A 143,777-nucleotide genomic window follows, 5' to 3' on the forward strand; every position below is an offset into this window, starting at 1 on the left:
CGTAAAATAGCTGTAATGCTCATATTTTAATGTAAAACATTGAACTTTGCTAAATTCTTAAGGAAGCACGACTTTTGGATGGAATATAATATGCGCTATGTTTATTTGATAAGGTGTGCAGTATGTTATATGTATAACTACCACACTATGTTTTATAACTGTTGCTGCTGAATGAAATGAATTTATTCATAGTTTTGTGTCCGGAGGGTGGAATAAGAAATTGCAAACAATTGATGCCATTCAGGGTGATCCATTCTACACACTATAATTGTTAGCTGCTGAATCATGGCTGACGGATCTTACACATCTGAAGTAATTTCACTTACTTACTTAAAATAAACTAAAAAACTTTAACTGTACTTTTATCTATAATTAAGGTTGATTGTTTTTCTAAACATTTATATAATTATGTTAACAACTTCGCCTAAGTCATTGTACAAACATTCAACAGAAAAATGTTGCACATCATTGAAAGACAAGAAAGATAATTAAGCTTTCTTCTACAAATTCCACATCTATACTTATCAAAAATATTGACACAATTAAACTTGATGAATCATCCAATCATATGTGATACTAAAAAAATCTGCTTCCATGTAATTGATATGTTTTCATTTAGCACTTAGCGCTGGAATTTCATGATTCTACAATCTCACAAAAGGATTAATGAGTCAACGACCTGGAAATTAATATTTGGCGGAGCACCTTTTAATTAAGTACATAAGCATTCGGTCTAGGATTAGGAATTTCCTTGTTTCGATCTTATTGAATTATTTGGCGTGGTGCTGATTGGACAGGGGATTAGTAGTTTCTGATAGCACGCTGGATTAACTGTTCATCAGTTAATTTTCGTTTTCAATTTCAATTTTTTGTTGAATTAATCTTATTACACGAGAGTTGGCAGCAAATGAATAGGAGCTGCCTCGACCGTTTTGTGTGTGAGCGATCACGTAAAAATCACGTTTTCGAAATGACATGCACGTTTTGGAATCGATGGTCGGTTTCGTTTTGTTCAAAAATTATTTAAAAAAATATTTTTGAGGGGGTTGTGGATACACAATTTTCTCACGCAGCGTGAGAATTGGCGATGATAAACCACCAAATGTCACGGTGTCTGGTCTGGGCAACTCTCAAATGCAAACTACACACATTAAAACGTAAATTTGTCGTTTGTTTTTAGTTAATGTTAATAAGACGAGGCGAGACGACGTCGACAGACCAATACCACAAATATCCAAGGACGTTAGGGCGATTGAACAAAATACATAATTAATTTTTCCACAATAAAATTCACTGATTTGTTTCAAAAATTTGACAAAATATGTATATGAATGCTGTATGTGTACAGCAATACAACTAAAACTTTAAAAGCTTCTTCAATACTGTGATGCCAAAGTTTTTAAACTTCCAGATATATATTTTCAAAAATTAACTCAGTTTTAAAATTGATTATTTTTTCAGTGAAAAAAAATTAACCCCCCAAATTTTAATACATATTAAGATATATTTGAAGCAATTGATAAGTTTTCAGAATGATATTTTTAAAACTTCCCTGTATATTTATTATTATGAAATTAACTCTTAAAAGACTATAGTTGGCCAATATCCACACTTACAATTACGTTTTGTTTAAATAGAAAATTTGGTTTTGAGATACCTCACTTGAAATGTACTTACTTGAAAAGTTGTTGTGTGTTAGATATGCTTTAAAAAATTATTTTTCTGTAAAAAATAGGTATTACAGGTCAACATTTATACAACGAAAGACACACACAACTCTTTTATTGTGGGTTGTACTTATAATACACAGGAGGTGGGAGACTTTTTACGACCTCTTACTATAATAGATGAACATAATCATGAAAGAATATAAAATTACCCAAATTTACCATTTCGCCTTTCTCAGACTTCATAATAATATAATAATATAAATAATTTCAATTAGCCTATATGACAGTAATAAAGTAAACGTGATCTAGATTAATTCTAAAATTACAAAAATAATTTAAATATATATTTTTTTCGAAATAGTTTTTCTACAATTATTTTTGTTTCAAACAACATATTTTTCTAATATCAATTTAATTTTTTTTTTACTTCTGTTGTCATTAATATTAGAATATTAATTAAAACGTTACTTTTTTTAACTTTTTAAGTCATTCTTTCATTGTGATTTAGAAACAAATATTCAGCAACAAATGTCAACGTTGAGTAAATAAATATTGTTTTCGAATATTTTTAAAATGAAAGAAAGGTTAAAAATTCCAAAAATCGACGATGTCGAAGATGTAAACTATTAACAGTGTACCAACAGTGTATTGTGGGCATAAGATACCGACAAAGAAAAATTAATAAGATTGAATCTTAATGTCGTGTTATACTAATAATTCTCTGATTTTTTAATATTGTAGACAATGTAATTAAAAATGTTCCTGTATCAGAATTTGTTTCAAAAATGTCATTAAATTTTAATTTAAATTTAGAATTTATTTTTTTATCTGAAATTGTTCTAAGGGTTATTCTTTTATAAAAATTAAATTAAGTTTAAAGTATATTATATTATAAAAATATCTGTGAAAATTTTAATTGGCAGTTGAACATTTTTAAGACCTAAAAACTATTTTTGGTAATTATATTTTTTTTATGATTTTTATAAACTTTTTCCTGTATCTGAAATTAATTTAAAATTCTTGTTTTTTATATAAAAGTATAGCCTTATTTCTGCCTATCTTAATTTAAAATAAGTTATAGCAACAATATCTGTAAAAACTTTCAGTGGAGGTTCAACAAAAATAAAATTATTTTTTATTATGATATTTTTTACGCGTTTTATAAATTTGTTCCAGTATCTAAATGTGTTTTAAAAAAATATAACATTCTTTCCACCCATCTTCATCTAAATGGAAAAACTGTCATTGACTATTTATTTAGCATATTTAAGATGAAAATTATTTTTTAACATTTTTATTCATGTTTAAAAATGTTATACTTTTATAAGATCATATAGCCTTGTCTCGGCCTATATATATTTGTGGTAAATTATATCATAAAATAATATTATTTTGTTTTGTAAAAACATTATTATAAGTATTTTGAGAAAAATTGACCGTCCAAGAAAAGAGCGACTCCAATTCTTTCCCATGGTGACCGCTGCCCCATTGTCAAGGCGACGTCCGCGACGAGGACCCCGCGAGAAGAAAAAGAAGCAAGAGTGGGGCCTCCATATCAGCCCCATCCGCGTCCACGGGACCGCATTCGGCTCGGGCATCTCGCGCCATTCGCACACACCAACTGCAAAACCAACCACATTTTTGTCGTGTTTCACTGCCCATAACAGAATCCTCGCACAAGTGACGTATTTAATTGGACTGAAAAAACTGTTTCCATTTTTTTTCTCCTAGTCGGGATTTAAATTTTGATATGTGGTGACGCCCAAAATATTAACAAAACGTAACAATTTTTATTATATTTTATTTTTTGTGATTGTGCAGCGAACTGTTTTCGTCTGGTTATCTCGGAAGATATCTTGCTTGTGTTTATTAAGTGACGAAAGAGGATACCATTAGCAAGAGGAAGAGCAATTTTGTAACGTTTCGACCCGATGTCTTGTTGTTGAACGCTGCCTAAAAATCATGGGTGTTATTGCCAGGTGAGTTCCATTTACTTTCGATTATTTTAATGATACACGTTCGAAATTAAAAAGTGTAACGATAGTGCGAATAACTTCCTCTGCGTATTTTAAACAGCGCGCGCTTTATTACGTCTTAAAGTAAGTCATTAAATGGGCGATTTAAATATTAAATATCTTAATTATTCTTGCATAAGAATAAAATTTATTTTTTGTGTAATATATATCGTTAATTTTGAGGCGAAAGTGTTATTCTAGTCTCAATTAATAATTCCCCTAGTTATTACAACTCACTCTTCAGAAGAATTAGGAACAAGCAATAAAAATTTTGCTTTATTAAGCATATATATATTTAGTATATATATTTATATACTTGTTAAATACTAAAAAATAATAATTATAGTTAATTTTTTTCATATTGTTTACTTTGATGTCTTAAATTGTTAAATTTCTTTATAAATTTTATACATTTTTTAGAATTTTTTATATACATACAAACATAACATACTACTGTTTATTTATTATTATAAATTTTAACATTTTGTTGATATTATTACTTAATTTAATTTTAGAAGACTCTTGATTATATTTATTAAGTTAACATACTAAAAGTACACTAAAATTTATTTATTTCAAGCAACAGGTTATGAATTTACAAAATTTATCACAAATTTCAAAATATATTTGATACATTTTGAAGAATAGTTATATCAAATATCAACATTATGGGACCAATGTTGATTACTGAAACAAAATAAATTTAGTATGGCATTAAATAACAAAATTTAATTGAAAAAGATTAAAATAAAAAATTAGGTCTTAGATTTGTGTGTTTTTAAAAACGTTAAAGAAACAAAGAAACTTATCATAAATGACCCCCTTATATGATATCTGTGACTTTTTGTCATATTGTAGCAATTTTAAAAACAGTTTTTTATTTATTTTAATATATTATAAAGTATTCATTTAAATAGCACTAATCAGAGCAATAACTGTTCGTCTATAACACAACAAAGCTGTAAAATAATTAATATCAAATAAATTACTTAGTCATTATATTAAATTTTTGCCTTGTAATGTGGGAAGGAAAAAATATATACAAACATACTACTGCAACGTAAAATGAATGTTTTGAAGACGCTTACACGTCTAACTGTATAAACCGAATTCGCGTGAAAACGCGACCAATTTAGTGCTTCGAAATTGCTTTAAATGGGAAGCATTACATATGAATTACGCATCGCGACAAATGGTAAAAATCTTACTTGCCCGTCTATGACAATTCTAACGGCGCACTGTTCCATCTCGTTTCGTGTTCCACAGCTTGCTAAATTAAATATTGCCTCAACCATTACGTGTTCGTATTCCTTTTCGAAAATCTTTCGTAGAATTTGTCACCTGAAGTTAAACATCTTAAGCGGCATTCGGGTAATCAAATCGACGTCCGTAAAAAATCATCTAGCCTAGTTCCTAATGTGACAACTAAATAAACGAAGTAATAGAAAAATCAAAACAGTACTGCCTCCTGTGAGGATTGAACTCACGACCCCTGGTTTACAAGACCAGTGCTCTGCCACTGAGCTAAAGAGGCTATATAAAAATTCTTTTGGGTGACGCTCCGAGAGTTGGCAATTTGCCAGGTTGCTTAATTCACCAAAATAATATGGGTGTTTATCAGTTTGAATTTGACCATATTGTTCTTATGAACGAAAATTGTCTTTGAATTGTTAATATGAATTTGGCAATACGCCAGTGATTGTTGGAGCAAAATTTTCAAGCAGCCTCTTTAGCTCAGTGGTAGAGCACTGGTCTCGTAAACCAGGGGTCGTGAGTTCAATCCTCACAGGAGGCAGTAATTTTTTACTACTCTATTTCATAAATTCTACACAAACACTAATATATGATTGAAATTTTTTTAAAAATGAAATAAATAAATTTTAAAATAATTAACTACAACAATAAATATTACATTTAAATTACTGAAACTATTAAATTATTGTTTTTATCAATAATTAAATATTATTTAAAGTTAATTATAATTTTCAAAGAAAAGAACATATAAAAAATATAAATTTAATTATGAAAATTAATATTAAATTTGTAATATAAAGAAATGTTTCATAAAGATATGTTTAAAAAGGAAACATTTATTAGTCCATGCATAATTCTATCGTGAAACTAGAAGGTCTAGTTAAGAAATATTTAAAAATGAATAGAATTAACATCATTTAATTTGGTGTATTAATATGCAAGCTTCAAATTGTGTAAATTTTACATATATACAAACAAATAATGTAGTAAATTTTGTGTGCCAAAATATTTCTGCCTCATACAAATAAGTTTTTAATACTTGAATTGATTTTTATTTATCATTTGTTTCAGGTGGCGGTATGCAATATTGCTTGGATTCCTCATATCTTCTGTGCCTAGTGTAAGTAGTCCCTTCAACATCACGTATCACCGCCTAATCAAAAATTCCCCTCAGAACTGCGATGGCCAACTGGCCGAAGACACGACGTCGGTAGAATACAGCGTCAGCAGCAGCACCAGCATCGGCGTGGAGCACTCCGAAGCGTCCGCGGAGAAATTCAACAGCACCGCAGAAACCGCCGCCTTGGTGGATGACGGAAACCGGACCAGGGAGGCGCTGTCGCACGATTCCAGCGAACCGGACTCGGTAAGTGTTTTAAATTCGACGACTATCATTAGATGCAGAACCCAAAATTTACATATCAGTTACCACGTTCACTGGGTAATTGCCTCATGTGCTCTCCATTTCGACCGGAAAAATTGCGGACGGTTGACATGTGTGTCAATGACGTGACAAATTATGTCGATTTTAATGGAGGCACAGACACGAAAACAATTACCCAAATTCGGAATTGCGGGTATTACTGTTTTTTGCATACGCACTTTTTAATGGCCGGTGAGCGTTTATGGCTTTACGTTTAAGTAATAATTAAAGAGGTCGTCGGAGCGTTTCCGATCTAAAGTGTGCACGTTTGTACGATCCCTTCATTATTCGAGTACTTTCTGTTTCGGTTGTGCCTTCGTTTCAATCACAATTTCTGTCAAAGTGGTTCATCTTCATAGGAAAAATGATTTAGTCTTATGAAGGTGGAAATATTTGAAAATTGGTCAGCTTAAAGTTATCTTTGTGGTACAACTGAATAAAAATTATATAATTTAATATAGATTTTAAAAAAGTAATGGAAATTTATAAGCAGTCTCTCCATTTGCTGATATTCAATGTTAAAGGCATTATTATTTAACAACATTTGAAAAAATATGAATTACAGAATATTTTTCACATAGTCACACAAAGAATATTGTTTTATAAAAGGTTAAGAAAAGAGATTATATTTCATTTTATTAAGTATAAATTTAATTTTTGAAGAGGTAAAAATTAATATAACATTGAAGAATTGTAACGTATTAAATTTAACATGTATCAAAGAAATCGTAATTATAATATTAAGAAACTAAATAAAAATGTACAAAGCTTTAAAATAGAGTTTAGCCTTTAATCACTTCCACTTACACACATCGCCACAGCCAATTGTTTACTGACTCTATAATTTCTTGGTGTTGGTCTTACTGTTCTTAATGTTTAATTACATTCAATAATTAAAAACAACAAACTGTTCAATTTAAAAGAAAAAATTATGTTATATTTAATGTAATAAATACTCTTTGGTAGAAAATCAAGGCATCAATTTTCAACATTTCAACAGAAACTAAACAAATCAGAAAATGATAGGGAATTTAATCTTAAAACAAAATAAAATTTACAAAAGATAAGATTCGAATTAAAATCACGCCAATTTCAGATAACCAGCGCATTAGAATTTAAAATTATGAACGATCACGATTAATATTCAGTGATGGTCCCGATGCGTCAAGAGGCGAAAAGTGTTTTTCCTGCGCACTTAGGCAATGTCATTGGCTACATGGGTTTTTAGGTATCGCGGTTTATTGCAGACAATGAGGATTCTTTTACGTTAGACTGGAGATTGCGGAAATTTACATAAATACATAATGAAATTTGCCTCATCGTTTTTTTAAAAAGCCAAATTGTACGCCCAAATCAACAGAAATAATCTAAATTTGTAATAAATGGATTTACATACCAGTTAACACAAAATATACATGTGTATATAGAAAGCGTTTCTCTTGGAACAATTTTTATGATTGCTTGCAATTAAATGTGAGGCAATACGTGTAAACTGTATTTATGAAATGTGTAATTAAAAGCAGCAATACTTTGTTTTTCGTAAGATTTCATTGTTCTTTAATTATTTGAAATTAATTTCGAGTATTTCAATGCTACACATTAAATGTACACGTACGTACGTCTTGTAGGTCGTCTTCATCGGTGACACGGGGGGTTACGTGCCACTTCCAGCGCTCAGAACAAGGACTCTGCCCACGGCACCGGAAGAGGAATGGCACCAACCCATCGAAACCTGGGACAGGGAGTACAGAAGATTTAGGTTCAACAACACCAGAGTGCAACGTAAGTGTTTCTTCTTTTCAAACGCCGATTTGTCAAGATTGAATTGAAAAAATGACATTGAGTCCTGGAGTTACACCACATCATTAACATACCCGAAGCACGGACGGAGAGGAATATAAACAATTAGATTGATGCAAAGTAGGTTAATTGCGGCAAGGCGAGGATGTGCTATCAGATCGCTGGATCTGTTGGTCACTTTCGAGTCGACCGGCAGGAATCGCCATCCGTTGCGCAACCGAAAATAACAAAACAACTTTCGGCATCGAATCTCCACAACCGCGACGACCACCGTTTGTTTTGCTTTTCGTTTAATTAATTGGATCACCCGAGGAGATCACTCCACACAACTTGGCTTAGTTAAATCTTTCAGCTGGTCATATGTAATAAGTACTTTGCCATAATATACCGGCTTCCCTTATCCATAATTTACTCAATCAATAACTTTATAGATGCTTTTGTCTTCTTTTAGACATCGAAGCAGAATGCCAAGACGACTATATGAAGATCAGAGTGGGATTTAACGGAACATTTACTGGATTAGTTTACTCCGCTGGTAATGACTGTTCAATATTTTAATTTGTACTTTTTAAATATTAACATTGCTTAGGTTACGCTTATGACCCTGATTGTATGTACATTAACGGTACGGGTCGGGATTATTACGAATTCTACATCCAGCTTAACCGTTGTGGAACTTTAGGGAAAAACACTCATAATGAAGATAACAGAAAATCTCCCACGGTAAGTATTTCGTAATTATGTCGTTTTAATTCATAATTGTTAGAAACTCGTATTAAATGATGCTTGTATTTACAGAAAAACTTCATGTGGAACACGGTAACAGTTCAGTATAACCCATTAATTGAGGAAGAATACGATGAACACTTCAAAGTAACCTGCGAGTACGGATACGACTTTTGGAAGACCGTCACTTTCCCATTTTTAGACGTTGAGTCAGTCTCCTCTTTTCACCAATTTTACCATTGTTTATTAAACTACTGTTGTTTTCAGGGTTGCTACAGGAAATCCTGTCGTCTTCACCCTGACTCCACCTGAATGTTACATGGAAATCCGCTACGGATACGGTACAAACGGAAACAGAGTCACTGGTCCAGTCCGCGTAGGAGATCCCTTAACCCTGATAATCTACATGAGAAGCAAATATGGTACTACATTCTGCACATACGTTTATGCCGCATTGTTAACGCCCTTTATTGCAGACGGATTCGACATAGTAGTCAACGACTGTTACGCACATAACGGAGCCACTAAGAAGATTCAGCTGATCGACGAGTACGGATGTCCGGTCGACGACAAACTTATCTCTAGATTTAGGGGTTCGTGGTCGGAAAGTGGTATCTATGAAACCCAGGTCTTCGCCTATATGAAGACGTTCAGGTTCACGGGTTCTCCTGCACTTTATATTGAATGCGACGTTCGGATGTGCCATGGAAGATGTCCCGTAAGATCTTATTACTTTTTCATTCAACAATTTGCTTTATTAACTAAATAAGCATTTTCAAATTAAACTACAATATTTTAATATATTGTGTACGGTATAATTAGTAACTTTCATAATGTAGAAAATAATCGTATACATAGTTGTTCTTATTACAGTCCATTTTTATGGATGGAAATATTTAAATTTACTGAACCGGATGATTTTTATTTCCACTCGGTTATATAAATAATTGCGCAAAAGAGAGCTAACAATAAAAAGCATCTTGTTTCCCATACTAACAATGTGGTTGAGACGTATTGTGTTTACTAGTTTGATATAGTTCATCGCACACGACAGTTAAATCGGTATTAAGAGAGAATTTTACTGTGAACTATTTGTACTAACTGTGGAACGAATTGACAACGCAAGATCAGCAATCAACACTGACTTACGCAATGCGTTTTTTAATTTACAAGTTAACAATCAATCATAAAGTCACCGTAAAAGTATCAGTAGGATAGAATCAGCATCCCAGCTATCTTACACCGAACTAAAAACAAATATATTTTTATAAATAGAAGATGAAATATTCAACATTCAATATTCTAGTATATATTTAGAAAAAATGACATTTTCAGAGTCAACCGTGTCACTGGAGGAACGTAAAAACGGTACGTAAGAGGTCCATCAACGATACGGAAACTTCCACCCAAACAGTCGTTCCGCCATCACTTTCCGAAAACGTGAATCTATTCCAATCCTTGAGAGTACTTCAGGAGGGCGAGTCCGATGAGAACCGCAACGCCACAGAAGGTATAACTAAACCAATTTTAAGGAGACAAGTGGATGTTAACCGTGATTTTATTCTTCCAGCCCATCCCCAAACGGATTCGAATAGCGTGTGCCTGAAAACGGGATGGTTTTCGGCATTGTTAGCACTAGGTGGTGGTGCTATGTGTTTGCTTGGCGGAGCGTTGTTGGCTACCTGTTCGAGGATGAGGAAGGTCGCAATCGACAAGGTGTTAACGCACAGCCAGTTCAATGGTTATATGAACCACAAGGGTAGCATAAACTGAACCCCGGACCATTGTGATAGTGCTTAAATTATAGGACTTAAAAGTGACCACATTAGGAAATATAACGGTGAATTCAGCCTTTACTTACACGTATCGTATAAGGCTAATGTTAGCCCACAAAATTAAAAATAATGTGATAATGTTGGTAATCGCAGACATAACGAAATAGAATAAGTAAAATCATGTGCATGATGATAACAGTATTAATTTATTTTTTATACAAAGACATATAGGTGATAATTAAAATTTACTTAAAATTCAGTGATTTACTTATTTAGAATTAGTAATTTATTAGGTAGACATATGCATGAATAGGTTACTAAGTTTAAGTACAGCCCTTGTTTATACACATATAAATAAGGGTTTAACATACGCACATGGAGAATTAGGTAGAGGCAGTGTTAAAAACTTAAATAAATCTACTTCTTCTGTACGTATGTCAAGGATATTTGATACAAAGTTGAATTTATACCAAGTATCCGAATGTTGTAAATAGTTATATTTATCAGTAAGTTTTTTCTTCAATAAAGATAATAGTAATACTTCATGTTTGTCTCATTTTACATACATTTATTTACATATATATTCATATAATATAAAAATTAATTATTATAAAGGATATTCATAATCAAAAACAAAATTTTAATTTTAATTGTATTTTTAACTTAAAAACATCTCTATTATAACATATAAAATATACGACATTCTAACCTGTTTTGGTTCTATGACTCTAGTTTAAGTCCTTTCAATCTTTACTCACGAATTTACATTTTCATACTTGTAGACAGTTTTCACTGCATTGCATTTAGACGGACTCATCGTTACAATTGCTTCTTTTTGACGGACATTTTTTTGATTTTTTTTTGTCAATTTTTAATCCTAAGTGATTTTCGAGTTCCACATCTAATCTTTGTTTCAATATTTGGGGTACAGATTTCTTTCTTTTTTCTACGTCTCCTTGTGGCAGTTGCAGTTTCCTTACTTTCAAATGTATTAGAAATGCAAGTCTCATCATTACTTTCCTCAATAATGTTTTTCATGTTTGGTTTCTGGTTAATATAATTATCTGCATGTTTGCTAATTTTAGTATTTTTATTTGTGTTATTCATAGATTGTGAAGTTTTAAATCTTATACCATTTATCAAAATTGAGTTATTAGGATTGTTTCTAAGTGATTTTTGGGTTTCGCAGTTTTTGTTAGTTGTAAAAGTGCAATTAATTGATCCTCTTTCCCTCATTTCCTTTTTTCTTCTTCCTCTTCTTGTGGCAATAGAAGTTTGTTTACATTTAAATGTACTAGAAATGGAAATCACATCATTATTTTCATTTTTCAAGTTTGGTTTCCGATTTATAGAATTATCTGCATGACTGATAATTTTTGATGTATTTTTAATTGCGTTCTTAGATTGTCTAGTATTATATTTTATGTTATTAATCAAAGTGGAGTTATCAAAGCGCTTGTTTGATGCTCGCTTTTTGCTCTGTTTATTTGAATCTGTATCTAACATTTTTTTTAAACCAGCACTTTTAATCTTCCTGCCTTGAACTTTAAATGTACTTGTTTCGTCCAAGTTTGCCTTTAATTTATTTGGCATAGATTTTCCTCCTAAAAAAATGCATTAGAAAATAAACAATTAAGAAGGTAAAAGTTTCAACTAAATTACTTTTTGTTTTTATTAGATAGCAAATGTATAAAAGTCCAGAAGTTGCAATTTTCTATTTCTAAGAGATTTTCGGGTACTTAGAACTTTTTGTTAATGACAAACTCATAACACTAGTATATTATTAATTACCTTCACGTACTCTTTTTTCTGTCATCGGTTTCTTATTACCATTTTTTTGTTTCGTGTTTTTGCTTTGATCAATTCATCAGATTTAGTTGTGTCTCTCTCAGTTTGTTTCAATGGCTTTATCCTTTGTCCTTTTGCTGGCTTTAATATTTCAACTAGTTGTCCTTGTTTCTGATTATTTTCTTTAATTGTTTGTAGACTTTTTTTTAATGGTTCTTCCTGCTCTATGCTATTACCTTGACTCACACTGGTTCCTCCCCTTAATTTCTTATAGAATTTTTTAGATTGCGTTTGTGGTTTGATGTAACTATTAGAATTCACTATTTTAGCAACGACTTCATTCTCAGTTTGTCCCACTGGCTTTATCTTTTGACCAAATTGTATAATTTTATCTTCTGAAGATACACTCTGTGTATCTTCCATCTCATCTGATATATCTAGGTCTTGTAACTCAGATAGGCCAAGGACATTTTCTTATTTTTATTTCATTTAAGTTACATGATAAATTGTAACTAGGATTATGTAAAAATAATGTTTCATATAGCGTCCAGTCTTCAAAATCAATGTCACTAACCGGAGAGGTAGAACTACAACTAACTGTATCTTCTACGTTTTGTTTGCTTTTTGCTGTATAAGATGATCTGTCAGATTTACATTTTTAGAATAATTAGATTTTTCCTCATTATTTTTGTGAATCTTTTTGATTGACCTAGCAACATAACTGCTTTGTTCTTCATCAGAAGAATTGAGTTGAGAATATGTTTTTTTTATACAATTTTTTCCTTTGAGAGTTTTTTCTTAACTTCTTGTTCTGTACGTTTTTTCTGTAATGCTTAATGTGACACGGACTACTTAACTGATCTGATTCATGTACAACTGTCTCAATTTGTCAATTTTTATAATTATTTCCTTGACTATCAGTATCTTCTATTATCTTAACAACAGGTTCTATTTCTTCATCTTCTGTAAGAACTACCTCAGTAATTCTAAGAAGACTTATTTTTTCAACTCGTGATACACGACTCTGATCATTTTTATTAGTTACATACATATTTTTACCTAATGATGTAACATCTGGAAAATTTTCCTGCGCCGGAATATCCCCAGTAAAGTTTTCTAGTGTATCAAAATTATTAATGTTAGTAGACCTTGAAAGCACACTTTGCGTATCTTCCATCTCATCTGATATATCTAGGTCTTGTAACTCAGATGGCCAAGGACATTTTCTTATTTTTATTTCATTTAAGTTACATGATAAATTACTAGGATTATGTGAAAATAAAGTTTCATAAAGCGTCCAGTCTTCAAAATCAATTTCACTAACTGGAGAGGTAGAACTACAACTAATTGTATGTTCTACGTTTTGTTTGCTTTTTGCTGTACAAGATGATCCATCAGATTTACTGAGATTTTTTAGAATAACTAGATTTTTCCTTTATTTTTGTGAACTTTTTTGATTGATCTAGCAACATAACTGCATTGTTCTTCATCAGAAGAATTGGGTTGAGAATATGTTTTCTTATACATTTTTTTCATTTGAGAGTTTTTTCTTAACTTCTTGTCCTGTAAGTTTTTTTCTGTAATGTCTAATTTGACACGGACTACTTAATAGATCTGATTCATGTACAACTATCTCAATTTGTCCATTTTTATAATCATTTACTAAGTTCTTTGTGTCATCATCAGATGAATTCATTGAAGAAATATCATTTGGAAATCGATTCTCTAAGTGTCCTTTGACTGCGGGAATGCTGTATAATATATGCTTTCTATCTTTTATGTTTTCTTTATTTTTATTTTACTTTTGAATACACGTCACTGGAAGCTTCTACTCCAGAATTTTGTCTTAAAATAATTGAATGGTAATTAATTCAATGTAATAATAATAAGATTGGGTACCCAGTTTATGTTTATGCTTGTGAACATCTGAAGTTCGTTGGATTTTGATTGTATATGTACACACTCAAAAGTGATGATTTTCAGTCTGTTGATATTTAGTACCGTATTCACAAAAATGTCATTTGTTTGCATTTGTTTTGCAATATGCATCCGCAGATAAAGACACCCTATTCACGTTCACTACTCTTCCGAATCGAAAAGCGACTGCCATCACGGACCAGTGTAGTCATCGGCAAACCAACTTTCTCTGAACTTGTTATTTTCGTTAGAGACGTTCGGCACGTTAGAACTCGGCACAGATCGGTTTCTGAATAAGAACGCAATTGACGTGTTCTCGCATGTTTATATTACCGTCTTTTTCCGAAAATAAGACACTGTCTTACTTTCTTTTTTGGTCCAAAATACGCGCTAGGGCTTATTTTCGGTGGAGGGCAAAAATAAAAGTATATTTATACATTTTTATTTAATATTTATTTTACACACAATACAGAAATTTAAATTTATTCAATTACAGTCATGTCATCTTCTTCTGGAACATCGTCATAAATAAAATTCTGAATTATATTCTGATTGTCTTCCAAATCCATTTCCTGTTGAATCATTGGTCCGAATCTCTCATGTCTTGCGATATAGCTATCGTTAAATGAATACTTCTTTTCTAAGTAGCCTGTTCGTAGTGCATTGGAACATCATCATTTTCGGGGGATGTCTTATTTTACAAAAAGTTTCGAAAATCACGATAGGGCTTATTTTCGGAGGATGTCTTATTTTACAAAAAGTACCGAAAATCACTATAGGGCTTACTTTCGGAGAATGTCTCATTTTCGGCAAAAGACGATATATTAGCTGCGAAGTAAACAAGTATTTTGTCTCTTTCTTATATGAAACTGATATATAATGTGAAATTAATATACAATTCGCGATATTCACAGTCGATATTTTTGTTGTTAAAAGCAATTTTGTAATTTAATCTTTTTATTAATCAGGCCTAGTTTCAGGCTGTGAACGAATTGTTTGAATTGTTCTTAATAAAAATGATGTTTTCAGAAAGTAATAAATTAATTTATATACAAATATATCAATTATGCGTTAATAAAGATGAATTTACTTTGATGTTTTGGGTGTTTAAAAAGTGATCTGTAAGAGGAGATGTGTCAAAGCTCGCATGATTTATGATTCCTAATTTATTCGAATACTTTTGACAAACAAATGGCTATGTTCAGAATTGGTGCGATTCCAGGATATTATATTAACGACACAATTAAAGACAGTTAACTATATTTAAAAAATAGTCCCTATATGAAAATACCTACTTGGCCCTATCAATTGAGAATTAGAATATTATTTATTATTAAAGAAGTTAATTAATCAGGATATTGTACCTAATAATATTAATAAAAAGCTCGCTGATCAGTTTAATATTGCACTGAGAAAGATCCAAATTAATATTTTTTTCATAGTTTGTGAGTCATTAAAGTGGTTTCCAACGAACACATGAAGAAATTGCATGTCGAATTCTTGATAAAAAATCAAACTATAAACGTTAAAAGTTCAAGATAAAGTGGACAATATACATATTTTTAAATGTAAAATATGGGATTTTTTTTTCATGTATTATGAATGTAAGATAAATTGTCCGTGTTCAATTGTATAAAAATATTTTTTTGCTTTGTCGAAAGCAACAAACTCCCTTTTGCACCGATATGAATTCAATCAATATTCGTGTAATTTCTTATATGAGTATAAACTTAGTAATAATGCTGCAAAAGTTGCACGCAATATAAAACAAGCGTTTGGAGAGAATACTGTGAACGATTGAAAAGTTGGTTTGAAAAATTTTCCAGAATGGAAGTTGATCATATAACAATATTGCAACATATTTCTGAAATTGGCAAGGTGAAAAAAATGGATAAGTGGATATCGCACGAACTAACGGAGCGAAGACAGTCTGATAAATACCATATCAGAGTTCGTTGATTCTAAAGATCAGAATTTTTTTAAGGCAGGCATCTCTATGCATTAAAATTTCGTTGGGAAAAGTGTATTGAAGTAAATGGAGCATATATCAGTGGAAAAATTGTGACAAAAAAACTTATAACATAGAATACTGAAATATATTTTATATATTGTCTGGACAAACCTGAATTAAATTCTTTTATGAAAAATCTTAATTATTCATATACAATAAAAGCTCTTTATTCGCGGGGTATATGTTCCGTAAATATGCCGCGAATACAGAAACCGTGAGTAGGATTATAGGTGAAACGTTCCTAGGTGACAAAATAAAGAACAAATATATAAAAAAAATCAATTTAATTGAGGTTTTTAACCATACTGATTAATTATTATCTTCAGGCTTAGGCAATGACTTAAAGAATTTTGTATTTTTTTCTTGCTTGGTAGTTTTTAGAAGCTCTTTCAATTCAGACTGATATTCAGCAGAAGCATTAGCAATTTGCCTCTTAAAAATAAGACTTGGTTCCATTCACGAATCAATTTCCATTTCATTTTTTGGTTGCGGTCTTCGATCCATAATGATAACGCCACTTCCATTTTTTCTATTGCTGGATTACGAACAATTTTAGCTGAGAGTGAAGTTGAAGCTACAAACGACCTTATTTTATCTTCGCATTTTTTATTGATCAATTACTCGATCACAATTTTTGTAACGAATGGAAAGATGAAACTATAAAGGCGTATACAATGCGGCTCTTACCAAAGGATGGAACTGTTTGTTTGAATTCTCATAAACAACCGAACGCGGCAAAGGCGGCTTATGTCAAAGGCCGAAAAAATACAGCATCGATATTATTTATTACATACATACAAAACATTTGGCATAGTTGTAATAAGGTCTATTTTACTTTTTTATTAGTCTATTTGACGGCGCGTTTACAAAGGATATTGTACCAATGTTCAGATTTAGATCTGCGAACAAAAAAATCTTTAGTCGCGAATACAGAAATTGGGTCACATTTTTTTAATCCGCAAATAGTTAAACCGCGAGTGTAGGAAGCGCGAATAAGGAGCTTTTACTGTAATATATACTTATACTATATTCTTATTCTTTTATTTTAAATTACTGTGAACAGTTCTAAATGGTTGTAGTTATATTTACATACCATATATAGTGGATACCCAAACATATAGCACAAAATTTAAAATCAAACATTTCGTAAGATATTTCAATAATCTATAGTTTTTTTACTTTTTTTGTTATAAATCTTATGAACCTATATATATTATTCCGATTTGGTTTTGTGTATGTATTTAACAATACTTTTAATAGTTAGAATTTATTCTTAGTAGGATTTATATTATTTTATTAAACAAATTCACTTTCAACTGGATGGCGAAAAATGGTTTACAAAACTTATTAACAAATATAAAATAACATATTCAATTATAAATACAATAAAAAAATATCCTGCCCAATAATGTATTAATTATCCTGCAGAATTTTAGCAAAAAGAACTTTGAAGTGATGTTGACTACAACAAAATATAATGGTAAAAAACACATTCATCGTCCTCCTAATAAAAACTTGGATCTCGGATACACTACAAAAAAATTGAAACACGGTAAAGAAAAAGTTTTGATTTGGAATTTCTTGGCACCATTACAAAAAATTATTGGTTAAATAGACCGTTTCTTATATAGAAACATTATGAGAGATGTAATGGAATCATTTACCAATGATAATTTATGAAATATATGAATTTTTATGCATGATAATTAAATGAAGACCAGCCAGAAGTCCGGTTCTAAATATAATTGAAAACTTGTAGAATGACATGTAATCTCGATTGAAATACTAAAAATCATCAAATTTCAAATGAATTGTGGTTATTAATTGAAGAGTCATGGAATTTAATTTCAAACGACCATTGCCGATATTTCATTGAATTTTTGCCCCTCTGTTTACAGGTGATTATAACAAATAAAGAGTATCCAACAAAATATTAAGAATTTTGTTTAAAGTTATATATAAATTATTATATTAAATTATTAATATATATTTATGTGTGTGCTATTTCTGTGACTAGACATATTTCACATGTATTTTGTTTAAGAATTAATTTAAGTAGAAATCATCTTGATTTGTATCCAAAATGAATAATGGTAGAAAGAATATAGTGTAATTATTTTAAATAAAAAATAAAATATTTTGATTGCATTAAATTAGAGGAGTGCGTTTCCTAATTAACGTTAAGCTAGTAATGTGTGCTACTTCTCAGGCCACCACTGTAAATGTTTACTTTTATATTATTTACATACAAGAGAACATCATTTTAGTGTGGTCTAAACATTTTTAATGTACAGCAAAATCTAATCAAAATTCAAATTAAATTTAGTTTCAGACTATTCAAAATATATTTTAGACCTAAAAAAAAATGAAGACAGATAAAGTGGTTTCATTTTACTATTAAATTCGACGGATTTTATATCAAATTGTAAATAACAGCACTTTTATATATATAGGACATATTAAAAAACTATTTGTGATTACTTCAAAAAGCTTTAACCGAAAAATTTAAATATTTTGAAGAGGAATAACCCCGATAGTGATTTTGTTTGGATACGATTCAGATATTGGAATACTCAGAAGAAGAAGAATAACCATACCTGAAAACGTCAAAATCAAAACAACAGAAATATTCATAAAGATCGTGTAAAAGAAGTTTGTCAACATGACCAAGAAAACCAGAAGGGCTTTCCCGGACTTTTTCTATTCAAAAGACTCACTCGCGGAACGTGTGACTCCACTACCATTAAAAAATGGTACATATTTTATGTTGTCAGTCGACGAACATCAACAGCAACAAGATTCTAATCCATCCTACTACTTGCCACCTTACGAAGACAACGATGACGGCATGATCGACTGTTTGGATGTTGAAGATTACGAGATAGTGCAAACGAAATATGGAAAATTCATGACATCTTTTTATGTGCCTGGTCCATTGCAGTCTGTGATTATTGGTACTGGTGGGAAAAAATTGAGGATGCTCGAAGATAGGACTAATACTAAAATTAAAGTACCGAAAACAAATGAGACGGGTGACGTTAAAATTATTGGGAATAACGAGCGCACTGTGGCTTCTGCCAGAAGTCAAGTTGCATTAGTGGTGTTGACCAAAAGGGAAAAATTGCCTGTGACTCACTTCATATCCATACCAATGACTAGTCCAGAAATACAGAAAAATTTTGAAAAATTTCGAGACGAAATTCTGAATGGTCCAAAAACTAGAGGTATTGTCCCTTCAGTTTTTCAATCACCTGCAAACTTACATTTGACACTCACAATGCTTATGTTACTGGATGAGAAAGAGATTGAAGAAGCTAGGCAAACTTTGAAGATTTGCCAACAGGAGACAATACATAAGTTATTTCCGAGAGGTCAAGAACATACGATTGTTGTAAAAGGTGTAGAGATAATGAATGATGATCCTTCAGATGTACATGTATTGTATGGCAAAATTGTTCAAGATGAAAAACTGCAACAACTAGCAGATGAGATTGTCAGCAGTTTTGCCAGGAAAGGATTTATTAAGAGACAGTATGATAAAGTAAAACTTCATGTAACATTAATGAATTCAGTTTTCAACAAAAACAAAGAGACATTTGATGCAAATGACGTTCTTAAAAAATATGAAAATTACTATTTTGGAAAAACAATCTTTGAATCAGTACAGTTGTCAATAAGGTTCAGTTTTTCAAGTAGTGGTTATTATGAATCTGCATGTACAATTCCTGTTTTATAAGTATTTAAATTAAAATAAATTATTTGTTGTTAATTGTCTTTTTACTGGTGAACACAGAAGTTAATAATTTTACCAGATATTCTTTATAATAGTTCCATATTATTTTTTACAAATAAATTGTTTGAGGTAAATAATTTTTTTCCAATAACGCTTTATTTATTTATAATTATTTTATTAGTTATATTATTATAACAATATATTTATTATCTTATTAATATTAATAGTTTGTTTTATTTCACCCCTATATTTTCATATTTATTTTTTTCCAATTTTCGTTCATTTTAGATTTTTCCAATAAACCATATTAACACATGTATATCACCGAAAAAATAAAAATGTAAAATATTTTGATTGTCGCCATCTTTAAGTACACAAGACTATCTATAATTTATATTAAATTAGACCTTTCTTCTCTACCTTCTAACATTGTCATAATACTCTTATAATTATTCCTCCGCATTGTATCGTAATCAAATAATTAGTGTTCCTAAAGAAGTCCATTGTACTAAACAGTTTTTTAAACATGAAAATAAACGACTCAAAGACTCAAAAACTATTCAAAAATAGATAATAGAATTAATAAAACGGATATTTCTAAATATTCTTTTATTTTCCAGAACTCAACTGATATCTAAATACAAATTAGTCAAATTGCAACAATCAGATAATCCCATTTCCCTTATTTATTTGGTTATGGCTAGAAAATATATTCTATAGATTTTTAATATTATTTATAATGATATTTGTTTTTTAAAATATTAGCGAGTTTCTCTCCTATCATTGCGCAGGGAGCAGTTGGATGACCTGCCAGAGTTGTGGGGAAAATGCTGGCGTCAGCAACTCTTAAATTTTCAACTCCATACACATTTAATTTATGATCTACCACATATCTAGACGGATCTGGACCCATAGGACAAGTTCCTACAGGGTGAAATATGTCACCTGACAAATGTTGTATTGAACAGTAAAAATATTCCCTTGATAGAAATGTATGCTCTTTGCATGCTGGTAAAGGTTTAATAGCAAGTTTGACGTCGAGTTTTTTGAACGCCTCCGTTTTTATCAATTTTAAGCTTAATTTAATCCCTTCATACATTGTTTCCACGTCTTTCGGTTTCGATAAATAGTTTGGATTAATCAATGGAAACTCGTATGGATTGTTACTTTTCAATTTAAGGCTTCCAGATGATGTTGGGTTTAATAAAATAGGCAGTAATGAGAAACATTTGGCTGGATTAACATTAGTGAAAGTAGAATTCCAAGTATCATCGGTGAACCGATAAAATTGTTTTAAAAAGGGATCAGTACAATTACCGGCAGAATACATAATCTCCAGATCTGGTACACCAATATCCGTTGCTAATTTGGTACGATAAAATCCTACGGCTCTCATTTCACCCGTTACAGTTAAAGGTCCAAGCCCACTTAAGAACTCTCGCACGTATCCTTCGAACGATTTTATAGGTTCGGAATAGTTAGTACTGAATAGTAAACCTAGATACATTGGTTGCTCCTTATACATCATTCCAACGGGTAAGTTACTTATAACACGAATGTTATTTCTCTTTAGATGTTTTCTAGGACCGATTCCTGACAACATAAGTAATTGTGGACTGTTTATTGCCCCCGTAGAAATAATAACTTCCTTTTTAGCATAAGCTGCAAACAGTCGTCCATTGTGAGAAAAAGTTACACCGGTGGCACGCTTATTCTTAAAATTAATTTTTATTACGTAAGATTCCGTCATAACTTTAAGATTTGTTCTCTTTAAAATCGGTTCAATCAAAGCTGTTCCCGCATCAAATCGTTTTCCATCTTTAATGCCTGCAAGTGTAGGACTTACCCCGATTTGGTGTGGACTGTTAACATCAACCAATTGATAATTTAACTCTTTGTTTGCATTATAGAAAGCGTCTATTTGAATGTCATTGTTGTAATAATATTCCAAATATAAAGGTCCCGAATTATTATGATATGTCCAATTGACATATGCTAGGGGATTACTATCAACTAACCCTTCTAATTTTTTAAACAGTGGCAAAATTTCATTATAAGACCAACCAGGATTTCCCAATTCAGCCCATTTGTCGAACTGTTTGGGATGTCCTCGAACATAAATTTGACCATTTATCAACGATGTTCCTCCAATGCCTTTGCCTCTTGGTACTCCACAAACTTTATCCATCATACCTTGAAAAATTATTATTAATAGATGAATAATAATGTTGGTTATAGTTTACCAAGACAGGCGTGTTTCTGAGGCACACTTTTATATCCCCAATCATATTTGGTGTGCCTTAATCTATAAAGCATTACGGGTACTGATACAAACGTATCGCCATAGCCTCCAGCTTCCAATAGTAGAATTTTCCAGTTTTTCTTTTCTGATAAACGATTCGCCAAAACCGTACCAGTGTAACCAGCTCCAACAATTATAAAATCGTATTCACCAAACTCTAAAATTTAAAAAGTTGTTTAGATAGATAATTTTTAAAGATGTGTTTACCTTTAATTGTTTCAGATATATTCGGCCTGTATTTGAAATTATTGACAGGCATTTGTGAAATATCAGTTTTTCGAATATTTTCTTCTAGATATTTAGTTAGTTCTACAACCTCCTTTTCTGTAACAGCAAATATTTTTATAAATAAAAATATCTCAATGACACAGAACGCAAAAATTTTCATTGTGGATATATTTACTAATGGCCCACATAAACTTAATGATAATACACTAATGAAAAGTTTTATTTTTATACACAGTTTCAAACTACTACAAGGAGATAACATTCATTAACATGTGCATAATTGACTAATATACAAAGTGTTACAATATGTGCCGAAAATTTGATAATATGTAACTCGCAATGGGCAATAGTTTAATTTTTTTTTAATGGAAATAAATTGAAACAACAATTTTATTGTAAATTTAATTATTTATCTAAATTAAAAAATATTTTTTATCAAAAAACATTTTTAAATATGTTAATATTAGTTACCCGTTTACTTATTAGGGAATCCAAAAATCGAATTGATTAAGTTGCTTTAAAAGATCAAAATCATCTGTAGTATAAATTTTGCTTTTAAATTTGAAACCAATCTCGTTTAAGGATGATAGGTTTGAGTCGAAGCATTAAAAGCTATTACTTTCTAATGGCCCGGTCGATAGGTCTACTGGTTCATATTTATGTACTTATCTCAAATGTAATTATTTACGAAAACCCAGAGATTGGGATGTTCGTTTCGCTGCCACCACCCTTTAAGTAAGAGAATATGTTAAACAAATCTTTACACCAGTCTCTAAAGGAGAAGGGTGTCGTAGCCCTGAAAATGGCTTGGTCTTGGAATAAGGGAATTTGGTATACAAAATTATTAATTTATTGGAAAGAGATTATACAACTAATTACTCTAATTAACTTTTTACTTTGGATACTGATTCAGCGGTTTATAATTATTAACTTTCTTACTTCTTGGACACTCACCCACTGATTTCTGAATCTGTCCAGCCACCCATGATCGTCACTCCCACCCTCATTTGCTCTCTGCCGTACTTAAGGGCACATGTGCTAATAGACCCAAATTAAATGCAACATGAAACACTCATTAGATATCAAATTTCCTCAATCATATTTACTATTGAAACCTATAACTAATAAGTGATCGCCCACTTATTAGAAACTCTTGACTTTGGGTCTATTAGAATGCCCCCTGATACAAAAGAAATACATATTCTGCACATATGTTAATAGACCTAAACTCAACATTACATGAAAAATTCATTAGCTTATAACTTATTCGTAAACATATTTCCTTAAAAAAATCATAAATATCTGTCATGATACCATCAAACAATATTTTGACTTTAGGTCTATTACAACATTGATAAACAAATTTGTCGTATTTTAAATATTTTTAGATACAAAATGTTTATTAGATTTTATTTATTGACAAGGTCTGCAATTATACCTTAAGTTTTCAAAGGAGCATCCTATATATGTATTATAATTTGTATAAATTGGTTTTTTTTAAAAAGTGTTTTTATTTATCAGCACACTGATAAAATTTATCATGAAATTGTAAATAATTAAACCCAAATTAAAATAGTAATTATGTTAATTATAGTATAATTAAATATGATAATTTACAAATTGTGATAATATATACGACAACACTGAATCTATTAAATTTAATTTGATTAATCTGTGATAATAGCTATGATGAAATCATATTTTGGATCAAATAACTCCAAACGAAGAACTACAAAAAAGATGGCGTCATGAAGTTCAATGTTTATTAGTTTTCTATTAAAGTTGAAAAAACTAAACAGGTAATTATAAACATAGTGAATATCCAAATTAAAATGAAAAGAGCAGTATGTGTAGAATAGAAAAATTAGAATAGGTCACATTTCCTATAGTTAATATAAGTTCTCAAAACTTACTTACACAAGTTAAAATATTATTCAAATACAAATTTTTCAATTTGTTTAGTAAAATTGTGTTCCGTTAATTAAAAATTTTACTTAGTTTTCGATTTACATTTAAATTTAGAAATTACAGCGAATTCTTAGGAAATACGTTAAAAATTATTGTTCGTAGCCAGAGACTCAATAACGTGTTTTATCATAACTAAAAGAAACATTTCTACAAAAGGTATTAAAATAGAATATTTTTATGTATAGTATATTAGAGATATATGTAGTTATTTGTAAAAATACATTGTGTAGATTTTAATGTTATCAAAAGTAATATTTCTCTTTTAAAATATCGGCCAGCAAGTTGAGGACTCCGATTTGGTCTGTACTACTTACATTAACCAATTGATAATCTAAGTCTCTGTTATTTAAATGGCATTGCTCGGATAAAACTACTAAACTACTAAACTACTTACTAAAGGTAGTAAGTTATGATATTTCCAATTAACACGTACTAAAGGTAGTAAGTTATGATATTTCCAATTAACACGTACTAAAGGATTATTGACAATTAACCTTTTTGATTTTTAAAAGGGTAGCAAGACTAACAGAGTTAGTATTAATAGCAGTAATGTATTATTATCAGATGAGAATAGTAATTAACAATTAACAACAATTAGCAACAACTTAGCCAGACAAGCATGTTTCTTCACTTCACACTAATTTAATACATATTGATGAAGCAATAATTATTATTGTATATAAATGAGTTAGCTTATGTATTAATATATAAAATAAAATAAATATAGATAACACCTTTTTTTATGTAAAAATTATAGTTACGTTAGTAACTGACGAAAAACATCCATGAACCAAATACTAACTAACATTTTAAATGTTTTTTTATAGAGAATTTGTTAAAAGGTAATTTATTTCTAACGGACACTTTATTTGTAATTGCGAGATAAGTAATGTAATGTAATTGTTTCTATTTGGATAAAGCAAGTAAACGATCGATAAGTCAAATAATTTTCAAAAAGTTGTGATGATATATTGAAAAAATTTTATGTTTTATCGAATGTATAGAAATGTAAGATGCAATTTCCTTGTGAGGAATTTATATTCCCGCGCGATCAAAGTGTTGCCAACCCAATTATCGAAAATCCCGCAAGTTATTTTTGTGACCCTAACCTTTAGAAGATAAATGTTTTGATTTACTTGGCAGTTTTGTTTATGGATCATATTTTTTTTTATCAACAAAGATAACAATGAAGATTGCGAACCAATAGTCAAGCCGTTATAACCCGAACGGATATGTGTTAAATAAGTGATTGTTGTTCAAAACAATTATCAGAAATGGATGAAATGGTTGTTAATGTTAATGTTGTCTTGGAGCAAACCGCGAACAAAACTATTTCGATACGGGCGACACAGGAAACAACAGCGGAAGATGTTTGTATACAAATATGTCGAATTATTGGTATTGGTACACTTGCCAGACACCTGTTCGCCCTACGGGTTACAGGTGAAAAGTACTTCCTGGCTTCCAATCATAAATTTAAGGACAAACTGACCACAGTGGATTTTCGAATAAGATTTAAGCCAGCAAACCTACCCAATTTAGCTAAGACTGATGCTAAAGCATACGATTACTATTTTCATCAAGCCAGGACTGATGTTTTGGAAAACAACATTCCTGATTTAGAGTTTGAGAAATACAGACAGGAGTTGATTGGTTTGGGGATTACAGATATGTATAGAGTAATGTTGGAAAAGGATATTCCTAGGGACACTGTGGAGAATGAGTACAAGAAATATATACCTAAGGAAGTCTTGAAAAGACATCATTTTTTTGTAAAAAAGCCTATCCATTATATGTTAAGGAAATTACAACAAGCCAATTATGATGTTTCGTAAGTTATACATTCTACATTATTTCATTCTATTTATTTTATATATATTTTAGATATGTTAAATCACAATATATTAGTCAATTAGAGATAATTGCACCAGAATATTTGTCTGAACAGTATGTGGCTCTTACTTGTGATACTGAATCATGTTACAACATAAATGTTAAAATATCACCATACCATCCAACCCAACCAGGACTTGTATATACTACAGACTCAAAAAAAGATGTAAGGGTTTTGCAAAGAAATTATTCAAAATGCTTATTTTTTTTTTGATATTTTAGAAATTGGTTATAATATGCACAATAGAAGATTTAGGATTTATTTCAATTGGACGTGATTTAAAAGTCGAAATTGCACGTAAAAATGGTATACCATTTTATTTGAAATTCGCATCTAGCAATCAGATGTCATCATTTATAACTGCTTTGGATGGATACTACAGACTGACCTGCAAATGGACCTACAACATTTGCAAGGAAATTAGTACACCATCTTTGCAAAAATTGTTTCAAATGAAGTGCCATGGCCCTGTGGGGTAATTAAAATTATTTAATATAGCCAGTAGATATTAATGAGATATTTTACAGTGGTGAATTTTCTTATGCTAAGTTGGAAGAGAAGAGGAACAATAAAACAGGTTGTTTCATTATCAGAGAAAGTGAATCTAACTACAATGAATATTTTATTGATGTATGCTGTAAGGATAGCTTAAAGCCCAAGACATACAAATTGGAAAAAATTAGTAAAGGAGAGTACATTTTTAACGACGATGTTACGCGATATCAGTCGATTAATCAACTTATTGCTGCTTATAACGATCCGAACGGCGATATTTTTTTACAAGAGTGTCTGCCTGCTTCTGAATATGGTAAGTTTAGAAATATAAGGTATCACATTTCACTAAACGAAAATGTAAATTCATATTATCAGAATAAATATTATATACATATGACAATATTATCAGGATATCAGGTTTATGAAGTTTGAATAATTGTAATTTTTGATTATTGAGATTATTAATTTAACAATACATGAATTTGATTAGAATTTGAAACATTTATTCAAAATGTTACAATTTTTTTTAGATATTTCACCCCTTTTGCTTTGTCGAAGTGATAATATTATTATTGAATCTTTGACTGATAGTTCAGCTTTAACTACACAACTACCAGCTGCTCCATTATGCATAAATCCTAAAGATCTCCAAGTTTACAAAGGTAAGAACTTACAATTTATAATAAAATCAGCACAATATTACCTATAGTGGTGGAAAAAAGTATGTATATTTTTACAAACTGGATTATTATCCCTTGGGATTTTTTATATCTGTTGTAATGGTGTTAAACAAATTCTCTAGTCTGTGTTTACTTTCCGGTATACTAGTATTGCCACTCATCGTTTTTTGTTCAGTTTCATCGTAGTGCACTTTTCATTTCAATTTAGGAAAAGAATAGTTGAACTTTGTGAAAGCGTGAATGCAATGTGACGTGACAAAAATATTAAATATTACTCAGAGTGCTATTTCAAAGGTTTTGTGTAAATTCCCCATTCAAGTCTACGAAAAAACACAATTCTAGATGTACAAAATTATTAAAAGGCTCTTCCTCAAAGATCCTCACAAAACATCAAGATAAATCACGGAAGAAATTTCGGCACAATTAATCTGAATGTTAGTAGCAGAACAGTTGCAGTTAAAACCCATTGCTATCAAAGAAAAACAGAGCGTCCCCTCTGGCACCTGCAAAATTCCACATGGACTACCCTTTGGAGTGACGAAAGTAAATTTAATTTGTATATATCTTATGGTAGAACGCAACATGGTTGCGGAAGCATTATGGTTTGGGGATGCTTTTTTCGATCCAAATTTGAACTCGTGATTCAAGTGGTGGGTAAAATGGATCGTTTTGAATAGATATACTACATACTGGAAAACATGATGTTTTCATTTGCCAAGAAACAGATGCCACTTTAATATTTCAATACAACGACTCAAACACACGTCTAAAATTGTGGTTTTTAATGAAAAACTTAATTGTACTTGAGTGCCCGTTTCAGTATTAGATCGTCACATCCGAACAAAAAACATCAAAAGCAAACAAAAACTTCTCCAAAATATATAGGAGCAGTGGCGACAAATTCCTGTTGACACATTGCGGAGAGCGGAAGATTCTGTTCATAAAAGATCCCAAGCAGTGATGGAAACCAAAGGTTACGCCACAAAATATTGAAATATTTGAGTTATTGTTATTTTTTACGAATATTAATAAAATATTCCATACTTTGTTCCACGCTAAATTGATTTTTTATATAAAAAAAAAACACCTGTGAATATAGTGATCATTATGATTAATGGACCAACCTTGCAGTAATTTAGATTTGTTTAGATTTGCAACAGATTAGGAAAAATATTAAGTAAATAAATATTCCATACTGTTTTTCACCTCAGTATTTCTAGTTTACTGTGTCGCTTAGCAACATTGACAAGATATGACTTAAGCCGTTTACTAAAATCTTGTATACTTGAAGATGAAAGTTCTTATTTTGCTTATAATTGCATTATTGAAACAATCTTTTGGTGAAGATCCACCCGGTAAGTTGACCGATTTAAAAAAATGTAGGGTGAGTTTCAAGGGACTAGAGTACTTAGGCGATGTCTCGCACACGGAATCCAAAATTCGTTGTCAGGCATGGAGCTCTAACGTGCCTCACGTAATCATGTCGGACGTAACAGATGATAAATTTCCCGAGCGCTCACGAGAGAAGGCAAAAAACTATTGTAGAAACCCGACGCAACGCTCGGACGGACCGTGGTGCTACACGATGAGTGATGATTTACTTAATGAAACTTGTGCCATTCCTTTGTGTTCGTTTTCTCGTTGTAAAATAACCGGGTTTGGCCTGGAATTCACTGGCAACATGTTTTCGAGTAGTTCTGGTACAATCTGCTATGAGTTTGATTAATTTTTCGGTTATAATTTATTTCACCCTAGGAAGAAAGTGTTTAAAATGGACCAAAGATCGGAAGGTAAATGAAAACGGTAATGTGGTTACAATACAACGATTTTCGACCGAGAACTTCCCAGATGAAGACATAAAAAACGTAGGGAAGACGTGTCGTAATCCCAACAGCAATATAGGGGGTCCTTGGTGTTTCACAACAAATCCGGTCACGTCAGCCGTTGAACCAGAATTCTGCGACATACCTTTTTGTGATGAGGCCGACTGCATGTTTTATGCCGATAGTCCTAAAATATACACCCGCTACAGTAGTTTTGGTGTTGAAACTGAAAATTTAACGTTTAGCGTTAAACTATGGGACCCTGATGAGTATTTCAAGGCTAAAGTACGACTGGTGTTAACCACGTTAGCGTTACCTCTTACCGAGGAGGAAATAGACAATACAGGGGTAGGAATTGAGATCTATCTATCCAATGACTACTCCGCCCTTAGTCGCGGCAATGCCGATTCTGTCATAGACAAAATTAAAACCACCGGAATCCTAAGAGCGACTAAGTTCACAACTTTTCACTTAACGTGGCACAAAGGATTCATAGAATTGTTCACTGAGGGTCGCGATAAGTCCTTGTTTCTCATGGAATACAAAAATAATTTGGTGGGTTTGAAGTTTAAGTATTATTCTGTAGGTGGTAGTAAAGCATTATGGTCGTTTCCTTTTTGCGTTATGGACAATGTTTGCGACGTGCACACAACTACAGCTCATTTGTTTACACAGTTTAATCAGCTCCGGATAACCGAAACAGGTATATTGATTGCAGTTCAGATATTTTAATGATAAAAGTATATTCACAATTATCCAATTTTAATGCAAGTAGAAATACTAACAATTTTTTTAAATTACTTGCGTACGATGTGGCCTGTTTAAGAAATAAACATCTCCGTAACTTCAGCATCAAACCCCATCCTCACTAAGGAATTTATTTCCCCTATCAGTTCAGTTAGAAAGTTTTTAGTTTATACTACATATTGTCAATGTTTCCCCTTGACCATATTATTTGAATTTTTACAGATAGATAGGCGATTAAATTTATTTTACTTTTTATATATTTAAAAGACATAAAAATGAACAAGATTCCATTTCTTGTAAATTTTTTATTTCCTAAAACTTTATGAATTTGAACATATTTTACTTGGTTCATAAATAGGATTTACCTGTTGTTTAGCATCATAAAATGCGTTCAAGAAGATTTTCTTCTGAAGATGTCACTGCTATAATTTCAATTTTGGGACATGGCAATCTGAGTGAATAAGTAGCCCAAATGTATAATGGCTCACAATGTGTAATAGTCAGGCTTCCAATCGTTATCGACAAACTGATGCCAATATACACCTTATTGATGAATCAGGTACACCTTATAACTCAGATAATCGTATTTGGACATAGTGTAAAAGTAGCGAGAGATATCGAAAGCTTGTTGGTTTTGAAGGTGGTTCTGTAGCAGTGTGGGGTACAATTTTTTTAGAGACAGACGCAGAGGTGTTCATATTAAACCGAGAATACTATGAATGTACGACGAAATCACAACTTGATCTTTCAACAGTATTCCATTCGCTCAGGAATTTAAACCAATTTTCGATTTGGAGACGACAATGTCTGATCTCACCGTGTGGGACTTATAGATTTGACTTTGCAAACTACTCGGGTATTGTAGTCCCCGTCATCATCAAACTCCAATCCAATTAAAAACATAATGAGACCGTCTTGAAAAACAAATTTACGTTGGAAATCACCATAAAATTTGGAGGAGCTTGATAATGCTCTTAGAAAAAAATCAGGAATTTATTTGTTCACAAATTTTGAGCATGCCAAGAAGGGTAGAAACTGTTCATAAAGTAAGGGCGAGAACGACCAAATACTGATTGGAAAAATGTATTAATCTTCTGTTTTTTATAAATTCAATTAATTTTATTTTACTAATTTCTCAAAGAATTTGATGATATTAATTTAAAAGCTTTCTTGTTGGTGCAATTTTGTTTAATTTATATATGAGATTACATTGTTGATTAAAACTTATTTTGATAATATATTTGTTGCACCACTTTAAGACATTCTCAGTGTATATATATATATATATATATTGAACTTATTATTAACTAAAATCTAAAATACGGAGGTGCTTTTATCTTAAAGAACAACGTCGTACTAAATGTATAATTTTGAATTATATTTTAAATTTTATGTTTTCAACTACAAACTGATATATATTCTCATTCTTAGGTTTTGATTTAATTGTACACATACGAGCATTTCATTCTGCCACAATTTTACTAGCGCCTAGTCCTTCTTATCCTTATCCAAATGTTAAAATTACCCTTCAGTCAAAACTGGATGGTTATTCTCGTATAAGCGTTGAACTATATCCCGACAGTATTCCTAAATTTATTGCCGAACAAGACATACCCGAGGTTGTCGATTACTGGCAGTGGAAAGCGTTTCAGATCACGATTTTCTCTGACAAACTTCTGGTATATATGACGAAGAACACCGGAAGCCACTTAATTTTTGATGTAAAATATCATCACATCAGTTTGGCCAGGTGATAACTCATAAAATCCCATTATTGTATTTTTATGCACCCCTTCCCCAGATGGTATTCCGTAAGTAGCGGAGAATCGGTTGCCCAGTGGAGTTTCTACTGCAAACCTCCTGACTACTTTGATCCTCCTCCCGCTATCTTACCAGAATGCGCCCTTACTTCCGAAGAAATAAATTATGAGGGCACTCAAGACGTGAGCGGTGAAGGCTTGCCGTGCTTACCGTGGTCTGCCAAACACATGCTCCCGGTGGATGTAGCCGACATGTTTTCGGAAAACTCCACAGCTCTTGACAACGTAAATTACTGCAGAGATCCGAAAAAGACTGGCAAAGGTACTAAATGAATATTCTAAATTACTGCATACTTAAAATAGTGTTTAGGCACATACTGTTACACGAAGAATGTGAAAGCGAAAATTCACGTGCAAAAATCGTTCTGTAAAATTCGTCGGTGCAAGTCGGAGCTTTGTAAAATAGCAGGCACTGGGAACGATTTTACGGGGATCATAACTAAGACACGATCGAACAGAACTTGCGACGTTTGGAAGCTGTCGATTTGGAAAAACACGAACCGGAGGCAGTGGCCTGACACTCTGTTTCCCGATGTCAAATCGACGAACGCAAAAGACTTTTGCCGAAATCCTTCAAGGAATATTGCAGGTACAAAATGAGACTTCTGAAGTATGCTTGATTAGAATCCTTGTGGATATTCCAGGAGCGTGGTGTTACACCACTGATCCAGCTATTACCATGGATGCATGTAACGTGCAAGATTGTGATAAACCAGAACAATGCACCGTTATCACTGAGACAAAGGACGCAGGTAATGTTCTCAAATGTTTATTTAGTGAGACCTGTTTACTTACTCCTTGGCTCCCCCGCGGTCTACTAAACAGTATAATTGTTTAGGTCACAAAGTTTTCATTCTTCCAAAATGGAAAGAACACGGAGCACGCGGTGGTCTTAAATTTGCTGCGAAACAATGGAACGCGGATAATTTTGATGGTTTAAACCTTTACATTACGCCTTGGTTTGGACCAAAAGTAATCCAACTACAAATCGGTGCCGACCGAAACGAGAAAATCATCATGTGGGTCAACGGTAAACAAGTGATTAAGAAGACATCACCGAAAATTATAACGGCCGGCACCTGGTCTGAAATGTGGCTCCAAATGAGAGACGCCGAGCTACAGTTAGGTTTTAAGGGTGTAACGAAACCGTTTTTTGAATGGTTCGGCAGCGAAGACGAACGTTTCACTCCCAGCTACATATCATTCTCGTCTATTAAAGGTCGACCCATTGGTTATGCCTTCGAATGCCATGAATGTCTGACGGAGCATACAAGTGTGAATAATTTTAATAAGACATATTCATTCGGCATGTGGCGTGAAGAAAACAAAGATATTTATAACAACATCAAGTTTAATATACGCGGTACGGGGAATGCTAGGATTCTTCTTACTAATTTGCCGGGTTCTGGCAATCAATTAATTATTGAGTTCTTCCCCAAAAAGGATGAGGTTATTTTAAATCCGATCTATAATAGGGCCAAAGTTAAGCCCGTAATAAGAAGAGTGAAGTTTTCCTACAGTGATACCCAATGGACCACCTATCATCTATCTTTTACTGAATACTATCTGGATATGTTCATTAACGATACGAGGTTATTCACGTTTGAAAGCGAGGCTCCTCTGATCTTCTACTGGTTTTCCGTCGCCGTTAAAGGTGGCTTTATTAATTGGAGCGTTAATTGTGAACCGTTAGACCTGGACGGTGATCCCCGCGACGGCGGTTGGTCCGAATGGAGCAACTGGGTGTGCCCCGTAACATGCGGAGGTGGCAACGGGTACAGATACAGAACTTGCGACAACCCCAAGCCCAACATTTATGGCAATCTATGCGACGGACCTGCCACAGCCACCGGACGGTAAATCTATCATTACCGTCACGCAAAACAAACGTAATAAAATAATTTTTGTTTGCAGTTGCAACGAGTTCAAATGCGGGGACATAAGTCCTTCTACTGAAACTTTCATCCGAAATAATTTGAAGCAGGAGCGTTTCTCTTTCGTAAGAAAAGAGGGCGAAACGGTGATTTTGCCAATTAACCAGAAGGTGGTTAAGCTGGTAAGGAAAGAGGCTCCCAAAATATCTTTTGACTGGACGCAAAACGGATTTTACATTAATCAAAGTGACCATTTCGATTTCAATCTGAACAATTTACATATTAAACGTCTCACGAAGGCGGATTCTGGTGTTTATATTTGTATGTTGAACAGAATTAAAAAAAAGATTATAGTTAGAGTTTTCACGGTGGCAGTTATAAGCAACAAGTATGATGTTATTACCAGAGAAACGAGGCGTTTAATATTAGATTGTAAAGCGGTTCTTCTGGGTTACGTTTACTCAAACTTGGTTCTGAAATTGGTACTAAATGATCAGGTGTTCTTACAATACGAAAGCGGAATGGTTCTGGCCACCATAAACGTATACGATATTCAGAAGTTAAACAAATCTCATCATGGTGAATGGCAGTGTATTGTTGAACAACCGGACTTGGAAATATCTTGGGTTACAAATTATATTAAAGTAAATGTTCTTGAGCCACCGAATTTGCTAATAAATTTGATGGAAGACGAAATGACGGCACCGTTTTTTTCTTGGATGAAATACCAAGTGAATGTGGGGATCGCTTTAATTTTTATTATTTTGTTTGCCTTTGGTTTATTCGGCGCAATTATTTACGTTTATAAAAGATTCTGTACCTTACCCGGACTTGATGATCCTAGTGAAACTGATGAATAAATATAATAATTATTTTAATAACGTAATTTTGAAAAATATTGTGCTGCTTTAGGTAATTCAATTCATTTTATTTATTACTGTTTAAATTGTTAATTCTTACCATCAGGTAAAAAGAAAAGTGGTTTAAGAGGGATCACAATGGTATACAGAAGTATGTGGAAAATCACAAAAGATAAAAAAATTGAAGTTGCTATGAAAATATTGAAAGATGAATCATCTGAACGATTTCTCAAGGTAAATACTTTGTACTACCCCATATTGTTTTGACTGTTCTAACAGTAGTAGATGAATGATTAAATTTTTAATTAAAACTAACACCAATAACTACACAAATTTTATGCATGTTTTGCAACACTCAATTTTTCATTGTAACATATTTTTAGGACTTTTTAACTATAGCAGGACAATGGGCATTTTTAAATTCTAGTTCTATTGTTAAAATGTTTGGAATTACTCTGTCTGGAAATATATCCTATGTCTTGGAATACTTTCGACTGGGTCCACTTGACCAATATTTACGTGAGAACAAACATACTAAACTCCTTAAACAGGTTGACCTAATCGAAGCCGGCAGTAACTTAGCATATGCTCTGTGGCATTTGGTAAGAAGATAGTATCTATTCTGTATTTCATATTTATAGTTGTTTTTTGAATTGTAGAAAGAAAACGACATTATTCATGGGAACATCAGATGTAGAAAATTAATGGTATGGACCCACGATGAAAACTCATTCACTGTAAAACTGGCCGATCCAGGCATTCACAGCTCCTATACAGCCGCTGAGTACGTCATTAATGTAGCTTAAATAACAATAATTAAATGTGTTTCGTCTTAGCGTCCATTGGATTCCTGTAGAATGTTACGGGAATTTCGATTACGCAAGGAGGTCCGCTACAGCGGACGTTTGGGCCTTCGCCACCACCATGTGGGAGATCTTCACATTTGCCGAGGATCTCACAGCGCTAGACCATTTACAATATAAAATGGTAGGACTAATTTATCGTTTTTTTTATTTGATATATAAATATGGATGTAATTTTAGGGATACATGGCCGGCCAAAGGCTGCCGAAACCCTCACTGTGTCCTGAGGAACTTTACAGTTTATTAAAAGAATGTTGGGATGGAGATCCCCATCGCAGGAAGCGCCCTCAAGCTATCCTGCGAGATATCAATCAAATGCTTTATCAACGTAAGATATTGACGTTGTATTTAGTGAAACCTTTTTACATTTTTTATTTTACAGTGTTTAATTCGAGAAAGGTACATACTTACGCGACATTAGGTCCGAGGGCTTCCAGACAGAGTCTTATTTCGAGCAGGACGGAATCCACGACTGTAGGGCATTCCGCAGACTTAGTTCCTGCCAGTGATGTAGATAGTATTTGTTCAGGTTCCAGTTACAACGACAATGTTAATTTACTGTGGCCCTCTGAAATGCAAGTATGTAGCACAAGTTTAAGTTACTTAGATGTGTTCATATATCCATTTTTTTTATGGCAATGTTTGATGGGTTGTATTATTTTAGGAATTAGGGGACCACAGTGGATGGGCATCCAGTGATTTTTCTAATTTCGTAAACTTAAGTCTACCGACAGCGACAACGTCCTTAGATAGCTTGTCCTCTATGCAGAGCGCCTTCGAATTGGATGAGGAATGTCGCGTGGTACTGCAGGGACGAATCGGACAAGTAAAGACCTCAACTTAATTATGCAATTACTCATTAATATTGTAAATCATTTGCAGGGTTTTTATGGAGAAGTCTTCAAAGGTATGTTAGAATATTTAAACGCTGAACAGGAACCCAGGAAAGTAGCTGTAAAAAAGCTGAAGTCATCCGCACAAACTTCAACCATACAGGATTTTGAAAGAGAAATTAACATCATGAAGGTAGTAGTAATGTTAAAATTTATGAACAGTTTGTTGTATATATAATTTTAGGAGTTAAAACACCCAAATATAGTGGAAATACTTGGAGTCTTTAGAGAAGATGACATTTCTTTGATTATGGAATTCGTAGAACACCGCTCCCTGCAAAGTTATTTAAAAATACACAAGGATCTCGACAATCAACACCGTCTGAAATATGCCCTGGACATAACAAAAGTAATGACACACGTATAAATATGAATAGAATTAATTTAAAGTTAAAAAGGCTGAAAAAATCTGACAAAATGTGCAATTTGTTTTAGGGTATGGAATACCTGGGCACGAAAAACATCGTGCATCGCGATCTTGCCGCCCGCAACATCCTTGTTGTAGATAAAAACCACGTGAAAATATCAGACTTTGGTCTTGCGCAGGTGCTTGGAGCCAACGAATACTACATCCTGAAAACGAACCGCGAAATGCCGATCAAGTGGTATGCGCCGGAGAGCTTGCGTGACGGAAAATTCTCCAAAGCATCCGACGTTTGGTCGTTTGGTGTCACTATGTGCGAATTATTTAACTATGGCGAAGAGCCACAGTTAGCAGTGCGAGATGTGCACTGCGAGGGACTCGAACAAGAGATCTTGTTGAATGCGTTAGAGCAAGGCGTGAGGTGAGACGTCATTTAAAAAGGTTTTTCGTTTTATAATCTCATTTTTTGTATTTGCAGATTCCCTTGTCCGCAGTCTTGTCCACGGATGTACTACAGTCGACTGATTTATCCGTGTTGGAACGCTAATCCTAAGGACAGACCCGAATTTAGACAGTTGAGGGTGGAAACTGAGGATATTTTAACGAACGCTCATCTTTGACTAGTTCAATATTAAGATTTTCACACGCACACGTGTTAAAAACGGGGTTCTTAAGGGTTGATTAATCTGCCTTGTGAATTTTTTAAGCCTAATTTGACTTTGGCAAAATATTGTTATTTATAATTGGTACCTTGTCCTGAGCATTTGAATTTTGTCAATTGTAGCTTATGTGCAGATAAATATTGTACATAACAAATTTGATAGTACAAACTATTGTACATTTATAAGAACAATTTGTTATTTTTAGTTGGTTTCAGATTGTTATATTGGTCTAAAGAACCAAAATGTTTTTGTGGATTTTTCCACTGTAATGTATGTTATATTAACATAAGCTTTATTATACAATTTGTGTATTTTATTAGAGGCACTCTGCAATATATACACATCTTGGAATTTTTCTTATAAAAATAATTTACTAACAAATTTCTACATTTCTGAGAAATGCAAATTGTATATTGGTGCATTTTTATTTAATTGTTTGATGAATATATAGATTGTATATTTTATAATTGATATTTTATATATACTATGTTAGTACCTGTATAATTTTTAAGCACCTTTGTCGCTCAATGTCTGAACATAAATGTGCCATTACTGTTTTCGTATAAGAAAAATATAATGAAATAAATTGTCATATCCTAAAGACAACTGTATACTTATTTCTATAAATCATTTATGTATGTACAAAACTATTAATTTCCCCTTTTCCAACAATTTCCATGAAACATTAAAACAAAAAAGGCTTATTTAAATATTTATTAAACTATCATTAAGTACAAACTAGTAAATAACATGGCAAGACACTAATCGCCAAAGTTGAGAGTGAGACCAAATAAGCAACATTATCCATTAAACAATTTTTTATGCATACTAAAATGCCTAATTCTCAATTTCAGCAGACTAAAATGTAAAATTATTGTGAACGAGTTATCAATGCAACGTTTTCGAGCCATTGTCAATTGGTCAGTCACATTATTTATGGTGATTCGACTGCTACTAGACTCTTGAATGTAAATGTTTTTAAAAAGTTGAGATGTCTTGAAGTCTCATTGAATGGCTCGCCAACGTCGCATTCTAACAATTTACTTGAATAATAATGACAACTGCATCTCAAACATTTTTTTTACTGGTCACTGGAAATCCTGCATATAATTTCCCTTCTTTCCTAAAATGCAATTCTAAAACAAATTAATTATTACCTTACTATAGTCAGTACATATTTTTTACACATATAAAGAGTACAGAGATCTTTGATCAGCTATTTTCGTTTAGAGACAAAATTATCAGATAATAAAAATCAAAAATTTTGGATGCTCCTGTCATCAAAAAATAGTTAAAAATCATTATCATAAGTCACAAAAAATTAAAATAAACATAGTAAAATAATGTGAACGTTAACAAATAATTATTACAAAAACTGACACCAAATACAATAAAATTTTTAAAATGTTAATTACAATAACTTTTGAAAATATTTTAATAATTGTTAAAAAGTAATCAAAATTTTTTAAAGATACACAGAAGACTTAGTTAATTTCACAAAAATAAATCAAAAGATAAAAGTAATCAAAGTGACTGACATCTTGAATCCAGGAAAAAGAAAACTGTGTGTGATAAATTAAATATTTTACCTAATTTTGTAAGGGTTACACGACTTATTCAATGTCTTTTAAAGTCAACTTAATATAACTCCTCACAATAACATAAATTAACATGTACAAGCTGGACACAAATTGAAATATGTAACGATTTATCACAATTATTGGATTATAATCTTCACTGTTTGGAAGTGAGCTTTATAATTGATTTGAGGTATATTAGACCAAGCAATTTATATATTCTTCTGGAATACATACATATTCTTTTGTACTTTCCATTTAATTAATACTAGTGAAAATTACAATATAAATATGTATATTTTGATTATCTACTGAATTGTAGTAACTTTTGACTTATCAAAATAATTTAACAGTCCTTGCAGCCTTTTTTTAACCCTCTTTTGATCATCCAAAGTGCAACCTAGTAAAGCTGATTCGAATCGTTTATCTGTGACAGCATGCTCAACATTCGATGAGCATGCGTTCATGTAGGAAATGCACTGCTGCTTGGCAGATACAGGATCTACTTTCAAAGCCATTACTAAGCCGTCAATTAAGTGATTCACTTGAAACAGTGCCTCCTCTTGCATTTTATCGCGTTGCGTTAGAACTTTCACTTCAACAGTGAGACATCGGCTTGTGATTCTATCAATGTATCTATTCACATCTTCTTTGTCATCTAAAATTTCTTATGTGTACCGAGTTATCGCGTATTTTTAAGTACTTACTTTCTAAAAGTTCAGCAATTAAATTCGCGTTTCTAACGGAGTCCAACGAAGAGAGTAGCTGATCCTTATCTTCTTCCAATTGGGCAGCCTCCTTTCGTAATTTCTCCACATGTCCCTCCAATATGTCTAATATTTCTATAATTCGTTCCTTGGGTGTTTTCGTTTCCATTGCATTATTCTCGTCGATTTTCGGTAAAGCTAGAGCCATAGTAAGACCTAGGAATATTTCAATATGTAATCAGTATTTTAACTAATATTTAAACGGCGAATATTACCTGAAGAACTAGGACATGGATCTACATCCATCTCTCCGAAAGAATCGTTGTACGACGCCAGTGTAAATATAGTATTTCAGTAAATATAATTTGAGAAATAAATGCAGGTTAAAAAGTGGGTAAATGACGTATTTTGTATTGACGGTGATACGCAAGCGTACCAATTTAAATTTAATAACAAAACATAATTAAAAAAATAAACTCATAAAAATAAACTGGCTGCGACTGTTTTATATTTTATTATGTTCATTAATTATTTTCTTACTAATTGGTCAAATTGGAAAGGTTCAGTTCTGTAATAATTTTAAAGTGATATTTATACAAAGTTTGTTTGGATTGTTTCTAGACATTTCTAGACATTGCAATCTGTGTTCGTTATCATGTAATTAATGTAATAATATATTTTGGATATGTTGTCATGGTAAACTTTTTATTGCAATCTATTAATCGATACCACATGTAATAATAAATAATTATCGTATATTTTATTATATTTTATTTAACTCTTTTATTCAAAGTCTTGATGTCTCGAATTTTCTGGTAACAAGTCTTGGTTGAACTTTGACTATACTTATGCGACATATTATAATAAAGTTATATATGTGGAATTATAAAAATCTATTAATATCATTACGCAGACGTTCCAAATAACCGTCTTGGGACATCCTCGAAACGTCCATAAAACATACAGTGGTGACCACAGAAATAACACAAAATTTAAAATCAAACATTTTATAAAATATGTCATAAAAAGACTTAATTTAAAACTTGTCCAGTCAGTATAAAAAATATATTTTAATATTTTATACTTTTTTTACTAATTTGTTACACATTTTATGAACATCGGAGATATTACTTTAAGCGCATATAGTGGTGAAAAAAATATGAATATTTTTAAACATTGGATTTTAGTCCCTCGGATTTTTCATGTCTGTTGTAATAGTATTAAACACATTCGCTAGTTAGTATTTATCGTCCAGTCTAATATTGCCGCTTATCGTTTTTTGTTTAGGCCTTTTTATTGAATTCGTTTGCGGTCAGTTGTACTTAAGTGTTCAACATTTTCGGTCGGTTTCAACGCAATAATGCCTAAACACGTTTAGGTTTTAGTTGAAAATTGTGAAAATGGCCGAACGCAATGTAACATGACAAAATCATTCAACATTACTTAGAGTGATGCCACTCAAGGTGGTGTTGAAAATTGATGCAAGTCCAAGATAGACTAAATTATAAAAAGGCTTTCACTCTAAAAACATCAAGACAAATCATGGAGGAAATTTCGACACAATTTAATCAAGATGTTAATAGCTGAATAGAATAAATCGCCTATTTGATGCGGGACTGCATGGCCGAATTGTATTTAAAAATTCGCTGCATCAAAGAAAAACAGAATGTCCCGTATGGCATTTACAAAATCCCTTTTCTCATGGACTCAAAAAAATGGAACATTATCCTTTGGAGTGATGAAAGTAAATTTATTTTGTTTAGGCCGTACGGTTGAACATTTGTGAAGTGGCCAGTGAAGCATTATAGTTTGGGGATGCTTTTCTCGATCCAAAGTTGATTGATTCAAGTGGATGGCAAAATGGATGGTTTTCAATACAGGGACATACTGGAAAACACTATGTTTCCATTTGCTGAGGGAGAGATGCCATTTCGTTGAATATTTCAAATGAAACATTTAACTGTGCTTGAAAGGTCATCGCAGTCCCCAATCTAAATCCTAATGAGCACATTTGAGAAGTATTAGACCGTCACATTCGAATAAAAAATATCAAAAGCAAATAAGAAATTCTTCAAATCCTACAGGAGCAGTGGTAACAAATTACTTTTGACACATTGCACAAGAACTTCTTCAAACTATTGCAGAGACTTTTAGATTGTATGTAGTCGAATGTTACTATATGTACAAAATATTGAAATATTTGAGTTATTGTTAAGTTTTTACCTTGCAGTAAATTTGAATTGTTTTGATTTGCAATAGATTGGAAAACATTAAGCAACATTTGTAACAAGTAAATATGTTAAATATTCCATACTTTTTTCCACCACTGTATCAGTTTGATTTGGTTGTATTTACGTTTTGTGGATGTATTTAACAATACTCTTAACAGTTATAATTTATTATTAGTACTTATATTATTAAATAAAGATGAAGAAAGAAATATTTCTCTCCAGAGGAGATGTGTGTTTCCAAATTACAGTTAAGAAAGTAATGTGTGCCATTTCTCTGGACTTATACTCCAGTGACGGGTAGTGAAAAAAAAAAATAAAAAAATCTAAAATATGGATTTTTCGAAAAAAATGTATTTGAGAAAGTTATTTCTTTTAACGAGTTTAACCCGTGGTATAGATAAATGGTATGGTGAGAGGAGAGTTTTCTCACTTTTCGGTCACTTCCGGTTTCACCGGAACTGGTTCCGTTTTCGAATTTTTAAATGGAATACCCTGTACATTTTTACATTCTTGGATTTTTAAGATAGCATACTTGACAAAAGTAATTTAATTATTATCCAGTATTTCGTTTAGTAATAATTTCTAAGATAATTTCTAAGATTATTTTCAATCTTGTCATATTATTAGACTCGTCAAAAAGTCCTCTTTTCGAAAAGTGCCTGCCAAAAAAGGATTGCCATTTAAAAAAAAAAATGTCCAATCTATCAAACTAATTATTGAATCTTTGTTATTGTAATTTTCTGATATCACCTGGCGTTCTTAGATTAGTTTATCTCTGATCACGGGTATCTTGTTTACTTGTATTTAAATTAAATACATTTGTTGTTAATTACTATGCATTACTTTATCAAAACCCAAACATCGTAAGAATCTGTATGCCACAGCGTGCTACCATGCTTATTAAAAACATAGCTTTATCTGAGCCATATTTAAACAAGGTTTAAACACACTAAAACATTATTTTGGTATTTAAAATTGATAGATTAGAAAATCTGTTCAACTTATCTTTAAATCCAGTATGTTGGTATTGGAAAACGGATATCATGTGAATAACATTAAACCTCCTTCACATCTGTAACATACAATATTGTATAGAATTAATCTAATAAGACATCTAGGAATTAGTACTACATATTTTTATTAAGCAATGTGAAATACCAATAAAACAACAAAATTAAAATAAACCATATTTTATTTTATTGAAATTGTAAGAGAATCAGAGTAAACGGCCTTATCGGGAACACAGGTCAACATGTACGCTGGACAAGTGACGTAGCGATAATTAATGCATTTTGATTTGAGACAAAGAAGCGAGTGGCTGTTTTGAATCGCCATATTTAAACTAAATATTGTAAATATTGTAAATATAGTATTAAAGTCGACCTTGTATTTTTCGTTTGTCACTAGAGAATATAACAGTATATTTATTATTAAAGTAATATAAATTCACAAATAAATTTTATCTCGTAAATTTGTGATAGTTAGTTTCTTTTGTAATTCATCTTTAGCAATGTGGTCATCGCTATGAAAATATATTATCTTGGTTTTTGTAATTTGAATGAATCCGTTTTCGGAGAACCGTCCAGATATTGAACCAGTCTCTAACCACACAAACAGACTCACAGCATCAGTTGCCACTTCAATCTCAAACGTTTTTTCACCGATAGTCTTAATATAAGCAATCTGAAAGAGATGCACATGTATCTAAACTCTACTTTTTCAGATTGTATAATATTACCTTGAGATTTGGTACAGGCAACTCGGTGTCTTTTAGTTTGGCAGGAAATACAAAATTGTCAGGTGAAATGTTCACACCGCTTTTTTGCAGTACTATGTGTATAAAGCAGTTGTATCTAGCAACTGCATAGTCACCGCACGATTTGGTTTCTGCCAAATAATCATCTACAGGAATATTAACTATTAGTTTGGACGCAGTTGGATCCTTAAAAATACAATTTTAAATAAGTTAATTTAGTAGTAATAGTGTCGACTATAGAATACTAAGAAATGAATCAGTATATGTGAAACTATTGGTACTAGTCTTGTATTAACGATATAAGACAAAGTTTTGTAATATAATAATTCATATACAATACCAAATCAAAAGTTTCTAATTTTATGTTAGCAGGTTCCAAGGTTGTAGAGTTCCAACGATAAACCTCCATAACAAAACTAACATTTGGAATCAATGTTAGAAGGTCAGAAACAGCATAAACGTTAAGATCCCGGGAAGGACTTATACTGCCAGTTACTATTACAGGTGCAAAGAACTCAACAGCATAATACATCAACATCTTCCACTTCCCCAAATAATCTAAAATAATGATGCAATTTTTATATAATTAATATTAATTTGAAATTATGTAAATAATACCTATTCCAGACCAAGTAGGAGCAAGCCATACGTCGTTCAATTGCCAATATAAAGCACCCATTGTTTTTCCTTGTCCGGCACTATTTAAACTGGATTGCAAAGAACGATAATATTCAGTTTCTACTTTTGTAGATAGTGCTTGCATTATCTTAAACACAAAATATTATTATTTAATTCCGATTAAATATTTTTACATATACATTATAATTACCTGGTTATAGTAGATGAATGCCCTATAGTAATTCTCATTCGTTTCATTTGGAAGTTGTAGATTGTAGTCAATAAGAAGTTTGATTTCTAAATTACCTCCAGGATGATGTTGGATGTGTTGCATGAAGTCACTGTCCGGGTGTAAATCCGAAGCATTGGTTATAGTTAACATAGAATCCACACTGGGAAAAGATTGATATCCGAACTCAGAAGCAAACCTAGGTACAGGATAAGTACTAACATCCAAAGGATTTAATATATAATTATAAAAGTGAACTAAAACAAAACCTTGTTAAATTGTGTCAATATTCGGCAAATGTAGTATTACCGTCTCCAAAAAGTGGATTACCCGGATTTTGTGCAACGTATCCTTCTCCTGTCGATTCAGCGCCATTACTAGGACTAGAGCTGAGAAATAATCCTTGGGAATTCGTTAGGCGATTGAATTCTTCCTTCACTGTATTGATATACAGAGTAATATAGTCTTTCACGTATAGTGTTTTATTGTCGTTGCTGCCGTACCAATTACCTGCCAAAGCTGCCTCATTTTCGTTATTACCGGCCCACAGAGCTATACTGGGGTGGCCATAAAGACGTTTCACATTATGACGGATTTCTTCTCTTACATTCCTTAAAAAAAAATAATTTGTTCGCTTCCTAAACAAACAAAAATTACTATACCTTAAAAAATTGTCCGTAGTTGGGTACAAAGCGCATGCAAACATAAAGTCCTGCCATATAAGAATGCCCATTTCGTCAGTCGTCTCGTAGAAATAGTCACTTTCATAAATTCCTCCTCCCCACACACGAAGCATGTTCATGTTAGCATCTTTGACTGTCCGAAGTAGTTTTCGAATATTCTTATTTTGAACTTTCTCCGGCAAAATATGTAAAGGAATCTCGTTAGCTCCCTTCATAAAAATTGGTTCACCATTTATTTTAAAGTAAAAACTCAGCCCGCCGCCTAAGATTAAAATAAATTTTAGCAATTCATTTTGGGAATTGTCAATTAGAAATACCCAATTTTTCCTGTACCAATTCAATAGTACGGAAACCAATCTTTCTGGTAATTTGACTTTCTTTCGTGTCGGTTTTAAAGGTTGTTGTCAGCGAGTAAAGCTTTTGATCTCCGTATCCATTAGGCCACCACAATTTTACGTCTGCCTAAAATTATTTTCTCTAAATAATAACTCTTTAGATGAAGATTCAAATTTACTTTTGGAATTGTCAGATTAATTGAAGAAACAATTTCTCCATAGTCGTTTTTTTTAGGTGGATCTGACACGACGACTTTGATGGTCCTCTCCTGCACTTCTAAACTTATGTAAGTCGATCCTTCTGTATTATTGAACATTTGCGAATAATAAATTGTGATCTGAAGACGCCAGTTGTCTTCATCTGCATTTACAACTTCCGTAGTGACATACTCCAAAACGCTTACATCATAGCCACGTATAGACACATTTCTCCTACGAAAACAATTGTTATCAAGATTAATATGTGTTTTTAAGTTGATATCTTCATACCAAATTCCTACTGAAGGAAATGCTGGTCCCCAGTCCCATGAAAAGGAGGCCTGCATTTTACGGATTTGATTGACGTGACATTCTCCATTATATTGAGGATTAGGACATTCCGGTGGAATAACATAATCGCTGTTGATCGCTAGGTCTGTTGCCACCTCGACAGGAGAATCAAAAATTACTTCGATAGTATTTACACCAATCTAAATGAAAATAATATAGTTAAACAAATAGATCATAAAAACAGGTAAATATATTTATTGATGCTGATATGATTGATAATAAATCAAAAATCTTGGATTAAAATGTACTATCACCTTAAGAACTTTTTTAATGTCGAACACATATCTAACAAACATATTTTGACTTTCTCCAATTACTTGGTCATTTATTGAAATCTTGGCGAACGTATCCAAACCCTCGAATACAATTTCGACGTATTTTTGTCTTAACAACTCTTCCTTAACTAAAACAAAAATATTTATAATTATTGTGCATGATTGTTTTTTTTTCTGGTACCTGTGAACGTGGAATAATATGTCCATTGTTCCCTTGGTATCCACTTGTAGAGGATATCGTAGAAAGGGGTGAAAATGTCTTCAATTATTTTATTATCCATCAAGTCAGAATAAATACCGCCTGGGACACTGGCCTTAACATCTTTAATTACTGTTTAATTTGAAAATTAGTAAACAATGAATTAAATTTCATTTGTTAATTTAACTTACACTCATTATTAGCCTTTACATACCACTGGTCGAAAATGATTTGAGAGTTGGCTATAGCATTTACAGCAAATAACAGCAATACCCGTCGGTACATTGTGCTAGAATGACGATCTAAACAAAACAATTCTCTTTTAAGTGTGTAACAGGAATAAGATAATTGTGTTATCGCCCAGATAAACAAACCATTCAAAGTTTCGCATGTTTTCGGCATTTCATGCATTTTTTTAATGTTACTTATTAATTATGATGATAGAATAATTTTGTGTATGAGAAAAATCTATATATGGAATTAAAATTAAATTTTTCTAATAATATTCTTCCAAATTTTAAAGCTAAATAAAATATTGTGATGCCTCAGTTTAAATTTAGTTTAAATTTAATTAAAATTTACTACCAAAAATATGGAGTAAGTTCTTAAATACGACACACTATGTATTTATATTCTTTAAATAACTTACTAATGACTAAAATAAAATCTATTAGTGGCAATAATAATAACAAGATTATAAGTAATAATTTAAAATTAATTAAAAATGTGATCCATCAACATGTGCAAATATTAAGTTATGAATTCCTTTTATTACTAAAAATATGAGGTCGGTTCTATCTTAAATACGATGCATCATGTATTGATATTATCTTAATAACTTAGTAATGACAAAAATAAAATATATTAGTGGTAAACAAAACAAACTTGATAATAACAATATTAATTACAAATAATCGTTTAAATGCATAAATATTGAATATCTTTATTTTATTATAATCAAAATTTATTTTAACTTTAAGTTAAAAAGATTCAATTTTACTCTGAACTATTTGTGTTGCCCATAAGCATTTCTAGAAATAATTATCAGGGAGACTCATTGTTACCCATTAAGTAATATTAATTACTTTTTTAATTAGTAAATTTTTTTTACTATATGTTATTATAATTATCTTAAATTGTTTTCTTTTGTATTAAAAAATAGTGAGATCGTCAAAAGTTCCTCAGCTTGATGATTACTAAATGACATCGTAATAAAACCATGTTATATGTTATAAACCTAATTAAATTTTGCCCTAAAATTGTGATATACCAAATTGCTCAATACTACATGGACACTTTCAAATATTTTCCTCACATTTTGAGATAGGGGAGTCGATACCTTATTTGAAAGGTATTGTTATTCTCTATTGAAGGTTACTTTTCGGATTAAAATCGGAGTATTTACAGAGCTCCGCCTGTTAGATAACTTTCTCAAATAGTAATATCTTAGTTACTTCTCAATTGTAGATTGTGTTAATATTTTTTCTGGTGATTTCGATCTTTTTTTTTTTTTTTGTTGAGCACAGTTTTTAAGAAACTAAAATTGTAACTAAAAGATCGGGTAGAGTTAATTTGACACCTAAATGTGTATTTTAGGATTATACTTTTTTCAATAACGTGCGAATGAGCATAAGTATAATTTTTAATTGTCTTCACAAAGTGTAAAACATTCATCAAAACAAAGTGTAAAACATCTGTATTTTAAATATACATGGTTATATATTCAAAGTTTGAGTATATTTCTTCCTACCATTAAAATGTGATGGATGTGAAATGGAATAATAAAACAACGTTTTAAAAAAGTGAAAATCTAGTTTTTATTTCAATAATCATTTAACATTCATTCACAGATACAAAAATAAAAGGTAAACTTATTTATATATCTACTGCCACCAATGTCTGTTGTAATTTCTTTTAGGTCACCAAATTATGTAATATTTATCTTCGTTGTATCATTGATTTAAATTAAACTTCTTTCATTTGCTTGTCCTTTTCTTTCTTTATTATTAAATAGTAATGAATGTATGGAATGAACTCTCTGAGATGACTGCCTTAAAAAGGAATGAGTGTCTCTGTTGAACTTTTTGGTAAGTGACACCTTTGGATTTTGGAAATAGGAGGGAGTGTGGCTTTATCTCTTCTCATTTAAGTTTATGAGTTTAACTTTTGACAAGGCAATATAAATTGTACCTAGCCTACCTAATTAGAATCTATTTATATACTTCTGGATTTCTGGTTGGATTTGACATTCTTTGATTCCATAAATTTCTAATTTTGTAGCCTATAATTAAAATTGTAATTATTATAAAATGTAGATTTAGCCATAGGTGGTTTTTGTCCTAATGGATATGTGGGATTGTTTCCAATTTATGTCTTCTTTTGTAACTGTAAACTGGACATAAAATGGAATTTCTTCATGGTGGCATCTAATTGGGATTTTAGTGCTTGGTCGAAGTTCTGTAGATTGTAAAAGTAGGGCTAGCTTAATACTTCCTGAATGGCTTAAGTCACTGCTTGGTATTTTTTTTCTAATGAATTTATTTCTTCTCTAGTGGATAAAGTTGTGTGTACTAATCTGGTCTCTGAATTTTCACTTCTTGGGTTAGGACCAAGGGTATTCTGGAAAGTGAGAGGAAGTGTGCGGGTCTATGAGTTTTTTTGGGAATATGGCGAATATTTTTCTTGTGTATCGGATTATGGTTAATTTTTACTGCGATTAATTGGATTTTTCGGACGGTTTTGGTGCTAAATCTTGTTTCTTTTTTCTGTTGTCCTATTGTAGAATTTTGCTTGTGGGTTATAAGACATTGGGATAGCCTTTTTTTCATTTCTTCATTCTGTAATTTTTTCCTTGTTTTCCTGAAGATTTTTGTTTATTTCTTTGTACATTTCGTCAGTTTTTTTATATGCTCCTGTGTATAGTTATTGATTAGTCTGTTGATATCTATATCAAAGGGGTTGTTAGAGACCAAATGGTCATTTAATATTTCAATGGAGGGTGTATGGCATTTGTTCCTTGATGTTTAGAGATTTTTCTTCTCTAGTTGTCTCTAAGATGTTCCACAATTGTTGACTGAAGTCTTTCAAACATTTCATTTGACTGAGGAGTTTCCGGTGTGATATAATGAATTTTAATTTTATGGGTGTCAACAAATTCTTGAATCAATCCATTCTTGAATTCTGATTCGTTGTCGCCCACTATCATAAAGGAAGGTCCATGGTGGGTTACGAAAATCATAAGTGCATTTGGGATGTTTACTGCAGTTGCACCTTCGATTGGATAGACTTGTGCGTATTTAGAAAAGGCGTCAATGATTGTTAAAAATTTTGGTTTTTGGGGAATCCTGTCGTATTTGTTGATTTGACAAGTATCGCAGAAATTTATGAAGTCGACGTCGTTTGTTGTTGTTGACCAGTAAAAGTATTTCCTCATGTATTTTTCGGTTTCTGTTATTCCTCGGTGGTTTGTGAATTCTTCGTGATAGTCCTTTATTATGCTCTTTTCCTTTTCAGTATTGTTGACATTTTAAGGACAATATTACACTTCACTAGATCATATGAGCTGTGCTTAAATGTTTTTCTTAACACTTCGCATATTAGTGGGTATAAGTCTTCGTTTTCAAAATAGATTCCCTATTTTCTTCGGGTGTCGATATATTTTTTAAAAAAATTAACGATATTTTCTTCGATTTTGTCGACAGCTAACTGAGCATAAATGTGGTGTTTATTAGAAAATATCTGTTCTGTGACTGGATTTATGGCGTCATAATGTATGAGTTTTAGTATGATTTAGTTAGAGTAATAGTTTAACGGTCTTTCACTAATTTAGATATGAATTACTGAATTTTCTTGTGCAGTATACCTGGTCTTCATCGATGTTATCTTGGGGTTACAAACACTGCATAATTAAACACAGTTTCACAATAATTGAGAATACTGCTTGGTTTTACCTTTTTTAATTGAGCACGAATGTTCTTCCTTGGGCCTATTCTGTTTTTCCCCTTCACATAATTTCTTTTGTACATGGTTGGGTAACTTCCTGAAAACTGCTCCATTTGTATTGGGTATACTCTGATTTATATCTATATTCTTTGTTGAACTCAGTCTTAAATCACCACTCTTACTTTAGATGAAGATTAACAATTTGATTCATTATTTAAATGACAACGTCTGTGTGCTTTTTGCACTTCATTTAACATCTACCTCACTATCAATATTGACACTAGATGACTATTGAGGACTAGTCTCTGTGTCTTGAATGTTTTGTAGGTTTGTTGGAAATTTTACTTCATTTTTCTTTTAGAAACATTATTGTTAAAACATTTTTACCATTAGGTCTGTCAATAAATTTGATAAAAGACTGTCCTAATAATGTTATGTGGTGTGATTTATTTAAAGCTATTATTTTAGAGAATAATGTCATTATAATCAGCAATTTATTCTCATTTTTTAACGTAAAGTAAAAAATATTGATCAAAATCTAATATATCTTGTGTTTAAAAGTTGCTCAGAAGGATTGATTTTATCCATAAGCATTACTATAAATTGTATATTTTACTTTGAAGTAATATTAATTACTTTTTTATTGGTTCATATACTTATTTTCAAGTGCCTAAAAAAAAAATAAAAATGATCAATTTTTCTATTTCTATTATACATTTTATCTATTCTATTATAATTTAATAAAATAAACTATTTTATTTACTTTATTATTATTATGTATTATACATACTTCAAAGTTCAGTGATTGGGTGATGATGGAGATTTATTGAACCTTATCATTTGAAAAGTATATATTAATTATGACAACTTGATCCTTAGTGAAATTATCTCTTTATGGAAAAATTTACAAACAAAAATGTTTTATCCGTCCATGGGAGAGCCCTCTTCACATAAATATGTTATGGGGAAAGACACCAACTGCTTCAACGCCAATTTTGGTAAGTCCGTATAATCAGATTTTAAATGTAGCCAAAATTTTGGTAAAGTACATTCTTTGAATGTCAACTTATTTTAATTAATTGATTTTTCTGAACTGATATCTGGTTTATGATATCTCTAACATTTACATGAAATTCACAATCCAATTTTCACCTTGGTCTGGGTTTGGAAAATAATCTCGAAGATGCCCAATTATTACATCCCGACCCTCCTTTTGCAACATAGCTCTGCCATTTGATAACAAAAATCAAACGCTTGTTCGCGTCATTATACTGTATAATTTTAATTTTAATTTTGTGTACGGACCCTAGGTTGGGAAACCCACCTTTAGTCATTCTCATTTTCTTTAGATATATTTCTTTACAGCTGAAGTTCATTTTGTTATAATTTTCCATCTTTTTTATTAATAATGACAATCTATGCAAGAATGTCTGCAGTTTATTTTTAACTTCTTTTTTAACAGGTATGGACTTACAACTGTCCTTTGTTACATATAATCGGGTGAGTTATCCACCTGTTTGGTAAATTTTTAAAATCTCATTTACTTCTCAATTGTCGATTTTGCTAATATTTTTTACTCTAATCTATTTAATGCAAAGTATAAAATATTTATCGAAATCAACTTTGACCATTGATAACTTTACTTTATATAAATGTTATATAAACAAATTAAAATATTGATATTAAATTAATTGAATTGTTAATTTACAACTTCCTTTTTAAAATATATATACACACAACAGCAAAGCTGTCCTCCCTTGTAAAATATAAACAAAAACTAATATCAATATAATGTTTTTATAAAAATGGGTGAAGCAAATTACAGTTTTTTGTCATCCTGCCAAAATGTTTAATAATGTTGTCTACTTTTCACACAGCATTGATTAAAATTTTGGTACAAATACCGACCAAAATAATTTGCATCTACTTGCCAAAAAATGTCTGGAAATTAATTTTCTGATTTTGATATGTACAATTTCAAAGACACTTTCAATACCTAGATCATCTGTGATCAGAATAGTGCGATTATTCCAATAGAGTGGAAATGTGCATAAAAGACCAGGAGTGGACGTCCAAGAGTAACAAATAGGAGAATCGTTACATAGCCAATTTTGTACGATATAACCGTAATATCCCATCTGTAAAAACACAATTTAGAAGAACCTACGGTAGACTGATTTCTGCACATACAATCTGCTGATGTTAATTTAAGATATAGACAACCATTAAGAGTGCTTAGACTTACTAGGCAACATGCGCTCAAGAGCACATAAATAAAGCTTTTACCGCATTGGAGAACTCCAGACGAGTTTAGGTTTCGTTTGATGAATAACAGCCGGCGTCTGAGGGTTTGGAAGGAACCAGGACGTGCCGCACTTTTCCCAAAGTAGTCCTATCTCAGGTAGGGACAGAAATGTTTTATGGTGGTATTATGCATGGTCGACGGTCACGACTAATTCATATACCACATATATTAAAAGGGAATATCTGCCTCCAAAATGTTATCAGACCAATTATTCAACCCATGAAACAAGAACTGGGAAAACATTTCATTTTTATGACCGATGATGCTCGACACCACTGCACAAGAAATGTCCAAAATGCGTTAGAAGAAGCAAATGTGCAAAGATTGAAATTGGCAACGAACTCGCCAGATATAAATCCAATCGAGCACTTGTGGATACGGTCAGGTCAAGCAATGTTAAGGAGGCTAAATCCACCCACAACTTCTCAGAAGCTAATTGTAGCAATTCAAGAAGAATGGATCCATATTTCGTAGGAAGACATCAATAATTTAATTCTCTCACGGCGAATTAATTTACTGCTTGAGAACAGAGGAAGATATACAGAGTGTTAGGGTATCTATGTGTTCAATAAACCACATTTACCACTAGTTTTTTTTATTTTTCTTTCCACCAAACAAATATGCTAAAAAAAAATTATACAATGTTATTGTCTTTTATTCCCAAAAATATTAGGTAGTCCAAGAGTTTTGACGGTGTGTGTACTTTAAAGTCTGTCACTGATGCGGTGGTGATGGACATTTATTCAAACTATCATGTGTTCTTGATCCTCAGTATAAGCATCTCTTATGCCAAATTTTATATGATAAAATTTTATGTCCATCCTGAATTTACATATGAACGTGTTTTATTTAACTTAATGAATATTTAGATTTTTAGCTAAATTAGAATCTGATTACCTTAACTTTTAAAAACTTGTATATTGTAAAAAAGTTATCAGATAAAAACAAAGTAATATAATTGTTTTACAAACACGCTTTATCTCCATTCGACGAAACTTTCCATTTGGTATTTATTGTATAACTTAACACCTGAATATGTATTTTAAGATGATATATTTTTTCAATAAGATGAAGAGCACAGGTATAATTTATAATTGCATTCATAAAGTGCAAAACATTACAAACAAATGTATTTCAAATATTCAAAGTTTAACTATATTTCTTACCGCTGTAAAAATGTGACGTGGAATGTAATAATAAAACAACGTTTTAAAAAAGTGAAAAACTAGTCTTTTATTTCAATAATCATTTAACATATGTTCACAGATACAAAAATAAAAGGTAAACCTGCTTTATTGCAAGTTCTTATCCCTGAACCCCTCCATTACAATATAAATAATAATGAACATGGAAGATCAACTAAAAGCGCATTTAGATGCGATGTGATAGTAGCAACAGTACATTAACAAACAACAATAAAAAAAGCATTTTGATATTTACGTTGTGTTAACAACATGAGTTTGTGTGTGTGTGGGGTGTTTGATTAATGTATTGTTTAAAAAGATACACAAGTAACCTTAGTCTTTTGGATGAGCTTGGAAAAAATGGATTCTTTCTAAGAAACTAAGGTTTTAACTAAAAGACTGGGTACAGTCAAATTAAAAAAAAACACATAAACTCTAAAATAATAAAATACCAATAAATAACACATTCTAACGGCATAAAAAAATAAACATTACAAAATTAATCACTGTTTCACAAAATAATTGAGAATACTGCTTGGTTTTGCTCTTTTTAGTGGAGCACAAATGTCTGCTTCCTTGTCCCTATTCTGTTTGTACTCATCCCACAGTTCCTTTTGTACATGCCTGGGTAACTCCCTGAAAATTGCTTCATTTGTATTGGGTGGACAACATACATTTTGATTTGTATCTATATTCTCTGTTGAACTCAGTCTTAAATCAGCCACTCTTAATTTAGACGGAGATTCACAATCTGATTCATCACTTAAATGACAACGTCTTTTAGCCATATATAAATTTACTTTGTGCTTTTTTGCACTTGGTTCAACATCTACCTCACTATCACTATTAAAACTAGATGTGGAGGGAGTTGCTTGAGGACTAGACTCTTTGTCTTGAATGTTTTGTAGGTTTGTTGGAAATTGTACTTCAATATCATTTTTCTTTGTAAGAAACTTTGTTAAAACATTTTTACCATTGGGTCTGTCAACAAATTTGGTAAAAGACAATCCTAATAAAGTTATGTGGTATGACTTATTTAAATCTATTATTTTAGAGAATAATCTCATTATAATTACTAACAATTTATTCTCATTTTCTTCAGACATTTTAATTGGATTCTTGCAGTCAAATAAAGTGCTATTAATATTACACTGTCTAGTTTCTCTGCTGCTGAAGTTATTTTTATTATCAGACTTTCTTACAGTTAATTTAATTGTTTTTGGTAATCTTCCATCTTCTTTCACTAGTATTAACAGCCTATGTAACAATTGCTGCAGTTTACTTTTAACTTCTTTCTCAACAGTAATAGATTTGCAACTGTCCTCTATTCCTATGCTTTGGGGTTTTCCAGATGGTTTTACAGCTGAAGTATCATTCCCGAAACTAAGGTTTTGTAAAGCTTTTCCCTTTTCTGTCCCAAATAGTCTTATCAGTCTTATTAATTCAACATTTTGTAAATCTTCTACAGATTGTATACCTGCAGCATTTAGTTGTTGAGCTGTTGCAGTTCCAATTCCTGGTATACAGGACACAGATGACAGACCTAACATCAGTTGGAGTGCACTGTTTGGAAAAATCACAGTCTGTTGGTTTGGTTTATGTTGGCTCCCAACCAACTTTGCTAATAGTTTATTGTGAGCTATTCCTGCACAACTAGTCAATTTAAGCTCAGTTTTAAGTCTGTTTCTAATTTCTTGTGCTATAATGGTGCCCAACTTTAACCTTACAGTACAACCACAATCACATAAGTCACTAATATCACCATAAATATGTCCCATAGCCTCGATATTGTCACAGCTGCATTTTAATTTATCATCCACCAAATTTGTGACATCCACATAGTTTTCATCTAGCCCTAACCTCTCTACTACAGTCGAGTATTTCTGTAGAATGTTCGTTACTTGAAAAGAGTACTGTCGATAGTCATGTAAATCCTCCCCATTTACCAAAATTAAATTAGGACAAAGTCTTTTTGCTTCATATGTAAGCATGCATTTTTGTATCCCATACTCTCGAGCGATGTAATTACTCGTAACAACAATGTTTTTTTGTTGGATTCCCAATGGGACTGTTTCATATTTAGGGTTCTTAATAGTTTCTACCTGAGCGTAAAAACAGTCTAGATCTAAATGTATTATGGTCCTCGAATGGTCTGATATGTTGTCGACTAAAGAGTTCATCTAAAAAATAGTTATCGTAGTCAACAAGAATGCTTTTTTAATAAAAATATACCTTTATAACGACTAGTGAGGTTAATTACGTTGTTGATAAATTGCTCTCTAACCTACGAAAATGACAGTAGTGACATTTTTGTTGGCGACACTGCTATATAAGCGGGAAATTTCGTTTATTCATGAAGACAATAAATTCTAGAATACATACAAAATTCACCCTTACAATTTTTTAAATATGATTTTCAACTGGAAATATACAAGGTATTTTAGGTCAAATTTTAGAAACAAGTAGAACACGTGCAATGGTGAAGTAAATCTAATTCAATTTATTTTTCTATTTTCTACTAAAGAAAACACAGCCTCTCAATTTTAAATTTCAAAAATTGTTTTTGTTTCATATTTTCGTAACCTTTAGCCCAATCGTACATACCTAGATATTAACATAAAAGACTTTTATCATAAAAGTACGGTAGCATTAATTATGGAGAGCTCTCCAGATCGTTTTTGAGATATTTTATATCATGAAATAACTACAGATTGTATCTATGTTTATATTTGTATTTGTAATAAATAAATAGTACTAAAATAATAAATTCTGGATATGTTATTAACTGCGGACGAACGTTGTGAAAGTACACGTGCTGCTATAGGACGGTACACAGAAAAATATTCGAGAAGAAACATTCCTCTTTACTTTATTCTTTCCATTGTTTACTTAACATTAAAAATTAAAATTACAGAGAGAGAAAACCAAGAACAGGTAAAACAGGTACAAACAAGAAATTTTTCACAACAAATTCATGTAGCGCATTCGATAGTTTAGAGAATTGTAAACAATCAAAAGAAGTATCGTTAAGATTTTAATTTTGCCCGAGCCCGTCACGAACACGGCCACACATAATTATCAAAAATAATTTTCTCTGATGAGGTAATTTTCACTAAAAATGGAGTTTTTATTATGCACAAGTAATATATTTGGGCTTATTAAAACATTAATGCTAGAATAATCAGATACCATCAAAAATTTAAAATAAAGTAAATTTGGCAGCAACATTAGGAAAACAACTACTAGACTCTACTTTTCTTACAGGTAATTTGATTGGAAAAATGTAGTGTAATAGTTACAGTATATTATTTCTCCCAATATTCATTTTGTACCTTAATCAAAATAATTTTAAAGAAAATAAATGCGAAATGTGGCGAGTCACAGAAATAGCGCACTTTTGAAAAAGTTATATTTGTTAAATAATTTTTCCGTAACTAAACAAAATTTTTAATATTTTGTTGAGTACTCTTTGCTCGTTATAACCTCCTATAAACGGTGAGGCAAAAATTCAATGAAGTATAAATTAATAACCACAATTCATCTAAATTTGATACTTTTTGTTGTTTTAATCGAGATTACATGTCATTTCACAAGTTTTCAATTGTATTTAGATCCGGACTTTACGCTGGCCAATCGACAATCTCAACTTGATTATCTTTTAACCAACTTTGAACAACTTTGGATGCATGCTTGCGTATCATTACCATACATAAATAATCATGTAATTGGTAAATTATCGTTGATAAATGATTCTATTACATCTCTCATGATGTCTCTAACATATATGCGAAACGATCCATTTTACTACTAATTATTTGTACCATACCAAGGAAAGGAACTCCAAATCAAAACTTTGTTTTTTTTATTAGGACATTTTCTCATTGTATTTTCATTTGTCTGAATAAATTTTGACTATTTGATTGTACTACTTCTTTGGTCAACAAAATCAGCCTTTAAAGTAATATCTCTGTTTTGTAAAATGTGTAACTATAATAGCAAAAAAGTATAGTATATTGGAATACATTTTCAATACAGACTGAACAAAATTTGACGGTGTTCCTTCTTCTTTTAGTTCCAAATAAATAGTTTGACAGTAGGACTAACGGTGCTATAAAGTGGCCTCCAAAATCACCATCTGACCCATTTGATTTCACAGTGTGGGATCAAATGGAAGAGAGGACCTAAGCAGAACAAGAATTGAAAATGCATTTAATGAAATTAGCGAAGAGGAAGGATTGGACAGTATTTTAATTAAAAAAATATATACATTTATGCAAATTGAAAATTGCAAATTTGAAATGTGGAAGAAATTTTCTTTATTAAACTGTGGTAATTTAAATTAATTAAGAGTATCTTTTCTAAAATGTGCAAATAATATAAAAAGTGTAATTTTAAAAAATATTGAGTGGGCGTGAAAATGAGGAGAACCCTCCAGAATCTGTGCTACTGTATCATTATGGAAAAAGTTTGTTACATTGAATTCTATGTACAATTGTATTAAAGGTTACTGAAATATGAAAAAAAAAAAAAAAAACAATTTTTAAAATTTAAATTTGTGAATATTATGTTGAGAGAAACTTTCCCAATTTTAAAATTTCAACAGAATTAATATACTCACTCAAATTGCAAACCCAAGAAGGGGGTGTTCAAATTTAATATTCTTTTGGTAGAACATGGATGTTATAGCAAGGAGTAAATGATTAAAATTTGGTATTGTTTGGTATAGGTTTTGTCATATATTTTTTACTACAATTCAAGTGAATTTGAAAGGTGCTGAATTATTGGTACATAGGAGGCGGATTTTTCATTTCGATAAACTACTGTTGAGATGTTGTCAAGTGTGGTTTGATAGTGTCCAAAATCGGAGAAGAATAGGCATCGGACGTCGAAGAGGCACAGATGTAGTTCAAGATCAATGTCTAAGACTTATGGCTATCAGAGACCGATTTTCGACAACTAGATCTTTGGCTCATGAGTGGCTAGAATAACAAGGGCATGTTGTAAGTGTCCGGACGGTTTACCACCGTATAAGGTTATTTGGACTAGAGCATTATTGGGCCATCTTGTGCCACCGCTAATCGTTGAGCATCGAAGACAACGACTACAGTGGTATAGAGAACGATAACATTGGAATATGGAAGGGTTTCAAGTCGTCTTCTTTGATGAATCCTGCTTCTGCTTGGGCGAACATTACGGGTGAAAAAGAATCAGATAACGGAGAATCACGTCAACCTCATTTTGATGTTGAGCGACATGTACACCGAACATTGGGCGTTCTGGTATGGGGTGCTATTGCTCATGGAAGTATGTTAAGTTAACTCCAGTCTTTATTAGTGGCAACATGACAGCTTCATCTTCAGGAAGTAGTGGAGCTGTATGTTCTTCCTTACCTTAATCGGCTTAGGGATCCAATATTTAAGCAAGATGCCCCATGTTGCCAGGGTTAGTTTAAACTTTTTTGAAGAGATCCATGTTAATCTGATGCCATGGTTAACCAGATCCCGCGGCCTTTCACCCATGGAACATGTTTAGGAAATGATGGTTCTAAGACATGAAGTACTGTAGCTTGGAAAACTAAAAGGAACTAGACCATTCATTAAGGCAATGCCAAGACGTGTTGAAGAGTGTTTAGATAACCTCGATGGACAAACACATTATCAACAAAATTATTTAAAAAAAAATCTAGAAACTTAGATATTTTATTTCACCCAAAACAATATTAAATTTGAACACTCCCTCCTTGGTATTGCAATTTCTTTGACACTGTGTATACATACAATAAATAGTCTTTTATAACTTCCGGAAATGAAATAACCTTAATATTAATATAATTTATTATACATTTTTGATATGCCCAAATCTACATCAACAATTATCATAAGAATTATATATCTAAAAAGGGGAAAATTTTTAAAGAGTCGAAACACTTGCAGATGCGGCATACCCAGCGACACTACAATCGTTCCACACCTTACAATTCAATAAACACATTTTTCTGTACATTCGAAAACAAACACAATTAGACAACAAATATGGGGAAGGGAACGATTGTCTAAGCGGGAAATTATTTTTGTCGCAGGGTATGTCGCGTGCAATCATCGAATTGTTCGCGTACATGACGTAAATATCGTACAAGGCGTTTTGTAACTTCTGTGAGGTGGAGTGTCGTACGGTTTTTTTTTCGGTTCAGTCGAAAGCAATATTTTTCATGCTGTTGACGAGTTCGCTGTGAGATTTTTCAGAATTGAAATATGACTGTCCTTGCGAACGAGAACATATTTTATTACATTTAAAGTGTTTGGCACGGTTCTCGTTTATAATTTCTGGTTGATGGGTTCTGTAACAGTCCAGTCATTTTTAAATGTTCTACTTAAAAATACTGAAATGTAGCAGAGGCAGTGGGTCATATCTCTGTCTGATTAAAATTCCACAACAAAATAAACAAGCATCCTTGCAAATTTCTAATACCAATATTGTGCGGTTCGTGCAATCATGCTCCTACATCCTAAAATTTATTAATACTAGCGTATCTAAAAAACGATTTATCTATAATGTAGTCAGTACTTAGTAAATATATACTCTATATTTAATTACAATTAGAATAACATGGATAAACATTGAATTAACGAAACAATTATTAGTATTTTATGGTCGTTTCACACATTTTGATGGTGAATTTACACACAATGGGTCGTGATGATATACCACTCGGCGCTGGTTTGCAATAAGATTTTTTTAAAACTACTTTGACGAAGTAACGGACTTTAGAATTTAATAACAACAACTGGATACTCAAAAATTGTGAATCGACCTTTTAATTATTTGTTTTGAATGACGATTATTCGAATTATGATATGAACATCCTGATTTTCTCAATCAATTTTATTGTTAGTAGCATGCCAAACGTCGGGAATAGGATTCACTACACTGTAAAGCTGCCTATTAACTTACTTGATTTGTTTCATCCTGAGCAAATAATTCAAATATTTAGAATATATTTTTAGCTTACAGACTAGAATTATATTTAGTCTTAAAACCCCGTGATAAATCTGAATTGAAATGTTAAAAATATATAATAACTTTTTACACAGTGGTGAGTTATTAGTGTTACCTCAAGACAGAAAATTTTAATATGTTCTACGGAAACGCTACATTATCACGTTTAATTTTGACGGTGTGTGCATTATTATATACAATATTAAGTAGTATATTCCTAATTGTTATTTAAAAGTACCTGTTCTCAACTACCGATGTTTTTTTTTTTGTTTAGACTATTTTAGATTTCATGGCAAACGTAGCCCTCGACAAATCGAATCGTTCATGCAAAACATGCATACAATTAAATGTGTGTTTTGGGCATGAACTAAACATACATTTATTCTGCCTTAGGGTTATTTTTAATATTTAAATAATGTAAATTCTATGTTTAGTTAAAGGTACCGTACTTGGTCTCATTGCGCCAAAAATTTAATACATCGTTTGATTGCGGGGGGATAAGCATTTACACATCACCATAAAAAAATCAGAAAACAAAAATGCATGCATGCACAATGTGTATGGTAAATTTCCGGTTTAAACATGTGTAAGTGCTTATACGCAGTTGTGGTACAACGGCATTGTTAACTTGTAATCGAAAACGTTGTACCACACTACATTATTGTTATTTTTCTTTTGCCAAAACAAAATTTTCGATAACTGTAGCAACGTTCTAAGTTATTTCGAGAATTTTGGAGGGAAATATATTATTTTCGTGTTAGTTATTGGTTTTTTTAGTATTGCTAAAGTCTACCTAACTTAATATCAACAATGCTTCAAACAATTGACTCGTTACTAGATACTCAATTTTTAGAGCTTAGGAATCATCGTTAAAATTAGTTCAATGTACAATGAAACTGTTTATGAAACAGCTTCGATAATAAATATATGTACAAAATAAAAAATACGTTTAAAACGTTCATGGTACATGGAATAATTCCGGTCCCAAAAACGATCACAACAATAATTTGAAGCAAGTTATCAGGAAGATGTAAATCATTCTCACACAGTACATTTGAACAATGGAAGAACTGGGGAAACAAGCAACTACTTCTAGATGATTTAAAAGATTTTATTGGAAAATATTCTGGAATGTATAAAAATTGTGAATCATCCTTGGTCTTTTTTATTATTATTATTATAGTATACAGTATATTCTATTACTACAGCATAATTTAGGAATATACAACGATAATGAACCAGTTAATAGAGAGAAGTGATTATATTTGTACATAACAGGTTTGTAAACATCTAATATTTTATTGATTGCACCTTTATGTTTATTGTATTAACTTGTTCAGGACCATCTTATACAAAATTGTGACAACTGTTTTAATTTGAAAAAAATAGGCGTAACTGCAACCACAATGATCCTATTGCATTTATATACTTAGATTCGAAGGACATTATTGCTAATAGAAATACAAGTAATTCATTATTGATATTATCATATTATTCTGATAAAAACCATAGAGACCAAGAACGAATCTAGAAGTTAGTTATCAAATGTACTGCGCCGCAAACCCAAACCATAATAAAAAACAACAAACTCAATACCATTCTCAGTCCACTACTTGTACAAGACCATGACAGTTGTCTACTGTTCAGCTACACTAGCCAGCCAGCCACAGCCACTTTAATATTAGCCGTCATAGTGACATAAGATCTACCTAGTCATGCAGAGGCGTCGTAGCGCCAACAAAGAAGCTGCGGTCGACGCCAGTGTCATTAGCATGCCACTGGAGCGGCCCAGGGGGCCGCCCCTCGCCCCATTGCACATGTCCTCCTCACAGAAGCACATGTGCCCAGTGCCGCTACTTTCCATCATGCACACGTGGTCCACCATGAAGAGATTGATCTGAAGCTGGGACGTGCACGTCCGTCGCACCACCTCATATGCTGCAACAGAAAACACATTGTAAATTTATACTACAGGTGGCCAAGAATCGATTCAAAATTTTTGCGGCGTCCAACAAAGGAGAACCTTGACTGATATCGAACAAACACTAGAATTAGGTCAAGTCCACTGACGATGTAAATCTGCAGTGCTACAATGCATCCCTTCCATCCCTCGCGCCACGTTTTCGCCAATAGAATGACGTGCAATCGTTTGGCACGCCTGCAAATCCCGTAGACCGTCTTTTTAATTGAATTAAGATCTAACGTAAGTCTCGTTTTTCTTGTTTAAAAGTAACGGGGGAAGGTCGTTCCAAAAATAACAACAATGATTTTCCGTTTTCCATTCCGTACTCACTTGGTTTCATTAGATTTGTGCAATGTGCAATTCGTTAGGTGTTTGTTTCACAGTCATTTTAAATTCCATTGACTGTTTTAATATTGGCTACAAAAGTTTATAAATTTAATATAGAACTAAGAAAACTCTTTCTTATGATACTATAGAAAAATTGATATTTTTCACTGAAATAAGGAAGGCACTCCATTATTTGACTAACTATTACATACAGACATTTCAAGTTTTTATTTTGGAACGCATTTTATAAATATTTTCTATAAAACTCTCTATCTATATTTATATATCAGTAATAATAAATGAATGAAATATTGTAATATACCAAAATATGTCGCTTGTATCTAATTCAACATAAATGTATCTCTAAAAATGTTTTCTTTCATAAATAAACACATGTTCAAAAGTTAAGAATATTATAATAAATTTTTATAACTCAATAACTGTTAATGGCTTAAATCTTTAAAACAAAAATCGATAAATAAAATTTGAAAACCCCTTTCACATCCTGGGGGTAGTCAAAATAACCCCAAAGTCTTCACGGATAACTTGTTCAAGAGGTCTTTTAAATTTTTTTAACGATTCTGTGAGAAAAAATAATTTTTCTTATTTTCACAAAATACCCATTTGATTAGGTATAATTAGTAATTGTGAAGTAAAAACAAAATAAATAAAAAATCAATATTTAAATTTATCAGAAGATAATATTGATGTAATATATTAATTAAACAAGAACTATAAGATCAAAGAGATAGAGGTGGAAACCGTTAGAGTCGCCCCAAAGATCACCAGATTTAACTCTTATTTATGGAGATACACTAAGTTATTAGTTCATAAAACTCATTTTAAGATCTGACATCTAATAATTGAAGCATGCTCTGACTTCATACCAGAAACTTTTGAAAAAAATATAGGATAGGGTGGCCATCCCTATATATATATAGTTTAAAAGTTCCCTGTTTCGGTTTCCCCTTCGAACCTCGAAACGAATTTTTTATACTTTATTTGTAGATTATTCTTTTAAAGAATATTGTGTTTTATTTGTGTAAAATTCGACACAGAAAAGTACTTTTAAGAATGTACAATGTGCATTTGATTTATAATTGATTACAGTAATCTTTGCATAGGTGTTTCAAAGTCAGAGTTTGTGAGGATAATTATACCTAGAAGTAAATGAACTCCTGAGGAGAAGGGTAGAGCAATTAGAATGTTGGAATCTGGAGTCGATCATATACAAATTACAGGTAGAATCCATGTTGCACAAAGTGTTATTTCTCACTTGTCTACACGATTTGATCAAACTTCTATACAAAGACCAAAAAGTGGCATACCAAGAAAAACCAATGCAAAGAACCGGAAGGGACCCTACAGTATCCTTCTCGTAACTGGCTGGTCAGCTAGAAAACGCCACTGGAGCTTGTATCGCTCCAGTTACGGTATTGAGACGCTTGGTAAATGCTAGTTTTCGTTCACGAAGACGTTTGACCCATGATCATAAGCAACAACGATTTGAATGGGCAAAGTCTCATATTCATTAGACAGAAGAATGGAAATCGGTACTTTTAAGAGGCGAAAGTAAAATTGATCTATATAAAGATGATTGTCATCTCTGAGTCTAGTCCAGACGAGTTGTTCCACGAAATGGTCCAAGAATTTAAGAATTTTACCCATTTCAAGGAGGTTTCATTGTATACTAACAAATTTTCAAGCTATTATCAGCGAGAACTTCGTTTATGTTGACGATTATACTCCACATCGCTCAGAAATTAAACTCGAACAGCTCGAATCGCTGAGACCTTTTGTATAAAATACGCACTCAAAGTGGTGTTGAAAATCGACGCAAACCAGGACGACCACAATAAGCCACTCCCAAGATAAAATTATAAAAAGGCTGTCCCTCAAAGATCCTCGCAAAATATCAAGACAAATCACGGAGGAAATTTCAACATAATTTATAATAGATGCTAGAAACAGAACTCCGAGTAACAGTACACCGCCTTAGTGATGCAGGACTACATGGCCAAATTGGAGTTAAAGAACTGCTATCAAAGACACTATACTTTACAGTGACGAAAGTACATTTAATTTGTTTGGGTTGAATGGTAGAGCATTTGTGAGACGGCCAATGGAGTAATACCATATTAAATACCAAATTCCGACGGTTAATCGTGGTGGTAGAAGCATTATGGTTTAGGGATGCTTTTCTCGATCTAAAGTTGAACCTTTGATTCAAGAGGAGGATAAAGTGGATCGTTTCCAATAAAGGGACATACTGGAAAACATTGTTTCCATTTGTAAAGAAAGAGATGCCGCTTCGATGGATATTTCAACAAGACAGCACTTCGGTTAAAATTATTAAGAGTGCTTTCTAATGAAACGCTTAACTATGAGTGGTCACCTCAGCCCCCCGATCTAAATCCTATTGGGTACCTTTGGGAAATATTAGACCGCCGCATCCGAACAAAAACCAACAAAAGCAAACAAGAAACTCTTCAAACTATACAGGAGCAGTGGCAACATAATCCTGTTGACATATTGCAAAGACTGGTAGATTCTATGTCTAAAAAGTGCCAAGTAGTGAAGGTTACGCCACAAAATATTGAAATATTTGAGTTACTGTTAATTTTTTATGAATATTAATAAAATATTCCATACTTTTTTGATTTTTTATTTAAAAAAAAAGAACTAAAAATTTGTGAATATAATAATTAATGGACCGATGTTGCAGTAAATTAGATTTGTTCAGATTTGCAACAGATTTGTAACAAGTAAATAAATATTTCATTTTTCCACCCCTATCACGACAACACGATTTTTATATACTTTTTTTCAACCCTAACATTCGAATATGAGTTTACATGAAATGAATTAATGAAACAATGAAACACTTACGAGATTTAGCGTTCCTGACCATTTTCACGCAGCATCCGTTGCACGTCATCAATGGGGGTTGGTCCCTGGGCAAGGCTGTGTAATTAAATGGGTCCTTGCACCGCATGTCCGACCAACTGTCGCATTCGTAGCAGTAGATCTGTCTCGCTGCAAAAGTCAGCGTCCGATTGAATATTGAATATTATGACCAAAATCAGACGGAACAACAATTGCATGCAGAAACTTCTGGTGGGGTTCGAGGAATTGTTTACCTTTTCCGTATACACTTTACGGTCGTGTGTGCAAATTTAAATGGGGATCGGTGTCGTACGTTCGCGATGACGTGTGACGATCCCGAATTAAATTTGCAAATAATTTTCAATTTTGCAATAAAACAAACAACGAAACAGACATAATATGTGAACAGAGATATTATGAACACAATTTTAATTTGTCAAAAGTTCAGTGATGCACAACGTGATCTTGACCGTTGCCAAAAGAACGTTTTTATAATGGGTCTTTGTGACTATTTTCTCTCGTCGCTTAACTGATGTCGGAAATCGACTTTGAAATTTCAATTTACTTTGAAGACGACCCATCTCTGTTTGCCAAAGTTTCAATAATTAACTCGACTTCATTGACGACCTTTATCTCTGTTGGTTTCGGTTTCAGGATCAGTTCATGCAGAGCTATAAGTCTTCTATCATTGAAAAGCGTAAAGCAAAGCAAACATATCATTTAGTTTAGTGTTTTTTAGTCCTGTCATTTTGAACATTAAACTATTCTTATACAGAGTCTTCTGCATTTCCAAGCTTGCAATATGCCAAAGAAAAGTTCTAGCATACGAATTTTGTGTGACCAAAAATAGAAAATGGTGTTGAGAAGTAGTGGTGTTTTTACATCTGGCGAATTTTCTATTTTTCGTCAGGTAAGTGTACAGAATCGGAATCAAAGCAAACAACAAACTATTAGTGTATGGTTCTCTTTTTTACATTCAAATTTAATGATTCGATTTATTTATTTACATTTTTTGATTTTATTTATGATTCAGTTTTATATGAAATTTAAACTTTGAATAAAAACTATTGATGAGAAATTTTTCGTAAAATACGTCAGCAGTTATGCGTATTCCTTATTTTATTTTTAAAATTTGTGTATATAATTGTATATAATTATTAATTAATTAAGTTAACAATAATTTTTAATTTTTTTTTCTCGATATAAAAAATAACTAAAAATTGGTTAGACGATTTATATTGTTATTGATTATCAACTTCTAAAATAAATTTATATTTTGATTTATACCAAAATTATTGATGTTTAAATGCAGTACATAAAAACTAACAAATTGTATAATAAAATATCTCATTAATTGGTTTAACCTTTTAATTAAATTTTATGATTCACATTAACTCACGTTAATTATAATCATTGTTTTAACACAAACAACAAATAAATTGTTGTGTTTGTCGTTTCCTTCTTTCGAAACTGTTCACGTGATTTTCCTGCATGGTGAAACAAATTTAGTGAAATTAAGAACACCCTGTATAAAAACGAATAGAAACATTTAAACGAACATTTAACAAAAACGCAAAAATCAAACTTACTTTGACATTCTGCTTTAATAACTGTAGTAATAGCTAGCAATATTATCACTGAAAAATAAAAGCACAATAGATATTAATGATTCGATTTTCTTTAGAAAAAAGGGAACGGAAATTGAGCGCTCATCGTCAATTTTTGTTTTTTTGGTCTAAATGGGATTTCACCGATTTCGATAATGCACAAGCTGCTACGAACGGGAGGATTTTTTTTTGTTTTTGTCCGACACAAAATATACCGATCTGGTCCAAAAATTACACTGAATAAAAACAACAAAAAGTCTCGTCCTGTTAACTTTTATAATAATTTTCATGTGTTATCTAATATTCGGATATTTTTGAAATAAAAACTATTTTTAGTAAAACCAGCTTCGAATTTAGACGCCGTCACATGTGAAATTTTATTTAATTTTTATAGCTGACAATAAATTTTAATAGCATAACAAGCATTTCATCATGGCAAATTATAAATAATATTAGTTAAGTATGTTTCCAAATGAAAATATGAATGCAACATCAAACTTCCCGAATTACAAAAACAAAACTGAAATTAATTTACTTCGATGTTTATCAAAAATTAAATTTGCGTAACAAATTTGGATGCCAATCGTACAATTTTATTTATTACATATGCTGTAGTTTTAGACCGGTGTATTTTGCGATATCCTCATCGAAAATAAATTTTCTATTCTTGTCAGGAATATTATACCGGGTGGTCCATTCAAAACGTTTTAAGACGATTCAACCAATTCAAATTTAGTTAATCACCGGTTGTTAAAAATGGTAAGAAAAACGTTCTTATCTCAGGTGTTTCAGTCACAGTATTAAACAAGAAAAAATAAAATTCGACAATATGAAACTCATAAACCTATGGAATTATATATATATATGTAGGTTTCACTTGAAGAATTTGGTTGAGTCTGGGTATACAGGGTGTTTAAAATCGTTCTGTTCCAGGTTAAGTAATATTTTTAAAAATCAGTGTCAAAGTGTTTTGAAAGAGCATGCAACGGTAAAATAAAAACGGTTTTGATACCATGTAAACGACATATGAATTATTAATTTTCTATTGTACATTTTTCAGTAATCGTCTCTAAACGTTTCACTTCATCCACCCCGTATACCTTTAGTTTATTTTAGATACAGGTTACCTATTTAGAAATGTATCAATTATTCAACTAAACTATTGGAACACTACTATTAGTGATTAGTCAAGCAAAATTACAAAAATAAAATAAATAACAAAGTAATAGTTTTTCTGTTTACTCACGGGCACAAGACCATTGGGAATTCCCGAAAGAAATAAAATATACTGCAATATAATAAAAAATAAAATTTTGCAACATGTTCGCTCATTTCGTACCATCGTTTTTGGGTATTGTTGTTAGGCTTGTTCTTCTGTGGAACTACTGGTTCTAGGTGTTTAGATATAAAGAGAACGCAGGAATGTAATGGAATTTCATTATTCAGTATTCAATATCTTTTGACATGGGGGTGACATTTACTTTTAGGTTCTCACTCATATTAGAATTGCAGCTATAAAGTTTGATTTTCGATAAATCGATGGATTCCTTTGAATAGTATGTTGCTTCGTTTTGTTAAGCCGAAAATCATGTTCATAGCAGACAATTTGGAACAGACAAAAGTCAAGTGTGCTGTGGGCCAAAGAAAGCAGAAGAAATTTAAATTTTTATTATGTATTTTATTTAATTCTACACGATATTGAACTGTATGTACTAATCCATGATGTTTTGGTAATTATTTTCCTTAAATATCATTGTAAATTAATATTAAATTTATTTTTGAACATACAGTATGGTCCATTTGAAAACGAGAAACCTCATAAAATTTGTATTTTTCGTCCGATTTTGGCAAACCTTTTTTTTCAATTATAAAACATGAAAATATATACTTGTAAATGTACGTAGATAAAATAACACGTTTTTTGATCCAAAACCTAACCAACTGGATAACTTTTTAGACAAAAAAATTAAGAAATAGTATTAACAAATTTTTTATAGCAATACTACTAGACTATGCACCACTAAAATGGGTTTAATTAATATTGAGATATGTAAAACATTTATCATATTTGTTTCATAAGTTCATAGGAAGGTAACCTCGAGCTTACGAAAACAAATATGATAAATGTTTTGAATTGAATATTATTAGTATAATAAATAAATTATTGAAAAATAAGATAATTCAATTATTTTTCCAAAGTTTATTTCATACACTACGTCATTAAATTTATAATAAGAATATGATTTTTAATTTTTCAACAGAATTATGAATATGCATAATTTTTTATGAAATTTGGTATATACTCATTTCTGTGGGTTCCTAATTCAGTGTTGTAGTTAGGTTTGCTATTAAATATTTGATGGTATGATTTCTTCATTCATACCAAAGCATAGTATTTAATAGGTTTTGGTATTAGGTCGAAAAATGTGACATTTTGTCTTTGGATTACGTATTTTCATACTTTACAATTGAGAACAATGTTAAATACAAATTTTATGTATATGTTTCATTGTATATTAATTCTATTTAGAGAACCTAGAAATTGTATAAAGTGTCAGTTTTAATTAAACACAGATTTATATATAATTTTATACAATAATTTGTAATAAGTCATAATATATTTAATATTGTTTATAGTTAAATGTTTGTGTTACAATGAAATATATACATATATCTACAATTAAAATATTTAAGTTAAATTGTAAAAAATTAAGGAAACTGGAAAAAATATGTTAAATTAGAATCTTATCAAAAACAATTTTAATGGCTTTATCAAGTAAGTGCTTATTAATAACAATTTTTATTCTCTTTTTTGTATATGTTCAATTAGGTTTCTTTATATATTAATGTATATTAATGAATATCACGCAACAATAAAAAAGAAGTAGTTTAAAAGATTTTATAATACATCTGAAGCCGTCCAAGAACATTATATACTTAAAAGTTTATGTAGACTTTCTGGTTTTATGAAAGCAAAACTTTTGAATACAACTAAATTTTTCAAGAAAATTAAGTATAAAAAATATGTCTTCTCAAATGTATGTTGTACAAAACATCAAGGAACCTTTATTATTATTATTATTATAATCAAGATATTTCTAAAAAAGGCGGTCAAAATTTTAGAACAGATAAAAAGTATATAATAATGTAGAAAATCTCAATTATCCTGAATAAAATATTCCGAGTGACTTATTGAAACACTTAAATATTTCTTTAAATTTTACATGATGTTTAACTTATAATACAAAATTATGACTAAAGAATAAAAATTTTAAAATTCTAATATTTATTGTAAAAAAATAGAATTAAAAATGTTAAAATTAAAGTAAGTAATAATTCAAATATGTTTTGATAATTTAATTTCTAAGAATCATTGTATTTAAGATTGATTTTATTATCAGTATTCTTGTTAATTGGAACCGCATGTTTAAATCTTTCCATATTGTCTTTATATGTTTCATCTCGAGAAAAATACGAATAGCAAAAACATTGTTTTTATGTATTCGTATAAAGCTCCTTAATAATTTAAATAACAAACAATGCAATTTCATTTTTAATATTTTTCATAGATCTCAAGCCATTGCAGTATAGAAGTAAATATTTGAATGATTCATATTTTTTGAATTATTTAATTTACACTATTCCACAATTTTTATCCATGCATTACATAACAAACCCTTATTATTTAAATTTGTTCCTTGATTACTAGATCGTTCACTACCCTTCCGCCTTTCGTTACTCGAATTCGAAAAGTGGCACCTAGAACCAGAATTTACCCCCATACCAGTCCCATGGTTCCACTAAATTTTGGTTTGAGTGGGTGGCATCCGTTTTGTGTTTTGTTACATTATTGGTGTTGTGTGTACTCGTGAGTAAATCAATCATTTTACCTATGGATCCCAGAATTAGTTTGTACATCTTCGTCGCGTTCTCCTGCCCAAAACCAAAAATAAAATTGCGAAAAACGACCTGAACCGCGAACAGTGTAGGGTACGCGAAACAACCACTTCACAACTCGTTATTTATTGTCTGGTTTTCAGGGTACGCGGCGCGAATCGTCGATCATTTTTCGATCGCATCGAACAGCCCGCTGTGATCGTCGTTTAGCGATGTGTGGCTGATGGTGCGGTTCATTTCGTCGTTACGATGAAGACGGGCGATGATATGTGCTCAGGTTTCGGGAACATCGGGCTTTGTCACCGTCACACAACTGCTTGGAGTAAGTGTGTCGGGAATGTGGAGCGGCGTTGCCGCGCCCGACGCTAGTACGGTATCTCCCGCGGACGCGGGGGCTGAATCGGCGCGGTCCGTGGGAATGACGCAAATTATGAGGAGCCACCATTCCGGATTCTGGACACGCTCAATCGAAATATTATGTTATCAATTGCGGTTGTTTGTTGCGGTCTATCGATAAATTCACTTATTATTATTACATTTTATGCATTAAAATCTATCAATTGCAATTTTCACCAATTTTTGATGAGAAAATATTCTTCTTGGATTATAGTTAAGGAAACTCTTATAAAACAGAAACATTTAACCAGAAAACCAACATGTATTTACATGATTAATAGAATTTACAATGTAGTTTCAACGATCAACAATTTTATATTGATATTTTAATAATAATAATTAATATAATTTTATATTAAAATATAGATTTTTTGATAATTTTGGCACTGTATCGGTTTAAAATATTTTAAACATATATATTATCTAAAATGTTATAATCAATAAAATATTTACTTGAAATTAAACCAAATATTTTTTTCATAACAATATTAAATTAATTTTTATTTACCTATTCTATGAAATATTTTATTGAAATTGGGCAAAATATTTTCTCATGTTAAATAATAAATTATAAATTAATACAATCTTGATAACTCATTTTTTTTTCTGGTTCCAATTATCGAAGTTCAACTCTATTTAAGTTGTTATATACAGTTTGTTCCATTTGACAGCGGGAGGCCTTCACAAAATTTGTATTTTCTGGCAGATTTTTTTTGTAATTTTGAAGCTTGACAATTGAAGAAATCATACTAGCAAATTTTTTATAGGAAATCTAAGTACCCCACTGAATTAAGCACTCTCTAAAATATAGGATAAGATAATTTATGTTAGTTTATTCTGTAGATCACTTGATTAAAAAAATAAATTCATTAAAAGAATTTTCAATTTTTCCACAGAATTATGAATATGTATAATTATGAATTTTCGTATATACTCACTTCAAGGGCCGCTTAGTTTAATGATGTAGTTAGATTTTCTACAAAAAAATCTAGTATGATTTCTTCAATTATCAAGCCTAAAATATTACCCTGTATGTGTGTAGGTAAAATAAAATTCAATAAAATATCTTTTATTTCAATTTTCCTACTAAATAACAATATAATTTGAAATATGTTAATTTTTTTTGTTCAAATTTTAAATTATTGAAATAAACTGAAAAAATATTTAAATATAAAAAATTATGGTGAGATTACTACAAATTAAAATGCATTAAATAATAATTATTTTACACATTCTAAGTGGTGAAGAAATATAATAATTTATAAAAAATTTTAAATTTTAATATTATATTTAAAATCATTCTTCGGTTATTCATTAATTTATTTAATATATTTGGATTAGGTAGAAACTTCTACGAATATTGATTGAATGTGTAATTTACTTAAGACAATTGACTTATTCATATTTTATAATAATAAATTTATAATAATTTTGAAATTTCGAAGGAACTTTATTCCATAAAAATTATATTGAAATTAGACAACATAATATTTCATGTTCAATATTTAAATTCAAATAATAAAATTTGGTAAATTAAGTTAATGTGAGAAATATTATTATTATTTTTTCCTACAAATTATATTATGAAAATTCAACAAAACATATTTCTTATTTAATGTTGTTCTAAAACTAAACTATTTTTATGGAAAGATTGTTAAAACATATTTTATAGATGCCAAATAGTTAATGAATTTATTTAAATAAATTTTCGATTAATCAATAATTTATTTGACACATTTAGATTATAAAACAAAAAAGAAAAAATATTAATAAAAGTGTGAATATTGATTTTGAAAAGTAGTTATAACAATTGACTTATTAATATTTTATAAGAAATTTAAATTTTAAAAATTTTATACGTAACATACCGTAAATAATTGGTTTATCAAATTATCTAAATTTTGTTATTCATCAAACACTTATTTGTTCTTTTATGTTAGATAACAATATTTATTAATTTCATATGTTACATATTTTAACCAAATCTTAATTTAATTTTAAAATAAACTTGTCCTCACTATTAATATTTCCCTATTTACCCCAATCAAAAATATCTTTCTTCTAAAACTACTTAAATTTAAATTATGGAGAGACTATTACAAATTAAAACCCGTTAAAAAACACATTTTCCTAATCATTTTAAAATATCAAAAGACTCAATTATTGAATTTACAAGTTAGATAAGACAATTTTATAATAATCTGAATTTTTGGGATGTAACACATTTCTACTTGAAATTTAAATTTATTAAAATAAACTTACTACATACAATCAATAAATATTTTCATCCTAAAAATGTGGAAGATAATGAAGAGTTTACAACAAATTAAAATTCATTTAGAAATAATTTAGCAAACATAAATAGATAAATAGTGAATGAAAATATCAAATTTTAAATAATTTATATTTTACGTATATTTATTCTTTTTTGATATTATATATGAATATTTAAAATTAGTTTCATTAATTTATTTAAAATCAAGTGAGATTTGAACATACAACAAAATAGTAGAAGATTCTATAAAAAACTGATAAGTCCACCCCTTTATACAAAGTCGCAACGCTTTATAGAAAGCGCGCGCGTTGCTTGATCAATATACCTGATCGTCATAGGCTGTTGCCAGATCTAATTTGTTTCGCACATAAAGTATTGTCTGTACAAGTAGTATTGAACATAAATAACTTGCAATTCAAATGAATAGTTGTAAAAGGGAAGTGGACTGCATGTACTTAACAATAATACAAAATGCATACTTGTTATGTATCACTAGAACTCTACAGGGTGGCCCATATTGGTTGAATTTAGCTGTTTTGAATAGATGGAGAGATTTGGCGTAATATCACAATAATCATCATCGTCATCTAACTTTAAGTGGAACATTAATAGACAGCTAAAGCGATGAGTAATTATAAAGTAATGAATTTTTACTGTAAAACTTAATCTTTAAATTACATTGCAATTATTATACCCACATTTATAACACCCGTCACTTCAGTGTATCAAGTTCTTTCGTTGTCTTAGCAAGGTCAGTACTCAGTTTGCTAGATAACTTTTTCTCCGACTGTGAATATGACAAGGTAGTGGTTTATATCCATTAGCCTAACAAAGATCACCATGTGATTTTCTCCATTAACAACTTTCAGGCCGACGGGGTTATCAAAGCACCCTAAAACAAAGGACTTCATTCTGACAGTTGTCGACTAGCTAATTACAGTAACTGACATCACCCAGCTGCGTTCCATTAATACCACATCCTCTATTAGTGATAGATGTACTGCCTTATCTTCCGTTCTGACTGTATGGATAAGGATTGTCCACCTTTGACTCAATCTAGTTTTCCTACTTTAGCAGGAATTCAAAATTCTTCCATTCTTAAGAACATTGTCTGTACTGTGCTTTTTCAGCTTTCATATCTACAGTGGTGAAATATTATTTTACTTGCTGTCAGTTGTACTTAAACATTTTGGGTCAGTTTCAACTTAGTAATGCCTAAACACGTTTACTTTTCACTTCAATTTAGTAAAAGAATAGTTGAACTTTGTGAGTGTGACGTGGTAGAAACATTGAGTAATACTCAGAGTTCTTAGAATGAATTTGTGTAAATTTCGCTCTAAAGGTGGTGTTCAAAATCTACGTAAGCCAGAACGTCCACGAAAAACCACTCCCAACATCCTCGCTGAACATCAAGACAAATGACGGAAGAAATTTCGACACAATTTAATCTAGGTATAGCAAAACAGTGAGAAATTGCCTTATTGATGTGGAACTACATGGCTGAGTTACTGTTAAAAATACACTGATATCAAAGAAAAACAGAACGTCCTGTCTGGCCTTTGCAAAACACCAATTGTCATGAATTTAATTTGTTTGGAGCAAATTTTAAATATCAAATTTCTACGGCTAAACATGGTGGCGAAAACATTGTGGTTTAGGGATGCTTTTCTCGATGCAAAGTTGGATATTTGTTTCAAGTGGAACATAAAATGGATCGTTTTCAATATAGGGATATGCTGGAAAACATTATGTTTCTATTTACCGAGGAAAAGATACTATTTCTTTGGATATTTAAACAAGACAACATTCCCAAACACACATCTAAAATTATTACAGAGCGGTTTCTAATAAAAAATTTAACTGAGCTTGAAGTGCCATGTCAGTCTCTCGGTAGTATTAGGCTGTCGCATTAGAACAAAAAACATCAAAAGCGAACAAGATCTTCTTCAAACTATACAGGAGCAGTGGCAACAAATTTCTGTTGACACACTGCACAGACTGTTAGATTATATACCTAAGAGTGGCTTTTAATGAAACTTAATTGTGCTTGAATGAAATTGTAGTATCAACTTTACTGATTATCAAAATATATATTTAACTTTTGTAATTTGTTTTTTTTCTCTATCATTTTTAATACTTACGTACAAAGTTAATATATCTTATCATTATAGGGTTTCAAAAACTAAATTAAATAATAGACAACAATTAATAATACAACTTTATTAAAACAAATAAACGAAGAACAACTAAACTTTTAATATTTCAGTATTATAACAAATAAACTTATGTAACGATGCGTCCCTATAAATTACAACGTTAAGTATTAACAAAGATCAAAGTTTTAATTTTAAAGGCGCATATTATGAAATCTTGGGTATCTCTCATCCAAACTTGGGTCAACATTCAGTTTGAGACCTTTCTTTAGAGAGTCATCAGAGCCATCTTTAATTACGTGTCCTGACAGTCTATTTTCCACAATACTGTTAAACACTTCATTCACAGAATTAATTATTGTCATTTCGACTTCGTTATTCTGTTTTTTAATAGCAAGTCTTTTGATGTATCTCATTTTATCTATAAATACATTATATTCATCGTTCAACTTGATGTCGGTCATAAACAATGAATTCAGGAGTCGTAATTTTGATGTTATGGAAACTTTAAATACAGACTCCAATGTGCCGTGTTTGGGATATTCAAGTGGAAAATAATTTTGAACTTTTAACTCCAATTGCTTGTCAGTCATTTTCGAAGATTCTTCAACAAACAGACAATCCCTGGAGTTGTATTTTTTTAACGGACTTCTTGGCAATTTTTTCCTGCAAATTTCTGGAGGCAACAACTCAGCCAGGTTCAAGTCGACTGATGTTCCCGACCTGCTTAAAGAACCTTCGTACAAATCTAAAACGTCTTCTTTCTCATATTTTCGAGTTTGGACCACTTCGGTTTCAGCATTTAGACGTGTGCAGGTAGACACGGTATCCAAAACGCACCTAACTTTCTGGACGAGCAAATCAATTTCGTCGAGTATTTCTGTCCACTGCTCTTTCATTATACCATCACTCAAATAAGTTATAACATTTTTAATATTATTCATTTGATACGAGACAAAGCATTCGTCCATGCTTTTCATGTCGATGCTACAGTTGATAGACTTTAAAATATAAGCTAGCTCCATAAGTGGCATTTTTGTTTTGGTTGCCTGCTCCCTGACCGGTTTAATTTTGAGTATATTAGAGCAACTGAATGAATTTACGACCTCAAATATAGGCGTTACGCCAAGAGTTTGTTTCAAATCATAAAACAAAGTTGCAAACTTTTTCCTAGTTTGCACATCAACTTTTTTTAAAGAATCATTAAAAGTCCTTTCTAAGGAAAGAAACTGATCTTTATAAGAAATATCAGACAAATCCAGGTCCAGTTTGACGCCTAGTCCCATGTTAAAAACATACAATTTGCAATTAACATCGTTTATTTCGTTGGTGTTAAATGTTTTGTTCGCAAACGAATAAGATTTCGGTTGAATATAAATGCCAAGTTCCATTTTAAACTGTAGAAAATTTTTTTCCAATTCTACATCATTGGAAGTTAAGACTACGTATTCTATTTTTATTATATTTCTGCGAATATCTTCAATATCCAGCCAATTGATATCAGGTATAAAAGGCAATTTTGCAAGATATTTGTTATATGCACATTCATGTTTACAAGTTGTATCAGCAGAAGTGATGTCAAAAATCTGTTTTATTCCCAAAATTTTTTTGAAAGAATAAAATAACATTGCAAATTCTATTCTTTCATCTACATCACAAGTACGCAAGGCGCTATTAAAATCTTCATCTAACCGGCTAATGCGTTGCATCAATTCTAAGTTGTTCATCGAATCCAAATGAAGAACACATTTTATACACAATTCGTATTTGAACGTGTCTAGTATGGCTAAAATTTCATCCACTTCCTCGGAACGAAGTGTTTTCGGATTATTATGTATGTAAAATGATTTCATTGTTGTAAATATTTCCAGTTCTGTTTTATACAAAATGAATTTCTTCTCAACCTCATCAACGTCCAAATTGGCAACCACACGTTCGATCGCATCGAGATTTTCTCTAATGCTGTCAATGTCGTACCAACAGATATCGGGAACCCAAGGCAAAGCATTTTTAAGATATTTGTCATAAGCTTCTCCAGGACAAAGTTTTTTCTGGCAATCGAAGTCAAGACTTGAATCACTAATGGCATATTCCTCCTAAAATTGATCAAAATTATTTAGTACAAGATCCTTGAATAAAGAGTGTATATAAAATGCATAATATGCAAAGTAGTATTAACATTTTGTGATATTAAATTTTGGTTACAGAGTATACGAGAAAATGTTTACTGTGTTTAGTGTTATATTAAAAAAATCAACTTCTTATATTATCTATGCTAAATGTTGCATGTGGTTTTCATTGTATTTATTACATATTTTAAATAACTTGTGCATATCATTTACTGATGAATTGATTTACACACTGTATATAAATAAAATTATAACTATTTTATTTAATACAAACCGTACGATCAATACATAATCAAAAAAAAAAAATAATTAAATTATGTGTGTGATTGGTCGGTAATACCATTTAAACAATAATATTATTATATACAGTAAGGCAAACACTAACCCAGCTACTTGCGGATTAAGACAGAAGATCAATCCCTTTAGCAACAAAGAAAGGTAAACATTAGTAAACATAATTATACATACACCAGTAAAGAAGCTCTTCATTTCTGTAATAAAAAACTACTTTTTGAGAACAAGTGAACTGGATAGATGGACAATGGGAAAACAATTTTTTTTCCGATGAAAGTCGGTTCCAATTATTCAAATATTATTTCATGGGTGAAAAGACCAATTAATGAAAGGTAAAAAACATATAATACTAAGTACACTAGACCTGAAGCATGGTGGAGGAGGAGTTTGGTATGGGCCCGTTGGTTAAGACGGGATAATGAATTGTTTTGCTTATCGTGACATTCTGGAGAATCATATGCTTCCATTTGCCGAAAATAAAATGAGTTTAAGGTGGTTGTCCCAGCACGGTAATGATCCGAAACACACGTCTAAGGTAGTTAAAGAATGGTTCGCTTCTCAATGGAAAGAAAATTCGAACGATTATATTGAAAAGCGACTGAAATCAGTGAAAAAAAGTGGTTCGGAGTATTTAAGAATAATGGATATGCCACTAGATACTAAATAAAGGAGGGCTAAATGTACATAAAGTTGTTTTATTTTATAGTTGCTCTACTTTTGACCATTGACTTTTTTTTAAATTTTAATGAACATCTAACTTAACTCACTAATAAACAATTATATTACCGTATTGTTGTTATCAAACATACTGCATAACTGACAATAATATGGATATTTAAACTGTTGCAACTGTATCACACAAAAAATGAGAATTTTTGTAAAATAAGCAATACATAATACTTATTGGCTATCAGAATGAAATTTTAAACTCCAGAGGACTAAAACTCTCTATTTAGTGTCTTTTAAGAAAAAATAATTAGATATGCATAATAATTTATGTTTTAGAACGCAATAGACTACTAGTAAAAAATTCTTAACAAATATATGTATACAAGGTGTTTCACAACTTATCCGAAAAAAATTAACTCACTGTTACATAAGAAGTCCACTAAAAAAAATAGGCAGTTATAGAAGTGAAAGCTTTTAGTATTAAAATTTGAAATTTTTGAATACGTCGGCTGTATTACTGTATTACAGATATACTGCTATAAGCATGTCGGTGACGCGAACGCACGAGAATTCACCCATTCAAAAAGTGTCTAAGGTGCACAGCGCACCTCGCGTGCGCCAGTCATGAGCATGTCAGTGACGCGAAGATTTTACCCTACCAAAAAGTGCCCAACGCGGCTAAAGAAGTTTTCACTTCAAAAATTGTAATAGAGCAACAGAGAAGCGAGAAAGGAATAATTCAATCCATCTATAAAAGTTGTTCCCATTGATTTGAATGCAAGCTTTGGCCCGCCGATGCCAATTTTAGCGCACCGTTCTTTTTAACCTTCTATACAGGGTGTTTTGCAACTTTTCCGACAAATTTTAACCACATACTACTGTTACATAAGAAGTTCATGATAAATCGACTACTTATGCAACAGTGAGTAGGTGGTTAAAATTTATCGGATAAATTGCGAAACACCCTGTATATTTAATTATGTGTGTTTTATGTATTAAAAAATGTGTTGCTGGTCTAGTAAGCTCCACAAAAACCACAAATTTGTTGGTTATTTTAGTACTTACACCTATATCCATTTTGCAAAGACTACAAAGTGTTCTATGGGTACTGTAACATCGACGATTTTGAGTTACTGCAGTAGCTACTCAGCGAACTGTTCTAGCAATAGAATTAAACCAAACTGTTTTTCTGGGATAATAAAAACTTTACTGCGCAGTTTTATGCAAACCAACTGGAAGACAAAGGAACTAGTACGTAATTTTATTTGGGGTAAAAGGTATTACCAATTGATGATTGCCAACAACAAAAAATTAATTAATATTAAGATATACCAAAGGGCCAGTCAGAATTGTATCCCACAAAAAAATCAGAAAATTTGCATTATATAATATTTATTACTGCGAAGTAGTAAATCATACTATTTAATTGTTTTTGGGGAAAAATTAATTAGAAAAATGGCAAAAAAAAATAGTTGTAGTTGACAATTCATGTTTTGCAATAGGGTAAACTAATAGTTACATAGAGACTTACTAGATGGTGCTGATATCAGCCAACCTAGAAATTTGGCGGAACGAAGTTTCAAACCTGGTTTTGTACAAAGAAGACTTATAAATAAAGTAAAGTGTAAAGGGCTCTAAAAAAGATTTTTTGACCAAATTTGACGGTGCGCACATTTTAAAAACACGATGAAAAAATTGATTTTAGTTTTGTTTTTGTTCTTAAATATCGGCTATCCATCTGAAATTAATAATGAAAGTATCTTTTTATGTCTTTTACTTCTGAAAATTGGCAAAAAATCGCCTTTCATTAATTTGGACATTTACTACTGAAAACAAAAATAAATAAAATAAAAAAAAATTGTTTTTTTCAGAAAAACACCGTTTAAGGTAAAAAGCTGAAAATTTGGCTGATATATTTTTATTTGATGTCAAAATAATCCCTCAGATTCAAATTGTAATATCCGTAGGTTTCTCATATAATCCCGGTTACTCCCTTTTAAACTAGACTATGTGGTTTTGTCAAATATTTTACGCAGTTGTTTGGTGAATTCCATTCATACAATAGTATTATTACATCTACATATAACAATTGATAAGTTTATGAAACCTGATCTTGAATTAGTTTATTTGTATTAATGAATCATTGCCCAGCTATTATAACCTTATCTATTTACACAACTTTTAGAAAGCAAAATCTATAACAGGTTTAATAAATATTTTCCAACTTTTGGAATTACAAAAGGGACATATATCATCTGATATTAATAATATATTTTCTGGAGTCCCCAATACATATCATTCACCTTGTACTGTGTCTTCTAAATTTTAGGAATAGATACTATTACAAAAAATCTATCAAAGTATATTTTCAGTAAAATATACTCATAAATTTTACCAAATTATAAGATCTAGAAAGTGAATTGCCAAATATTATTTAAGTATATATAGTAAATACAAAAATAACATTTTTTTTTCAAATTTGAAAAAAGTAAACAAAAATTTAATAAAATTACACGGAGTTATATCAAACTCAATTTGGGTAGAAACTCTTTTCATATTTTATGTTAATACTCAAAACGATATATTTATATACTACATTAAGTGATCGGTACCTGACCAAATTTCTCCTGGTTATTTCAATGAAGTTCTGACTTGAATATTTATTTTGTCAATATAATAATATATTTCAATTGTAAAATCTTTAAAGCCGGTCTAATATGCTTCACAAATAATCTAGTACCTAATAACTCTTTTTATAATATATAATATAATACTTACTCCAAAATCCATGTTGACGGACTCCAAAATGTTCTACAGTTACAGTGATTGCACCTCGGAAACTTTGAGTTACTCCAATCACTTGACAACGACTCGACGAACTGTGCTAGCAGTATCTGAGCGAAACGTTTTTCTATGCGCTGACTGATAGATAATAAAAACTTTACTGCGAAGTTTAGTGCAATGCAAATGAAAGAAAGAAAAACTAGTATGTTTCTACTACCTTTTTGTAGTGAAAAAAGTACTACCAATTTCTTTTATTGCCAACAACAAATTATTAGTCAAAAATTATGGTCTAAAATGCATACCATAAAAAAAATCGTTGATAATTTTTATTGGTACAAAACAGTAAAGCTATTTAGTGATTTTTGAGAAAAAAAAAATATACATAAAAAAGATAGTTATCCATTTACCATCATTGACAATTTATTTATCAAGTAGTTGCGTGCCGAGCTACCAGGAGATTCGAATCTCAGTGGATAAAACTATTATTTTTTTTTACTATTTTTATTTTTTATATTATTTTCATAAACTGTCGAGAGTATTGCAACACAAAAGTGAACAAAGAAGATAAACTTAATTCATTTTTATTTGTTTAATGTTATTGTTGGCAAAGATCTACGCGTAGTATCTACTGCGCACAGCTTACCATCGGTTATCTATGTTATCCATTGAGTAAATGCTCTTCGAGGAAGAGGCGCAGTCCTAAACACACGCATGTCACGTCCGAATTTTTACTGCACTGAAAATCTAGTCATTTTTTCTTGTATTCAATTATTTCTGTCAATTGTTTATTCTTTGGTTTATTAAATTTATATTTTGTGACTTTTGATGTTCGAAAAATGGACGCAAAATTCGTTTAGAGGGATTTGTTTACCCAACAACCAAATGATTCTGACACAAAATGACCATACTCCATTTACCACAGAAGTTTCTTCTCTATTTACAGAACATACCATGCATATTGGAAAAAAATATATATCAAATATATAGAGAGATCATTATTGACCCGAATGAAGACACATATGTGAGGACAACAAATTTTCGATCCCGAAGAAAAAAAACATTTTTTTATATATTAATATTATTGTAAAATCGTTTTTTTTTTAGGAATACAAGTTAAATCTTAGTTTTGTACAAAGAAGAGTCATGAAGTAAAACATGATACTCTCTAAGGAAACAGTTTTGGATGAATTTGGATCAAGAATACAATTGCTTTTGGACCAAATGATCAACAAATCCCAATATTCGGTAAAAGTAACAACTTCTTTGAAGCAGATCAAACAGCATAACATAATACATTGTATGTGCACTTGGTTTTAGCGTCTACGAAATTCGTCAAAAAAAACAATATTTGTGTTGGCAAAAGTAACGACTTCTTTGAAACAGATCATGGCTGCTCCACAGTCTTTGCCTATACTAACAAGATTCCTCAGTTTTAAAAATATTTTGTTACTAATAATATTATAAATATTTATCAACAACATAAAATATTCTTAATTTGTTGTTTTTAGAATGTTAAAATAAAAGCCTGGCTTTGATCAAAGATAAGAGATGTATAAACCAGTCGTTTTCGTTTATCTTCAGAAAAATACTGGAGAATTTGGTCTAAGAGTTGTTTTCGGTCACTACCGAATTCCTCGTCAAAACATAATATTTATATTGGCAGACGGAAGAATTGTTTGGAGCAATTCATGACGGCCGCGGAAAATTTGCCTGTACAAACAAGTGTTATGATTTAGGGTTCAAAAAATAATTTATTATCAATATTTATTAACAGGTATTATTTCAATCTTACACAAAAATATTTTATTTTATTGAAAATTTAAGCTTTTTAGGGTGTTAATATTAATCTGTAATAGAAGCCTGGGTGATCGAGATTCAATCCCTGTTCTTGAACAAAGAAAATATGTGAATAAAATAAGTATACCACTCAGAAAAGTTGTCATCACGAGTTGTCGTCTGCCTTCAGGGAAATTATAAAAAATTTGGATTACGAGTGCAATTGGTTTTGGCCCTTACCAGGTTTAACAACAAAATAAAATATTTCCATTGGAAAAAATAACGACTTCTTTGAAGCAGAACGTGGCTGCTCTAGAGTCAGCAGTTAAAAAAATATTTCGTTATTAATATTTATGAACAGTCATTGTTTCAATCTTACATAAAAAATATTTTATTTTATTGCATATAATTTTTTAGGATGAAATATTAATCTATTTATAATAGAAGCCCGGAGGCGAGATTTAAACCCTAGTTGTGAACGAAGAAGATAAACGAATAAAACAACACAATTGTATACGGTTTAGTATGTGGTTATCTCATCAGGAAAGTTAGCATCAGCAGTCTGCCTTCAGGAAAATTTTGGACAATTTGTGCCAAGAGTGCAATTGGTTTTGGCTTTTACCAAGTGCTCTCTAATACATATGGACCACGCATGGAGAAAAAAAAATTAACTTTTGCCGCCGCCTCAATATTACTTTATGGCGCACCTGTTTGGATCAATAACGAAAATATTACGAAAACAAAATGGAAAGTATAAATAGGAAAATAGAACAACCTGTGCATATATTACCGCACCAACAGCAGCAATTTTAGTTTTATCTAAAATACCACAGATAAAACAAAGATGTAAGGAAATAAACTTTGAAAAGTAGACAACAAAAGAAGAAACGTTAATCGTATGGAAATCAACAGGTATTGTTTCAATATCACAAAAAATTTATTTATTTTATTGTAAATTCAAGCTTTTTAGGACGTTAATATCAGTCTATTTATAATAGAAGTCTGGGGGAATGAGATTCAAACCCTAATTTTGAACAAAGAAGAAAACAACTCTCATACATAGCGCTCAATATGTAGATATGTATGTAAATGTATAATACACAATGCTGCTCTTTTACTGCTCAAGATGGACCGTAGAAAGAATATAAGAATAAATACTTGTGGCACTTTCAATATTAACAATCTTTCAAGTCTACTTCGATAAAACCATGAAGCAGAAGATGAAAGATGAAATCAACTATAAAAATTAACATGATTAAGAACAATTTGTTTGAATGAATACATTGAATCACAAAGAAAAACAAGAGACAAACTAATGTTTTTTAAAATGTCTTGGTGGAATATAGTTTAAATTAGTTAGTTTAGTTTTGTACAAAGAAGTGTCATGAAGTAAAACATCTCTAAGGAAAGTTGCTACCAGCAGTTTTCGTCTGCCTTCAGGAAAATATTAAAGAATTTGGATCAAGAATGCAATTGCTTTTGGACCAAATGGTCAACAAAACCCAATATTCGGGAACGACTTCTTTGAAGCAGATCATGATTGCTCCAAAATTTTTCTAAGAATTTCGGTTCCACAGTTTAAAGAAAGAAATTGTTAACATATTTATTAATAGATATTATTCCAATCGAATATAAAAATATATTTTATTTTGTTGTAACTTTGTACCTTTTAGGATGTTAATAACAGTCTGTTTATAACCGAAGCCTTGGACAACGAGATTCAGAACCTGATTTTGAACAAAGAGCAGCCGTGAATAAAACAATACAATTGTATGTGCACTTACTTTTGGCCCCTACCAAATTCGTCAACAAAACACAATATTTGTGTAACGATTTCGATGAAACAGATCGTGGCTGCTCCAGAGTTTTTTATCAACAATATAAAATATTCTAAATTCGAAGTTTTTAAGAAGTTAGTAACATTCTATTTAAAATAAAATCCTGGTTTAACCTGTGCATATATTATCGCACCAACAGCAGCAATTTTAGTTTTATCTAAAATACCACAGATGAAACAAAGATGTAAGAAAATAAACTTTTGTTACAAAAATCTAACTTTGAAAAATGGAGAATAAAAGATGAAACGTTAATCGTGTGGAAATCAACAGGTATTGTTTCAATATCACAAAAATTTATTTATATTATTGGAAATTCAAGCTTTTTAGGACGTTAATATTAGTCTATTTATAATACAAGTCTCGGGGAACGAGATTCAAGCCCTAATTTTAAACAAAGAAGAGACAAAGAAGAAAACAACTCTCATGTATAGCGCTCAATATGTAGATATGTATGTAAATGTATAATACACAATGCTACTCTTTTATTGCCTAAGATGAACCGTAGAAAGAATATAAGAATAAATACTTGTGGCACTTTCAGTATTAACAATCTTTCAAGTCTACTTCGATAAAACCATGAAGCAGAAGATGAAAGATGAAATCAACTATAAAAATTAACATGATTAAGAACAATTTGTTTGAATGAATACATTGAATCACAAAGAAAAACAAAAGACCAACTAATGTTTTTTAAAATGTCTTGGTGGAATATAGTTTAAATCTTAGTTTTGTACAAAGAAGTGTCATGAAGTAAAACATGATACCCTCTAAGGAAAGTTGTTACCAGCAGTTTTCGTCTGCCTTCAGGAAAATATTAAAGAATTTGGATCAAGAATGCAATTGCTTTTGGACCAAATGGTCAACAAAACCCAATATTCGAGAAAAGTAACGACTTCTTTGAAGCAGATCATGATTGCTCCAAAATTTTTCTAAGAATTTCGGTTCCACAGTTTAAAGAAAGAAATTGTTAACATATTTATTAATAGATATTATTCCAATCGAATATAAAAATATATTTTATTTTGTTGTAACTTTGTACTTTTTAGGATGTTAATAACAGTCTGTTTATAACCGAAGCCTTGGACAACGAGATTCAGAACCTGATTTTGAACAAAGAGCAGCCGTGAATAAAACAATATAATTGTATGTGCACTTACTTTTGGCCCCTACCAAATTCGTCAACAAAACACAATATTTGTGTAACGATTTCGATGAAACAGATCGTGGCTGCTCCAGAGTCTTTTATCAACAATATAAAATATTCTAAATTCGAAGTTTTTAAGAAGTTAGTAACATTCTATTTAAAATAAAATCCTGGTTTTGATCAAAGAAGAGACATGTATAAAGTAACATATTTGAATACCACTCAGTATGCAGTAATCTCTACCAGTAATTGCTGCCAGCGGTTTCCGTTTAGCTTCAGGAAAATACTGAAGAATTTGGACTGAGAGCTGTTTTCGGCCACTACCGAATTCCTCGAAACATAATATTTATATTGACAGAAGGAAGAATTGTTTGGAGCAAAGAATGACGGCTGCAGAAAATTTGCCTATACAAACAAGAATTATGATTTAGCGTTCAAAAAATAATCTATGATCAATATATAAATATTGATACTGTTAATAATAACAGGTATTGTTTCAATCTTACATAAAACATATTTTATTTTATTGCAAAATTGAGGTTTTTAGAATATTTATAATAACATAGAAACCTGGGGGAACGAGATTCAAGCCTTGCTTTTGAACAAAAAAAAAAAAGATATGAATAAAATAACACAGTTGTATACCTATCGGGAGCGTCTGTCTTCAGGGAAATGTTGAGAATTTGCAATTGGTTATGGTCCCTACCAAATTCGGCAACAAAATAATATTTGTGTTAGGACAAGTAACGACTTCTTTAGGACAGATCGTGGCTGCTCCAGAAACTTTACCTACTCCAATTAGAGATAACAATGAGTAATAAACTTTTTGCAGTATTCAAAACTGTATATAACTTTATAAAATCATTTAGTTGTATCCCATATTAACTGTTAAATTTTTATATTTAAAAACAAACTTATATTATGTATATATTACAAAAATAAGTCGAATCTAAGTAAGAGTTTTCAATAAATTTATTAAAAAGAGTACAAATTGTCAATAATTCTTTAGAGTATATAATTTTTTAAAATTTACCAGACCATGGTCCCCAGGATAGATCCACCTTGTCGTGGTCCTGGGGCACAGTACTGCTCCACAAGCCAGTGGTAGTGGGAAGCTAACGGATCTAACTGCAAGTCCAATCCACCCCCACGAAGATCTCGGATCTTTCTCAGATTGGACTTGTTCTTCCGAACCCAGTTGACAAGGGGCTGGCATCTTTGTCAGTCCCACGTCTTCTGGTTCAGCATACCCCGTATATGCAAATATACGTTCTTTTCCCCCATGTATGATTTATCATACATGGTAAACACTATGGTCATGATCTTCGGATCGGTGCCCGGAGAGGGGTTTTTAAACTTTCCCCTCTTTGTCCCCCAAACAAAAAAAAAAAAACCAGACCATGGTCAGTAATGTATCTGATATTTTATCTATATTGTAAGTTGGTAATCATGAAATATTTCTAAACTAGACGTCAAACCTTGTTAATTGTTAAAATAATTGTGTTAATAATAGAACGCCTGGGCAACAATTTGTCATTTTACTGTCAGTGATACATCAAATATCGTCGATACAGAGCAAATATGAAAATTACTGAAATGATGGACGCCCGTGTGGATGAGATAAAAGAACAAATTGCTAAATCGTTGCAAGATTCATCTACACCATGGTCACCTGTATTAAAATATCTCGAAGAAAAAACAGGAGTGGATAGACTATACATCTTCTTTAGTAAGATTAACTACTGCTTTTAACAAAATAATTAATATTATTACTCCATTTAGCTTCTTCAGTCTTAACATCACTGTGGTTGGCATTTGGCTTCGGAGCAGAATTGGTATGCAATCTTGTCGGATTTGTCTATCCAGCCTATGTTACATTTCAAGCTATTCAATCCGAAAATAGTAACGATAACATTAAATGGGTAACCTACTGGATTATATTTGCCCTGATGTCCATGATCGAAGTTTTTGCCGATCTGTTGATAAAATTGTTCCCACTCTATTGGCTTACAAAATGTTTGTTTTTAGTTTGGCTAATGATTTGTATCGAATTCAGTGACACAATAATTATTTACAACAGTATTATTAAACCGACATTCTTGAAATTTAGTCCGAATCGTAAGACGAAACTCACTAAAATAGAAAAACACTAATTTCATACAAAACAAAAATTTACAATTGAGGCTGTATAAACGAGGAAACTTATGATGTGATTACATTAAAATTGAATACTGGGTCGCACAATATTTTTAATTTACATGTATTATATAAATTGTAATCTTATTTCATTTATAATAATGTATCAATAAATTTTGTGTATTTGGATTGAAATTTTGCTATTTTATTACCTAGAGGTATATTGAATATCAGAAAAGGTACGTCAACATATCACAGATCAACTGTAAATCATGTGAGTAGGAGACAACGATCTTGTTTTTATTGTATAGAGTTTAGAGAATGAATTAAGATTTATTACTTTACATTAATAAATGTTAAGAAAATGGAAATAGAGATTTATCCAACATCTACAAAGGTAGCTTACAGTATATATAATATGTAAAATTTAATTATATATACTGTAAACTACCTTTGTAGATGTTGGATAAATCTCTATTTCCATTTTCTTAACATTTATTAATATAAAGTAATAAATCTTAATTCATTTTCATTTATAGTAATAATTTATGTGGGAAGCTAATTTTTATTAATTAAATTTTACATATTAATAAAAATTAGCTTCCCACATAAATTATTACTATAAACATTGCAGTCTTCAATAGCAAATCATTGTTTATAAAGTAGGAGCTAAAAGACTAATTGGATTTGCTCAATTAAGTTTTAGCCGTTTGATAAAAAAAATTAAATCAAAAACTTTTTGAAATCTATCAATAGTAAATACTGTTTAATACGTATAGTTTTTTAGATACAATATACAAAGTGAGGCAAAAATCCCAAAGACAGGTAAACAACGAAGTCATTCAATTGCATCTTTTCGACGTATCCAGGATCCTGTAAACGTGTCATTTAAATAATTTCACATATTTTACGAGTAATGTGGAGGTGTTACGCCTTGTCGAAATATCTGTTCGTGTTCATTGTATGCAATATGTATTTATTATTCTCTATGATATGTCTAAGATGCCAGTTTGTAGTAAATCTAGGTACCTGTTACCTGTTAAGTTGTCTGAAAAGGAAAAAAGTCTTACAATGTAATTTCCATAAATTCCAGCCCATCCATTCAACTTCTTGAGCTGTTACGTCTGTGTCCCAAAGAAAATTCTTGGATTGAATATTTTTAAAAGAGAGGGGAAAATCTTTAAAAGATGCACTCCTGATGGATTTCGGTGTTGGATTTCCACCGACTGAAAACCCCTCTCTTGTGGGATCCGCTCAAAATAGTCACAATACAGGAGGACAATTCGGGAGTCAGTAAGGAAGCTAAGAGAGAAGGTCTCATATCTGCCTGGGGAGTTCCGGTGACGGTAGTTGATCAATCCAGAAATTTTTGGATTGGGGTGATCTAGAACGAAAGGAAATTTTTGGCGAGAATCCAAGAGGTCTTCCAGGAGAAGGATCCGGAGATCCTCACGGATATAGGTGTTTTGAATATAATATGAAATGGACAGAGAACTTCTGACCAATCTCATATATGTACCCTGAAGTTTGGGAAGATTGTCTACTGTACCCCAAATAGGTAAAGCATAAGTGGCAATGAAATGAATAATTGCGTTGAAGGCACACAATTTGGTTTGGTGGGAAATTTTTCTACATTTGAAGAAAGATTAGAGATAGGAATAAGCGGCAAAGATTTTGATTCTCACAGCTTGAATTTGAGATGACCAGGAAAGTTTCCAGTCTATGATTTGCCAAGATATTTGGGGACTCCAATCATGAAATGGTCATTGATGTGGATTTTTGGGGGATTCCGTAGCTTATCCGAAATGAATAAAGCGACAGATTTAGTGGGGATTATTTCTTGGAGTACCAATCCCTAACTTCGGGAAAGAAATGTTGGATATGATTTGGACATTTACCACGTTTTGGAGGTAAGAAATTAATGATATGTTTTTAGTGGGCCATTTTTGTTTCAATACATGAATAGCTAGATCTAATATGAAAATCCTAGACTACCATTGTTGATAGTTTTGAATGACAATTGTCAACTGTCACTTATTGTAGCGTCATTTTGTACGCAGTCGGTCTTCATCTTCGATTTCTTCGATTTTTTCAATGTAAGTTTTTATTAAATTTTTAATTTTATAAATTACTTATTATGTGTTAAAAATATAACCTTAACGTGAACTGTTAAAATAATATTAACCCCTTGAGTCGCGATTTATTTGAAATTTTTTAACACATAATGCACACATATGTTAAATTCCAATGACGAGTCAGACTCGTCTGTCGTTTTACACTGTATTGTATAATTTAACATTATCACTTTGTATAATATCCTTTTTGTTTTATAATTTTGGCCTAGTGGAATGGGAGTATACTCATAGTATGATTGATCCGCCACCATGTCTCACTGTGGATATAGCTAACTTTTTTTAGTTTTATCCCTGTAGGATGTTTAACATAAACATAACTATCATTTTTTTATAAATTAAATTTAAACTTGTTACAAAAAACTACTCGACCCCACAGTGAATGTTGCCCACAGTACAGATTGCCTTTAATTTTAATTTATGAAATGTTTGGATTGCTTTTTTGACATTCGAGTTATCCTATTTATCGATTTTTTTTCAACTCGAATTTTTTTACCACTTGGCCAGTATCTGTAAATTCTTTTAATAATACGGAAATCAATTGACTTATTTAGCCGTAAACTCTTAACCATATGTTCTTATTTCTCTCACTCTTGGTAATGTTGAATTAAAATTTTAATTGCTGTAAATAATTGATTCAGATCGACAAAGAGTAATATAGTAAAAAGTTATAATGCTATAATTTCGTCCATTGGATCAGTTGCAATTTTATTATTTATTTTTGCTGTAACTATGGCTATTACTGTATATGCAAAACAAAACAAACGAAACAATTTTTTTTATTTTCATTTAAAAAAAAGTATAAAATAAATCTCAATAACAGTTTTTAGCATAGGTATATATTATTTATAAGCACTCCAAACTTTTGAACATGTATAAATCTTATATAGATTTTGCTATAATTATGGTCACTACTGTACGTGCAAAACAAACGGAACAACTTTTTTATTTAAAAAAGTTATAGATTAATTTTCAATAACATTTTTTACCTTAGATATATTATTTATAAGCATTCCAAACTTTTGGATATCTGTTATTAGAATCCTAGACTACAGTTGTTGATAGTTTTGATTGACAATTGTTAGGTGTCACTAATTAACTATTAGTCCAATTTGTACGTAGCCGGTTCTTTAACATTTTAAATTGGCAAGTTTGATTTTTTCACAGTAAGTTACCTTTATTAGTTAAATAGTTAATTGATAAACGACAATAGATTTTAATTATTATTTTTTTAATTTTATATATTCCCCAATATTTGTACAAAATGTAGCTAATAAAAATGCGACATAATGTATGAATTATTCGTTATAGTCGAAATTTTTGTCCACAATACATTGTGTAGCCATAAAGCCACTGTGAACAAAATGGATCACCCGTAATGCGAAATATGTAATTCAAAATGATTGTTCCATTTTGTGCATATGTCATTTGTGTTCAAACTTTTATACAAAAAGCGGATAAATATAAGCCAATAATGCAAAAAATAAGTCATCAGAATTACGCGTTGTGGACAATAATTTCGGGCATACTTTGATATGTAACCTCCTTAAATACTTTGATAAATAGTCTTTATAATTAGTATAATATAAAATAACCTGATTTTTCTTTAATTAAGAGTGAAGACTTGCCAAAAGGTTCCACAGCATCAAAGTGAGAAATTCGATCAACGAAGATATTTTAACAGTTATTGATAAAGAAATAACCTTCTGAAATGGATCAATCTTTAAACAACCCACAATTACAACCACATCCAGTTACAAAAAGAAGATACTTACAAATGGATCAACGTTCAGTTGAAATGGAAACTGCATCATTTGGAACAATGTCCCAAATTTCGCAGTCAAAGAAGCCACGTTTAGGAGATTCCCCACCATTTATTGAGAATGTCGATTCAATTGTAATGGCAAATAATAGGTAAGTTGTAATATTTGATTATGAATAAAACTTATATGGGTCAATCTTCACATTCAAGTCAACCACAGTTGCCAATGGTTACACCACTGCAACGCCCATGGGCGAAAAGAACACATTGGGAAATGGAGACAGATCAATGGCCAGTTTCTAATACACCGGCTACAACGGAAGTTGAAGTGGAGACTCAAAGATTTGGAACAATACATGCGCCTCCGTTGCAAAAGAAACCCCGCATCGAGATTTCCCAACCATTTGGTGGTAATAATCCAAACCAAATAAGAGATTGTGGGTATTAATAATGTAATATTTATTGTTTAATAAAATTCTAATAAATAATTTTCAGAACTTTTAAAATTATTAATAATGTTGTCTCATGGAATGAAAACATTGTCGACGTACCTTACAACCCCATGCTAGACATAGCCAACGACGAATATATGATGTACGTTAATGATGACATTTAATTTATATATTCAATCTTTTAATTTGTAATATTTAAATTAGTATTTAATAATTAATTTGAAATATATGGATGTTTCTTATTAGTATGTTAGCCAAACAAATCTTTTACACCTGCTATCTACCAAAAAGGACGACTAAAACCCTAAATGCTTTTAGTATTTTTGATAAAAACATCATACACGGCATATATTATTATGTATAGTATGTAATAAAGTTTGAGGTAGGCATAAATGGCTTTTTAAAAACATTCAAGATACTACTGGAAATATCCCATATTAGTGTAAATAAACTTGAAAAATGTTAAAGTGTTGTTAACAACAACTTGTTATATTTAATTATTTCTCTAATAGTTTTATATTTCTTCTTTTTCAAAAATATTCATAGATTTTTCTTAAAACTTATCCTTAATTTATTTTAAAAAAATAATATCAGAATATTTTTAAGACTCTTAATTCTAAATTAAAAAATGTTAAATATATTGCATTAACATTAACACATTAACACAAGTTAAAATTAAAAATAAAACGAAATCCTTAAATAAATCAATTACATTCCAATTATTTTACATCTAAATTTTTAAAATGAATTTGAAAACTACTATCTTTTCTAGAATAAAAAACATTTTCATTGAGACATCAATTACATTTTCAATTAACAAATTTTTAGGCTTAAACCTCCACTCATATAATGACTATAATTATAGCAACCAATTAATTAAGATTTCAGTTTCGGTATATTTAATATTTTATCTTTTCTTTTGGAAATATATATTGAATACCTTAAGGTTTTGTGAGGGACAAAATTATAGTTACTTTTCATTTGGTAGTATTTTATTTTTCTTTGCTAAAAAGTAAATAAAGACCTCCAAAAAAAGCTAAGATCTCACATCAAAGCCAATCTGGAGGAAATGAATGATATTAGTTCAAGAACTGTAACGAGAAACTTGGTGGATGTTAGTTTGTTTGGACGCAGACCAAAGAAACATTTCTTTGCAAACAAAATGTGGAGGCTCGATTGCGTTTTGGTCAGGATAAGATTCACAAAAAAATGGTGTTTTTAGTGACGAGTTCAAGATGCCAAATCTATATTATTTATTGTTTTTTCTGTTTTTTATTTTTCAATGGACAAAAAGTGAATTTAAGTCGATTATTTACTAGCTCTTTGTTGCTAATTATAATTATTTAATCATTGATTGATATTAAGAGAAGTAAGAAGTGAGAACCAAGTGTTTACAGTTAAATTCGTCAATCGTTCAAAGACTGTGAGAAAATGATTAGCGGATGGAGCTTTTTATTAAAAATGTGAATGTCAATGTAATGTTAAACATCCTTCAGGAACAAAATTACACAAAAAGCTTGTTACACCATATTGAAAAATGGTGGCGGTTCAATTATGCTCTCGGGATGCTACAATTCTTCTAGTGTAGGCGCCCTTAGACTGATTTATGTTCAAGGATATATAAAACAAGAATTTGCTTCCATATATTGAAGAAATGATACTTTTAATTAATGTATTTCCACATGAAAACCATCCCAAACATAAATTCAAAATTGGATTGGTTAAAACACCATCGATGTTCTATCTTGTCCGCCCCAATCTCCAAACATCAACCCTACAGAAAACATAAGGGATTATAACTAAATTCGACATAAAAATTTTACAAACATAAATGAACTCATCACAGCAATTTAAAAAGCTTGAAGGAATATAGGCTTTTCGTGTATTTGAAAAATGGTCGAGTCAAAGTTACTATATTTATATTAAACCTTAATTTAGAAAAATATGTGACTATAGAATAAAAATAATTTTTGTAATATAGTATAAACAAACAACAACAAATTAATATTATTTTAATATTTCACGTTAATTAAAAGAGCTATGTTAAAATATTTAACAGTTTAGTTGACCACTACTGTATATCACAAAAGAACAAATTTAAATAAAACCCAAAAAATGTATTAATTATAAACACTTTATTTAAGCTATATAAACTTTACATTGATTATATGTATATGAATTTGCCATAAACAAAATATAAATAATAATACTGGCATGTTTTAATATCAAAAATGGTAAATATATTTTTTGTAACATAAAAACATAAATATGAAAACTAAATACATACAAATAGTCATGTCATTTAAGACGAAATTAAAATACTGCCATGTCATGCGATAATGGTATTGTACCTTTTGTTTTTCTCACGCATGTTACATGACAATAAAAAGTTTTCATCTTGAGTCACGTATAAACGAGATGTCGAGATGCCAAATTCACTAGCATTAAATCCTATTTAAAAATGTTAAAAATTTTTTAGGCCAACAACACAAAACACGCTTATATAAATCAAAATATCACAGATGTACCAAAAAAAATATATATATAATTCTTTGGTTAGACTAGTGAATTTGGTGGTCAATTTTTTCTATAAATATTACCTAAAGTGACTTAAAAACTAGCAAACAACGTAATAGTTAACAACAACAATCAACAAGGAGAAAAAGGCAAGAAGCGAAGGCATTTCAGAGTTCAACATTCAGTATACAAACATACATTACTTGCAACAACCACGCATCGAATTAGCAAAAATTCATTTGCTTGTCGGAAACATGTACAAAAGCTAATGAGATCGAAAAATTGAGCAACAAGCTTTTATTAAACTGAATAAATCTTAATTTGTACTTTCCATTCTTCATTAATTTGTCGGACAAATTTGAGCTTTTTCAAGTATATTAATACTTCTTTTCAAATTGTTCATGTCTGATATGAAAGATATGTTCTGACAGTCCTATCATACACAAAAATAGATTCTGTATGGTACACGTAGAATTTAAACTCACACACATATAAGATGATATAGATCAGTAATTAAAATGCCACGAGAGACTTGCATGAGCAATATAATATAATTATAGTAACGTCACGTCTTTGGCATTTTATATACAGCTCACAAGAAGCATAGTCGGCTGTTCATTAATAAATCATATATAAAAAACAGTCTTCCGCGCGTATAAAAAACGTAACAGTCTTTCTTTGTCTTTTCGTATCAAAAACAACAATGCAGTAAATACAGGTGACTCCGTCCCGTATCTGCCGATATCTCAGTTCTTCTTACTGCCCGTCATGCTCATGTAGTAGCTCTCCACGATCCGGTTCTTGAGATTGATAACCGGCGACATGGGCATGTACAGACTCTCCGTAATAGACGGTTTGCGGGGCTTGTCGGCCAAGCGACCGGGACTCATGGGCACGTAGTCGCTTTCAGCGGTAAAGATTTGCGACATCCTCGCCAGATCCTTTGCGGGCAGGGTATTGCAGCGGTGCTTGAAGGAAGTCGGCGACGCGAACAGAAGAGGATCCGTCGCGTCCATTTGATAGGCGGTTTTGTCCTCATCACTATAAAGAAAAATAAAATTATTTAATATATTGGTATGAATGTAAATGTATGAATGAAAACCAAAGATAAAACTTGACGTGAATATGATTTCCAGGATTCTATCAAACTTAATCCATTTAAATCCAAAGTTAAAATAGAAAAAGATACATCAAAATTTAAAATAATAAATCATATACAATCATATATAACTATTATAAATATAAGAAAAAGAATAAATATAATAAATACCATAGTGGTCAGAGAAATTGCACAAAATATAAAATTAAACATTTTGTAAAATATTTCATAAAAGTTTAGTCATTTTAGTCTTTTTATAATTCGTTTTAAAAATTATGGAGATTCTGTTTTAAACACATATATTAGTCTGAATTGATTTAAATATATTTACTCTTTGTGACACTATTTAATAGTAAGAATTTGTTGAGTGTAGGATTTATTTCATTGGAAATAAGTCCAGAGAAAATGAAAATAATAATTAACATAGAAAATCAAGATTTAAAGGTTGCTGACATCGCTAAAAACTTAAGATGTTCCCAAAAAATGATTTATTTACAAATATAAAACAACCCACTCATTTGAAAATACAATAGGGACACGTCCCAACAAAAAACAACTCCTTATAATTTACTGAGATGCAATGGCATTCTGTCTATGTTTTTTTACTTGATTCACTTCATTAAATTACTAATCAGTACATTACTACTTTTTAAATTTCTCCTTCTCTAAAATGAAATTCGTATGGCATAACTGACCCAAAACATTCGATAATTTGTAAATTCTACGTTCTACATAGATACTTTGCACTAACATTCTCTTATTCCATAAAATGTTTGTAGGTATCATTATTATAGCAACATCTGTTAAATATTTTAACCATAACATTTTTATATTAATATGAACTGTTAAAACATATTCTTAATTTACTACTGTTGTTTTATACAGTATTTTAAAAACTACTATATTCTTATTCGATAAAATGATACTTTTTTCTGAATTGAGCTAGGCATAAATATAGAAACTTTAAAATTCTTATGTCGAATTTGGTCATAAACGTGCTCTTTTATATTTTCTATAGGTTTGATGTCTGGACATCGGAACAGGCAAGGCAAAACATCTCTGCTATGTTAGAATTAGAGCATCCCCATAATAGTTTTTCCCTGTAGCATGTTTAACATAGGCAGAACCATCATTTTTCATAAATGAAATTTAAAGTCATCAATAAAAACTACTCATTCCCACTGTTAGGTGGTCCAGTGAATGTGATCCTAAGCACGTCAAAATTGGATTTTCTCATTTTTAGTAAAAACCAAGGTGTTTCTTGCAAGTCAGGTGTCTAAAGAAGCCTCATCCACTAACCATATTCTCACAGTCCTTGAAATTTCAGCAATTTCCTCCAGATTGGTTTTAGTTGACGGAAGATGAGATGGTTTCTTGAGATTTATCGATTTTCTTTCAAGTTTTTTAAACTCATCTTAACAATTTTTTTCATAACTCCCATTTGACCTATTCTATTAATTTTTTAATAATACGAGAAACGAGTGACATTAAGCTGTAATCGATTTAAATTTAGGGAGCAATGAAAAACCATAAAGTAAAACATTGCTATAATTTTGACCAATTTAAAATAAAAACAGTACGCATTTTTTAAAGAATTAGAGTAAATTGGCATATTGCATATTAGACACTGCAATAACTGAAAAAACAATAAACATTACAGATGGGCATTCAATTAAAATAAATATATTTTTAATATATTATAATTATAATAATTGTAATAATAACTTAATATATATAATTTTCTAAGGAATTTTTATTTATTAAATGAGTAACGTTTAATTCAACATACTTTGTATACTATCCTTTTTATTATATATAATCACATATAGCAATGAAAAAATAAAATAAAAGCATTTTTTTAAAGAATAAAATTGTAATGTAAGCTGCATTTAAGTATATAATAATAACAGAAAAAACAATAAACATTAAATATACTGACATCCAATTAAAGTAGTACAGCCCATATTTTGAAAAATTTGCCATAGATCAGGCCCTCATTTTATTTTTCAGTTTTTTGTTGTTCACAACAATACTCTACTAAACAGTGTCGATTGTAATTTATATTCTTGTCCGTTGAATTTGTGAATAAAAACTATTTTTTATAAAAAAACTACAGTAATACACCATAAAACGAAAAGAACAAACATAATATTATCGTTTTTATTTATTTTTTCTAGGTTTTCTTCCCCTATATTATTTTTGTTTACATAATTTATGTAATCTTTTGATCTACTATAATAGTTTAAAATTGTATAATCTTAATTTTAAAGCCATAAAGTCATAAAATTTACCAATATAAATCTAAATTTCACATCATAAAACACAGATGAGAAAATGCACTTACCAATCAGGGGACATTTCGCCCCTTCGTGGTGGCAAAGGTGGAGGCTTAAACTGCTTTCCAATTTCACCATCCAACATCATATCCAAGGGATTCTCGTATATATGACTTTCCTTCTTTTTGGTCACCTTCGTCACATGATCATCTGGAATTTCTTCATAAATCCCGGAAGCCAAAGACACGCCAGATTCACGCCTTGGCAACGAAGATTTCCTATTAATTATAAAAGAATTTTATATAAACAAACAGCAAAACGATAAATGTATTTATTACTTACAAATACTGTTCGTCAATTTTTGTCAAGTCCTGAACAGAGTCCTCAGTCTCACTACCACCTGGCGTCTTCGTCAAGAGTGCCATTCCTATACTAGCTAAACTAGAAGCAGTCTGAAACGAAAGTTCGATCAGCACTTCAGTGACCAATTCTCCTGAAGTAATTTACCTTAGCTTTGAGCACATATCCGGAATCGTCAGACGCGATGGACACACGTACGCCCGAATCATCGCTGCCGGTCTGACTGCGGAAGCACATGGGGCTGTCGGGCGGACACACGTGGCTGCCGCATAAATCGCCCTCGCTTCGACTCAATCTTTTCGACGACATAAGCCCGCCACCGGGGCCGACTTTAGGCCGTTTGCCGCGTCCGACCAAGTGATTGAGAAGACGCACGCCTTGTTTACAGTAGAGGTAAAGTTGACCAGGACCCGCGGGAAACTCTCTGTAAAATTAAATTCCATTTGGTCATTATTTAGTTACATTGTGAATATATTATTTATAACAAGATTGTTTAAAATGATCTTCTAGGACTTGAAATATTTGCAAATATAAGGTATAAGACTTTTATTTTAAATAATTCTGAAAAAATTGACATTTCAATATTGATGGTTCTTGTACACGCATATCTAAATTTTATTATTTTTAAACTGAAAAACTATTCATTAATCCACAACTAAGAAAACAACTTAATATGCTACCTGCTTTCCTTAAGTTTTTTTAGTAATCGATGTCTACAGTTCACATTATATTTAACATTGCTAGCTAATGTTGTAGGATCAATCATCTTACTATCCACACAGAAAAATTAACCTAGGCTACTGTTATGGGTAAACAAATATTCAGATTATCTAATGAAATTATCTATGTTATCAAATTTAAAGTCCACATAAACAAACATACAGTAGGACTTTATCCCATACTACTTTTTTTATAATTTAATGATTCATGCACATTTTATGCAGTAATATTCCATTTTACACACGTGAATCCGGGCAGCAAAATTTTAGAGGAAAAATTAAATATAGTTACCCGCTGGTGTGCATGACAACTACCATTTTGTCATCCTTTGGTTGCACCGGCGCTTGTAGGTGGAACTGGTGAAACTGATACCACTGCCAGCTGATCTTAGGCTCCCCAGTGCACGGATCACTGATGACGATCTCTTGGGAGTTGATGCTGAGCACACCATAAAGGCCGAACAATCCTGCGGACCTGGAGTGTGCTGTGTCGATGAGCGATACTCGAAAATTAGATTCTCCCACTGAAAAAACATGGAATTTTCTTTTTATTTAAACCCAACAAACTTAAATTGATACATTTAAAATATCATGGTAGCATAAATTTCCTTCATTCACCACTACATGGTCTATTTATAGCTAATCACATTAGATAACATGGTTACGCAGTTAAATAATGTAATTCTGCGTAATTATTATGCTATGGAACAGGGTAAGCAAACAAATGTCTTCTGCGAAAGCGGTGACAAGTAAACACTAATATTATCACTTATGTTTGTTTTGATGATACTACACATACAGAAGTTGATTAACAGGAAAAGCGGGAATTCCTCGAGTTCTCTATTTAGTTACTCTCGATTTTTATAGATATTGAAAGTCAGAAAAACATATTTGTTATAATTCTCAATGTTTGTGAGTGTAATTTATAAAATGAAAATAATTCTTTTAATATGGAATAACTATGAACTTAATAATCATATATCAACATAATGTACATATTTATTTAACAACATTCAAAGTAAATATAATATATTAAGTATCCCCTATTCTGATCAATTAGTTTTAAGAAGCACACCTAGTAAAAAAATTGTTTATATACTTGGATAGACTGTAACTTTTAAAATAACATACTAGAATTTAAAATGAATATCTCAAATAGTTTTTGCGTTACAGCCTTATAAAAAGTAATCGCTCAACAGTTAGAAGGTTACCTTTACTATGGGGCTTACCAGAGTTATTGCTCGGGCAGCAATGATGAAAATATTGTGATTGATCCAACTCATGGATATTGCATTATTCAGTTTCTATCACTTTTCTATGAAATTATCAATTTAGTAATGTGTAAAACTTGTAAAAAATGTGACTTTTAATCAAACAAGATCGCAGGCTTAGAATTCAGAATTGCAGAGTTTCGTATATCAATTCCGGGCCTACAATTGAAAATGCATTTTCAAATAAATAGACGTTTAATGGCTGTGATGCTCCTACATATCGTCAAAATCATCTTTTTCAGACCATCACTCTAGGTCTGCCTCTTAAATTAATCACGCAACTTATCAATTGTCAATTTTTATATAAAAATTTCAGAGACAAACAAAATTAAAGCTACTTATTAGAATCAATTAAAGCATTTTATGTTATTTTAAATAATAATCTTTCAAAGTACTAAATATTTGATATAGTCAATCAAATACCAACATGTTTTCAATCCTTTCCTAGAAACATATCAGAACCAAGTTAATATAATTGTAAATTAATGACGAACGCCGCATATTAACATAATGTTATGTCACGCATAGCGCACTATGTCTGAAGCAGTCAAGAATGTGGACTTTAATTAGTTGTAATTAAGAGATATTTAACATTCCATTAACGTGAATTATAAAGTAAAAGCTATGAAAATATGTATGTGACGGTATCGAAAAAACGTTTCCAGACAACAATTATGTTATTTTGTATGTAAATCTATGAATTATAAAGAATAATAATATAATCTTTTTAATATTATGTATGTAATAAATAAATTTTATATTCTATTTAGACAGAAATATACCAAAATAATTAAATGATTCTTTTCATTAGATAATAAATAGAAATTTAATGATGATAAATTTCTTTATCTATTACAGTGATTCCCATAAACATTTTTATCATTGGGATATCCTCATTCTCATTATTTTATAAATAAAAGATGTTTATTACAAAATAAATTCACGAGTAGCTGGTAACAGAAATAGCTCATATGTAAAAAATATATAATTAGTCGTAATTAAGGCATATTCAACTTTACATTAACGTGACTTGTAATGTAAAGTAAAAGCTATGAAAATAAGTATGCGACAATATCAAAAAAAAATCGAGTCGGCTTATATTATTTTGTACGTAAATTTATGAATTATAAACATAACTCTTTTAATATTGTATATACACAGATTATATATTTTTATTCGATGATGAAATTTAAAAGGATTTAATATATTAAATAAGTATATTACAGTATCAAAACATATAATAGTTGAAATATAACTATTATATTATTCAACTATATACCAAAATAATTAATTAATTAATGATTCTTGCCTTAAATAATAAATTGACTTTTAATGTTGATTAAATTCTTTATCTGTTACAGTGATTCCCATAAACATTTTTATCATTGGAATATCCTCTTTCTTATAATTTTATAAATAACACATATTTATTTACGAATATTTGTTTACAATCATTTTACCTGGCAAGTACGATGCTATGCACAACATTCTCCTAATTGAGGAAATCCAGTCCTGTGAATCGCTCTCGGACGATCCCGATAAGAACAAAATCGGCTTTTGATATTTGCCAAGGGTGAAAACTCCAAATGCATATTGCTTGGTCCTGGACTCCGTCCTGCAAATGGTCGAGGAACGCGGCAGGACTACGCAATTCAAAACTGAGCCATCCGGGGACGATTTCAACTTCAGCTCGACCCCGTTGTCGATGTTGTCCAATCGACGAATTTCGCACCACTGTTTTCGCCAGGCCTAAAAAGTCATAAAATCATATAATATAACATCAAAAACTGATTTATTTATTTTATTATTGATAATTTGATTTGGCGGTAGAAAAATATTTTTTTATATTTGTCAAAATAGGTATTTTCAGCAACGTGCTAATAGAAACTGATCTTTATCAGTGAGATAAAATCACACTTATGTGACTCATATCACCGCCATAAACAACATATTCACCATTTGTTAGTAAACAAACACGAATTTGGGGGGTGATCATCCGTTAAAACGTGAAGTATTTGTGTGAAATCGCCGATTTTCGTACGGGACCTTCGTTTCGGAGCACCCAGATCTCGTCAACCCCATCGGCTCTCGCACACAAAATCAATCTGTCTGTCGTGTCCCTAAAGGGCCGACCCTCAGAAAATCCTACCTTCCACGGTGTGAGACCTCGTCTGCTCCTAGACGAGATTTTCACGTCTAAATAGCCACTGACCACATCATTCCCGGACATTTTCCGCACTTGCACGCACCACACACACAAACACCCCTCCCAGGCTTCGTGGGAGCGAAAAGCGCGCTAAGCGGAGGGCGCGGAAAAGGTCGACGAACCAAACGGAACGATGCGCACCTGCCGTTTGTGTTGATCCCGGTGTTTATAAATGTCACGGGAAAAACGAGAGCCGAGCGCGGTGATCGATCGGCGCGATCAGCTACCCGCCATTTTCGTTTTACGTTTGACACAACTCCATGATATCATTCATAGTCGATTTTAACAGTTCTCCGAACGCTTCAGTCGGCCATCCTTTGAGTGTTTGACGATCGGAATTGTTCGACCGCTCAGTTTGGCAAATAAACGGCATTGAGCACGGCGGTTTGAATTTTGACCGTACACGCATGCGTTAATTTTAAAAACGATGTAAATAAACAAATATTTTTAAAAACATTTCTGAAGACAACATAACCATTATCATTACTTTGTTGGTGAACTAAATAAAATAAATCTATTCGAATGAATTTATTCGATAAAAGAGGACAATTTAACACAATCATTCATTAGTTCAGTAGATTGCAATATGAACACAAAGACATTAATTAATATTAATATAAATAAATATGTTTATTTTTTATTTACTTTAATATATTTGCGTGCTCTTTTAATATAAATATTACTATAAAATAAACATTCTATAGTTTCTACCATAAGTTTTTTTTTTTAAAATATACCAAATGATTTTTGGAAACAACCAAGTTGAGACACAATAGATGACATCAGTACTATTATTTTTATGCCGGTTTTAGCACTACCGGCGCCCTGGAGCGATTTCTGTGGCGCCCCCTATCTTCCATATAAAACCCATATAAAAAAAGCCTGTGGCGCCCCTTTAAATCTGGCGTCCTAGGAGGTCGTCCGTCCGAGACAACAAATAATTAGAGATTACACTGATTCGTACGTATAGTGGTGGAGAAAAGTATGGAATATTTACTTACTTATACTCTCAAATGTTATCTCAAATTTAGATAAATCTATTTTACTACAAAGTCACAATGATCATTATTTTTAATAAAAATCAATTTAGTCTGGAAAAAGTATGAAATATTATATTCATAAAAAATTAATAATAACTAATAACTCAAATATTTTAATATTTTGTGGCGTAAATTTTGGCTACTATCATTGCTTGGTATCTTTTGGCCATAGAATCTATCAGTCTGCAATGTGTCAACAGGAATTTTGTTTGCTTTTGATGCTTTTTCTTCGGATGCGACGATCTCCCAGTGTGCTCAATAGGACATAGATTGGGGAACTGAGATCATCTCAGTCACAAAAAAGCACAGTTAATTTTTTTTATTATAAACCACTCTGCGATCGGTCTCTAGGTGAAATATCCAACGAAGTGGCATCTCTTCCTCGGCAAATGGAAACATGGTGTTTTCCTGTGTGTCCCTGAATCCATTTTACCCCCTACTTGAATAAAGGATCTAATTTTGGATTAAGAAAAGATCCAAACAATAATGCTTTCGTCACCATGTTTAACCGCAGGAATTTAGTATATAAAATGGTATTGTTGTGCCACTGGCCGTCCCACAAATGTTCTACCATCTGACCCAAAGGAATTAAATTTACTTTTGTTACTTCACAGAATATTGTTCCATTTTTCTGTTTTTCTTTGAAAGCAGTGGTTATAAGGCGATTTCTCACTGTTCTGCTACTAATATATAAATATTTGAGGGAGAGCCTTTTTATAATTTTGTCTATCTTGGGAGTGGTTTTGCGTCAATTTTCAACACCACCTTGAATGCGGATTTTACATAGAATTTTCGCCACGTCACATTGCGTTCAACTATTTTCACATAAGTTCAACTGACCGCAAATAAAATAATATTCCATACTTTTTTCAAAAACATATCCAGTAAAAAAACCTAAACAAAAAGCGGTGAGAGGCAATATTAATGTAGAGGACAGTAAACACAAACTAGCGAATTTAATTAACATCATTTCAACAGATATGAAAAATTCCAGGTAATAAAACTCAATTTTTAAAAATATTCCATACTATTTTCCATCAATTTTTCATATTTTGTATGGTGTCCAAGGTACTAATATATAGGAAATCACGATATAAACACATTTATATATAAATGATGCATTTATTTGTAAATATGAATTACTGTTTTTTTATTTATTCAATATTTTTTTTTCAAAATTACGGACATGACATCTTTCTTATAGTTATTTTTTAGCTCATCCGGTTCATCCAGATGGAAGTCATCAATATTGCCTCTAACAACTGGATATTCCTTAATGACCCATTTTAAAAAATCATCAACGGTAATCTTACGGATCGGAGGATCGTACAACTTTTTATAGGCATTCATGCGGTCTATAGCATTTTGAAATATTTCGTCCTACATTCAATAATTGTTACTGTAAGTTAATAAATAGTTTTACATTGTACATGTTTACCTCTTTGGTATCATTTTCAGTTGGCATCCTTACTGGAGGAGCTCGCATTCTTAAAAAAAAACATACATATCTGATATGTAGATGTTTTCAGGAATTAAATTAAAATATTACTTACATTAGAGAAGGGAAAATATTCTTAATTTTTTGTATAATATTACCCATAACATATAATAATACTGACAACAATCTTTGCTGCGTGGGGATTGAATGAATTATTGTTACTTTATTTGGTTTTATTTAGGTTGGTACCATTTTTTTAAATGAGAATTCCTGACTGTAATGTTGAATGAATATATTTTTTTATTTGCTTTACCAATTAATAAATAAAATTATAAATTAATTAAATACTTTTCACTAAAACTTTTCTAACTTCAATTAAGTAATTTTCTTCTACTTGGACGTACTATGTATGATTGGTACACGAATTTTACGTGTAAAAATTGTTAAATGTAAATAACCATTAAAAATTGTGGTATTTTGTACCCAAATCTAAATAATTTCCACTTAAATTATATCTCATTAAAATAAATCCAAGTAAGTAGTTGGTCACAGAAATAAGTCACATTTAAAAAATATATATTTCTTAAATAATTTATAAATAACTGAAAATGTTAATTTTTTTGTTGGGTTGGGTTTGAAATAGTTGTCGGGATATTCTTTATTGATATTAATGATTTCTTTACTGAAACATCTGATTGTTCTAAAAGAAGACACTGATATTGTATGACTCAATGAATTCATTTTTAGTTATTTTTAGTTAGAAAATAAAGGATTGCTGAATCTTCCAATTTGTCTATCTTTAAGAGTTACTTTTTTTAAGATGCGTCTTTATTGTATTTTCATATAGTGTGTTGTTCCATATTTGCCAATAACATTGCAAAACATTTTAGAGAGCACCTTAAGTTTTTAACGATTTCAGCAATATTTAAACCATCGTGTTTCATGTTAATTATTATTTCCTTCTTCTTTGAAGTGCAATCTTTCTTTTTAAGAGTAAATTGTTACTATTAAGTGTATTGTTAAATAGTGCCACGAAACGTAAATATATATGAATGTACTATTTCTGTGGTCAAGCAAAACCGATTAATAATTATACTTTAAACTAATATTTCCACTGTTTTAAATAGTAAAAAATAAGAAATAAATATATCTATAAAATATTGATATACTAATTGGACAAAATTTGAATAAAATCCTTTTTATGAAAATCTTTTAATTTTAAATTTTGTGGCCTTGGCCACCACTGTATATATATACTCATAAAAAATTAAAGATTTTATAAAACAAGGGTTGGCAATATTATTAAACCATGATAAAAAAATAAAAATATATTCGTTATTTGTGTACAATTTCTATATATTATCTTAAAAATACAATTACATGAAAATTCTTTTTTTTTTCCTTACATTTAGAAATGTTCATAATCAATTACTTTAGCATATTTAAGAGCATGTTAATACATAAGATAACTGAACTGAAAAACTTAGACATTCTTGGTTACCAAAGTAATTAATTATATCCATATCTAACACATTATATATTACTTATACAATATAATTTGTCATATAAAATAATTTTTAACAGTGAAGTAATAAACATAAACAAATTTTAAAATTCCTACATGGAAAAGAACAAATAACAATACTTTTTAAGGATATACAGCTTGATTTCAGTATATATATATATTAAAAATAAAAAAACAAAAAAATAAAATTATAAGAACAGCCACTAAATGTTAAAGAATTGAGTTGCTGATTGATTTGCAAAGACAAAATGTACGAAACATTTTTATGATCCATTCCAAATAAGAATAAAGCATTAGATAAAATAGGAACATTTTGTAACTGATGAGAGTTTGTAAAGCATACTTTATTCTTAAGTGCAATGGGATATGATTACGTTCATCACAATTACACTAGGTCGAATTAGTCACCAACAACCGAATGGCCTACCACGTGAACGGAGCTCTTTCCCTTAACACTCTAACGCCATATTTCTCCCATTCCGCAGCCATAATCCACAATTCGTGCGCAGTTTCCAGACACGACATGATGGAAGCGCCCTTCCATGCAACCATTGCCGAATCCATCTCTCTCGGATTTATAATGATATCTAACTGTTCCGCCCTGTAAAGGTAGGGAATCTGTAGGGAAATCCGGTTCTGGAGCCAAGTCGTGATGCCCGCAAACTTCATACCGCCGCCCACCACCAAGATGCACGCGTACATTTTACGTTTCAGCTCCTCGTTCGGACAACGGTCGATACTTTGCAAAACGGCCTGATCCAGACCTTAAAAAAGAAAACAATTAATACCAACCTAGTTAATTATGAACTGAAGACAAAATACCTAAAATTTGACCCGGATTTATCACAAATTCCCGAACATTACTGGGCGCGACTGGATCCATCGCGTCCACGACGATGTCGTCGTCGTTCACGTTACTGGGCTGCGTTTCCAGGAAGTTTTCACTAAGTAGGTCCGACGCTGATGGTTCTAGATTCTCCTTTATACCCTTTCGACGGATGTCCCTCAAGTAATTTTCATCGTGCGGATCCTCGGGATCGCCGGTGGAGATTTTCTGAGTGTGCGTTACTTTTTGCCCGGTTATTCCAAACAATTCAGGGGTGAAAAGGCTCAGAGGAGCTACGATACACTCATCACCAACCTGTAATTTATGTTTGTTTATTATTATTTATGTTTTAAATTTTGGTAAATTGTTTAATTTATAAAATTTTATTAGTTTTATTGGTCAATTAGGTATAATTAATATTCTAACTATTACAAATTTATGTACAGTGGTGGAAAAAGTATGTAATATTTTTTAAAAATTGGATTCTCCTAAAATTTTTCATATCTCTCTGTAGTAATGATGTTAAACAACTTCGCTAATTTGTGTTTACCGTTCGGAATATTATAATAATATTGCTGCACATCGTTTGTTTAGGTCTTTTTATAAGATACGTTTTTTGATTTGTAATATTATTTTATTTGCTGTCAGTCGTATTTAAATTCTTAATATTTTCGACCGGTTTCAACGCAGTAATGTCTTTTCACACTTAGAAAAAGAATAGTTGAATTATTGAGTGCTGTTCGGAAGATTTTGTGTAAATTCCGCACTCAAGGTGGTGTTAAAAATCGACGCAAGTCGGGACTTTCACGAAAAACCATTCACAAGATAGACAAAATTTAAAGGGTCTCCCTCAAAAATCTTCGCTAATAATCAAGGCAAACCACGGAGGAAATTTCAACTCAATTTAATCTACATGTTACAAACAGATCAGTGAAAAATCGTCTTATAGATGTGGTACTACATGGCTGAATTGCAGATAAAAAAACTGCTATTAAAGAAAAACAGAGCATACTATCCAGGATTTGCAAAATCTCACTTGTCATGTACACACGAAAAATGGAACAATGTCCTTTGGACTGACGAAAATAAATTTAATTTAATTGGGTCGGATGGTAGAACATTTGTGAGACGCCCAGTGGGACAACGATACCATTTTAAATACTAAATTCCAACTGTTAAACATGGTGGCTGAAGCATTATGGTTTGGGGATGCTTTTCTCGATCCACTCTTGATTCAAGTAGAAGAAAAATGGATCGTTTTCAATACAGGGACATACTGGAAAACGCCTTGTTTCCACTTGCCCAGGAAGAGATGTCACTTCGTTGAATATTTCAACAAGACACCGATCCCAAACACAGGTCTAAAATTATTAAAGAGTGGTTTTTAATGAAAAACTGAACTACTTGAATAGTCGTCTCAATTCCCCGATCTAAATCCTTGAGCACCTATGGGAAGTATTACACCGTCGCATCCGAATAAAAATCATCAAAAGCAAATAAGAACTTCTTCAAACCATACAGGAGCAGTGACAACAAATTCCTGTTGACACATTGCAGAGAGTGGTAGATTATATGCCTATAAGATGCCAAGCTATGACAGAAGCAAAATATTATGCCACAAAATATTTAAACATTTCAGTTATTGTTAATTAATATAATGATTGTGATTAACATACTAATTTTGCAGTAAATTTCGTTTTGTATTGCAATAGTAATGTAATATTTGTAACAAGCAAATAAATATTCGATACCTTTTTCCACCACTGTATAAATGACATTTAAGTTTTTTGAAACAATCTACATCAACATCAGCAATCAACCAGATGGTAATTAGCATCAAACATGCAAATAAATCTCAGAATGATGAGAGTAGAAGAGCTATTTAAAACATACTTGAATAGTATATTGTAAGACAGGCTTTCCGGGTTGTCTTAAAATAAACGTTTTCTCCTGTGAGCCACATATATCCAAATTGACATGGCAGAAATCCTCCTTCAGTTTCCTCAGCAACATAGTATCCAATTTGTTTTTGTCATTGCACTCTTTGTAAGGAAACGCACATTTTTGTAATAACCAATAGAAAATCTGAGTAATATCTCCCCCTCCGTATTCCAAACGAACTCTGGTGTTCGGATGACAAATACCATCTTCGACACACGACACCGACGTCTTTTGATCACCCACATCCACCTGAAACGTTTCACATGTATAACTGATAATAAAATTTAAATAAATAAACTTACAACACACGCGTAGCTTAAACCTGAGCCGAAAGTTGCGGCCACATGATCTTGAACAAGGAAACAACTACCGAAACCCATTTTCGATAGTAGTAAGTACATCAGCTCTCTGAGATGAGTCCGGTTATACACGTCAGGGATAATCAATACCGCCTTGTGAGACTTGAAATCTTTCGAGCTAATTTGGAAGTGGTTCTCTAGGATGTAGGTCCAGATGGTCTGTAAGTCGGCTAACACTGCTGTCATGGATCCGCTCGGACCCGGGTGGATGTTAAAGTCACCACGTTTGTATGGAAAGTGAATGTTGAAATTTTCTTCTGGGTTCAGTCGGAATATATCGTTTCCAACCACCATATCTCCTTCGAATTTCATCCATTCACCTCCGTTATCTGATAACTGTTCGGGTTGTGTGCGTCTGTTGAAGGCGGCGATTTGTTGTGGTGGCGTAGCATACCTAAACCAATTCAAATATTAGGAAAGGAAAATTAATTTTGATTTTCTTAGAAGTACAATATAATTGTGAGAAAAAGATAGTTGTGGTTACATCTACTAAAGTATCTACTTTTTATTTTGATATTATATATGAAACTGTGTGGAAAACACTGGATTTTCAATTAGGAACGCAAAGTTCAATAGTTTGTAATTACTAAAATAATTAATGAAACACCAACAATTTATTTTATTGTAATTTTCTCTATGAGTATATATTTTTTATTAACACTTTTATTAACATAATAGGACTTAATTCAGATTTTGTCCACAAAAAAGAGAATTTGAATAAGATTAAAGTTTACAAAAAAGTATTTTAATTATCCTCCAGAATTTTGACAAAGAGCACTTTAAAGTGATGAACCGAATTTCAACAGAATATAATTAGATGATAAGCAAGTACTGTAGACACGCTACACAAACTTTGAAACATGGTGGAGGAAAGGTTATGATTAGGGGTACCTTTTCTTGGAGTTACATATGTAGAGATATTATGAGAAATATAATGGAAATATTTGCTCAATAATTTACAACTTACATGCATTTTATGCATGACAATCACAGAAAGCACACATCCAAAGTTGTTCAGAGAGAAAAAGATTCTCGATTGATCAGCGTAAAAATTGGATCTGAGTACAATTGAACACTTATGGAACGACATAGAAACACCAAAAACGATTCATAAATTGATAATAAATAGTATTCTATTTATCATCACTGTATTCTCTTTAAATTAAAACACATGTTAAAGTTTGTAACAAACCTTGTTTTTATACTTTTTTATGCAGTGTTTACATCTTAATATTTTTAATTATTGCAACCCAAACAATTTTTATCTGGTTCTAGTACAAAATATCGGTGATTTGCGTCAACTGATCACTACGGCTGTCTATAATCGGCGTATCTGGGAACAGCAGCAAGGAGGAACGTTGGAACTTTAACATTTTTTATCTCGTTTTCTGTTGCACTTTTATTAGAATTTTTTTTAAGAAATCGACTTATTTTGAAGTGCATAACTCGGATAATTTATGAAGAGGGTGTTATATATAATATAATATTTTAAATAATAAGACTATTAGCCACACATATCATTACATTATATAAAAAATAATCACATATAGTTTACCTCCTCCTGCCATCTGACTGAAGACAAGACTGTAAAGTGTGCGAAACTGCAAGACGAGCTTCGTCGAACTCTCGAGGTTGATTCAAGTCGATTCTTTGCGGTAGAAAGTCATCTGCGTAAGGAATACCACCGGGGCGCCTTCTACGAGCAATGGCATGTAAAACGGTTAGAGGGTTAAGATCGGAGGCCCTTCCGATGCGCAAATTCAATGAACCGGGATGGATAACAATAATACTTTTTGAGTGGACTTGTTCCGGGGGCGTTTCTGAATAAGCGTTCGCCATTTTTCACACAATCATAACCATGAGTTAGTTCGAATTCGTTTAGTCTTTAGGTTCTATTAGTATTAATTTTTTGATTGTTTTTTTAGGTTAGAATCAGTGTAAACAATTTTGGGATACTGGAACTATTCTGGTTGACTATTAAATATATGTACATCCAATTATTTTTTAAACTGTTTACGTATAAATAATAATAATAATACCCAAAATAAACATATTTGATTTTAAATAAATATTTATATTTTCATTTTCGAAATTCATAAGCAGAGAAGAAGAAGAAGCAACTCGTTGACAGTTTGTGTTTTGTGTGGTTTATGGTGTGATATATGTCAAAAAATTACTGTCAGTGATTGCGATGAGGATCCTAACATTATTTATTTCTATATTTTTGCCAAATTTAATTAGAGCAGATTTGTCCAACAGTCTTGAAGAAGGAAATGATTCCTCTAGATATACTATTGAGGGCAGAGTATTTCCCTTGTCTGATTATCAAACCTCACAAACCAACTGGCAAACAAGTACAAGAATTTTGGTGAATGGAGGTGAATATATTGGATTTGTTAGAAAAGATGGATCATTTTATGTTAATAATGTGCCGAGTGGTTCGTACGTACTAGATATTTTAAACCCTGATTATACATTTGAACCTGTAAGGGTTGAAATTAATTCTAAAGGAAAGTTCCGTGCTAGAAAAGTAAATTTCATTCAGTCAACAGTGGTACAGCTGCCATATCCTTTACGAGTTAAAGCTTTATCAAAAACCAGGTAAAATTGAATAATTCTCTGTGAAATTATGAATATATTGATTCAATTTTTTTTAGATATTTTCAAGTAAGGGAGCAATGGAGACTAACAGATTTCTTGTTCAACCCAATGGTCATGATGATGTTCCTGCCACTACTACTTATTATGATTTTACCAAAGATGATGAACGATCCAGAAACAAAAAAAGAAATGGAACAGATACAAAGTCTAACAAAGTTTGATATGCCAGAAATGTCTGACTATGTTTCAAACTTCCTGGCAGGCAATAGTGCTAGTTCTAATCAACAAAATAAAAAGGCTGTTAAAAGCAAAAAAAGGCAATAGATTAATGTAATTTTGTGTTGGACACACTATTTATTTTAACATAATTTGTATAGTCGTAATTTTGTTATGTAATTACTAAATTGTCACTGATCAAATAAAACTACAAGTTATAAGTTTTGATTTTTATTTTAGCAAGAACAAAAACTTTATTTGAATAGAAATTCAAATTTACAAAATAAAATATATTCTAGAAAAATAGAGAAATTCAGTTAAATTACTCCTAAAAAATAAATAAATTTAAATTCTATCCTGCTAGGATTTTTTAACAAATAAACAGTATTCACAAACGAACAAAATTAAAGCTATTAAAAGATCTTTGGTAACCCATGAGAAAATCAAACAATAAAAGAAGAAATATATAAAGTAAACATTTTCATTTTGAGATTCATCACGAGTCCACTCAATACTTAATAAGTTATTACTTATTGGGTTGTTTATGTTGTAGTTCACATTTCTTAACATGTACTTCATAATCAGCGTCAAGAGAAAAATTTTTGTCGCAAAAGTCACACTTTCTTCTCTCATCTCGGTCAGGTTCTGCTACATCCATTACAAACTCTTCTCCACAAGATGATGCATGTGTCTGTAATAAATTTTTTAATTTTGAAATTAAAGTAATAAATGAAGTCTCTATAAAATAAGTAAATGATCCATTTAAATAGAAATATCTACAATATTCTAAAGTTATCATTTGATCTACATAAATAATTACAGTAAACTTACCTCAATTTTATCCGGATGGAAATCCTTGGTGCAAATTGGGCAAGTAACCATTTCAACTGGAGTTGATACTGCTGCCTCTTGCTGTCGATTGGCATTTTTACGTAAATTGGTACCTTTATTTTTATTTATTTCTGTTAAATGTGATTCTGTTGAGGAACTTGCACCATCTCCAGCACCTTTAGTAATTTGTAAGAATTATTAAATTCGATTTATTTACCTACTTGTTCTATAAATTTTACTTAAAATACTCAATAAACTTACCCCCTCGTCTTTTTCTGTAGTTTATAGGACGCCTACAAGCAATCGGTAGCGGTGGAGTAAGTCGTACTCTTTGAAAAGCTTCTTCAATAGTTTGAGTCTGTTCTTCCTCTGAAATATTAAGACTCCTATCAAACTGTTCCATTTGATCTTCCTCCTTTTTCTTCTTTTCTACTTCCACTTGTGCATTCTCCAAAATAGTAGCATTCCTGCTAGATTTTGGTGAGTCGGAGAATAGTGAAGATCTGCTGAGGATTTCTTCATTTGTCATTTTCTTCCTATAAGTGCGACCCTCACTTTTCGGGTTTAAATTTTCTTTAGTGTCATCCATCTTCTTGCTTGTAGATGGTTGCTCAGATTTTTTAATTGGTTTGGCTTGAGCCTTTGACTTCTTGGTCATCCATTCATCATCTTCTTTGACTGGCTTGGGTTTCTTTGTTGTTGCATTATCAGTCCCATTTGTATCCAACACTTCATTATAATTCTTTCTTTTGGTTTGACGACCAGATCTGCACACATAAGTGTTTTCACCCTCATCTGTACTGTAATTAATATGTTCAGACAAGCTAGAAGCTGGTATTGGTTTAGGTAATGGAGCCCTAGTTCCTTTTTGAATTGCTTCTAATTCAAGCAATCGAGAACGCTCAAGGTGATAATTATACAATCGCATTGCTAGATCCTTCACATTATCTTTCGTTGTTGTTAATAATGGATGATCAGGATCTAATGATTCGCGAAATCCTTTTATACGTTCATCAATCTTTGCTGATGATGACACATCCTGTGTGTCACTGTCATTTTGTTCTGAGCTTTCGGCATCAGTGTTATTCGATGTGGACTCTACGTCTGGTTCTGTCTCCTTAACAGTTGTTTCAGTATCAGTTTCTTCTACTGAACCTTGAGAATTCTTTCTTGTTTGATCTTCTTGCATGGCTGTATACTCAGAATCTTTAATCGCATTAAAAAACTGTGTCTTCTCTTGTTCTGTAAGATTTTCAATACAAACGCCTGCGTCTAAGTTTTAAAACAAATATCAATTGAATGATTCACTGTAGAACCTTATATTTACCATTTAAGCGTTTTTCAATCAATTCCATATTCACATCACCCATTTTTATAAATCAAAAAGCGGCAATTCGAAGCAGACGCAGACAAAACAGATATTTGGCGGCTCTTATATGTCAGAGTAGCCAACAGCATGATTCAATAAACGAGTCACAGACACAACAGAAACTAGATCCTGTGCAAGTATTTCGTTGTCAATGGTATTTTGGTTCAATGCGCACAACTACGAATCACTGTTAACTTAACTTATTCCCGCTTTAAATTTGAACCGATTCTTATTTACATTCTTGACCATAAATTATATTGAATTAAATATATATATATATATATGTCGGAGGGTTCATGTGAAACGCAAGTAGTACTATGGGTTGCATACTTATAGTACTTGGGTGGAATCAGCGGAAGTGCTAAGCAGGGGATGGTACTCGAACCGAGGGTGACGGTAGAGGAGACCTGCGAGGGCGGACAGTTAAGCTCCGTCAGGGAAGCTGCGTAGAAGTCTTGGCTTGGCATAACCGTCGGGATCACCGCGTTTCATACAACTCCTACCTAATTGTTTGACTATTAGTTGTAATCCTGTGCCTGTTAGTTCAATTACATTGTAAGGACTATTTGCGTGTTATTTAATATTCGAAATGGCCGATAATCCTGACCGCGCTGCGACATCAGAAGTGGGATCTGAATCAAGATTTGAATCAGGATCAGGATCTGGATCTGGTGGAAGTGAAGTGAAGTGGGAGTCGCTATTGGAACAACAAAATAGGAACTTTTTGGCTCTTCTACAAGCTCTGCGGCCACCGTCGAATCAGGTCAGTGTAGAATTGCCAGAGTTTGATCCGGATACAGAGAACGCTGATGCACAAGCTTGGATCTCGACGGCAGATATGTGCATTTCGGACAAATCAATGAGTGGTGCTCCCTTGATAATTTTGCTTAGTAAAGCTTTAAGGGGTCAAGCATCCTCTTGGCTATCAAAAGTGACATACCCGGAGATGACGTGGTCGGAATTTAAAGACATTTTTGCGTCAAGATATCATTGTCCCGAAACAACAGCGACTGTTTTTCTAAATTTCCTAAACAATAAGCCAAAGGATGATGAATGTCTTGCATCGTATGCAGCTCGCCAAATGACGTCGCTAATGACTAGGTGTTCGAATCTGACAAGAGAAGAAATTCTAGCGAGTGCAGTTCTTGCACATATCGCATCATTCGAACCCAGGACTCGTCGACTTGCGATTACCTCCGACATCGATACAAGAGCTAAACTGCTAAAAGAACTGACCGTTTTTTTCTTATATGAAAAGGAAATCAACGACGAACGACTTCGACCACAACCCCAATAAAAAGCCTAAATTACCAATGGCTTCAACAATATGTTACAATTGTGGGAAATTGGGTCATAAATCGGACAAGTGTCGGAGCTCAAGAAATAATGAGAACCAGATGTCGAGACCCAGTACCTCGAGTGGACACCCATCATTCAATGGACCAAATTCAACGAAGCCATCGATTGCCTGTTTCAAGTGTGGACGACAGGGACACTTTGCATCACGTTGTACTGTACCCAACCACTTAGACGCCAATCCGTAGTCGAAGGGATCAAGTACCGAGCGTCGCGTCAATATGTGTTTGGTAAACACACCTGCAGCCACTTTAAAACATAAGGGTGAGAAGTTTTCATTTTGTTTTGATTCCGGGTCGGAATGTTCGCTCATTAAAAAATCTATATCACTTAAGCTTAATGGTAAACGATTTTCTAATGTTGTTGTTATGACTGGCATGGGACAGATGAGTATAAACAGTACCTAACAAATTTAGGCTGTTGTTGAAATTTATAATATCTCTCTTGAAGTATTGTTTCACTTTTTACCGGATTATTGTTAGCAACATGACACAATGATTGACCGAGAAATTTTGAGTAAAGGATTAGCTGTTCATATGACATTTGAGGAACTTAGCCTAAAGAAAATCAATGTAGTTAACATGTGCGTTTTAAACGATTCCTACAAAATTAATTTTCAAAATTTAGACATAGAAACTGACAAAAGCTAGATTTTCTTTTAATACGGAGAAATGTTCTTTTCTTAAAAAAAGTCTATTCAATATCTTGTATATCAAGTTTATGAAGTATGCAAAATTTACATAAATATCATAAAGTCATGTTTGATCGCTCTAAAGTCAGACACCAAACAAAATTTGATCCTATGTTTAGAATTGTTTTCTTCCTGATAGAGGTATTGAATGGTAATCTATATTTTTGAAGTCATTAAGTAGCAATCGAACTTATAAGTAAGCGCATGAAAAATCGTGGAAAATGCCAGAAAGTTATATTCCAGTTGAACTTGAAGGCGTTGAAAGAGACGTCAGTTTGAGTCCCAGTAGTGAGACTGTGGATTGTCTTACATGTGTCGATCTGTAACTGCAAGTGCAAAATCAGTTGGTTTTGATCATGGCGCAGGGGGCAGAGGCAATGTAGAGACGTTGTGTGTAGATGATCATTGTTTAGACGATGATTCATGTGTTTAATTGGGAATATTAACAAAGGCATTTGAATTATTATCAATGTTCATGTTTGGATATTTTGAAATAGATCTAAACAGTACCTGTGTTGAATGGAATCGGTTGTCTTATTTTGGGAAAGAGTTAATTGTAAAAATGTAATAATTATTTTATGAGTGTCTTGTAACAGATATTTATTTGGTATGACCGCATAAAGAAAATGCCAGAAAACTTTGTACCCAATGACGATGATTTAATCACTTTTTCTGAAGAAGAAGAATCAACGTAAATAATAGTTTAAATCTTAATTTTATTCATTTTTTATATTTTTATTATTATTTTATCATTGGACTGAAAACTGTGTGGACACTGATTAAGTTGAGAGCCGTCGCTGGTAAAGTGGCGAAGAGATTTTATCGCTGGTTAAGTGATAATTTCTAGTGAGAGCCGTCGCTGGTTAAGTGGCGAAGAGATTTTATCGCTGGTTAAGTGATAATTTCTGTTGAGAGTCATCGCTGGTTAAGTGATGACGAATCTGTATTGCTGGTTAAGTGATGCAGATCTTGAGGTTTTCATGTCCATAGATAAACTCTAGTCTTATATTCGAAAATATCGTAGATGTAACACGCATTGGGGCAAACTTTTATGCATTTGATTTGAAAGGTTGATAAAACTATCGATAGCCTGATATTAGTCAGGAAAAGCCGAATGAACTATTACTGTTTGAACTTAATTTGCAGGAAAATCACACGAGGACGTGTGACTTGTCAGAATGGCCGTGTCGGAGGGTTCATGTGAAACGCAAGTAGTACTATGGGTTGCATACTTATAGTACTTGGGTGGAATCAGCGGAAGTGCTAAGCAGGGGATGGTACTCGAACCGAGGGTGACGGTAGAGGAGACCTGCGAGGGCGGACAGTTAAGCTCCGTCAGGGAAGCTGCGTAGAAGTCTTGGCTTGGCATAACCGTCGGGATCACCGCGTTTCATACAACTCCTACCTAATTGTTTGACTATTAGTTGTAATCCTGTGCCTGTTAGTTCAATTACATTGTAAGGACTATTTGCGTGTTATTTAATATTCGAAATGGCCGATAATCCTGACCGCGCTGCGACATATATATATATATATATTTATATATTTTATTTTATAGTGTCTTATTTGTAAAGTATCATACAACCGCAAACACAATATTTTCAAAATTGACACCCTTGTATTCATGAATTATAATTTAAATCTTAAATAATTAAATTGTTTGAATATCATAGATAGATTACCACATAGATATTCCCCTTATTATTACATATTTAGGAGACATATTAAAATAGTAGGCGTAGGAGATTATAATTTTTTATTTTATTTTATTATTTAAGATTTCGGATAAAGTGATTAAACTTGTTTATTATATGATAATAATTAATAATTTATTATATACAGTAGTAGCTATAACAACTTTTTAAAATGTTATGTCATATTGATCAGATCAACATATACAAATGTGAACGTCGTAATTATATATAATATTCTCAAATAAATAATCTCTCAAAAACATTTATCGTATTATTTGATAATATTAATGGACTTAAACATCTATCTAAAATTTTATTGTAACAAAAAGTTAATTACCATTTACCTGTTCCACAGTCATCATAAACTACCAAAATGATACTAATCCTCGCCACAGGATTAAAACTTCGACTATTGTTATTCCTACTTGTGGTATTTTAGGGTAAGAGTGAGTGAGATAAAAAATTTAGATCTTAATTTTCTCGAAAGTAGAGTACGAGTCGTGCGCTTTCCCTTTTTTATTTGAAGCGTTATTATACCTAACTTTTTCGAGAAAGGAAATCTTTTTTAAAAGCTTATTTTAATGAACATATGTTGACTAAAGGGATCCCTTCCTATTCATGTTCTCGACGGTTTCTTTGTTCATCATCATAATATATTACATACAATTTCGTGGTATAAAAGAGTTAATAAGTTTAAATAAAAATGTGTATGCAATTTTATTTAAAATGTAGTTTTCCAACACTAATATCAAAACAAATATATGGTAGAAGCCACAATGATTTATGAAAATATATTAAAAATATGAGTTGTACTGCAATTTGATGTCAGTATATATAATATTTACTGTCTTTTCTGTTATTGTTGCATCTTCTATGCAACTGGTCAATCTAATTTTTTTCTTTAAAAAATTGCGTATTATTTTATTTTTCATTGGACAAAATTATTAATTAATTTGGATTATTATAATTATTTAATTATTGGTCGAAGTGAAACTGTAAGAAAAATTATTATTCAGATTTACCAAAATCGGGCGACATAAGAAAAGATGATAACGATTAAATAAGTCAATTGTTTCCCGTATTAAATTTATAGAAATTGGCCAAATGATGACTACGAAAAAAATTGTTTGAGTTCGAAAAAGAAAATCAACAATTGCATAATTTCTGTGTCAAAAAATAATCCAATCTTATCATCAAATGAAATAAAAGCCAACCTGGAAGAAATGGGATTGAAATGAGTTCAAGGACTGTGAGAAGATGGCTAATGGATGGGGCCTCGTTTGACCCCTACAAGCTACAACCCTTGTTTCTACTAAAAATATGAAAGTCCAATTTTGTCTTGCTTAAGATCACATTCACTGGATCACAAAACAGTGGGGCGAATAATTTTTAGTGGCGAGTCTAAATTTAAATTATAAATTACGGGAACTACTTATGTTAAACATCCAACTGGAACAAAATAACACAAAAAGTTTCTTATACCCACAGAGAAAAATGGTACCCTAAAACACCAAAAACATCGATGTTTTGTTTTACCCATCACAATATCCAGACATCAGCCCTATAGAAAACATTGTTCATTTAAATGTACTAACACATCACAGCAATTCAAGAAGTTTGAAGGAATATAGTGTTGTCGTATATTCGGTAAATGAGCCGAAATTATAAAACTAAATGGATATTATTCAAAATGTTAAAAAATGTCACCCTGTATTTATATTTTGATGCGGATGCATTATTTGTTTGTTTCGGTTTTTTATATAAATTGCAATTTAGTGATATGTAAAACTTCTAAAAATGTGACTTTTAATTAAGCTAGGTTGCGAGGCTTAGGATTCAAAATTACTGTGATATGTGAATACGATGTTTCGTATATCGATTCTGGGCCTACGATTGTAAATGCATTTGAACTAAATAGACGGTTAGTGGCTATGGTGTGCCTTTTGGATATTGGAATAAACGGAGTTAAGCCAACGAGCTGCCTCAAAAGAGAATCTATCATCTCGAAGAAGAGCTACAACACCTCAACAAGCTCTTTTTGAAAAAGAGAAATTTAATTATAGGGACCCGGAATAGCAGATTACCTCCAAATATGATATTTATCTATTTCATGTCAATGAAGTCAATCATTTTACCTTTAAACGTGTTTCCTTCAAAACTATATCTTTCAAATTTACTGCAGTTGTAACTCGAAAATAAATCATTCCATCGCTTAAATTTTTTTCTGCTTATTTTGTCCATATGACCCCCCAGTTTTTCGATTCTTTAAAAAATATAATTTTGACAGGTCAAAAATCATTAAATTTTCAGGCGAAATTAGACACTTTTTTCAAAACTCTGCTATTATGTTAAATTTCATTTGTTTTTTCACAATTGCCTTCTAATTTTAAAATATCAAAATTTTAAAATATTTGATGCAAAAAAAAAAAAATCTCAAAAATCAACTCGTTTAGGCCATCACACTAGGTGTGTCCCTTAAAATGCCTTTCAAAACTAGTTATGTTCAGTTCAATTCTGAAAAATATATGCAACATTTTATAGAGTAAGAATATATTAGTTTTAGTAATACTAAACAAAACAATAATAGCAAATTAATATTTTAACAGTTCACATTAAATGAAAGTTAGGACTAAAATATTTAACATTTTAAAAAGTTGCTACAGAAATGAGTACTATATTGATGGTACTGTATGTTTGGAAGGCGTAAATTATTGATGAATCTCTCTCAACACATCCTTCGCATAAAGTTTATTTCCATCGAAAGTAAAATGGGAACGGTACGACCGTCACAGCACAGAACAGACAGAACGGATTATAATAATACAGTCCGCGACCACAACAGCACCGAAGACAGAACGAACGCGCCGTTTTCACCTGTGTGTATGTACGCCTGGACCACCTGGCGCAAGCGCGTCGCTCATTACCAGCGTTGCCCGAAGGAAATTCAGTTGAACGCAGCGCTGCATACGCGGAGGGATATTGTCGTTTTCGTTGCCGCTAAACGCAAAACTACTAACCTGTTATTCACGCGTACGCACGTTATGATCGCCGTCGAAATCCGCGAATCGTTGAACAGTGTCTATTAGATTAGATAAGGGACTGTGATGTGTATGGTGCTGGGAAGTTTATAGATAAATTGCGGGACGATTGAAATCGCCGGAGAGGCCAGCGTCAACAACAACAAATTCTCAGGTAACTATCTAGTGTCTGGGCGTTAACCATTCAGAAGAAGCGGTTGGGCCACGACACGGTGTTTACGATTTCGAATGTTTGATCAGTTCGACCGAGTCGTGGCGGTTTTGTAAAATTACAGGTGTTTCGAGTAATAATTCGAATCCAACCTGGCCCAGATGATATGGGTGTGTGCAATAGTTTTTAAAAACAATTGTGCGATGATTAGTACCATGAGTCATTTTACATGGCTTTTTAAATTGACTCTGTGTTATGGTGATTGTCACCAGGAGATTTGAATTGACGGTGTCTTGGAGGGCATTGAGGTATTTAATGTAGGGGTACGTTGGAAATTTGGTACTGGGAGTTAAATTCTCACCGAAATATGGTGATTATTACATCGTAACCTGTGTGGTTTGTTTACAATCGTCTCGACCATGGTGCTCACGGATTCAACGTTTTTTTTGGGTGGAATGTTGACTGATACACGTTTTGTTTAATCAGGTCATTTAGCAAGTAAATTGTAAATAATTATATTAACGTTAATGTACTTTTCATAATTTATGTATAGGTACAGAATTTAGTAAATTCGTAATTACACCCTACCAATTTTCTTATAATAACTTAAAATCTTAAAATTTATTAAAATTGAAATTTAATCAAACTTTAAATTATAAAACGTAATTACTATAGTAATTTTTTATATATTTTTTGCTTTACCGAGTTATTTATTATTACTTAAACATAATTTTATTAAAATATTAACCCACATTACTTAGTATTTTAAATAAAACAATAATTACTATATGAGATGCATATATCAAAATGTCTATTTTATCTTTTTATTTGAAAATAGAATAGAATGAACTAGAACATTAACATTTTTAACACCATAAACTTTGTATTTATTAATTTTAAATAATGGAAATATTTATTTCAAATATTTCTGCATTAAAAAAATAAATTCATAGAAAAATGATTTTTAAATCCACAGTATTATGAATGTGCATATATACCTATTTCAGGAGATGCTTAACACATTGGTGTAGTTAGATTTTCTTTAAAAAATTGCTAATATGATTTCTTAAATCATGCCTTTAAATTACTCTTTGTGTTTTGGGCCAAAAAATGTGGCATTTTTTCTATAAGTGCATATTTTGATACTTTACAATTGAAGAAAAGTTAATCAAAGTAGAACTAAAACTACACAATCAAATGAAACACTGTATATAAGAAATTTTTTGAATAATTATAAAGAGTACATATTTTTGTATTATAACAATTAATTCTTTGAAAATTGCTATAAATTAATTTTCAAACATTTAACCAAATTTTACTTTAATTTAAAAAGTTATTTGCTTCAATATTTATAAATATATTAGTCGTCATTATTTACTACTTTATTCAAAACAAGTCATTACTGTATAAGAATTAATATATTTATCATACATAAATTTGAGCCCATAAAATATTTTATAAAAATGAATTATACAAAATATTCTTGCAAAATTGATTTAAAAAATAATCTTCAAACATTTAAGCAAATAGAATCTTTAAACTTTTTAAATGAAATCCGTAATTTGTATTGGCCTAACTATAAAAGTGTTTCTCAGAAATGTTTGTATTTATTATCTTTTATAATTATAAATATATTAGTGTCATTACTTATTATTTTAATATAAATAACATGAATCATTACTGCATAAGAAGAAATATATCTGTCATATATAAAATGCCATAATAAAATAATTTTCAAACTTTGAAGCAAATAAAATGTATACCAAATTGTCTATTTTATCTTTTTATTTGAAACACATAAGAAGTACAAGCATTTTTTTTATTGTAATACTAGATTTTTTTAAATTATATATTTGTTCATTTTAATAGCTCATTACATTTTATATTATAAAAAATGAATTCAACAAAATATTATTGCAAAACTGCTATAATAAAATAATTTTCAAATATATAAGCAAATAAAATCTATATTAAAGCAACTTTTTAAATGAAAATCTTAATTTGTATAGAAATTTAACTTTAAAAAGTTATTTACTTCAATAAATCTAACCATAAAAGTGTATTTTAAAAATGTTGTATTTATTACTTTCAATAATTACAAATATATTAGTTGCCATTACTTATTACTTTATTCACAATGATGAGCCATTATTGTACAAGAAGTAATATATTTGTCAACAAATAATTGTTAAACATTTAAGCAATCTCAAAATGGATTTTTTATTAATTTATGTGTGAAATTAAAAAACCATTAAACACTTATTAAATATAATTTGTTTATTACACTAAATTTCTAAAAAATAATTTTATAGACAGTAATTTTGTGTCAGTAACATCCTTATAACGTTGCTTCGTAATTGCTGTAAAAGCACAATTTGTTTGGATTTGACTGTTTAGTTATCTCTCCAGATATTGCAACACCGTCAGCCTTTATACATGCTTGAAAATTCCATAGAAGTGAGAATTAGTTTCGTTTTGGTCGAAAAACCTTGAATCATGTATTTTATAAATCTGTGCTCGGGATAATGAAATTTAAACGTGCGAATGTGATGCGAAATGTGAAAAAAAACACATGACAGTAAAAGTAATTAAATGCAATGCAATGATTTATTGAGTGAACAGCGTAAATAAACGAAGCCCACTAAAATAAACAAGTTGACCACATACACAGGTCCGTTATAAATAAGAATGTGTATAACACTACTAAATAAAATCCCAATTAATTAAGTGGTCGGCTTTCGATCTCAAACTGTGCCCGAAAAAATAATATTTTGATAATGGCGCAACAGCCAACAACGTTTCAATTTATTGTGTAACTTAACATGTGAACGTGTAACAAAAATTTTTGTCGGGCAGTTCTTCGTCGTGTGCCATTCGGTGACCGTCCAGTTCCAGTTATCGTACGAGATAAATCTGCGATCACGATAATAGATAGGACCGTTGCATCAACCCCAACCATTAAAAAGCCCACCCTCGACAGTTTTACGGCAAAGGGGGCGCGAAGCGGTGCATAATTCGGTTACCGTTAATATTAAACGTACACCACCGCATTTATTTATTCGCCCTTCGTGTATACATACACATTGCGATTGCGAAAATTTCGAAAATCAACGCGATTCCACGTATCGTGCGTAATAATCTCCCAGTGGGGGGTTGATTTAGCACCGAAATATTGCACTTATGAAGGCCTAATTTGATATTTCTGGGGCCGCAATTGTCGTTCAAGCTCGTTTATCCCTCCGGGCCAACTGTCACATGTAATGAGAAAATATTTTTTGTTAAATTTCGTTCTTAATTAACGAGTATTTGCTGTTGGAATGGTTAGGAAGGTTTTGTTTTAGAAAGATAATAACGTTTTTACGGAATTAAAGATAATAAAGTTCTTCTTTTTGTTAATTGTTTAAATATGGATGATAAGATTATATTTTTTGATCTATTTTCTACATATTAATTAACCACAATAATTAAATATAGTCTAAATATAGTTTTTACGGAATTAAAGATAATAAAGTTCTTCTTTTTGTTAATTGTTTAAATATGGATGATAAGATTATATTTTTTGATCTATTTTCTACATATTAATTAACACAATAATTAAATATAGTCTAAATATTATACACTCGAACTTCGATAACTGGAACCATGATTTGAGAGAAAAAATCGAGTTATGAAGACTTCGAGTTTTTAAATAAAATGCATACATAAAAAATTAAAAGGCGAAATAAAAGTATTACCATTGTGTCGGTTGTCTTTAAGACATTTAATTGAAAAAACGCTCAGTAAAATGTACTTCCATTTAGACTTTAGCATGGTCTAGTCATATAAACACCATAAAATAAATTGTAGGAGTTTCCAGCATTATTCTAATTAATCGATAATTGATCTTAGAATTGTTGCCCACAGTGAGTGCCGTTCGGGCACAAAAACAGGTATCATCAGAAAGCAAAAACCCCGGGGAGTTTACCTGAGACAGGAAGAATTCGACTTACCGAAGGTTGTGCCCAATATTTAGATCGAGTTATCAAGTAAAAATTATATATAATTCTCACCACGCACCGCCCACACCATTGCCAACCAATTTGCTTCCAGTTATCAAAAATTTAACTTTATTTAAATTTACCCAGTTAAAACTTGCAACTACATTTTTCATAGATCCAAGAGATCAAAGTCTCTAAATTTAGGTTCAAGTAAATTTGACCCTTATATTTACATACCTGCACATTTTTGTATGTGTATGTGTAAAATATTTCTTTGTTGTATTTAAAATCAGTACAAATAAACTATCCAACGCAAACGTGTTTATGGATTTGAAGTCAGTGAAAATAAGTTACCTAATAAAATAAATAAACAACTATTAATTTATGTTTTTGAGCAATTAGCTTTTAATTGACAGTTTATATTTATTCAGGCAGGATAAAATGTCCTACCTACTTTATTATTGCGTGCCTCGTTTTTTAAACAATTTTGTTTTTTTTTTCTAGCCAATGAGAAAATAATTAATTTTGTAATTTTGTAGTTTCTTGTAATGTAAATTACAAAATTTTTCAATTTTTCCATAAAATTAACATGTACCAAATTGTCCAATATTGTCACTATCAACAATTTTTTTAACGGAAACAGTTGTTCTTGTGGTATCAATTGAAAGGTGAGGAAAACCAGCTCGTAAATAATATGAGTATTTACAAAGTTGTGAGCGATTCATCAGATAAACTTCCAAAAAAATCTATTCTTAGTATATATATTTTTTAACTCATAATTAAACAAAATTTGTATTTAAAATCAATATAAACTTCACAATAAATTTGTTTATCGATTTGAAGCTAGTGAAGTATAAAAATAAATTACCTCATAATATTAATAAACAACTGTCAATTTTTCTTTATTATTTAATAAATTATTTGTAACAAATAAACAATTTTGTGTTTTTGATAGAATTAGCTCTTAGTTGACAGTTCCAAATTCTTTTCTTAATCAATATACTTATTTATAGTATACAGTCAGGTTCCACCTACATTATTATAGTCACTTATTTCTGAAACAATTTTATTTTTTTATTTTCTAGTAAACCAGTAGTATTTTAGTATTTTTGTAATTTCATGTTAGTGGTATTTGACTTTTTGAATATTATCAGCTATTTTTAAAAGGGAAATGGTAGTATCATTTGGAGGGTATTTTAGCTATCTGTACCATGATATTTTGCTGGTTATCAGGTGAGTAGTAATAATGTTAAGGCCATTTAATGTGTTAGATGAACTTAAAAAGTATTCTATTATTAGTTCATTATTAAAAAATTCTATATTCTCACAAAAATATATATTTCAGGTCAATATTTACTCAACTGAAGGCAATTTTATTGTCTCATTTACTTGAGAATTGTTGGTTTTGCTTATAACGATTATCAGAGGGGGATTTCTTACGCCCTCGCTGAATGTATTTTTTTCATTTATTGTTGAACAAAACAACTTGCTATTAACAAACTAGAAGGAACCTAGAACTATAATATTCATACGTATTTCCAAAACCTTATTCATAAAAATATAGATATTTAGATTAGATTTATTAAGGACTATTGTCTTACATTAATTTGTAGTTAAACCTACGTATCGGTCAGTCCAGTATTTTCCAAGCATTATGATGAAAAGGTCAGGTAGGCTTATATAGTTACGGTTGTTATGCACTTGTGATTATCATATGCTTAATTGATTTTTAGCTTTTCCATATATCACTTACTATGTTTTCATTTTTTTTGTTTATGTCACTATTCTTCTTTCTCCAATATTTTTACTTCATCCCACAGAATATTGTGATGTTTATATCATACATGTTTTCTGATCACAGGCTTCTCCTTCATCTTGAATCTACCTTGAAGTCCATTGGTCTCTCCTATATACAATGGTACTAAATAATCACAATTTTCTACTCTATTCAGTTTTGTTTTAGTCAGCAACGTGCAGAGTATTTGGATGTAAACACAGTCGTTGTATTGTTTTTACTGATTGGCTCCCTAACATTTTCACTTTGTTCTTTTATGTGTGGGATTTTGGTGACAATCTTAACTTAATTTTCTTCTGTTTTTACCTTTATGAAATTAAAAAGAAATGTACATTTTGAAATGAACAATAAGACAAAAATTTCCAAGAGAGATTATTTTCATCGAATGCAAACGGAAACCTCACAAGTTCACGTGGCGCGTGACGATCATATTTTTAACTCCGAAATTTTCGGTTCCATGACCCGAAATAATTGAGGTGCTCCTAATAAAATAACTGAGGTTACTCATTCGACGGCCATGTCTTGGTTGTAAAGGATGACTGATTCATAGGGGTCGTAAGGTTATACGAATTTTATTGGACGAGTGTCGATGAAAACAGTCATTTTAGATAAACGTTGCTATAAGATGCATTCATAAAATTTGTGTTCGATTAATTATGTGTTTCGTTATCGGTCGGATTACAGGGGGACGTGCTTTAGCCTAGTTTTATTTAAGAATTTCCAATGTTATACAATAACAATGAAATTGATTTATTAATGCCGTATCGTACTAAAGTCATAACACACATCGTAAATGTATGAGGCAATAATTATGTATCAGTGCAGTATTGTGGCGATAATTTGGATTTTAAAATATTTAATTATTTTACAATAATTACCAGTAATCTTGGACAATATAATATTAAGTAATATGTAGTTGTATCAAGGTGAGCAACTAACGATTGATTGAAAAAAGGAACCCTAACTACAATACAGTCAGCAGTTTAATACATTATGATATTGATCCCATCAAACTTATGCCGCATTCATTATTACTAACTTATCCACGTGATTTTTCGTCATTTTCTTAATATAAATACAACACACAACCGTTTGTGGGTGTTTCTCTCCTTTGTCATTGAACAGACTGCATCAAAGTTTGTTGACAAAATTAAAAATAAACCTGACAGACGTGGATGCCAGTGTGTTAATGTAGTTAGCAGAAGACAAATTACTTTATTATCCCTGTGATCTTCAAAGTACAGATTCTCGACATTGAAAAAACTGGTCGTTTACATTTTTTAACTACGACTAAAAACTATCCGGTAAATACATTGTGTACATGTAAAAAAATGTAATGCTCAACAGATGTTAAAACAATGAGGATAAAAGTCGTTTGAAGTAACACTAAGATTTATTCGAAATTTTTTCTTGTGATAAAAAATAAAAAATCTTCCGAATGAGTTGCTATAGAATATTGAGAAAAATTTAAAACAGATGTGTATGATCTCAGTCCAGAAATACTACAGTGAGTGAGATAAAAGAGACATCTCTTTTTTTACTTTTTAACATTTGGTGAAATGCTAAAATAATATTTTAGTAATTTGAATATTTAACCAAATGCCAACAAAAAAGGATGAATTGAAGATTTATATGGAACCTACACTATGATATTTTAAAACCAAATAACAAAAAGAAAGGAAAAATGATATTTCAAAAAGATCATCGTGTAGGTTCCGTGTAAATCCTGTTGCACCAACAATATAATTCGTCATGTCCGCAACGTAACGTCGATAATAAACGATTGTCCACCGTTCAATAGAGCAAACAGCTGTAAGTGCTCGTAATCTCATCCCCGAACATTCCGTACACCTTCTGCACTTCCCATTGTTGGCCGTACTCGGGAAAAGGCGGTACGCCAACCGACAATGAAAACTACGAACGGAATTAAATTTCGGTGTGCCAAATTCAAGTATGCTAGAATTCAGCACGCGTCGAATCGGTCGAGGGTCCGGTGCATATGTAACAGCTGTACTTGGCCGTCCTGTCCCTCCCCGGTTACCGAAACGCGTCCCAGCATCGCACCCACCCTTATTATCGTGTTCACTCGACTGGCATTGGCGGGTGTATCTTTTAATCGAGTTCGTTGTCGCGACTAGTTTTCTGTGCGGTTCAAGAGGCCGTATGTCACTGGGTACCTTATGGTGCATCTGTTTCACTTTTCCAGAGGCCGGTGTGATTTTGAAAATTAAGTTTTTCGTTTAACTTGATTGATCACTTGACTTCGTTAGTTAGTAATTTATTAACGGATTTAAAAAAATTGAATTTGAAAGAACACTAAAGAGGACAAGGAATAGAAAAAAATATAATAAACCTAAAGAACCAGTATTTCTGATACGTAGAAGAGATTTATAATTTTTGTTTTATTTCATTAATCTCTTGATTTGGATAAATTTTGTTCCTTATTTATTTCACTGCAGACGATTTAAAATAGTAAAAACAGCAGAAATAAATATTTAAATATTCATAGTTTTCAAACAAAGATCTAATAAATCAAAATAAACAACACAGGAAAAACAACGGAAGCAAAGTTCCAGATTACATGTGGTACATTGATTTTACAACAACTTAAAGACACGGTTTGTTTTGCACATGTTTTACTTCTGCAAAGTGAGTGATTAATTAACTTAAATCAAAATTATAATTTCTTTCTGAAAAAATAAAGTTTCAGTATCACATAAGCCTATGAAAAAGTGAAACAGATGTGTAAAACAAACCTAGTCTTAACATGGTTGTAAAATGATGTACATAAACGAAACTAGTATTCTGAGTTTCTTAGATTCTTGCCTATAAAATCATTGAAATGTTTTTTTTATTGTACAGTTCATAATTCTCAACGAACACAAATATTTCAAATAGTTTTCAAGAAAAATATGTGATAAACCCAAAGTACCAGTTTACTTCTGGTACATTGATTTTACAACAACTCGAAGGCACAATTTGTTCTGCACGTGTATTACTTTTCCAGATTGAGTAATTAATTAACAGAAAAAATGTTTCAGTTTCAAATAAGTCTCTGAAAAAGTGAAAAAAATATGTAAAACTACTTCTGGTTCATTGATTTTTACACGGTTTGTTCTGCACATGTTTTACTTTTCCACAGTTAATTGAGCTAAACAAAAATTATAATTTCCTACTGAAAAAATGAATTTTTAGTATCATATAAGTATCTGAAACAGATGTAGAAAACAAATCTAAATGGTGGTAAAATGATATACAGAAAAGAAACTGGTACTATCTGGATTGCTTAGATTCTTGACATTTTCATTTAATTTTTTTAAATGTACGAGACGTAATTTTCTTCATAATAATGGAAAAATTATTTAATGGTTTTCAATACGAAAATCTAGTAAACCCAAAATACCTCGTATAAATTTTCGTTAATTCTTTGGTAATTTTAATAAGAAATCTGAGAATACTCTTCGCACTACGATACACATTAGATGAATGCACGATTTTTTAAATTGGTTTATAAGACAAAAATCCAACTTATCTAAAAATGGAATGTATAATTAGCACATAATTATTTCAATAGTCAAGATTTCAAAATAAACTCTGAACAATTCCACACCGTGATCACATTTTAATAAGGTGTTGAGTTCCTGACTTCTAACCGTTTTTATTTTGAATGATCGCCTCCTACGGTATTCGTCGTCGAAACCCATTAGAATGTATCGGGTGTATTCAAATGATGCATAGTTTAAAATTGAATAATAACATGTGTCCACTCCCAAATTTGAGCTGCGGTTACATTGACACGTTCTAGACGTGAATTGGAATATACAATCAGGAAAAATGCACAGGAAATGTGTGTTGTACACAAGTTTATGCTTTAATCTCGTTTCACGTTGAGATCAAAACAAATCTAGAAGAAATTGGAAGTAAAATTGTAGGTGAATCATGTGTCTATTGTGGTAATTTAATTTTATGTGAACTATCGATCACCTGGACACGACAGACAGCTGGAGTGCCCTAAATTTTATATGTATACACAAAAGACCGTATCTAAAACTGACCCGATGCATGCAGGATACGCATTAATTATGCATTCAATTCAGTGCATAATTCCGCACGTGGTACGATTTTACGTTAGGACTTCCATGAGGAATATTTTTAACATGAAAAATTATGCTAAAATCGAGATTCAAATTTTCAACTTTATAGTTGTGTAATGAGTGGTTTGGGAATAACGAATTCAACGAAAAACCAATTTGAAATGTAATTTATGTGGTTAGTAACTAAGTCTTTAAATTCTCTAAAGATTCAATGAAGTTATAAAACTATTGAATAGTTTTGTTGTGTGTTGTTTCAATGTAATATTTAAGACGTTAAAATAAAAAATGCACTTATATTAAAATTATATTAAAAACTAGATTCAAATTTTCAAATTAAATTTATTTCTTTCAATATAAACTTAATATATGAATTAAATTTCGAATAAATTTATTCATGTATTTTTACTCATTACTATTTTTGTCGCCATAACTTTAATTGTCTGATATCATGATTAATTCATTACGACATTCATATCGTTAAAATGAAAAGTTCCAAACCTATATTTATGCTAAAAACTAGATTAAAAAGTTTTAGTTTTTTTCTGTAATGAATGGTAATGAAATATAGTATAGTTAAATTTAAACTCGATAAAAATATTTAAATTTATAGAAATTACCAGATGGATTTATTCAACTAGTAAATACGTTTATTGTAAATGTTTTATTCATTTTAATTTTTGTTCCAATTAGTAATATAGTCCGTATGTTTTTGTAGCAGTCATGTTTATTTAGTTCATTGTGATTTGTGTAGTAAAAATAAAATAAATAAAGTTTTTATTTATGTTAAAAATTATATTAAAAATTTATAATTTTTATTTCATTTTTATTAATAATAGAAACAATTACTAAATGAATGTACCCAACTGTCGAATGTTTATCATTTTATTTAGTTTTTATTCAAATCAACCATATCTCTTCGCCACGCTTTAAATTTTTACAAATTATATTTTTCTGTTCCAGATTGTTCATGTGCTTCTCCGAGGAGAACAACCAATTTATGCACTAAATTATAGGTAAGTTTACAAAAATTCCTGTTTGCTGCCCCTAAAAGCTCTCAATGTAAATAAACTTCGGCGAACTCGGCGTTTGTAATTTGCACCCCTTCAATGCTGTCTTCCATCCCCTGTTTACTTGTGCCCGGTCCCATAAATATTGACAGTGTATAACCTGTAAAACAGGAGCAAAGTACATTAAACCGATATGTTTGGGATGCCTCCAATCTAAATATTTGCCTCTGGGCCTTCTGCACTTACACACTATTAGGGATATATTTAGGTATCAGTGTCTGACACGACACGTTTTAACTTTTACAACGGCCAGTTCTTTCATCCGAATGCCGAAAAGCAATCTAATTATAATTATTCATATCACTATTTAGAATCTCTCACAAAACCTTAAAAGCGAACATTTGTTCGTAATTTATAACAGACAGTGATAAACAGTTGGTGCCACTAGTCATTGACGATGTTATAAAAGGGGAAATCACCCCCTCGCGTATATTCGGCGCAGATTTCGTGGATTTAAGGCCCGGGAATTTATCTATAAAAGCCTGTATGGGGGTGGTTTTAATCTGGGTGATGCTGCAGGGACGACCGACTGGAGTAGCTCTCTAAAAGGTGTGCCGCTATCAATTAGGCTTTCAAATTGTTACGAGCGGGAATGCGAGTGTTTTATTCAGGAATGCTTTCATCTGAGGGTCTTAATTTATTATTGGTCGCTTTGATATACTAGACAGGGTTAGCAAATTTGAAACAAAATATTTAAAACGTTAGGGATTGGTTATACCATTTTGGTTTGGGCTGTCTGTTTTTACGTTTCAGAAAAACAAATAAATTGAAAATTTGTTATTACAAAACTGAAAGGTTAAATGACTCATTTATGCAATAAATATGAAATAAATATTTAACATTTATAATCGACATTTGTCATGAATATGTGGTTTTTTTTCTTAATAATATTAAAATAATTCAAACATAAATTTTTATACTGCTTTTTATTTATTTGAAGCAATTTACATTCTTTTTAAATATTAGAAAAATAAACAAGCTGATTTATTCGATCAGTAATAAATATTTTTTTATTATAAAACAGGTAATAATAAAAATATATGTGTATATTTATATACCAATATAATATACTTATTTATAAACATATTATATATATTGTTATTTATAAAAATATCTTCAAAATTAAATTTATTCAACAATATTTAGTAACAAAAACGAACTCCCATTAAACCTCTACATTTTTAGAACTCTGTTCCTTTTTATAACCATTGAAAATTATATAATATCACTTCATTTTCTTAAATTTTTGTTTATTTTTTACTGATAAAAATAATAGCCTAAAATATATAAAAATTGAGAGTTGTTAACAATCCAATACGTTTTGTACGAATGGTTTTATTCATTAACATTTTTATACATACATATGTTATTAAAATAGTCGTGTTTAATTCAGTGGGATATTTATATTGGCGAAATAAATATGTAGATTATATAATATAATATATATTTTATTTTAAGAACTAGATTCAAAATTTTTAACTTCACTTCAGCAACGTTTTCAGCACAATCAAGTCACAACAAAAATCAAGTTGAAATATAGTTTGTTTTAATTTAAACTTGACATAACCCTTCAAATTTTATTATCTATCGAATTATCTAAAGGTGTTAACTATTGAATAGTTAAACACACCCAACTTTTGAATAAGTTTATTCGAATAGTTTTATTCATTACAGTTTTCGTTCCTATAATGTTTAATGTCTGCGCTGAATGATTAATTCATTATAACATGGTTAAAATAGAATGTTCAAATCTATAACGATGCTAAAAACTAGATTAAAAATTTTCAGCTTTTTATTTCTGAATTGAGTGGTTTTGTATAAAGTAGTTTATGACAAGATTATGTTAAGATTATGTATAGTTTGTTTCAATTTAAACTAAGCCTCCAAATTCCCAGTTGTTTTTATTAGTGCTGGGACTACTGAATAAGTTCATTCCAGAGTTTTATTCATGACTGTTTTCCTCTCTATAACTTTTAATGTTTGCGTTGAATAATAAATTTGTTTTAAAATTTATACAGTTAAAATAGAAAGTTCAAAGAGTATAATTATACTGAAAACTAGATTAAAAATTTTCAGCTTTTTATTTCTGTGGTTCGAATATTTAGGAGCCTTTAAATTCTCAGTTATTTTTATTTGTGATGGAACCTGTCGAAAACTGATAACTATTGAATAATTACTAAGTGAACACACCCAACTGTTGAATGAATTTATTCCAGTAGTTTTATTTCTGACTGTTTTTGTCTCCATAACTTTTAATATCTGCGTTCAATCATCAGTTCATTTTAAAATGAATATAGTTGAAATAGAAAGTTCAAAGGATATAATTATGCTGAAAACTAGATTAAACATTGTCAGTTTTTTATTTCTGTATTGGGTGGTTTTGGATAAAGCAATTTACGAAAAGATAGTTTTTAACATAAATTAAAATATAGTTTGTTTCTGTTTAAAATTGATTTGAGCTTTCAAATTCTTAGTTGTTTTTTTAAGTGATGGAAATTATCCAAAGCTGCTACTATTGAATAATTACTAAATGAACACACCCAACTATTGAATAAGTTTATTCCAATAGTTTTTTTATTAATTCATTTTAAAATTTATATATATTGTTAAAATAGAAAGTTCGAAGGTTATAATTATGCTAAAAATTATATTAAAATAGTTTGTTTCAATATAAATTCTCAGTTGCTTCTATTAGTGATGGGAACTGTCGAAAGATGTCAACTATGGAATAGTTACTAAATGAACACACCCAAGAATTGAATGAGTTTATTCGAATAATTTTATTTTTCACAGTTTTCGTCCTCATAATTTTAATGTCTACGTTGAATGATTAATTCATTATGACATTAAAATAGAATGTTCAAGGGACATAATTATACTGAAAACTAAATTAAAAAAATTTCAGTTTTTTATTTCTATATGGAGTAGTTTCGTATAAAGTTAAAATATAGTTTGTTTGATTTTTGTCTTTAAATTCTAACTTATTATGATGAATTTATGGTATTTAAGTACACAATAATTTTTATAGTTCATAAATAAACGTATAATAATGTTAAAAATAATAACTTTTTATTTATTTATGTATTTTAGAATTATTTACATTATTTTTTATATTAAATTTCCTTTAACTATAAAAATCCCCTTAAAATAATCAAAGTAGATTTAAATATATAAAAAATTGTACATATCAGATTATGTGCACCTTCATTTTAACATTAGCTTATATTTTTAATTGTATGGTAATTTATAAATATTTCTATGTTTATGTTATTATTTGAAATGAGAAAATGATCAAAATATTTTAAAATTTAGACGACATATAACTCAAAACATCAAATCTTAATGCAGAAGCTTTTAGTAATATATAAGATCATTATTAAGTAATAAATTTGTCATCAAGTAATGCGGCGGATATTGGAACGGTGCCAGAAGGGCGAGGCACACCATTTTGCATGGGACGAAGGGACGAAAGAAAACTTTCATTGCACACTTAAGTCTAATCCACCAAATTCAATTAAGCGGGAGCACTCGCAGATGCTTTAATTAGCGCCGATTAAGCTGATGACATGACGAACAGTTGAAACAATTCGAGATCGCTTGCTTGTGTCACGAAATGCGGCTGCGATAAAAGGGCTGTTTGTTCGAAACGCGAAAGGTTTGAACTTTTGCGTTCCATACAATTACAATTGAATGAAAGCCCGAGGTCCGATCATTAGCTATGGGTGTATCTATTTAAAAGAGTTTTAATTCTAATTAGAGTGGTGAGTTTCCGACAAGTGATACGCCGCGGCCCCATCAACTAATCGGCCCGCTGACAGCACCGTTTCAATCAAATGGCGCATCGATGGCTTCTTTATTTTTGTAACCAGATGGAATCCAATTAAATGGTTTCGACGATACCTCAAGTGTCGGGAGCATGTCAAAACAATTTGCTGCTTCCTTGGTCCTGATGATAAATTACAGGGTTTAAGGGGAGTCGATCCCGCTACAAATAGACAAATGTCAGCAGGAAACGAAGTTACGGAAAGCTTCGTCGCCGACAAAAAGGGAGAGGGTGCGGGACGCACACCTCGGAAAATATTCGGAGGGGGTTTAAATCTCATAAAAAAAACTTAATCTTGTATTGGATTAGGTTGCAAATGCAGCCCGGGGAATTCCAGCAAGGAATGCTGACGATTATTTGATATTGTGTTGATTTGAAGGGGGGGCGTTTTAAAATAAAATTTTTCCTTACTTGTGAACGAAGAAAGCAGATTTTCAGCAAATGGATTTTAAATTACCAATATACAGGGTGTCACATAACTATTGGATCAAAATTAAATGCTGAATTTATGACACATACAGTATAGGTATATTTATTAAAATATGTATATTCAAAACAATAAACATACTGGCATTCAATTCTATTATATAGTTCATTGCAATAGAATTGGATGCCAATACCTATAATATATTTTTTATATTGTTGTGTCTACTATGCAACTGGTCAAAATCTAATATTGCGTACTTTTTTATTTTTCAATGGACAAAATTATATCAGTTTTTTACTTTGTGTTCTTTCATTGCTCTCTGTAAATTTAAATCTATTATTTACTAGCGGTCTTTCGCTTATTATGGTTATTTAATGATTGACCGAAGTGGAACTGTTAGAGAAACTATAATTCAGCGTTACCAAGACCGAGAGAAACAAGAAGAGATGAAATCAGTTTGTCAGTAGTTTCTCGTGTAATTAAAAAATTTAGAGAAACTGGTCAGATAGTAGTTACAAAAAAATTAGTCGGTGTTCGAAAAACTTGAAATTAAATGTATAACTGGATAATTCGAATGACGATGATGATTCGAATAATTTTAACGACGGGTCAATCAATGCTATGAAGATGCTTCAGTTCTTTTGGCATAGGCCTCCTTAGACTGATTTATGTACAGGGATATATGAAACAACAAGTTGCTTCCATATATTGAAGAAATGATGCTCTGAAATAAGACAGTTTGTGTTTTTTTGACATTTTATTCTATAAACTACTTCATTAAAAAAATAAATTCATAAAATGCATATTTTTTGTAAAATTTAGTATATACCAATTACAGGGGGTGCTTAATCCAGTGGTATAGTTAGATTTTCAATTTCTTCAATTTTATACCAAAAAAATTACCCTTGTAGTCTTTGGTTTTGGGCCAAAAAACGTGAAATTGTTTATAAGTATTCATGTTCAAACTTTACAAAAAAAAGTCAAAATAGGACAAAAAATAAAAACTGTATGTAGTTGTCCCGCTTTCAAATGGGCCACACTGAACATGTGTACATATTCAAAAGTATCTAATAATAAAAATACGTGTTTTATGATTTTATATATTTAAACTATTTTTTTTTTTTTTTTCAAGAATGGTGAACTTAATTTTTTAACTTTAGAAATTTGAAAGATTTTGATCATTATTTTGATGTATGCACCTCGTACGACATCTCACATACTTCTAAAACCATTATATCTTTTTTATTCCTTAGTATATAGTGAAATCATAATAAATTCTCTCACCCACTCTTATAACTTTTAAATAGAACAAGAAATTGAGCTCAAATAAAACCCATGATTTATTAACTTATGAGTAACTTTGGTTAAATTGTAATAAGTCATTGAATTAGTCTTCTTGATCCTTCAAGAATTCTAAAGTTCAGTCGGATTGATTTTCTATCAACCACTTGCACTGTTTTCATTTATTTTAACTCACCTTAAATTGCATTCAATTATTCAAGCAATGAGTCATCAAATGTGACTAATATACCTATTGTCCAATATCTTGGGAATTTGATCAAAACTTGTGAAGGTCACATCAACGGTAAGAGACAAACTTGTGGAACGTTTAATATTAAATTTAAAAAAAGTTATTAAAAATACATATAATAATCGAAACACTAAAGAACATTTGCATAATTCAAACACACCTGTTGTCGCCAATAATTATTTAATATTCAAGACTACCAATAAACCAACAATTTTATTATAAACGTTTTCAGGACAATCGAGAATCTATTTTTGTGTACGTGCACAGACCGATGTCGTTAACATTAAGTTAGTTTTTGGCGATTCATTTTAAATGAGGTGTTCCAAAATTAGGTTCGACTTCCGTCGTGTCGGCATGAGAGTAGAGTTTGGTTTTGTTTTGGCAATTCTATCTGAATTGGGATAAAATTGGTCTTAAGTGCGCTGTAAATTTTAATTGCTTTAGCCATTAATCACTCGGTTAAAACTGGTCGAGCTTTAAACTTGATTAGATATTTTTGAAGTGCAAGTGCTCTCTATAAATACGTGAATGGACGTGAACATCAAGGTGGAAAAATATGAATGAAATGAAGCTCGACTGATAATTATGTAGGTTTTGGCAACGGAAACATCAACTTCCTAGGAAGCATTACAAAATTATCTTGGAGACAATAACCCAACCACAATGTGCGGTATTATATTATCTTGCATATATTATTAGAAGGGGACGGACGCCAGATCCACATCAAGGTGAAGCCAGACAAATTTAAAAAACCAGACATTTTTTTAATGTAATTAATTAATCTGTCTTTTGATTTATTCATCAAAGTAACGACGGAGAACTCGTTACACGTTCGATTATGTTTCATAAAATTGATGGCGTCCGTAGAACAATTCGCAGTTAGGGTTAGGGCCACAAATTGTGTAACGGGTCAGGGATTTATCGCCCCTTGGGGAGTCGTTTCGAGATTAAATCAATAACGCACGAATCCGGCTACTAATTTTGAGTCTTTTTCAAGTGTTGTATTACAAACCCGCACAAGTGGTCAACACGCACAAGTTTTGTTTTGACCAAGACCAAATCCTTCCCCACAACTGCAATAATAACGTCGTATGGCAAATGGGGGAGACGTTCAACCAGTCTAATCGGTTAAATGTGTTTGTTTTATTATTAAAAAAAAACCTCTGACACAGTTCGAGCTATTTATACGTAGAAACTGGAAGCGGGACATTAAACGTGTTGGCATCGAAGTTTGAGTTTATTTATTGTGTCTCATGTGGACTGTAATCGCTCACTGACAGCACTGGATCGCGTTTCGTACGCCTTCAACGAACAGATATTAGTTCTTCATACTCTTCGTTTTAATTCTCGTACGAGGCAAAAACGTAGTGTCGCGTTTCCGTCAGGCACATGCAATCCAGATTTTTCTTGGGAAACGTCCAGGAACTTGTAGCCGGAACAGTAACCACATTTGAATGAACGAACGTGGAGCATGGATGTGTATTATGGATTCACTGATGAGTGCCGGTGAAATTTTAAAGCAGTTAGGTCCGTTTAAAATTCACAAATTAATTATATATGACTTTAGGCTTGTACATACAAAAGAGAGATTAACGAGGGGATGTTCCTGCATGGCTAATTGTGAAATGCAAATGCGGCTTCAAAGATTAAAGGGGTTGGCAGGGGATGTTGAAATTTGTTCCTGCACGACTCCAGATAATTGTTTTTCTTTATACATATTTGATGCATTCCTTAATTTTACATATATACAATTTGACCTATTTAAGATGAAAATGCCCCTTAATTTTTTTTTTCTATTTTTAAGTTAATTTTAATCGAGGATAGTTTAAATATGGACACTAAAGAATTAATGAATGCCAAGCAATTTTTTAAAATATTAAACATTTTAGCCATAGCTCTTTTACTTAATGTGAACTGTTAAAATAATATAAATTTATTATTGTTAAAACTAATATATTCTTTTTCTACAATATAAAATGCTACATATTTTTCTTAATTAAGCTGGACATAATTATAGCAACTTTTAAAAAGCTTTTTTAATGTTTAAATCTTTAATATCTTTTTCATCTTATAATTTTGGCCCATCTTTGTGATATAGACTCACTATTTTCGAAATATATGACAAATCCACATTCCTTCCTCCTTCATTTAAATTTTTATATCACATTTGATTATAAACGTGATCTCCCATGTTTTCAGTAGGGTTAATGTTTGGGGTCGTTTTCATATTGAAACACATTTATTTAAGAGCATCACTTCTTTAATATATGGAAGTAAATTGTTGTTTAATATACACACGTACATAAATAGTAATATGGGAGTCTATACTAGAAGAATTGAAACATCCCTAATGCATCGATAACTTTGTATAACAAACTTTTTGTGTAGGTTTTTTTCTCTGTAGGATGTTTAACATGAACTACCATTTTTTATAAATTAAATTTAGATTCGTCACTAAAAATAACTCGTTCCCATTGTGGTCCTGTAAATGTGATCCTAAGGAAATCAGTTTTGGACTTTCACATTTCTAGGAGAATCCAGGGTTTTTTTTGTAGGTCTGGAGTCAAACGAACGCCCACCCACCCACAATCATCTTCTCATAGTACTTGACCTAATTTCAGTCCCGGTTTCTCAAAGTTGGCATTAATTTCAGTTGAGGATAAGTTTGGATTGTTTTTTGACATTCGAATTATTCATTTTCTCTATTTTTTTTTTTAATAATATAGGAAACGATCTTTTCTTATTTCTTTCGGTCTTGAGAACGCTGAACTATATTTTTTCTTACACTTCGATTAATGATTAAATAATTATAATAAGCAAAAGACCGCAAGTAAATATTCAATTTCACAGAGAGCAAAGAAAGAGTAAAAAGTTAGACTAATTATTTCCATTGAAAAATAAAAAGTATTCATATTTTTTAAAGAATAACATTAGATTAACCAGTTGTATAGTAGAAAAAGCAATAAATATCTAAGTAGTACAGTTAATATTTTTAATATATTTCAAAAAGTTGCTATTATTATGGTGTCAACTGTATATAAAAAAGTTATGGTGGTGTTTCCATCTTAAAAGGACCAAAACTAAAACTAAATTCTAGGATGCTAAGCCTGTAGTAAAGGGTCATTTTTTATAACTATATAATTATAAAGTTAAAAATATATTGTCATTTATCAAAAAAGAAGGGCGTAACTAAACATAAGTAAAATAAATTATCAGTTACGCCCTCTTTATTTTATAGACAACAGTAACTAAACTAAATGTATGACAAGTATTGGAATATCTTTATTATATTATTTATTATGCCATATATTTTTCATTTTAAACAAAAATTTGCACATAACATATTACCTCCGAATTTTAAAGAGATATATAAAAAAGTTATTAGACTTCAAATATCTAAATCTAAAACTATTCGAACACAGACTTAACACATCTGAATAAGCAACAACACTGCAGAAATTGTTTTGTTAGTTCTTGTTTTTTCTTACCAGACACTTAACTCAGACCATGCTCAACTTTATAATTTATGGACGCACTGTATGTTTACTCTTGTGTATTAATAGCTTTCTATTTTTTGTGTTGAGATTTATGTTCTTTCTATTGTATATTTGTATACAAGTTAAACTGACAACTGCAGATACTTACCAGTTGTTTAATAAAATGTATGTTATTTTATTTATGGACAACTTAATGAAATAATTGAAATATCTCAATGGCTACGCTCACACATGTGATAATGTATAAAGCC

At 31.1% G+C, this 143,777-nt stretch overlaps 16 protein-coding genes, 2 long non-coding RNA genes and 2 other non-coding genes across 25 annotated transcripts in view; 10 read left to right on the forward strand and 10 right to left on the reverse strand.

The window, feature by feature from the left end:
• Nucleotides 1-3,299: 3,299 nt before the first annotated feature.
• LOC109597597 (uncharacterized) lies at nt 3,300-11,206 on the forward strand. 2 transcript variants are annotated; one of them, XM_020013347.2, is made up of 11 exons: nt 3,300-3,649; nt 6,011-6,059; nt 6,114-6,305; nt 7,991-8,144; nt 8,614-8,697; nt 8,752-8,885; nt 8,961-9,097; nt 9,156-9,310; nt 9,365-9,606; nt 10,224-10,398; nt 10,459-11,206. In XM_020013347.2, the coding sequence occupies exons 1-11, from the start codon at nt 3,633-3,635 to the stop codon at nt 10,659-10,661; spliced, it is 1,542 nt and encodes a 513-aa protein (XP_019868906.1). In that variant the 5' UTR covers nt 3,300-3,632; the 3' UTR covers nt 10,662-11,206. The 2 variants fall into 2 exon arrangements, with proteins under 2 accessions (XP_019868906.1, XP_019868898.1); XM_020013339.2 differs by having other exon boundaries at nt 6,011-6,305.
• On the reverse strand, nt 5,148-5,219 carry Trnat-ugu (transfer RNA threonine (anticodon UGU)). Its single transcript has one exon. It is a non-coding gene; the product is annotated as a tRNA-Thr (tRNA).
• Trnat-cgu (transfer RNA threonine (anticodon CGU)) lies at nt 5,409-5,480 on the forward strand. Its single transcript has one exon. It is a non-coding gene; the product is annotated as a tRNA-Thr (tRNA).
• A 7,771-nt stretch (nt 11,207-18,977) lies between the features above and the next one.
• Nucleotides 18,978-20,336, forward strand: LOC109597577 (activating signal cointegrator 1 complex subunit 1). The gene has a single exon (XM_020013315.2). It carries the CDS (start codon nt 19,042-19,044, stop codon nt 20,113-20,115), a length of 1,074 nt encoding a protein of 357 aa, XP_019868874.2. The 5' UTR covers nt 18,978-19,041; the 3' UTR covers nt 20,116-20,336.
• Nucleotides 20,337-20,775: 439 nt separating this feature from the next.
• Nucleotides 20,776-22,801, reverse strand: LOC109596940 (glucose dehydrogenase [FAD, quinone]-like). Its single transcript, XM_020012547.2, has 3 exons — nt 22,622-22,801; nt 22,356-22,571; nt 20,776-22,305 (listed from the first exon to the last, which is right to left on the reverse strand). The coding sequence occupies exons 1-3, from the start codon at nt 22,671-22,673 to the stop codon at nt 20,843-20,845; spliced, it is 1,731 nt and encodes a 576-aa protein (XP_019868106.2). The 5' UTR covers nt 22,674-22,801; the 3' UTR covers nt 20,776-20,842.
• Nucleotides 22,802-25,725: 2,924 nt separating this feature from the next.
• Nucleotides 25,726-38,191, forward strand: LOC109596930 (tyrosine-protein kinase hopscotch). The gene is made up of 16 exons (XM_049963387.1): nt 25,726-26,441; nt 26,495-26,669; nt 26,726-26,979; nt 27,032-27,312; nt 27,530-27,661; nt 34,910-35,037; nt 35,187-35,405; nt 35,463-35,587; nt 35,640-35,790; nt 35,847-35,994; nt 36,049-36,245; nt 36,331-36,492; nt 36,549-36,692; nt 36,744-36,908; nt 36,995-37,344; nt 37,402-38,191. The coding sequence occupies exons 1-16, from the start codon at nt 25,885-25,887 to the stop codon at nt 37,541-37,543; spliced, it is 3,330 nt and encodes a 1,109-aa protein (XP_049819344.1). The 5' UTR covers nt 25,726-25,884; the 3' UTR covers nt 37,544-38,191.
• Nucleotides 29,307-32,119, forward strand: LOC126264657 (uncharacterized). The gene is made up of 2 exons (XM_049963400.1): nt 29,307-30,205; nt 31,681-32,119. Exons 1-2 carry the CDS (start codon nt 29,392-29,394, stop codon nt 32,001-32,003), a joined length of 1,137 nt encoding a protein of 378 aa, XP_049819357.1. The 5' UTR covers nt 29,307-29,391; the 3' UTR covers nt 32,004-32,119.
• Nucleotides 31,982-34,090, forward strand: LOC109598245 (uncharacterized). The gene is made up of 4 exons (XM_049963395.1): nt 31,982-32,331; nt 32,380-32,658; nt 32,714-32,821; nt 32,908-34,090. The coding sequence occupies exons 1-4, from the start codon at nt 32,034-32,036 to the stop codon at nt 33,927-33,929; spliced, it is 1,707 nt and encodes a 568-aa protein (XP_049819352.1). The 5' UTR covers nt 31,982-32,033; the 3' UTR covers nt 33,930-34,090.
• A 94-nt stretch (nt 38,192-38,285) lies between the features above and the next one.
• Nucleotides 38,286-40,301, reverse strand: LOC109597538 (BAG family molecular chaperone regulator 2). Its single transcript, XM_020013259.2, has 3 exons — nt 40,145-40,301; nt 39,870-40,085; nt 38,286-39,820 (listed from the first exon to the last, which is right to left on the reverse strand). The coding sequence occupies exons 1-3, from the start codon at nt 40,173-40,175 to the stop codon at nt 39,471-39,473; spliced, it is 597 nt and encodes a 198-aa protein (XP_019868818.1). The 5' UTR covers nt 40,176-40,301; the 3' UTR covers nt 38,286-39,470.
• A 2,973-nt stretch (nt 40,302-43,274) lies between these two features.
• Nucleotides 43,275-47,002, reverse strand: LOC109597320 (beta-mannosidase). The gene is made up of 14 exons (XM_020012978.2): nt 46,936-47,002; nt 46,727-46,876; nt 46,525-46,673; nt 46,211-46,410; nt 45,901-46,153; nt 45,704-45,848; nt 45,366-45,648; nt 45,214-45,314; nt 45,013-45,141; nt 44,686-44,960; nt 44,475-44,622; nt 44,197-44,414; nt 43,839-44,042; nt 43,275-43,783 (listed from the first exon to the last, which is right to left on the reverse strand). The coding sequence occupies exons 2-14, from the start codon at nt 46,824-46,826 to the stop codon at nt 43,547-43,549; spliced, it is 2,442 nt and encodes an 813-aa protein (XP_019868537.1). The 5' UTR covers nt 46,827-46,876; nt 46,936-47,002; the 3' UTR covers nt 43,275-43,546.
• Nucleotides 47,003-54,198: 7,196 nt separating this feature from the next.
• On the reverse strand, nt 54,199-56,453 carry LOC109597383 (DNA polymerase iota). The gene is made up of 2 exons (XM_020013056.2): nt 56,408-56,453; nt 54,199-56,355 (listed from the first exon to the last, which is right to left on the reverse strand). Exon 2 carries the CDS (start codon nt 56,353-56,355, stop codon nt 54,679-54,681), a length of 1,677 nt encoding a protein of 558 aa, XP_019868615.1. The 5' UTR covers nt 56,408-56,453; the 3' UTR covers nt 54,199-54,678.
• Nucleotides 56,454-59,991: 3,538 nt separating this feature from the next.
• LOC109598401 (protein quiver) lies at nt 59,992-72,144 on the reverse strand. 3 transcript variants are annotated; one of them, XM_020014311.2, is made up of 5 exons: nt 71,845-72,144; nt 69,201-69,242; nt 67,937-67,984; nt 66,351-66,497; nt 59,992-63,109 (listed from the first exon to the last, which is right to left on the reverse strand). In XM_020014311.2, the coding sequence occupies exons 1-5, from the start codon at nt 71,870-71,872 to the stop codon at nt 62,877-62,879; spliced, it is 498 nt and encodes a 165-aa protein (XP_019869870.1). In that variant the 5' UTR covers nt 71,873-72,144; the 3' UTR covers nt 59,992-62,876. The 3 variants fall into 3 exon arrangements, with proteins under 3 accessions (XP_019869870.1, XP_019869879.1, XP_019869884.1); XM_020014320.2 differs by lacking the exon at nt 69,201-69,242; XM_020014325.2 differs by lacking the exon at nt 67,937-67,984.
• Nucleotides 72,145-88,838: 16,694 nt separating this feature from the next.
• LOC109597817 (uncharacterized) lies at nt 88,839-89,640 on the forward strand. Its single transcript, XR_002191450.2, has 2 exons — nt 88,839-89,038; nt 89,092-89,640. It is a non-coding gene; the product is annotated as an uncharacterized LOC109597817 (long non-coding RNA).
• A 1,784-nt stretch (nt 89,641-91,424) lies between these two features.
• LOC109596919 (uncharacterized) lies at nt 91,425-94,020 on the forward strand. Its single transcript, XM_020012525.2, has 4 exons — nt 91,425-91,541; nt 93,193-93,491; nt 93,550-93,780; nt 93,835-94,020. Exons 2-4 carry the CDS (start codon nt 93,289-93,291, stop codon nt 93,953-93,955), a joined length of 555 nt encoding a protein of 184 aa, XP_019868084.1. The 5' UTR covers nt 91,425-91,541; nt 93,193-93,288; the 3' UTR covers nt 93,956-94,020.
• Nucleotides 94,021-95,909: 1,889 nt separating this feature from the next.
• Nucleotides 95,910-104,578, reverse strand: LOC109597311 (uncharacterized). The gene is made up of 7 exons (XM_020012965.2): nt 104,183-104,578; nt 103,494-103,782; nt 101,055-101,286; nt 100,191-100,467; nt 100,026-100,135; nt 99,752-99,961; nt 95,910-97,349 (listed from the first exon to the last, which is right to left on the reverse strand). The coding sequence occupies exons 1-7, from the start codon at nt 104,261-104,263 to the stop codon at nt 97,055-97,057; spliced, it is 1,494 nt and encodes a 497-aa protein (XP_019868524.2). The 5' UTR covers nt 104,264-104,578; the 3' UTR covers nt 95,910-97,054.
• Nucleotides 104,579-106,416: 1,838 nt separating this feature from the next.
• LOC109597894 (uncharacterized) lies at nt 106,417-106,937 on the reverse strand. Its single transcript, XR_002191453.2, has 3 exons — nt 106,833-106,937; nt 106,718-106,766; nt 106,417-106,659 (listed from the first exon to the last, which is right to left on the reverse strand). It is a non-coding gene; the product is annotated as an uncharacterized LOC109597894 (long non-coding RNA).
• Nucleotides 106,938-108,032: 1,095 nt separating this feature from the next.
• On the reverse strand, nt 108,033-113,282 carry LOC109598250 (actin-related protein 8). Its single transcript, XM_020014127.2, has 5 exons — nt 112,924-113,282; nt 111,312-111,762; nt 110,962-111,258; nt 109,065-109,383; nt 108,033-109,006 (listed from the first exon to the last, which is right to left on the reverse strand). Exons 1-5 carry the CDS (start codon nt 113,205-113,207, stop codon nt 108,666-108,668), a joined length of 1,692 nt encoding a protein of 563 aa, XP_019869686.1. The 5' UTR covers nt 113,208-113,282; the 3' UTR covers nt 108,033-108,665.
• Nucleotides 113,283-113,517: 235 nt separating this feature from the next.
• LOC109598278 (ER membrane protein complex subunit 7) lies at nt 113,518-114,406 on the forward strand. The gene is made up of 2 exons (XM_020014155.2): nt 113,518-113,969; nt 114,026-114,406. The coding sequence occupies exons 1-2, from the start codon at nt 113,560-113,562 to the stop codon at nt 114,291-114,293; spliced, it is 678 nt and encodes a 225-aa protein (XP_019869714.1). The 5' UTR covers nt 113,518-113,559; the 3' UTR covers nt 114,294-114,406.
• Nucleotides 114,407-116,524, reverse strand: LOC109598261 (uncharacterized). Of its 2 annotated transcripts, none has more exons than XM_020014145.2 (4): nt 116,344-116,524; nt 115,278-116,258; nt 115,017-115,192; nt 114,407-114,876 (listed from the first exon to the last, which is right to left on the reverse strand). In XM_020014145.2, exons 1-4 carry the CDS (start codon nt 116,384-116,386, stop codon nt 114,712-114,714), a joined length of 1,365 nt encoding a protein of 454 aa, XP_019869704.2. In that variant the 5' UTR covers nt 116,387-116,524; the 3' UTR covers nt 114,407-114,711. The 2 variants fall into 2 exon arrangements, with proteins under 2 accessions (XP_019869704.2, XP_019869696.2); XM_020014137.2 differs by having other exon boundaries at nt 115,278-116,288.
• A 6,552-nt stretch (nt 116,525-123,076) lies between these two features.
• LOC109598002 (CD109 antigen) overlaps nt 123,077-143,777 on the forward strand; it is a 36,527-nt gene continuing 15,826 nt past the window's right edge. Inside the window, exons 1-2 of one of the 2 annotated variants that reach the window (XM_049966185.1) lie at nt 123,077-123,318; nt 134,142-134,194. The gene's annotated coding sequence lies outside the window, so the exon portion shown is untranslated. Of the gene's footprint in view, nt 123,319-123,619; nt 123,639-134,141; nt 134,195-143,777 lie in introns of those variants that run through there. The other variant, XM_049966190.1, reaches the window with a different exon arrangement.

Source organism: Aethina tumida, chromosome 1 (genome assembly GCF_024364675.1).
Source record: "Aethina tumida isolate Nest 87 chromosome 1, icAetTumi1.1, whole genome shotgun sequence".
NCBI lineage: Eukaryota > Metazoa > Arthropoda > Insecta > Coleoptera > Nitidulidae > Aethina > Aethina tumida.

Coding starts and splice junctions, on each gene's coding strand:
- LOC109597597 (XM_020013339.2), top strand. Junction 6,306..7,990: donor ATTCCAGCGAACCGGACTCG/GTAAGTGTTTTA, acceptor TACGTCTTGTAG/GTCGTCTTCATCGGTGACAC. Junction 8,698..8,751: donor TGGATTAGTTTACTCCGCTG/GTAATGACTGTT, acceptor AACATTGCTTAG/GTTACGCTTATGACCCTGAT.
- LOC109597577 (XM_020013315.2), top strand. CDS start 19,042: ATGACCAAGAAAACCAGAAGGGCTTTCCCGGACTTTTTCTATTCAAAA.
- LOC109596940 (XM_020012547.2), bottom strand. CDS start 22,673: ATGCCTGTCAATAATTTCAAATACAGGCCGAATATATCTGAAACAATT. Junction 22,572..22,621: donor TATATCTGAAACAATTAAAG/GTAAACACATCT, acceptor TTTAAATTTTAG/AGTTTGGTGAATACGATTTT. Junction 22,306..22,355: donor TCAGAAACACGCCTGTCTTG/GTAAACTATAAC, acceptor TAATTTTTCAAG/GTATGATGGATAAAGTTTGT.
- LOC109596930 (XM_049963387.1), top strand. CDS start 25,885: ATGGATGAAATGGTTGTTAATGTTAATGTTGTCTTGGAGCAAACCGCG. Junction 26,980..27,031: donor AAGTGCCATGGCCCTGTGGG/GTAATTAAAATT, acceptor GATATTTTACAG/TGGTGAATTTTCTTATGCTA. Junction 27,313..27,529: donor TCTGCCTGCTTCTGAATATG/GTAAGTTTAGAA, acceptor AATTTTTTTTAG/ATATTTCACCCCTTTTGCTT.
- LOC126264657 (XM_049963400.1), top strand. CDS start 29,392: ATGAGTTTGATTAATTTTTCGGTTATAATTTATTTCACCCTAGGAAGA. Junction 30,206..31,680: donor GCTCCGGATAACCGAAACAG/GTATATTGATTG, acceptor TCTCATTCTTAG/GTTTTGATTTAATTGTACAC.
- LOC109598245 (XM_049963395.1), top strand. CDS start 32,034: ATGCACCCCTTCCCCAGATGGTATTCCGTAAGTAGCGGAGAATCGGTT. Junction 32,332..32,379: donor TCCGAAAAAGACTGGCAAAG/GTACTAAATGAA, acceptor AATAGTGTTTAG/GCACATACTGTTACACGAAG. Junction 32,659..32,713: donor TCCTTCAAGGAATATTGCAG/GTACAAAATGAG, acceptor TGGATATTCCAG/GAGCGTGGTGTTACACCACT.
- LOC109597538 (XM_020013259.2), bottom strand. CDS start 40,175: ATGGATGTAGATCCATGTCCTAGTTCTTCAG. Junction 40,086..40,144: donor TCCATGTCCTAGTTCTTCAG/GTAATATTCGCC, acceptor AAATATTCCTAG/GTCTTACTATGGCTCTAGCT. Junction 39,821..39,869: donor AATTGCTGAACTTTTAGAAA/GTAAGTACTTAA, acceptor AAGAAATTTTAG/ATGACAAAGAAGATGTGAAT.
- LOC109597320 (XM_020012978.2), bottom strand. CDS start 46,826: ATGGATAATAAAATAATTGAAGACATTTTCACCCCTTTCTACGATATC. Junction 44,415..44,474: donor TCCTACTTGGTCTGGAATAG/GTATTATTTACA, acceptor TCATTATTTTAG/ATTATTTGGGGAAGTGGAAG. Junction 43,784..43,838: donor TGCCTGTACCAAATCTCAAG/GTAATATTATAC, acceptor CATCTCTTTCAG/ATTGCTTATATTAAGACTAT.
- LOC109597383 (XM_020013056.2), bottom strand. CDS start 56,355: ATGAACTCTTTAGTCGACAACATATCAGACCATTCGAGGACCATAATA.
- LOC109598401 (XM_020014311.2), bottom strand. CDS start 71,872: ATGTACAAACTAATTCTGGGATCCATAG. Junction 69,243..71,844: donor ACTAATTCTGGGATCCATAG/GTAAAATGATTG, acceptor ATTATATTGCAG/TATATTTTATTTCTTTCGGG. Junction 67,985..69,200: donor TTCCCAATGGTCTTGTGCCC/GTGAGTAAACAG, acceptor TTTATTTTTCAG/TGATAATATTGCTAGCTATT.
- LOC109596919 (XM_020012525.2), top strand. CDS start 93,289: ATGGATCAATCTTTAAACAACCCACAATTACAACCACATCCAGTTACA. Junction 93,492..93,549: donor ATTGTAATGGCAAATAATAG/GTAAGTTGTAAT, acceptor TTCACATTCAAG/TCAACCACAGTTGCCAATGG. Junction 93,781..93,834: donor AACCAAATAAGAGATTGTGG/GTATTAATAATG, acceptor AATAATTTTCAG/AACTTTTAAAATTATTAATA.
- LOC109597311 (XM_020012965.2), bottom strand. CDS start 104,263: ATGTCCGGGAATGATGTGGTCAGTGGCTATTTAGACGTGAAAATCTCG. Junction 100,468..101,054: donor GTTGTCATGCACACCAGCGG/GTAACTATATTT, acceptor TTAATTTTACAG/AGAGTTTCCCGCGGGTCCTG. Junction 97,350..99,751: donor GGCGAAATGTCCCCTGATTG/GTAAGTGCATTT, acceptor TTTTCTTTATAG/TGATGAGGACAAAACCGCCT.
- LOC109598250 (XM_020014127.2), bottom strand. CDS start 113,207: ATGGCGAACGCTTATTCAGAAACGCCCCCGGAACAAGTCCACTCAAAA. Junction 111,763..112,923: donor CAGTCAGATGGCAGGAGGAG/GTAAACTATATG, acceptor GAATTGGTTTAG/GTATGCTACGCCACCACAAC. Junction 109,007..109,064: donor AAATCCGGGTCAAATTTTAG/GTATTTTGTCTT, acceptor TTCTTTTTTAAG/GTCTGGATCAGGCCGTTTTG.
- LOC109598278 (XM_020014155.2), top strand. CDS start 113,560: ATGAGGATCCTAACATTATTTATTTCTATATTTTTGCCAAATTTAATT. Junction 113,970..114,025: donor AAAGCTTTATCAAAAACCAG/GTAAAATTGAAT, acceptor AATTTTTTTTAG/ATATTTTCAAGTAAGGGAGC.
- LOC109598261 (XM_020014137.2), bottom strand. CDS start 116,386: ATGGGTGATGTGAATATGGAATTGATTGAAAAACGCTTAAATG. Junction 116,289..116,343: donor GATTGAAAAACGCTTAAATG/GTAAATATAAGG, acceptor TTTAAAACTTAG/ACGCAGGCGTTTGTATTGAA. Junction 114,877..115,016: donor TCCATCCGGATAAAATTGAG/GTAAGTTTACTG, acceptor AATTTATTACAG/ACACATGCATCATCTTGTGG.